Raw genomic sequence first — 124,580 nt, forward strand, 5'->3', positions numbered from 1 at the left:
AACAAACTGCAGTACATTCCTGCCATGACATACCACTCAGCAATAAGAAGAATGAATGATCAATACACAGTGCAACATGGACGAATCTCAAAGGCATTATGCTGAGTGAAAGAAGCCAGACTGAAACAGGGTACATGCTGTATTATCCCATTTATGTAAAGTTCTAGAAAATGCAAACTAATATATAGTGACAGCAAATCAGTTCCTGGTGACGGTGGAGGTGGTGTGGACAGAGACAGGAGTCAGGGATACACGGAAGCTGGAAGGTGATATATATGTTTATGAACTTAATTGTGGTGAAATGGGGTCTTTCTGTGTTACCCAGGCTGGCCTCAAACTCCTGGGCTCAAGCAATTCTCCTGCCTTAGCCTCTCAAGTAGCTGGGACCATAGGTGCAACCCACCATACCCAGCCCTAGTATCATCATACCCCTCAACCTCATCCATTTATTTGACTTGCCTAGCTTTCTCTGGAAGGCCTTAGAATTCTAGACTCTTGCTTTAGAAATCTCATTTCACTTGATAATGCAAATGTGAAACTCTCTGTAACATGGAAACATTAAATTTTTTCCCCCCTGTATTCCTGTTTGTGACTTTTAAAATCTCATTACTGGGTCATTTTTTTCCTACAGTTTTTTTTCTCATATATATATATACATCAAGATATATACAAAGTCAGTATTAAATTGTTTTAATTTTGCAAATTAAAATATTTACTTCACAAGGATATCAGTGAAATGAGAAAATGATAAAAAACGTTTAGGCCGGGCACAGTGGCTCATGCCTGTAATCCCAGAACCTTGAGAGGCCAAGGCCGGTGGATCACCTGAGGTCAGGAGTTTGAGACCAGCCTGGCCAACATGGTGAAACCCCATCTCTACTGAAAATGCAAAACTAGCCGGGCTTGGTGACACATGCCTGTAATCCCAGCTTCTCGGGAGTCTGAGGCAGGAGAATCACTTGAACACAGGAGGTGGAGTTGCAAAGAGCCAAGGTCATGCCGTTGCACTCCAGCCTGGGCAACAAGAGTGAAACTCCATCTTAAAAAAATAATAATAAGGCAAGGTGCAGTGGCTCACGCCTGTAATCCCAGCACTTTGGGAAGCCGAGGCAGGTGGATCACCTGAGGTCAGGAGTTTGAGACCAGCCTGACCAATATAGGAGGATAAGATAATTGCTTGAACCCAGGAGGCAGAGATTGCAGTGAGCCGAGATTGTGCTACTGTACTCCAGCTTCGGCGACAGAGAGAGACTTTGTCTCAAAAGTAAAAATGATGATAATAATAGGCCGGGCGCGGTGGCTCACGCCTGTAATCCCAGCACTTTGGGAGGCCGAGGCGGGTGGATCACGAGGTCAAGAGATCGAGACCATCCTGGTTGACATGGTGAAACCCCGTCTCTACTAAAAAATATCCAAAAAAAAATTAGCTGGGCATGGTGGCGTGTGCCTGTAATCCCAGTTACTCAGGAGGCTGAGGCAGGAGAATTGCCTGAACCCAGGAGGCGGAGGTTGCGGTGAGCCGAGATCGCGCCATTGCACTCCAGCCTGGGTAACAAGAGCGAAACTCCGTCTAAAAAAAAAAAAAAAAAAAAAAAAAAATGATGATAATAATAAACATTTAGTAAAAGCTTACTTTGTGCCAGGCACTGTATTAGAGTTTCACAACAGTCTTGAGGATAGCCGTAATTGTATGTATTTATTTCCTTGTTGATAGTTTCAAGAGGGGGATGTATTTGTATTATTTATGCATTCAGACACCCAGATAAAGATTTATTTTATTATTGTTATTATTTTCTTACACATTGCTACAAAGACTTGTCCAACCAGATAAAGATTTTTAACTGTCAGGAGAAGATCCATCCATAGTTACTAACAACTATTTAGAATTTAGCTCCAACTCAACTGAACAGAGTAAGCCCTTACTCTGTGGGAGGTCACTCTTCAACTGGACTTTGGAAAATCTGACTCATCTCCCTAACAACTTTCAGTTCCACTAGTAACTTCATTAGATTCATTTTATTATTTGGCTCATTCGAAGTTACAGCCATCTATAGACTTAATTTCTAGTACTTTTCCTTAATGTGCTGACTCTGCAGTTGGCTGTTGATTTGTTTTCTATTGCTGCCGTAACAAATTACCACCAATTGAGTGGCTTAAAACAACAGAGTTACAATGGTATCTCAGTTCTGTGGGTCACCAGTCCCAGTTGCCTCGATACTCCACTTGTGGTTTCTCTGCTCCAGGTTTCACAAGGTAGAAATGGAGGTATCCTGGGTTAGCAGGACCGTTCTTGGGAGATACTGGGAAGAATCCCCTTCCGGGCTCATTCAGGTTGTTGGCTGAATTCAGTTCCTTGCATTTGCACTTCCTTGCAGGCTATTAGCTGAGGGCCACCCGTGGCTTCTAGAGGCCTCCTTCCAGGTCTGGCTCCTGGGCACTCAGGGCCAGCAGCGGGGCATCAAGTCCTCCCGCTTGGAATCTCTTTGACTTCTCCTTCTGCCACAATTTGCTGCCTCTAACTGAAGAAAGTTCTCTCCATTTATGGGTTTGTGTGGTGAGATTGGGCCCACTTGGACAATCCACGATTATCTCTTTACCTTTAGGTCCTTCACCTTAATTGCATCTGCGAAGTCCCTTTTGTCATACTCACAGGTGTGATACCAGGGGGCAAAGGTCATAAGGGCTGTTATGGGCTGAATTGTGCCCTCCACAGCAGGGGATTTCAATATTCTATTGACATCCTAACCCCCAACACTGCAGAATGTAACTGTATTTAAAGACAGGGTCTTTAAAGAGATAATTAAGTTAAAATTAAGTCATCAGTGTCAGACCTAATCTGACATGATCTTATAAGAAGAGAAGATTAGCTGGGCCTGGTGACTCACACCTGTAATCTCAGCACTTTGGGAGGCTGAGGCAGGTGGATCACAAGTTTAGGAGATTGAGACCTTCTTGGCCAACTTGGTGAAACCCTGTCTCTTCTAAAAATAAAAAAATTAGCTGGGTGTCATGGCATGTGCCTGTAGTTCCAGCTACTCCTGAGGCAGGAGAAGCACTTGAACTCGGGAGGTGGAGGTTGCAGTGAGTCAAGATCGAGCCATTGCACTCCAGCCTGGTGACAGAGCGAGACTCCGTTTTAAAAAAAAAAAAGAGAAGGTTAGGACACAGACACAGACAGAGTGATGACCATGTGAAAACATAGGGAAGTGAGAGTGGCCATCTACAAAATAAGGAAAGAAGCTTCAAAAAAACAAAAAAACAAAAAAATCCCGACCCTACTGACACCTTGATCTCAGAATTCTAGAATTGTGAGAAAATTAATTTCTGCTGTTTAAGCCACTCCATGTTATGGCAGCCCCAGCAAACTAATACAGGGGCCAAAATTCTGCTTAGCATAGTTAAGCAGAACAGCCTTTGAAGTCTTTGGACCTGGGTAAATTGTCTCTCTACGACTGAGCAGTTATCTTACAAAAATTGAGTTAATTTTTTTGAAAAGGATTTTAACAATGATTTTTCTTTTCAATGAAAACTAAATAACAACAAAAAAGGCTTTTTTTTAATTTCGTTTATTTTAATTTTTATTTATTTTCTTTTTTGAGATGGAGTCTCACTCTGTCACCCAGGCTGGAGTACAGTGGCATGATCTCTGTTCACTGCAACCTCTACCTCCCGGCCTCAAGCGATTCTCCTGCCTCAGCCTTGAAAGTAGCTGGGATTACAGGTGCAAGCCATCATGCCTGGCTAATTTTTTTTTTTTTTTTTTTGTATAGTAGAGACGGGGTTTCACCATGTTGGCCAGGCTGGTCTTGAACTCCTGACCTCAAGTGATCCACCTGCCTCAGCCTCCCAAAGTGCTGGGATTACAAGCGTGAGTGATTGCGCCTGGCCTCCGTTTAATTTTTAAGAAATCAACAGAAAGCTCATGATGCCTGGGTGTTTTATTATTTATTTATTTCTTTGGAGTCTCACTCTGTTGCCCAGACTGGAGTGCAGTGGTGCAATCTCGGCTCACTGAAACCTCTGCCTCCTGGGTTCAAGCGATTCTCCTGCCTCAGCCTCCTGAGTAACTGGGATTACAGGAGTGTACCACCACGTCCAGCTAATTTTTGTATTTTTAGTAGAGATGGGATTTCTCCATGTTGATCAGGCTGGTCTTGAACTCCTGACCTAGTGATTCACCCACCTCAGCCTCCCAAAGTGCTGGGATTCCAGGTGCCCAGCTTATCTTTTATGTGTGTGCGTGTGCGCGCGCGCGCGTGTGTGTGTGTGTGTGTGTGTAGAGAGAGAGAAATGTACAGCTTTTTTTTTTTTTTTTTTTCAGGAAATGGGTTGCTCTGCTCTTGGATATTCTTCCCACTTTCGGACCATCATTCTTCCTCAGATCCCTGCATCCTAGATCTTCTTGACTGTATGGCAAAAAAAGAAAAAAGAAAAAAATTATAGAATCTGAGTCCCTAGCCCAGACTTACTGAAATCAGAATCTCTGGAGGTGGGACTCAGGCAAAAATCTCAAGTTACATGAACCAAATTACCTGCTTTCTTCCTACCTTAAACTGGGCAGCAGAAGGAAAAGTCACCTTATGAGGTATTTTCTTTTTTGCTTGTGTAAGTCTTTCGTGGAGGGGGAGAGAGGAGTGAAATGGAATTTATTCTTAACTCTGGGCTAATATATTTGATTAATGGTACAAAAGGACGCCTTGTTCAAAAAAAAAAAAATAGAATTTTCCCAAATTGAGGCAAATAGAATTAGAGATCACAAACAGAATACATGCTGAAATAGCGAAAGTCAGAACTTTCTACCACAAGGCTCCTGCCCATCATGGATTTTCTATATACTTTTCCCAAACCTCCAAGGATAATCTAGACTGAAGGGGTTTATACCCTATTAATGGCCAGTTTGACTGGCTCTAAACACTGCTGGGAAATCCTATTACCCTTCTCTGGTTAACTTCCTCTCCTGTTCTCTGCAACAGCTAGTCCAAACCTCTGGTCGCAGATCTACAAACCCCATTTCCACACACACATTCCCTTCCTCTGTCACAAAGAGGAAGTATCTTTCCTCCTCTACCGTGTTATCTCTGTTCCAGAGCCCGTGCTCCTGCCCTCCCTGGACCTTCCATTTATCATTTCAGTTGATCAGTCCTTATCTCTTCAAACATCTTCTCTTGACTTCTAAGGCCAAATTCACCGTATTTTTCTCTCACCTCTCTGGCAACTCTTTCTCAAACTCCTTTGTTAGCTTCCTTCTGCTTCTTTCTAAAAGCTAGTCTCCCTCAGTGCACAAACCAAGACACTTTATACTCTCTTCTTTGCTAACCTCCCTGTGGTTCCACTGCCATCAACACTGAGAACAAAGGCCATGCCCACCACGCTGATGACTCCCAATCCAATCTGGTTTTCAGTTTGGAGCTTCAGTCAACATATTCAACTAGAATGCCTCCATTTGGGAACTCTTTTGGGGCTGCTCAAACCAAAATGTGCCAGATGCCCACCCCCACCTGCTGTTTGTCCAGTCTTTATTATTTAAGTAAATATGAACACTCTTCTACCCATTTCCCCATGTACCTTCCTCTTGCTCATCCTCTTGCTCATCCAAAACTCACTAAGCTCCGTTAACTCTCCTTCCCACTGGTCTCTTGAATCAGTATTTTCCTGATCCATCTTAGTCCATTCATGCTACATGACATAACACCACAGACTGGGTAATTTATACACAACAGAAATTTATTTCTCACAGTTCTGGAGGCCAAGAAGTCCGAGATTAAGGCACCAGCAGGGCTGGCTTTCCCTGCTTTCAGGTGGCATCTTGCTGCTGCAGGCTCACATGGGAGAAGGTGGAAAGGTAAGAGGCAGCTCTCTGAATCCTCTTTTACAAGGGCATTAATCTCATTCACAAAGGTAGAGCCCTTACGCCTTAATCATTTCCCAAAGGCTCCACCTCTTACTACCATCACACTGGGGTTTAAGTGCCAACCTGTGAATTTTGGAGGGACATATACATTCAAATCATAGCACCATCTCCACTGCTATCATGGTCCAAAAGCCATCGCATCTCCTTCAGAAAATTAACAATACAGATGGTCCCTGACTTAAATGGTTTGACTTAAATTTTTTCTTCTTTAGAATGGAGCAAAAGTGATATGCATTCAGTAAAAACAATGCCTTGAGTACCCATACAGCCATTCTGTTTTTCACTTTCAGTATAGTCATTCAATAAACTACATGAGATATTCAACACATTATTATAAAATACACTTTGTATTAAATGATTTTGCCCAATTATAGATTAATGTAAGTGTTCATAGCATATTTAAGGTAAGCTAGGCTAAGTTATGTTTTGTACATTAGGTGTATTAAATGCTTTTTTTTCTTTTCTTTTCTTTTTTGTTTTGAGACAGAGTCTCACTCTGTCGCCCAGGCTAGAGTGCAGTGGTGCGATCTCAGCTCACTGCAACCTCCACCTCCCATATTCAAGTGATTCTCCTGCCTCAGCCTCCTGAGTAGCTGGGATTACAGGCATGCGCCACCACACCCAGCTAATATTTGTATTTTTAGTAGAGGCGGGGTTTCTCCATGTTGGCCAGGCTGGTCTCAAACTCCTGAGCTCACATGATCTGCTTGCCTTGGCCTCCCAAAGTGCTGGGATTACAGGCATGAGCCACCATGCCCGGCCACTTACACGCATTTTTGACTTAACAATAATTTCAATTTATGATGGATTTATTGGGACATAACCTCATCATAAGTTGAGGAGTACCTGTGCTTACGAAGTTGTAACCTTGATATAGCCACTAGTGATGATACAGTTAAGAGTTTGGGAGGAAAGGGAGTAAGCGTGTGTCTAGAGGACAGGAAGTCCACATCTGGCCAGATGTGGAGGCTTGTGCTTGTAGTCCCAGTTAGGCAGGAGAATTACTGGAACCTGGGAGGCAGAGGTTGCAGTGAGCAGAGATTGTGCACCTAGCCAACAGAGTGAGATTCCATCTCAAAAAAGAAAGAAAGAAAGAAAAGAAAAGAAATATAGAAATATTGGTATACACAAATAATTTTGAGATAAAGTGGTAAATAGGAGAGGAAATAGAATTGAAAGTGGTTACCTGTGAAAAGTATGAATAGGGATAAGGTTGGAGGAAAAGAGGTATGCTGGTTTTATTATAAGGCTTACATACTAATATTACACATACATGCACAATTTTAATATGAATAACTTTATGAAAACATAATTATTTTATGAATTCCTAATAAATCCAGATCATTAAATAAATCCCACTGACTTACCCTTATGGTGGTGTGGCTTTTCAAAAAATACAGTATCTTCCTAGCTGCAGAAATGGTTAAAGCTGGCAACGAGGAAGGACAGCTGGATAACTGTCGTGCTCTAAACCAAGAGCTAAAAGCATTATCATGAGAAGTAGCTGGGGATAGGACAAAGCTTTTTTTAATCTATGAAATTTTTTGGAGACGATATATTACTTCAAATACTACACAATTGGAAGTGATTCCAATTCCATCTCGGAATGTTGGCAACATTTTAAATTGTTTTAAATTAAAGATATCCGAATTACACCACTTACCCTGCTATAACAGAACACCACAGACTGGGTAATATATAAAGAACACAGATGTATTTCTTATGGTTCTGGAGGCTGGGAAATCCAAGATCAAGGCACTGGTGTTGATGTCTGGTGAGGGCTGCTCTCTGCTTGCAAGATGATGATGCCTTGTTGCTCACATAGAGGAAGACAGAAGGGCAAAGGACCTAAACTAGTTCCCTCTAGTCCTTTTATAAAGCACCAACCCCTGTTTGAAAGAACCCTCATGACTTAATCCCTTCCCCTAAGTCCCTATCTCTTAATACCACCACAGTGGAGATTAAGTTTCAACCCATGAATTTTGGAGGGTTAAACACATTCAAGCCATAGCAGTATCTTCATGAAGAGTTTAAAATATTCACGCCATAAAAATAAAGCTAGATAAATAAAAATTATTAACATAACAAAACATTGTAAAAGAAAGCGATTTTTATTCTTTCATCTCACTTTAATATCATGGTGTTTGAACTAAAAAAAAAGTATGTAATGTTTATTTTATTTATTTATTTTTTAATTCTTTTTTTTGAGACGGAGTCTCACTCTTATTGCCCAGGCTGGAGTGCAATGGTGCAATCTCAGCTCACCACAACCTCCGCCTCCTGGGTTCAAGTGATTCTCCTGCCTCAACCTCCCATGTGGCTGGGATTACAGGTGCCTGCTATCATAGCCAGCTAATTTTTTGTATTTTTAGTAGATACCACGTTTCACTATGTTGGTCAGGCTAGTCTTAAACTCCTGACCTCAGGAGATCCACCCGTTATTTTATTTTTGCCCAGTCTGGTCTTGAACTCCTGGGCTCAAGTGATTCTCCCACCTTAGCCTCCTAAAGTGCTAGGATTACGGGTGTTAGCCACTGTATCCAGCCATTTATTTTAAAATGCCCTTTGGTTTTTAGGCCCTGAACTAAGTATTTATTGTGGGCAGATCTCATTTGCCAGTCTGCAGCTCAGTTTAACCCTTTCTGAGTGGCTTATTTTTAGACTATGGCATGTGTATTTTTTTGGTGGTAGCATTGCCCTCCCAGGTTCAATCCTGGGGTGGAGGAGTAAGCTAATCAGTTGTGTTCTGAGTAACCAAGGGTGTCTTGAAAATGCAAAAGAAGAAATAGATTATAGGCAATTATAGGGAGAGTGTCAAGGTTGAGATCAGCAAGTTTTCAAGTCAAATGGCCAGACTTCAATCTTGGCTTTCCCATTTACTGTGAATTTATTCTCTCCAAGACTCAGCTTGCTCATCTTTAAATTGGGTGTGCCAGTTACTTTTTTTTTTTTTTTTTACTAATTTTATTAATTTGTATAACAAATTAACCCAAAACTTCGTAGCATAAGATAACCATTTGTTATGTGAATGGATTCTGTGGATGAGCACTTTGGACAGAGCACAGTTAGCTTAATTCTGCACATTGTGGGGAATTTAGTCAGGACATGTGCAGGATGACTTGTTACTGCTCTTCAAAGTATGTAGCCTCTCCTGGAAGACTCACTCACATGCCTGGCGATTGCTGCTGGCTGTCAGCTGGGGGCCTCAGTTTCCGTCCATGTGGGCTTTTCCATGGTCTGTCTGTGTGGGCTCCCTTGGGCTCCTTCACAGCCTGATGATTGACTTCCCCAGAATGAGTGTCCCAAAAAAGAGCAAGCCAGATGGAAGCTGTGTCACCTTTTCTTACTCTAGCCTCAGAAGTCCCATAGCAACACTTTGACTGAATGCTATTCTTTGCCATATTCAAGGGGAGAGGAATTAGATTCTACCTTTTGTGGGAGAAGTGTTAAAAAATTTGCCAAGATGTAGGGGCTTCTGGTTGTCTGAGTGTTCATAATCAAAATTCCCACATTTGCCAGGTTGCCCAGGGAAACAAAAGTCATCATGACAAGGAAATAGTCACAAGCGAATTGACATTCCCTGCCTCCCTCAGCCTACCCACCAACATTCCTCCTTGCTGAAACTAAGGGCTGTCTGTGTGCACCAAGCCCCATCAAGTCAAAATCTTTATTGGTCAGCCTCTCCCTAGTAGCCCATTGTGAACGTCTGACAACACATAACAAGTCATTTGCAAGAAATTATTGCAAATCTTGCAGAAGATTCGGGATCTCATGCAACCATTACAAAGGATGTTGGAAAACTGCTAGAATCATATGCAAAGCTTGAATGTAACAGAATTAGACCAATTAATAACCAGAAAAGAGAAAATCAATAAGAATGTTGTAGGCACTTCAATAAAGAATGGTTCAGGATGAATAAACTGCTGTATATTTGCACAATGGGAATGTTAAATAGGTGTTGAAAGGAACAACTGTAGCAACACACAACCATGTAGAATCTTAACTATGTAATATTAAGTGAAAAAAGTACATGGCGGGGTGTGGTGGCTCATGCCTGTAATCCAAGCACTTTGGACATTGAGGCGGGCGGATCACCTGAGGTTGGGAGTTCAAGACCAGCCTGACCAACAAGGTGAAACCCCGTCTTCAAAAAAAAAAAAAGAAAAAAGTACTAAAGACATACAGTTAAAAACAACTCTCTCTCTCTCCCTCCCTCTCTGTTTCTCTCTCTCTCTCTCTCTCTCTCTATATATATATATATATATATGCACACACACACATACGTACAGACACACACACACACATTTTTAGGACTGTATATAGACACAAGAAAACTATAAAACTGTATGAAAAGCAAAGTGAAAGATAAAGAGCTCAGCAATCTGGATGATGATCACATGGGGCCAGGGGAGGGAGTGAAATGTGTTGGGCATACCATACAGCCAGATGCAAATTGCTGACCAGACCCTAGTTTTATTTTGAAAAGAGGATCTGAAGGTACTTATATATTATTAAAATAACTAATATTTAAAAAGTAAACAAAAGAGAGCCACGCATGGACCAATGAAGATATGTCATGAACCATGGATTATGAACAGTCTAATTGTATGTATATGCAGTAGAATTAAAACTACTAAAACAGCAACAACAACGAATAGTAACATTTACCTCATAAAAGTGCTGTAAAGATTAAATGAGTTTACATATTTAAAACATTCAGAACAGTTCCTGGCACATAATAAGCACCTATACTATATAATTATGTAATATTTTCATCATTCTTTTTACTGTATTCCAAGGAGTAACTACTATTTATTATGCACATAAAACTACTACGTATTAAGCTGTGTTGCTGCAGACACCATTAGCTTCCTTCCCAATACCTATTTCCGCCTTCTTTGCCACCAGAAGTCTGCTTTTTCTCAGGATGGCAATGAGCCCAGACCCAGGCAAAATATGTGCTTTCCCAGGTTTTTGCTTGTGTCCAGGGTATTCATGGCACACGGTTCTAGCAAATGATATATAAGCAGAAACCTGCTGGGAGATCCAGGAAGACTGTTGCTTTTCCTGGTAAGAGAAGATGATGTGGCTGGCACCATTCTCACTTCTTCCTTTTGTTGCCTTGAACATGGTATGATGCCTGGAGACTCAGCAGCTATTTTGTTACTGAAGGAACAGGCATGAAGACAAAAACAAGTAGGCTAAGGATGGCAACATGAAAGGGAGAGATTTACTTTTTACATTTTGTTGATTACTCTTGTGGTTGAGAATTCTTCTAAGTATTGATACATGATTTAAAAAAATCAATGTCTAGGCTGGACATGGTGGCTTGCACCCATAATCCCAGCAGTTTAGGAGGCCAAGTCAGGCAGATCACCTGAGGTTAGGGGTTCAAGACCAGCCGGCCAACCGGGTAAAACCCTGTCTCTACTAAAAATACAAAAATTAGCCAGGCATGTTGGCACGTGCCTGTAATCCCAACTACTAGGGAGGCTGAGGCATGAGAATCACTTGAACCCAAAAGGTGGAGGTTGCAGTGAGCTGAAATCATGCCACTGCACTCCAGCCTGGATGACAGAGTGAGACTCTGTCTCTAAAACAAAAACAAAAACCCTATGTCTAAATAAGTATTAAAAATTATTTTGGTAAACATACGATAAAAATTTTAAGTCATAGGCTGGGCTCAGTGGCTCATGCCTATAATTCCAGCTCTTTGGGAGGCCAAGGTGGGCATATCACTTGAGCCCAGGAATTTGAGACTAGCCTGGACAATGTGGCAAAACCCCATCTTTATAAAATATACAAAAATTATCTGGGCATGGTGGCCATACCTGTAGTTCCAGCTACTTGGGAGGATTGCTTGAGCCCAGGAGACCGAGGCTGCAGTGAGCTACGATAGTGCCACTAAACTCCAGTCTGGGTGACAGAGCAAGACCCTGCCTCAAAATAAATAAATAAATAAAATTCTAAGTCATGAGAAAGCATTGAAGCATGATGTAACTAATAATATTTGTACTTCCGTGGCACCTAAGATAATGATGCATTTTGCAGTTGATGGCATCTCACATGTACGCAATCATGGTAAGAACTTTATATTTCCAGTTGCTCTCACAAGTTGACTTGTGATCATCCCAGTAGAATATGTTGCTGCCAGCTCATTTCAACTGGATCTTTTGCAACACTGGGTTGGGGAGGAAAATAACAATGACAATGAACACATTATAAAGCTTTAGAGCCTAATTCGCCAATGTCAGTTAAGAATGCATTTGGGGCTGGGCACTGTGGGATCACATCTGTAAACTCAGCCCTATGAGAAGCCAAGGTGGGCGGATCACTTGAGCCCAGGGGTTTGAGACCAGCCTGGGCAACATGGTGAGACCCTAACTCATTAAAAAAAAAAAAAAAAAAAGAATGCATTTGGCTGCAAGGAACAGAGACTCAAACAATAGTAGTTTAAACAACTAGAGATTTATTTTCTTCTCTTAAAAGGAAATCTGGCAGTGGTAGCCTAGTACTTGGGCAGTGGCCTCTGGGGAGTGTGTCTGGGTGGCTAAGAAGGGGTGAGACAGAAAACTACTGGGACTTTTTAAAGCCTTTAAGTATTTGTGACTATTTTACCCTCTGAACTCATGTATTAGTCACTATCGCTCTGTAACAAATTACCTCAAACCTTAGGCACTTACGATATAAAACATTTATTATCTCATAGTTTCTATGAGTCAGGAATCCAAGAGTGGTGTAGGTGGGTGGTTCTGGCTCAAGGTCTCTCATAGTGCTGCTGTCAAGCTATTGACTGGGGCTGGGGCCATCTGAAGGGAGGGAAACTTCATCCAGGCTCCCTCTCTGACTGTTAGCAAGAAGACTCAGTTCTTTCTTGGCTGTTGGCCAGAGAACTCAGTTCCTCACCTCCTGGGCCTTTCTATAGGTCACTTGAATTTCCTCGTGACATGGCCACTGGCTTCCCCCAGAGTAAATGATGTGAGAGAGAGAGAGAGAGAGAGAGAGAGAGAGAGAGAGAGAGAGAGAGAGAGACGAAAATGGAAGCTGCGCTAACTTAATAATCTCAGAAGGGATATCCATCACTTCAGCTGTGTTTAATTGGTCACACTCACTGACCCTGCAGGGGACTATGGGGAGAGGACAATATAAGGGTAAAAATACCAGGAAGCAGGAATTAGTCATTTTTTTTCCCCTGCGAGACGGAGTCTTGCTCTGTCACCCAGGCCGGAGCGCAGTGGCCTGAACTCGGCTCAGTGCAAGCTCTGCCTCCCGGGTTCAAGCAATTCTCCTGCCTCAGCCTCCCGAGTAGCCAGGATTACAGGAGTCTGCCACTGCACCTGGCTAATTTTTGTATTTTTAGTAGAGACAGTGTTTCACCATGTCGACCAGACTGATCTCCAATTCCGATTCCTGACCTCGTGATCCGTCCACCTCGGCCTCCCAAAGTGCTGGGATTACAGGCATGAGCTACCATGCCCGGCCGAAGCAGGGATTATTGAGGCAAACTGGAGGCTGACTATCACACCTCTATGTATGTATACATATATGTGTGTGTATATGAGAAAAATGATTAATTTAAAACAGAAAAATAAATTTAAAAAAAGGACATAAAAACAAAACACCAAATGGTTGTTACTAATTCACTCTTCCACCAAAAATATATGTACCTATCTGTTTTAGCACATATTTGCCATCATTTGGTATTATTATTTTTAAGATTCTTTTCTATTTTGATTTATTCTCTTCATTTAACCTAGTAGTAGGTGAAAAGTAATATTTTAATTTTTGTATCTTATTGATTATTCCTAAGGTTGAACATTTATAAATTATTTGTTTGCCAGTTTTACTGATGTTTTTGCAAGTTATGTCTTTACTTAATATATTAATGCATTAGGATATTAGCATTTTTTTCAGCGTGCATGAGTTCTGTATATAATAAAGGTATTACTTTTCTTTCTTTTTGAGATAGGGTCTTGCTCTGTCTCCCAGGCTAGTGTGTAGTGGCACAATCTTGCCTAACTGCACCTTTGACCTTCTGGGCCCATATGATCCTCTGGCTCAGTCTCCCAAGTAGTTGGAACTACAGCTGTGTGCCACCATGCCTGGTTAATATTTTTTTTCCAGAAATGGGGTCTCACTATGTTGCCCAGGCTAAAGATATTACTCTTTGTCAAAGAAAAAAAAGGCATCTGTCCATTTGGTGGGGATTATGGGGATCCTGCACTCTTCAGTGGCAGAGCTCCAAGGAAGGAGCAGGACTTCAAAAGAGACATCTCAGCATTGTACCTGGAGAGGGAACTGGACCCTGAGTACGAGGGATTCCATCTTCCCCCTCTGACCTCAGTAAAGATTCCTACAACTCATGTGGGGCTAGAAACAGGCACCGGCGGGCTTCATGGCCCCCATTCTTGGGCTGGCATGAGCCAGCTGTCAGCACCCCAGTGACGCCACAGGTTTTTTGTTCCAGGTTCTACATCTGGATTCTGGGGCATCCCTGGGAGCCAGAGATTGAATTTCTTTCTAGTCTGGCAATATCCAGGCCAATTTAGTTAGATTTTTTAAAATATAAATGGATACTTTGTATATATAGAAGCCTCTACATTCTACATTTTCTTATTTAAAACTTCATCTACATTCTACATTTTCTTATTTAAAACTCCATTAACTTTTAAAAAGAGATATTGGGATAATTTATTATTTTTTCTCACTCCTTCCCTTTGGCTTTGTATATAACAGCGCAAATTTGAACTGTAACTGAACACTAATACAAGAGATGGCTTGATCACGATGTCTTTATTTTCAAAAAATAACATGAAGTCTGTTTTGGCCTGCTTCCCCAAAGAGTTAGGGGAAAATTCCTAGTATCACATGACACTGGTTAGAAAAGAAAAGAAATAAGAGAGAAAAATTCCATCTCAAATATATATATATATCTATTTTTTTGCCTGTTCTTTCCCTGCCCTTTGATGGAGTCACATAGAACCCCCTGAGTTCACCCAATCTTGGAATCTGAGGGAAGAGTTCTAGACAGTGTGGTCACCGTGAAGGGCTCGATGTCCAAACTTCAGTGGTCCCACTGCTCATAGCCCTGGAGACCATGGCTTAGAGCTCAGTCCCCAGCCAAGTGTTAGCTAACCCATCAGACATTCTGCCACTCTGGGGTCTGGAAGGGAGTCAAACACAGGCCTCCACGGAGGGCAGAACCTGTACCTCTCTATTCCCCCCATGGGAAGGAAACTCCGCTTGCTGTAGAAAGCTGGGAACCATTCTGTTCTCCCTCAATTTTTCAAATCGGCACTCTCTACTCACTTATATAATCTAGATGTTTGCCTTCAAGAGCCTAGATTTTCCAAAACAAAAATTCTTTAACTCTCTGAGTGGGGACTAGATGGGCAGTTCTCTTAAACCTACAAAGAGAAAAAGCCTGTCATGCTTTGGTGGTGAATCACCTGACCAGAAGGGAAAGCAGCCCCAGCTTGGAATGAGGTAATTCTGACACCAAATCACACTACTGCATAAAAAGCCCTCATGAACTGACTGAGACTCAACTTTCCATGGCTATCTCTAACCATTCCTTCTCATGTATCTAATACTCCTACTTCCTCAAATATTTTTTCTCCCCTTCTCCACCTGGCTCATCTCTCAAGGTATTCAAATCCTCAAAAAGGTGTCAGGGCTCTAGGTTGGCATCTGTAATTCTTTTGGCTTTCTTTTGTGGTCATAAGCTGACTGCCACAGTGACTTACACCAGTATCCCAGGCCAGAGGGTGCCAGCAAGCTCTCCTCCATGTTTGTCTCTTTCATAGGAAGTAAAACATTTCCCAGAAACCCCTAGCGGTCTTCTTCTCATGGCTCATTGGTCAGAACTGGGTCACATGGCACACGTAGCTGCAGGAGAGGCTGGGAAAGCAAATTCCTGGCAAAGTTGAATGGGATCGCCATAACTGGTTTAGGCAAATTATGATTTATGCCCAGACTGTGAACATAGTTGCCCTAGCCCTACAAAAAAAAAAAAAAAGAGTACCCTTAACAAAGAACATAGAAGGAAATAACTAATATATAGTCTACCATAGAGACGTTGTCCCATTAATTATTCCATCTTCTTTAATTTGGCAGGGGCTACTACTCTTTGTTTGCCTCTTCTTCCACTCTGAAACACTTCCAAAAGTGTTTAGTTGTAAACTCAGTTGGCCAGAATAAGGTTTATATTTTCCAGCCTTCTGTGCAGCCGAGGGTGGTCATGTGACCAATTTCTGAGAATGGGTTGAAAGGGGAAGAAAATGGAGGAAACTACCAGGTATTGAAGAGAAAGGTCATGTTCTCCCTGCCCTTCCTCTCAGTGCAATGGTCCAGTGCATTCTTCCTGCCTGCTACACAGACTAAACCAATTCAGAGACCATGGCATTGAAGTAAAGAAAGAGTTTAATTGACACGAGGCTGGCCATACCACATGGGATATGGAGCTATTACTCAAATCAGTCTCTCCAAAGGCTCAGAGGTTAGGGTTTTTCAAGGATAGTTTGGCGGGCAGAGGACTAGGAAATGGGTGGTGCTGACTGGTTGAGGAGGCCATCATAGAGATGCGGAAATCTGTCCTTGTGTGTTTAGTCTGCCTCTGGGAAGGGGGTGCACAGGACCGGTTCAGTCAGGAGTCAGGATCTCAGGTGCCCAAATGGAGTTAGCCAGTCCTCAAAAATGCCCATCTGAAAAGACATCTCAAAAGGCCAATCTTAGATTCTAGTGATATTATCTACAGGAGGAACTGGGGAAGTTACAGATCTTGTGGCCTCTGGAACAATGGCTCGTTATCATTTAACTACAGGTACATTTTAGCAGAACTCAGGTCCCTCTCTTAATCCTAACCTTGTGGCCTTTTATTAGTTTTACAAAGGTGATTAAGTTTTGGGAAGGGCTATTGTCATCTTTGCTTTAAGGTTAAACTGTAAATTATTTCCAAAGTTAGCTTGGCTTGGAATGACCAAGGAGAGCTTGGAGGTTAGAAGCAGGAAGGAGTCGACCGTGTCAGACTTCTCTTACTGCCATCATTTTGCAAAGGCAGTTTTCTCAGAGGCTGAAACTCCTATGGGAGAATAACTGTAAACTTCTATAGTGTCTAATTACTGTTACTTGGCAGCTACACTTATATCCTAACAAATACAACTGCCTCCAATCCTTGGCCTATAAACACGCTAAAGTGTCTCCTACCTTAACTTCTCCCTTGACCCTACATTTCTCTCTAATTTACTTTCAGTCTTTCTCTATGTAAGTCAGAGCAAGCAACAAGTGCCAACTCTTGGTTGATTTAAGCAGAAAAACCATAGCTCACAGACTTTCTCCAGGAGAAAGCTGGAGAATGATATGTGTATTAGCTGTATATTGTCACAATAACATCACATAAACAACCATAAAACCGCAGTGGCATAAAACAATGGACACATATTTAGTACACAAATTTGTGAGGTTCACTTTGTCTGGGGCTGGGCTGGGCTGAGCTGAGCTGATCTCAGCTGGACTCACTCAAGTGTCTGGGGTCAACTGTTGGTTGGCCAGGCAATTCTGTTGATTTTGGCTGAGCTAATTCATATGTCCGAGGCTCAACTGGCTGTTGGCTCATCTAGGATGGCCTCAGCTGGGATAACTTAGGGAGACTTGGCCTAGTTCCACATGTTTTTCATCATCTAGCAGGCTAGCCTAGACATGTTCTCATGGCAATGGCAGAGAGCAACAGTGAGAGTAAGCCAATCGCACAAGTGCTCTGCAAGCCTTGGCTTGTATAATGTTTACTAACATCCCATTGACCAAAGTGAGTCAAAAGGGTGATCCCAGTCAAAATAAGAAAGTCCAACACGATGAGGTCCTCAAGTGAAGAATTAAGGCCATTAATGCAATCAGTCCAACACACTATGTTCAGAGGTTTTTCCTTACAGGGTGGTGGGTAGCCCCAATATCACACCACAGCACTGGTACACTGAAGGCACTGCCACTGCTGCTAATGAGCATTGACTCCATAGTTACACGGAGACCACCAGGACCAGATATGATTGTTGCTTCTGCCACAGCTCTTCTCCCAAACTGGGAGTTGCTGCCATGCTGGCATTGCCCACTAGTGGAATGGCTTCTGTTCTGCTTCTGCTTCTTTGCATCACAAGCTCCTCGCGATTGGGAGTCTGGAGTAGGCACATCTTACTAGCAGAGCCTACAACATGTGCCATGACTTAGTTCTCAGGAAGATTGGGAAAATAAGTAGCCGGTGTTTTCATATGTAATACTAGGAGGTGGGCTCTGCTTCCCACAGAGTTTCATAGAGTGGGAAATTCTCCATATGTGGGAAAGCGATTTATATTATGAGCAGCTAAAACACCAGAACAGAACAACAATGAGGAAGAGGAGGATATCTACTAGCCTCTCATTTTCTTGACAGCCAAGCTTCTTGAAAGCGTATTCTTAGCTGGCTTTTCTCTTCTACTTATCCTTGAATTCACTCCTGTAGTAATCAGCTTTTGCCACAATAATGATGCAAAATTCAGTGGCTTAAAACTACAAGCATCTATTTTTCTTACTCAAGCTTCAGGCTGAAGGTTGCCTGGGGTGGGTTCCAGCCTTCAGTGTGGATTTTTGTCTGCTCCACAAGTCTGTTATCTTCCTTGGGCCAGTAGCTCCCCAGGGCATGTTCCTCTCATAGTGCAGGCAGGGGAGTGGAAACACGTGATACCTCTTAAGGCAAACTGTTACTTTTGCTCACATTCCATTGGCCAGAAGTCTCGCAGGGAGATATACTCCATCTACTCTCATGCACTGCAAGAGGGAGTGAAAAACTGACAACAATAATCTAGTCTACTTCTACTCTTCTGACTTCTGACCCTGCTGTGCCATTAGGGTCGACAATAACCCCACAATTGCCCAATCGAATAGACATTTCCCAGGCTGGGCATGGTGCTTCACATCTGTAATCCCAGCACTTTGGGAGGCCAAGGCAGAAGGATCACTTCAGCTCAGTAGTTTGAGACTAGCCTGGGCAACATAGTGAGACCCTATTTCTACAAAATAATTTTTAAAATTAGCCGATATGGTGGCATGTGCTGTGGTCCCAGCTTCTCAGGAGGTTCAGGTGGAAGGATTGCTTGAGCACGGGAGGTTGAAGCTACAGTGAGCCATGATTGTGTCACTGCACTCTAGCCTGTCCCCCCAAAAAAAATTCTCAGAAGATGGAGAGACAGCCAGGCACCAGGTCATGCAGTACCTATCAGGCATGATTAGGAGTTTGGATTTAATTCTAAGTGTAGCAGAGGCCATTTAATTGTTAGATACATGACTAACATGGTCTGTTTATAATGCAGATCTGGTCATGTCATGTCCCTGCTTAAATTGGCAATGAATGTCCCATTGCCAAGAGGAAAAGGTAACATAAGACTTATATAGCCTTAGAATCTCTGATAGACCCCTGCTGCAATATCTCCTGTCCTTCACACCATTCCTTGTGCTCTTGGTCTTACCATGTAGAGCTATTTATGGTTAATTTATAATTAATTTATGGTTAATTCTCCAAGAAGCTGACCCTGAGACAAGGATTTGAGTGCAAGTAGTTTATTTGGAGGTGACAGAAACACGAGTGAGGAAAGAGGTAGAAGTGATATAGGGGAAGGAAGGCAGTCAACGAAGGGTGAACTATTAAGCCAACTACCACAATGGACAACAGGTGCTTAATCCTTTAAAGAAACTCTGAGAAACACACACCTCAGAAGTATCCCCTCTAAGTGCTGAAGGAGCTTGGGTGTTTATCTACTAATTCCTGAGAATCAGTCACTAGTTGAGGGCTGCTCCCAAGAGGAGTTAACTCTCAGACATTTCCAGTATGTCAAGAGTCTGAACAGCATGGTTTTCTATAGTTCTTGGGAGCTGGGCGAAGAGCCGGCAAAGAGAGGCACTTAGCACAAGCAGAGGCTGAGGGATGTAGGTGAGGCACTGATAGCATCTCCTATAGTGCCTCATACACAATTTCTCCTTGTAGACATCCATAGTTTCATCCTCCTGCCTACGATGCTTTTTCCCACCCTCTCTTCCTAGTAAACTCACATTCATACTTCAAGGCCTTCCTCAGATCCCCAAGCAGAGGCTCAAGCTCCACTCTGTGTTTTTTTTAGGACATATTAAAGCACACACCTCCATTTTTATCCCTTGCCATGCTGCTTTACTTACTAGCTGGACTCCTCTACTAGATTATACAGTAGAATAATCTAGTAGAAGCTAGATTATCCTCTAGAACAGAGGCTGTATGTTTATAGTTCTTTATATAGTTTAGTGACAGGAATATAGTAGATATACAAAAGCTAGTGAGATAGAAATGTGGCAATGTTCTGGTGCAGTGTCGCATTGAACTGAGGTCAACTTGAGGCAAAATCATAATTTTTTTTGCCCCTTTCTCACCTTCATGGCATTCCCCTCCCTTCACTCACCCAATATCTTGCTCTTCTTTCTCCCTAACCTAATATCAAAATCTGCTTCTGGATACTTCTCTTACATTAAATGAGCACAAAAAATAGGAAACCTGTATTGCTATTCATCTGCTGCTGGCTAGCTTGAGGGTCCTTGGGCAACCCTCTTCCTCTCTTTGGGTTTTAGTCTTCTCATCTGTAAAATGATTTTCAATGTTCCTGCCAATAATTAGGGGTTTCTTTAAGAATATCTCTAAAAGGATGGCGTGCAAGGAACTGGCCACAGTGGTTGCCTCTAGGAAGCAGAAATAGGTGGCAATGGGCAAAAAGTTGTGAGGGAAATCAACTTTTTCTTTATATCCTGCACTAGCTTCCTAGGACTTCTGCGACAAATACCACAAACAAAGTGGCATAAAACGACGGAATTTTTTTTTTAAGGTCCTGGAGGCTGGAAGTTCCAAATCAAGTAAACTCATGCTTCAAAGGCTCTGGCAGAGAATCCTTTCCTCCCCTTCTGGGCTCTGGTGGCTCCAGGTATTCCTTGGTTTATGGCTGCCTCACTCCAATCTGCCTCTGGTCACATTGCCTCATTCTCTTCTGTCTGTTTCTTCTCTCATAAAAGAACGCTTGTCATTGGATTTAAGATACAACCAAGCAATACAAGATGATCTCATCTTAAAATCTTTAACTTAATATTTATAAGGACCCTTTTTCTGAACAAGATAACACCCACAGGTTCCAGGAATTTTAATGTATACATATCTTTTTGGGGGGCACAATTCAGCATATCCATTTGTACATTTTTATAATATTGCTTTTCTTTTCTTTCTTTCTCTTTCTTTCTTTCTTTCCTTCTTTCTTTCTTTCTTTCTTCTTTCTTTTTCTTTCTTTTTTTTTTTGAGGCAGAGTCTCACTCTGTTGCCCAGGATGGAGTGCAGTGGCACTATCTCAGCTTGCTGCAAACTCCACCTCCCGGGTTCAAGCGATTCTCCCACCTCAGCCTCCTGAGTGGCTAGGCTAACTTTTTTGTATTTTAGTGGAGACAGGGTTTCACCATGTTGGCCAGGCTGCTCTCGAACTCCTGACCTCAAGTGATCTACCTGCCTCAGCCTCCCAAAGTGCTGGGATTACAGGTGTGATTCCTGTGCCCAATGGAAGGAAGATTTCTACATGACTGAACAGAGACTAAGATTTCTACTTTTCTGCTTCCTGTTCAACCAAATTTTGTCCTTCCCTTAGGATCTGACTTTGAACCACCTTTTCCCTCCAACTTTTATTTACTGTCAAAACCATGTTATAGGAAATAAAAATGGAACTCTCATCCCATGTGGTTGGAAGTGTAAAGTAGTATGACCACTTTGAAAAACAGTTGGGCCGTATTTTGCAAAGTTGAACCTATGCACACACTCCAGACCAACAATTCCACTTCCATGTCAACATCCTAGAGAAACATTTCTAGTTGTTCACTTATCCGCAACACACAGGTAAGAAAGTTTGTAGCAGCAGCATTCATAGTGGCACAGAATGTGAAACTACCAAATGTCCATCAGTAGTAGCATAGATAAAATGCAGTATTTATAAAATGGACCATTACAACAGTGAAAATGAGTGAGCTACAGCTATACTCAACAACATGGGTAAATATCAAAATCACACTATTCTCTAAATGAAGCAAGCAACAGCAGAATAGATATATACGATATTAATAGTATGTTACTTAAGGTTGCAAACATAGGTAGAAAATATAAAAACAAGGGAAAGATTAACACAAGATTCTGCATAGTGGTTACATCTGAAAGAGAGAGAAAAGGGGAACGCCCACAGGAAGGGACCTCCAAGTGGCTTCTAAGGTATCGGTAATATCCTGTTGTATAGCATGGGGAGTGGGTACACGAGTGCAAATGTTATTCATCAAACTGTGCATGTTAGTATTATACATTCTTTTTTTTTTTTTTTTGAGACGGAGTTTCGCTCTTGTTACCCAGACTGGAGGGCAATGGTGCGATCTCAGCTCACCGCAACCTCCGCCTCCTGGGTTCAGGCAATTCTCCTGCCTCAGCCTTCTGAGTAGCTGGGACTACAGGCACGCACCACCATGCCCAGCTAATTTTTTGTATTTTTAGTAGAGACAGGGTTTCACCATGTTGACCAGGATGGTCTCGATCTCTTGACCTCATGATCCACCTGCCTCGGCCTCCCAAAGTGCTGGGATTACAGGCTTGAGCCGCTGCACCCAGCCCAGTATTATACATTCTTTTGTGTGTCTGATATATTTAATATCCCATGAGAAAATTCTATTATAGGTGAGGACATGGAACAATGGAAACTCACACTCATTGCTGTGAGGATAAGTTGGAAAAGCCATTTTGGAGAACATTTTGCAGTATCTAGTAAAGTGGAAGTTGTACATGTTCTGTGATCTAGCAATGCCTTTCCTAGATATTCCTAGGTACTGTACCTTAAAAGCGGTGCTTTTCAAACAGGCTGATCATAGCCTCTTATTGAGAAATACATTTTATATCACAACCAAGCATTTCTCTTTTTCTCAGGCGCGTGCATGCGCGCACAGACACACACAAACACAAGTGTAAAAAGGCTGGGAAAAATGTTTGCAAAACAATGCCTACCCCTATTACATGCAGCATATTCTGATATGTTCTATTTCTGTCTATTCTGTTTCATTAAAGGTCCCGACCTTTAAGTTTACTTTAACTCATTAGTAGTTAATGCTATGGAATGTTTGTGTCCCCTCAAAATTGGATTTAGATGCATATATTGAAACTAATCACCAATGTGATGGTATTAGGTGGTGGGGTATTTGGGAGGTGATGACGATAGATTATTGACCTTTTAAAAGAGGCTCCAAAGAGTTGCCTGGCCCTTTTCACCATGTGGGGACACAGCCAGCAGGCCATCTATGAACCAGGAAATGGGGTGTCACCAGACACCAAACCTGCTGCCATCTTGGTCTTGTACTTCCTACCCTCTAGAACTATGAAAAATAAATTCCTGCTGTTTATAAGCTACCCAATCTGTGATATTGTTCTTTTTATTTTATTTATTTATTTTTTACATCCTCTGAAATCTAGGCAGAGGTTCCCAACCCTTAATTATTGACTTCTGTGCACCTACAGGCTCAACACTATGTGGAAGCCACCAAAGCTTGGAGCTTGCACCCTTGGAGGCAACGGCCTGAGCTGTACCTTGGTCCTTTTTGGCCATGGCTGAAATACAGAGCACCAAATCCCAAGAGTGCACAAAGCAGCAAGGCCCAGGACCCAACCCATGAAATCATTTTTTCTTCCTAGGCCTCTGGGCATTTTAAGGGAGGGGCTGCCATAAAAACTTCTAATATGCCATGAAAACATGTTCTTTTTATTTTTTATGCCAGACAGGTAATATGCCTACATCTTAACAAGGTTTGAGGGAGGTGCATCTCACACATGGGCATAAACATAACATTCACTCATCTCACTTACAAACTGCAAAAGGACTGATCTATGATTTTTTTTTTTTTTTTTTAGTTTCTTCAAAATTTTATTAACAAAACCCAGGGAGGGGAAGGAAGGATGAGTGGACTCTGCAGCCCCACCAGGCACTGAACATGGAGACAGGGAAAAACCCTTTGACAAAGGCAGACGGCCGGTCAACCGGTGGATGGGCACAGGTTGAACCAGAGAAACTGATGAATGGAGGAACGGACACACCGGCACTGGGCGGCTCCCCCATCTGCAGGATGTGAGGGGTCCGGGCCAGGAGGCTCAGCGGTCGGCACTGGAGCGCAAGTCGGTAGTGAGGGGGTCGTGCTGGATCGTCTGGTGCAACATCAGGGCCAGCAATCCCGCGCGGTTTGTCATGGCTGTGCGCACATTGCGCTCCTGCTCAAACAGCTCATCCAGCTTGTACCACACACGCACGCGCTCCAAGTCCACTTCCGCACGTCGCAGCTTCTCCCAGCAGTAATGACGATTGCATTGGCGTTTGGGCAGGCGGCAGAAGTCACCTGTGAGCTCAAAGACATCACGTACAAGGGGGCACCCGCATACCTCGTCAGCTGGCACTTTGGGGTCCCGTGAGTGCTCAGGGCACAGCACCTGGAGCCGCTTACAGTATGTTTTACTCTGAGGATTATAGACATCACAGAAGAGTCGTGTGGCCCCTTCAATTCGTGTGGGGTACATGGACCCAAAGGACGTCTGGCTCTCATACTTGGCGTAGCAGCGCTCCATGTGGCGCAAGGCAACACGTGGGTTGATGGGGTGCCCACAGGAAACACAGAAGATCTGCGGGTCTGTGTCATCACTGTCACCCTCATTGCTCTCCTCGTCCTCGCGCACAGCCTGCTGCTTGGCACGCAGAATGATGGCCTCAAGCTCATGGAATCGGCGTTCCATTTCCTGAAGGCGAGTGCGGGCACTCTGTTGCTCTCGGCGAATGCGTTCGAGCAGCTTCTTACCATGCTCTTCAGCAATGCAAGGACTCTGCTGCCACTGCTGGATGCGCTGGGGGAGGATCTCGTAGATGCGGTTGGCTGCCAGCTTCATGCCACAGTCATCTGAGCAATACTTGGAGCTGGGCGGGGCGGGGCGCACACAGCCGGGCCCCAGGCACTGAGGCAGCGACGCAGGGTCCTTGGCATCGTTCCTCTCTGGGTGTTTCCATTTATCCTTGTGCTTCTGCTTCTGCCGATGCCGCTTGTACCGCTCCTCCTTCCTCTCCGTCACCTTCTTCTCAGATTTCTTCTCCCGACGCTTCACATGCTTCACTTTCACTGCCCTCTTCCGAAGTGCGGGGTCCAGGAATGGGGACTCTTCTGTGTCGCTCATCCAGGGCAGGCCATGGTCATCAAAGGCCCCTGCACAGAAGTCCTGATACAGGTCAGGATCCAGAGGTAGGTCCTCATCTGAGAGTGGCTCAGGCGTGGCTGTAGCCTCAGTAGGCTCCTTGACTGCTGATGACGCCACTGCCCCTTCATCTTCACGGATGCGCCCTAACTTCTGTGACGGCTGTGGCTGCTGTTGGGTGGGCAGTGGCCGGCGGGGCCTTGGCAGGGACTCTGAGGGCGTCACTGGCGAGAGCGAGGAAGGGAAGTACTTGTACGATTCCCGGGCCCGCAGCTGGCACTGGCGCAGCCGGCATTTCTGCCGGATCTTGTTGGGGCCTCCAAACCTTTTCATGTCCCGACAGAAATCACAGTGACCACAGTCCTCAGTGCGCCGACATGCCTCGCACTCACCACACATGCGGGCTGACCGTTTGATCTGCTGCTGCTTCTGCTGCTGCTGATGCTGGCTGGGTGTGGCTACCAAGGGCTGTGGAGAGGATTTGTGGGGTGAAGCAGAACCCCGAGTAAGCATGACCCCAACCCCTGTCCCTGACCCTGCCCGACGCTGCAGGTCTGGATCCGGGACAGGCCTCTTGCGCCCTCCACCCTCATCCCGGGGCTCGCTGCCATCCCGCTCATTGCCATCCCGCTCCCCTGACTTCTTGTGCCGATAGCGAATCTCTAGCTTGGGGTCCTTCTCTCGGCACTCCCGACAGTACCACTCCCGGATGGCCTTGGCCATCTTCTCAGTGATCCGGATGCAGTCCCCATGGAACCACTCATTGCAATTGTCACACCCGATCATGAAGCAGTTGATGTCCGGTTTGCGACAGATGCAGTAAATGGGCGCATTCTCCCCATTCTCCGACTTGCTGTCCTCCCCAGCATCTGGAGGCTCTGGGTCTGAACCATCACCCTCCATATCTCCGCTCCCGGCGCACTCCTTCAGGACCCCGGCCAAGACCCGCGAACCTACCTGATCTATGATATTTTGTTATAGCCTGAATGGACTAATAAAGTTGAGAAACCATAATTTGAAAAAACTGCGCTAGAGAAAATTTTCCGCAAGATAATGTATAAAAGAATGTTGACTGAGCAGTGCTCAGAATAAAACTAACTGGAAATGAGAATTGAGGAATAGTCACATAATGGAACGATATATTGCAGTTAAGATGAGTAAACTAGAGCTCAATGTATTAACAGAATGTTGAGTGAAAAAGCCAGTTGCTGAAGCATATGTACAGTGTGATGTTATTTACAAAGTTTCATGAAAAACATGTTGTTTATGGATACACACATATGTAATAAAAGTCTAAAACACACATGGGAACGCTGAACATGTAACTCAGGACCGTGGTTTCCACTGGAGAGAGGGAGTGGAACTGGATCAGAGAGGAACAAAATAGAACTTTAATTATATTTTAAGGTTTTTTGTTTCTTAATCTTTTTATTATTTGTTCCTTATTATTTATTGCAGGAGATGGCAAACTACCAATTATGGCCAAATCTGGTATGCTATTTTTATATGATCTATGAGATAAAAATGGTTTTTACATTTTTTAATTGTTGAAAAACTTGAAAGAATAATATTTCATGATATGTAACATAAAGTTCAAATTTCAATGTGGATAAATAAAGTTTTAACAGAACACAGCTCCGAGAGCTTATTTATTGTCTGTGGTTGCTTTCACACTGCAATGACAGAGATAAATAGCTGCCACACAGACCGTATGGTTGGTAAAGCCTAAAAATATCTACAATCCTGCCTTTGTTAGAAGTTTGTTAACTCCTGGTTGACATATATACATATATGTATACATACATATACGTATTGACATATATGTGTGTGTATACATACACACATATGTGAGGGTCTGTGTGTTTGTATTTTTTTTTTTTTTTTGAGACAGGGTCTCACTCTGTCACCCAGGCTGGAGTACAGTGGCACAGTCTCAGCTCACTGCAACCCCCACCTCCCAGTCTCAAGCGATCCTCCCACCTCAGCCTTCCGAGTATCTGGGACCACAGGTGTGTACTACCACACTCTGCTAATTTTTTGTATTTTTGGTAGAGACGAAGTTTTGTGATGTTGCCCAGGCTGTTCTCAAATTTCTGAGCTCAAGTGATCCAGCTGCCTCAGCCTCCCAAAGTGCTGGGATTACAGGCATGAGCCACTGTGCCCAGCTATATTTTACATTAAAAATTATGGTAACATTAAAGAAAAGTTCCAGAAGTATCAAAATGTATAATTCTACCCTCTACCAAAATTCGCTTAATTTTTCCATGTTTTCTTCCCATCTTTGACAAAACCTATATATTCTTATTGAAGTCATGCAAAGATATTTTCTATTCTACTTTGTCCCTGCTGTACATCATTTCATACATCTTTTTGATGTGCTATGTAACATTCAAATTTGCCCTCTTTAATGGTATAACATGGTTCAAGTTTATAAGCTGCACACCATAATGTATGTAACTGCCTTCTCATGTTTAAATCTTCACATTCTTTTCATTTTCCCCTTTTTGTTATTGGTTGCAAGATAAAGAATATCTCTGTACACAGAGATTTTCCCCTTTCTTCTTGCCAGCCATGGTGACTTCTTTTCTTAGAATAAGTTCTTAGGAATGAAATACCTATTTTCCCTCCCCCACCCCCAAATTCTATAAACTCTTTCTTCCTCTCTTTATTCCTATAACCTCTTGCTTTTTCAGTCTTTTTACTTATCCCTTTGCCTTCTCTAATATAACTGATCTCTGCCATTAGCTCTTAGAATGGTTGTTTAGATACTGTAAAGTTCTCTTGCTCTTAAATCCCAGCTTGACCTCACTGTCTCTTAGGTGGTCCAGCACTGCACAGTTCATTGTGAAGGCTGCTCCTTGCTCTAATTTCCTAACCCTTCCCCTTGCTAAGTGTCTACTTCCTTCCTTCCATTCCACTTCTTTGCTAAGGTTAAAGTCTGCCAGTGATCTCTCTGTAAGTCCAAAGGCTTTTTTCTCTATTTTTATCTTTCCGTTGGAGCTCCTGTCCTGAAGTGACTTTCCTCCTATAGTTCCTCAGGCCTTTCTCTTTCCGTTCCTGTCCCTACACAAGGCTTATCTCTTTCATAACACTTTCTCTAAGGGTTGGGATACACCTACCTCTTTTAAGTCCACAGTCAACCCAGGCATATCTCATCCCTTAATGATACTTTGCCCCATTCTAAGTAGTTTAACCCCCTCTTGAATGAAGATGAAGTTGAGTGGGGAAAAGTAAAAACTTGCAGGCAAACAACATTGAGAAGCCTCCACTTAAAGTTTCAAAAGAAACTCTTGAGATAATTTCAACAATCACAGGCCATACTATACTAGTAACAGAAGATCTACAAAGTGAGATCCATGGCTCAGCAACATCAGTGTCACCTGGGAGCTTGTTAGAAATGCTCAATTGTAGGCTCCACCTCAGATCTACTGAATCAGAATCTAGGTTTTTAATATAATACGCAGTGATTCACATGTGCAACATCGTATAGGAAGCAATGGTCTAGTGGACCAGTGAATACCTGCCAAGAAAGACCTCCATCAAAAGGCCTCCAAGGACCCCTTGGGAACCTGAAACCAATGATTTACACCTCTTGCTGGACAAGGATGGCTGCCATCGCTATCAGCCTTCTGATGACAGCTACCAACCGATCTCCTCAATAGGTGGGGGGCCTCCCTCCCTCATCATTCTAGGTACAGGCACATTCCTTTGAAGCTGCAAAAGAGTTTGAAGAATACAATCTTTCTCAAAGAAGACTGTTCTTCAACTGAGAGTGTAGGCAAGCATATAGAATCATTGGTAAAATGGACACATCCTACTAGGGGTTAGGAAACACATTTCCATCATCTTTCCTAACAAAAAATATGTGAACAACACAGAACTGAAAGACAATAAATATTTATATTCTTCATTCTTTCACTCAGTAAATATTTACAGGCAGGTGCAGTGGCTCATGCCTGTAATCCCAGCACTTTGGGAGGCCCAGGTGGACGGATCACCTGAGGTAGGGAGTTCGAGACCAGCCTGACCAACATGGAGAAACCCCATCTCTACTAAAAATACAAAACTAGCTGGGTATGGTGGCGTATGCCTGTAATCCCAGCTACTCAGAAGGCCAAGGCAGGAGAATCACTTGAACCCAGGAGGTGGAGGTTGAGGTGAGCAAATCTTGTGCCATTGCACTCCAACTTGGGCAACAAGAGTGAAACTCCATCTAAAAAAAAAAAATTATTAAGCACTCATTACATGCCAAACACTATTCTGGGTGCTGGGGATACAGCAAGGAACAAGCAAAGTCCGAGCTTTGGTGGGGTTCACATTCTAGGGCACCCAGGCATATTTCCCCAATATGCCAGTCCCCAACCTTTTTGGCATCTGGGACCAGTTTCATGGAAGACAACTTTTCCATGAAAATTTTGGGGGAAGGGGGTTTCAGAATGAAACTGTTCCACTTCAAATCATCAGGCATTAGATTCTCATCAGAGTGCACAACCTAGATCCCGTGTATGAGCAGTTCACAATACGGTTTGCACTCCTATGAGAATCTAATGCTGCTGCTGATCTCACAGGGGATGGAGCTCTGGCGGTAATGATCGCAAGCCCAGCAGCTGCTCACCTCCTGCTGTGCAGCCTGGTTCCTAACAGGCCAGAGACAGGGGGCTTCTATTTTAGGGGATAGAGATGGACAGCAAACAATATATACAATATGGCCTGTAGTGATAGCCCTTTAAGTAAAAATAGAGCCAGGCGCAATGGCTCATGCCTGTAATCCCAGCATTTTGGGAGGCTGAAGAGGAAGGATCATTTGAGCCCAGGAGTTTGGGACTAGCCTGGGCAACATAGGGAGACTCTGTCTCTACAAATAATCAAAAGATTAGTTGGGCGTGGTGTGTGCTGTGGTCCCAGCTACTTGGGAGGCTGAAGTAGGAGGACTGCTTGAAATCTGGAGGTCAAGGCTTCAGTGAGCCATAATCATGCCACTTTATTCCAGGCTGGGCAATGGAGTGAGACTTTGTTGCAATAAACTAAAGAAAGAAAGAAAAAGAAAAATAGAGAAGTGTAGCCACTATTTAAGATGAATGGTTAGGGAAGGTTTCTCCAGTAAAGACAGTTGGGTATATGCATGAAATGGGGAAGCAAGGCAATTAGGGGAAGAGAAATCCAAGCAGAGGAAATGGCTAATGCAAAGGCTTGAAGTAGAAACATGTGTAGCGTGTTCAAGGAACAGCAGAAAGACCAATGGGCATAGTTGGAGCAGATTAAGCAAGGAAGACAGTGTAATGAGATGGGACTGGAGAGGCGAGTGGAACCAAGTCATGTAGCGTCCTTAAGGAGCTTGGATTTTATGCCAAGTACAATGGAAGCCATTGCAAGGATTTGAGCAGAGGAGTGACATGATATGGTCTGTTTCTGGGCTGGGTGCAATGACTTATACCTGCAATACTAGCACTCTGGGAGGCCAAGGCTGGCAGATTGCTTGAGTTCAGGAGTACAAGACCAGCCTGGGCAACATGGCGAAACCTCATCTCTACAAAAACACAAAGAACTAGTTGGGCATCATGCTGTGCGCCTGTAGTCCCAGCTAATTAGGAGGCTAATGTGGGAGGATTGCTTGAGCCCAGGAGGTGAAAGTTGTAGTGAGCTGAGATTGTTCCACTGCTCTGCAGCTTGGGTGACAGAGAAAGACCCAGTCTCAAAAAAAAAAAAGGCAGGGAGCCAAATAGCAGGCTGCTGTAAGCAGGTGTGTGGTTGGATAAGATTAGGGTGGTCGAGTGGTAGTGGTAGTGAAAAAGGTTCCAACAATCTCAGTTTCCCTAGCAAATACTATTTAAAAAGCCATCACCAGGTAACTGACGTGAATTTTTAAAAAATCTTAGAGGGGAAACTGATACTGAAAACTAAGTGTAGAAATAATGGGCTTCTTCTCTGGGTTGAGCACTGCTAACAACATCCCCTGGGAATCAGTGTTATTTAACATTTCATAAAAGATTAAGAAAAAGGAATACTTTGAGATAGTTCTAGGTACACAAATTATACTTTCCTTTCCACATAGTCAAATGTCAAATCAATAGGGAACATCTCTAAAGCCATGTGCATAAGCTGGGAAGTGGCAGGTATCTTGTCACATGGATGAGTGTATGGCAGCTCACATAGGGGAAGACAATTCAGAGGATACCTTTAAGACAATAAACTCTGAACTGCTGGTTGCCAGGATAAGGAATCTAGAAGTTGTTTTAGATTATTACTTCAAGACATCAACTCTTCCAAAGCTCAAACAGCCAGCAAAAGTTCTGGCTGTCCAGAATACAGACAAAACATCCACCTTAACAAAGCCTTAGTACATTCCTCTTTGGGTTTTGTGTGCAGTGGGTCACTGCATCTTAAGAAAAAGAAGCGCCAGAGAAAGGCAGGTAAAATGATTAAAAGAATAGAGGGGTGACTGGGAGCTGGAGGACATATAAAGAAGGTCCTTCTTTGGCTGGGGCCAGGGTTCAGGTCCTTAAGCATTCTCCAATGTGTGGAAGGACCCATGGGATCAGGTCTTCAAGTATTCTCCAATATTTGGACTTACATGTGGTAGCTGTGAATGGGGGGTGGGTGAGGGGGTGGGGGACACGCAGCCCACCTCAACAGTCCTTGAATGGGACAAAAACCACTCTAGACTGGTGCCTGCTTTCTCTCCCCAAATCACCACGGAATACAACCATAGAAACTCAAAAACAGTAAAAAACACCGACAAGATATTTTAAATGCTAATATTAAATCTCATTGTGAAAATTAGATTGAAAATAAATCCAAGGATGCAAGATTTATAATAGATTAACAAGGGAAATTAAGGATGTTGGTGGGTGAGGAGGAGATGTATCCTTAACTTTGTGATTCACACGATGGAGCTATACTGTGTCCTTCAGAGAAATGGTACTTGGTAATCTGAGTTGGACGGCTATCATAAACCATTTCCTATACACTGTTAGCATAGTCAGAAAGTGAGAGTTATGAATTGACATCGGGATTAGATAATTTGAATTTTTCACCCACAGCACAATTCCTTCCATCGTTTTCAATAAACAGAGCGAGAGGGAGACTCTGATGAACTGTTGCTCACGTGCTGAACCGTTAGCAACCCCGGGCTATCGGATCCCTGATGACCTTCCTTCAGAAAAACGAACGGACATCTAAACGGAACGAGGAAGGGGAGGGTAAATAACCAGAGTGTCCCTGAGTTGAGAGATGTTAAAAATGGAACACAATCAACACATGGGCCCTTACTTTTAGGTTAAAGATTCCTATACATAAATACATCTCGCCCTTGCCAAAAAATATTAGATTCAGGAAATTCATTCCTCACGAAGAAAATAATCCCCTCTCTTCCATTCCTTAGGTCCCTTACTTTACCTGCTTCTTTCCTCTCGAGGGCAGGAACTTTGAGCCCCGCCTCTCTGCTCCTTCAAGCTCCGCCTTCCCCGTCCACCTGTATGCCCTGCCCCTGACGTTACCCGTTGGCTTCAGTGGCTTGCAGGATTCCGGCTTCTGATTGGCCGGCCCGGCCACGGCTTGCGCAGCCCACCAATGGCAGCGGCGCTGGGTGGAGGGGTGCCCAAATCCAAGATGGCGTCCCCAGGAGCTGGGAGTGGGTGACCGGCAGCGGGGAAGCGGCCTGGGTTGGCCCTCAGATTGCGGGGTCTGGGGGCATCTCTCCAGGCAACCCCCCTGGCCCGCCTACAAGGCCTTCCCCCGGCCAGAGCAATGGCCGCTGAGAACAGCAAGCAGTTTTGGAAGAGGAGCGCTAAGCTGCCGGGGAGGTGAGCCCAGGACGCTGAGAGGGAAAGGGGATTGGACCAAACCCTTCCAGATCCTAATCCCTAATCCCGCGGGCCTGGGGCGCCACCGAGGCCGGAAGACTGGTTTGGGGAAGCCAGGCGGGGAAAACTGGGGCTGCCTGGTGGCTGCAGAGCAGCTGTCAGGCAGAGGAGAGAACAGCGAGCTTTGGGGACGGCTGGATGTGGGTGTAGACCGGGGTCTGGGGGCGGAGGTTTCAGGAGGGGTGACCTCAGCTGGAAGGTGGCCGAAGATTGGGCGTAACCCGCAGTGGAGTTGGGAGATAAGTCAGTGTCGGCCCTGGTCTCGGAGGTTCATCCCCAGAGCTGCTTCCCACTCTAATCAGAACTCCCTCTCAGTGGTCTCCACCACGCACAGGTGGTTGCTTGCTTGAGGATGGCCCCTTCCCTTGTTCCCCTAGCTGGACAATTACCCGAAGGATTCTGGTGTGAGTTTGTGGCTTCTTGCCGAGAGGGTTAGGTAAGAAAAGTGAGGACAATTCTCAAGCCTGACCTTACTTTATCTTGAGTTGGCCCTTTCCCACTAGGAATTAATACAAGGCGACCACAGAATCAGGGTTATTCCTTTGGCATTTTCTAAGGATTTGTCCAACCCCAAGTGACTTCTTCCTTCCTTGCATTGTAATGCTCTTCTTGTGCAAATGTACTAAATTCTTTCATTCTTCAGTTGTTTCGCTGGAGAGCAGACCTCCTCAGACTACCCCCCACCCCTTTTTTGGTGTATGTTGAGACTTTTAGCAAATTACCCATCCATCAATCTATTGGTTTACTGTTTCAGTTTATTTTGGGGAGAGTCCTGAGAAGTATAAAGTAGAGTGTGTATTTCAGTCGTGAATTTAAGATTTCTGCCAGCCACAGTCTACTTGGTGATGAAATTCATGTTTGGTTGTGCCCCACGTGCTACCTTTTCTAGTGGATTCAGGTTTTTTCCTTGTGAGATCATCTTTTGAACTCGTGATTTTTTTTTGAGACGGAGTGTCTCTGTTGTCCAGGCTGGAGTGCAGTGGTGTGATCTCAGCTCACTGCAGCCTCAAGCGATTCTCCTGCCTTAGCCTTCTGGATAGCTGGGACTACAGATGCGCGCCACCATGCCTGGCACATTTTTGTATTTTCAGTAGAGACGAGGTTTCACCATATTGGCCAGGCTGGTCTCGAACTCCTGACCTTGTGATCCGCCCACCTCAGCCTCCCAAAGTGCTGGGATTACAGGTGTGGGCCACTGTGTCCAGCAGACTTTATTTATTTATTTATTTATTTTTAAGCAAGAGAGAAATGTGGGTCAATAGTGGCTAGATAAGAGCCTTAATTTTTTCTTTTTTTAATGAAATAGAGACAAAGTCTCACTCACAATGTTGCCAGGGCTAGTCTGTAACTCCTGGCCTCAAGTGATCCTCTTACCTTGGCCTCTCAAAGTGTTGGGATTTCAGGTGTTAGCCACCATGCCCCAGCAAGTCTTATTTTATTAAGGATCCTATTAGACATATGGAGAATAGGGTGGAAATCAGCTTTTAGTAATATTTATTAAAATAATAGGAATGCAAAGATAACTTCAGATTAAAGTGCTGTGGATTTACAGTGTTAATATTACTGTTAAAGATGTTCTATGTCTTTAGGTAAGCACCACTTCCTGCCAGCTGATTCGTTTTCCTTCCTGGTCTAGTGAGCTCTCTGGTTGTGCTGACTGCTATTCTCTGGGATTTTCCATAGTGAGATCATTAAATTTTGACATCCTAAGATTATAATCAGAATCAATAGGAAAACTTGTATCAGGAAGCAGTGTAAGAGATGTGCGACATGGCATGGCCTTCTCTGCCTTCTGACTGGTGGTTGCTATTAACAGTCTTTTTTCCCCATATCTCCTGTGTTTGACTATAGAAGAGTCAACATTTTAAAAGCACTACTTTTCTGAGATAGGAAGAGAAGTCTTTTCAGTTTCCTCAAGTTTCTGGATTCCCTTTTCATTTTGAAGAATATGGAGAAATTGAGAGAGGGCCGGGAACAATGCCTCACACCTGTAATCCCAGCACTTTAGGAGGCTGAGGCGGGCAAATCACGAGGTCAGGAGTTTGAGACCATCCTAGCCAACATAGTGAAACGCCGTCTCTACTAAAAATACAAAAATTAGCTGGGTGTGGTGGCGCTGTAGTCCCAGCTACTCGGGAGGCTGAGGCAGGAGAACAGCTTGAACCTGGGAGGTGGACATTGCAGTGAGCCGAGATCATGCCACTTCACTCCAGCCCGGTGACAAAGGGAGACTCCATCTCTAAATAAATAAATAGACAAAGCAAGACTCCATCTCTAAATAAATAAATAAATAAGTACATAGAAATAGAGAACTTTTGCCGGGCACGGTAGCTCACGCCTGTAATCCCTGCACTTTGGGAGGCTGAGGCGGGCAGATCACGAGGTTAAGAGATCAAGACCATCCTGGCCAACCTGGCCAAACCCCGGCTCTACTAAAAATACAAAAATTAGCTGGGTGTGCTGGCGTGCACCTGTAGTCCCAGCTACTTGGGAAGCTGAGGCAGGAGAATTGCTTGAACCCGGGAATTGGAGGTTGCAGTGAGCCGAGATCCCGCCACTGCACTCCAGCCTGGCACCTGGCAACAGAGCAAGACTCTGTCTCAAAAAAGAAAAGAAAAGAAAAGAAAGAGAGAACTTTTGAGTTCAGAAAGACTTGGGTTACTATTTGGACTCTCTTGTGTGTGTGACCAAGACAAATAATCTTTCTAGGCTTCAGTTTCCCTAGGAAAACAAAAATACTTTCCCCAGAGTTATTGTGGGGACTAACTGAAATACCCTGTTTGTAAAGAACCTGGGACAGATTTATTTAGCCCATTATAGTTGCTCAAAAAACAGTAGTTATTAATATTACTGTCATTAATAGAGCAAGTAAACATTTAAAATAATGTTTCTCAGATCCTTATCCCAGCTCATTGTCTTCGTTAAGGATTAAAATATTGTCACAATTCATAATAGTTTGGTAAAGTTAAATGTTGTTCAGCTGTGTGCTTCTAGCAGTGAAGCCCACAAGCCACTGGTCATAGGAAAAAACTAAGGCTTTTTTGTTTGTTTGTTTGTTTTTGTTTTGCGATGGAGTTTCGCTCTTGTTGCTCGGGCTGGAGTGCAATGGCGCTATCTCGGCTCACCGCAACCTCCACCTCCCGGGTTCAAGCGATTCTCCTGCCTCAGCCTCCTAAGCAGTTGGGATTACAGGCATGTGCCACTGCGCCCAGCTAATTTTGTATTTTTAGTAGAGGCAGGGTTTCTCCATGTTGGCCAGGATCCTGACCTCAGGTGATCTGCCCGCCTCTGCCTCCCAAAGGGCTGAGATTACAGGCATGAACCACTGCGCCCCGCCCAAAACTAAGGTTCTTTTAGATAGAAAGATACTTTGAGGAAAAGAAAATGTTAGGGCATTTTCTCAAGAATAGAACTTTGCATCTGTATTCTTTCAGTCTTAAGAGAAGAAAAACTTTCTCCTCGCCGGGGGGAAATGACACAAATGATTGTAGTAGATGCTTTGCAACTTGGAAATGAAACTAGTTTACTCTTCTTTGCCAATTGAAAGGTGAAAAATCAAAGTGATGACAGGTTTCTTTCAGTTTGTCTGATCACGATCCAGCAACCTTAGTGACACCAAATAGAACTTTTATTAAATAAAATAACAAGTTGAAAATGAATGAAACATTCTTTTTAAAAATAACAGCGTTATTGAGATATAATTCACGTACCATAAAATTTACCCTTTTAAAATGTACATTTCAGTGGTATTTAGCAGATTCATTTATAGTACAGATGGTTTTGTACAACCATCACCACTAATTATAAGAACATTTTCATCATCCCAAAAAGAAACTACATACCTGTTTGCAGTCATGCCTCATCCACCCCACTCCAGACCCTGGTAACTTTAATCTACTTTCTGTTTCTGTGGATTTACCTCTTTTGGACATCTTATATTGATGGAGTAATATGATATGAGATCTTTTGTGACTAGCTTCTTTTTTAAGCACAGTGATTTCAGGCTTGTCCACGTTGTGGCATGTATCAGTACTTCATTACGTTGTATGGCTGAATAATATTCCATAGGGTAGATACACCACATTTTGTTTATTCATCAGTTGATGAACATTTGAATTGTTTTCGCTTTTTCGTTATTGTGAATAATGCTTTTATGAACATTTATGCACAGGTTTTTGTATGGTTATATATTTTCTATTCTTCTGTGGATAAATAGAAGTGGAATTGCTGGGTCATGTGCTAACTTGGTGGAACTAAACATCTTTTTAAGTTCTCTCAGTTATTTGCATAAGCCCCATGGACTTAGCACATCAAAGGTCATTGTATTGATCCCTAGAAGATAAGAGGCAGTCTGTACCATTGTGGTTAAGAATGCAGCCTTTGCTGGGCATGGTTGCTCACACTTGTAATCCCAGAACTTTAGGAGGCTGAGGCTGGTGGATCATTTGAGGCCAGGAGTTCGAGACCAGCCTGGCCAACATAGTGAAACCCCCATCTCTAATAAAAATACAAATTAGCTGAGTGTGGTGGTGTGTGCCTGTAGTTCGAGCTACTCAGGAGGCTGACATATGAGAATCACTTGAACCTGGGAGGCAGGAGTTGTGTGAGCCAAGATTGAGTCACTATGCTCCAGTCTGGGCAACAGACTCCCATATACAAAAAAAAAAAAAAAATTCAGGTTCTGAAATCTGACTCCCTAGGTTCAAATCCCAGCTCTGCTTTCTAGCTATGTGATCTTGTAGAATTTAATTGACCTCTTAATGCCTCAGTCTCCTCATCTGTAAAATAGGGACAGAGTATCTGCCCCAGGGGGCTGTTATGAGGATTAATACATAAAAATTGGCTAGGACGTACACAATAATATTACCTATTATAAGAATGATAATTCCAATGATAGTAGCTATCATTTTTGTTTTCTCTCCTTGCTTTAGTTTTTGTAGCTGGAATTGAAAAGCTTTGATCTGGCTGGATGTGGTGGCTCAGGCCTGTAATCCCAGCACTTTGGGAGGCCGAGGTGGGCAGATCATTTGAGGTCAGGAGTTCGAGACCAGCCTGGCCAACATGGTAAAACTCTGTCTCTACTAAAAATACAAAATACATTAGCTGGGCCATGGTGACGCATGCCTATAATCCCAGCTACTAGGGAGGCTGAGGCAGCAGAATTTCTTGAACCCGGGAGGTAGAGGTTGCAGTGAGCCGAGACCATGCCATTGCACTCCAGCCTGGGTGACAGAGTGAGACTCAGTCTTAAAAAAAAAAAAAGTTTGATCAATGTGTATGTGTCTAGAGCCTGGGCACAGGAGAAAAAAACAGGGTCTCACTCTGTTGCCCAGGCTGGAGTGCAGTGGCATGATCTTGGCTCACTGCAGCCTCTGCCTCCCAGGTTCAAGCAATTCTCCTGCCTCAGCCTCCCGAGTAGTTGGGATTACAGGCACACGCCACCATGCCCAGCTAATTTTTTGTGTTTTTAGTAGAGAAGGGATTTCATCATGTTGGCCAGGCTGGTCTTGAACTCCTGACCTCAAGTGAGCCACCCACCTCAGCCTCCCAAAGTTCTAAGATTATAGGCATGAGCCACTGTGCCTGGCCCTGGCTGAATTTTGTATTTTTTATAGAGACAGGTCTTGCCATGTTGTCCAGGCTGGTCATGAACTCCGGGCTCAAACAGTCTGCCCACTTCAGCCTCCCAAAGTGTTGGGATTACAGACGTGAGCCTCTGTGTCTGGCCAAAATCCAAATTATTTGAGTCTTTCAGGCTCTTCAGTGTTGGAAAGAGAGGCCAAGTTAAGGACTTGAACCCAATCCTAAAATCATAATGAATCTGATACTCCTAACACTTAGTGTCACAGCCTTTCTGGGCAGGTATGTTACAACCTGTTCTTGGCTTGGAGATGTTTTACTGGTAGAGTGAGTGATAGAAGATACTAAATTATCATCAAAACAGCATAGATCGCCTGTTCTGGAAGACTTCTGTGGAGTGAGTGTGTGAACCTAGATCAGTTGCCAACACATTTGGCATTTAAATTTGGTGGGTCTTTTCCCATATTTGCACTAGCTCTTTTATCAGTGGTAAATGAACAGCTGTTGGTTTTTCCTACCAAGATGTTTGCGCTGTTCCAACTAGGCAAAACAGCTATGCCAGTACATTCTATGGTGTTGGTTTTATTAAGGAGAGTGACGGAGGTTGACCAGAACTTTTGTTCCATCTTTTTGTCTGTGTGGCAGCATATCCCATGGCATTCTTTTCTCTGCGTATGTGATGTGATCTCTTTGAGATGCAGTGCGTTAACCTCTGGTTTTTAAGTCTAGCGTAAGCAGAGGCCTAGGTTTTGTAGAGTTCTAACCTTCACTTCCTAAATATTGTTAAGTGCCTGCTGGCAAGTGTTGTGCTCTGCCAGGTGGCAAGGGGGCTACAGAAAAAGATATGGCAGCACCATGGCTTTCTAGAAGCAAAAAAATCTGCTTGGCGTCATGGCTTCCCCTGGAGAAGATGCTGTGTATGATTGACTTTTGGTTTTTCCACTAAACATATGTTACATTTCTAATCAGACAAACTTAAAAGTGGAGTTGGGTGAAAACACATTGTTGAATGCAAAGAGCAAGATGTAGAATGATATGTACAATGTGCAGTCTTTTATGTGAAGTTTGAAAACATAAAAATTACTGTGTGCTGTTTATGGATATATGAATATACGTAGAAGTATAAAAACAGATGGGAGGAGTTCCCTCCCATTTCAGAATAATGGTTATCTCTTGGGAAGTGAAGGAACAGGATTAGGGACTACAATTGGAGCATCAGTAGTCTAATACTTTTTTCTTTTTTTTTTGAGATGGAGTCTTGTTCTGTTGCAAGGCTGTAGTGCAGTGGTGCAATCTTCAGCTCACTGCAACTTCTACCTTCTGGGTTCAAGTGATTCTCCTGTCTCAGCCTCTGAGCAGCTGGGACTACAGGGATGTGCCACCACGCTCACTATTTTTTTTGTATTTTTAGTAGAGATGGAGTTTCACCATGTTGGCCAGGACGGTCTTGATCTCCTGACCTCGTGATCCACCTGCCTCGGGCTTCCGAAGTGCTGGGATTACAGGTGTGAATCCCCATGCCTGGCCTAACACTTCTTTTCTTAAATGAAATGTGACAAATGTTAACATTTGTAAATCAGAGTGATGGGTTCATGAATGTTTGTTATATTATTTTCTGTACTTTTCTTTGTGTTTGAAAATGTCAATTAAATGCTTTTTCACTTGTGTTAGAGTTAGAGCAAATGTTTTTGTTTTTTTTTTTTAACTTGTGTTGGAGAGATCAGCCAGTTAGCCATGGAATTAAGTAAAAATTTAAAGTAACATGACTTAGAGTCAAAATAAGTCCTATCTACAGTATGATGTTATTTATCTAAAGTTTAAATGACATGCAAAATTATACATTGTTTAGGGATAATACATAGAAAATAAAAATGTAAAAATGAGTGTGAAAAATGACAGATTCAATAGAGCAACTTCCTAGGAAGGGAGGGAGGGGTATGCCAGGGGTTTTGACTCTGTAATTTCTTATTTCTTAGGCTGAGTATTGAGTGCCTACCTGATTACTTGATTGTGTCTTTTTTTTTTTTTTTTTTTTTTTTTGAGAATGTCTCGCTGTGTCGCCCCAGCTGGAGTGCAGTGGCTTGATCTTGGCTCATTGAAACGTCTGCCTCCCAGGCTCAAGCAATTCTTGTGCCTCAGGTTCCTGAGTAGCTGGGATTACAGGTGTGTGCCACCAAGCCCAGCTAATTTTTATATTTTTAGTAGAGACAGGGTTTTGCTATGTTTACCAGGCCAGTCTTAAACTGCTGGCCTCAAGTGATCTGCCTGCCTTGGCCTCTAAAAGTATAGGCATGAGCCATGGCTCCCAGCCCTGACTGTGTCGTATATTATGATCCAAATCTAGTTTATTTTTTATTTTTATTGTTTTGAGATGGAATCTGCCCGCCTCAGTCTCCCAAACTGCTGGGATTACAGGCATGAACCACCGTACCTGGCCAATCTAGTTTATTTAAAAAAAAATAATATAAGCCCTGATTTATGTAAGTCAGGGAAGTAGAAAAGGCATGAGTTAGTAGATGCTGAGGGTAGGGATATGGAAAGTTTCATGGTGGATGTAGAATTTGAAGAGAATATTGCAAGGTGGATACAATTTTGAAAACAGATATTGAAAATAAAAAAGCATTCCAAGTAGGGGAAAGAGCCTTATTTAATAATGGATTTAATAAGTTTGGAAGTGGGAGTGGAGATCAGCCTTTCCCAAAGCTGAGTTTAGATTTGGAAGGAGTAGGGATGGTACAGACAGTGATAGGTGAATTAGAAATGTCGGGAAATTGAGCACCTTAATTGTTGGGCTCTTCTGGTCTACCTCCATTTAGTCTCTGTGATCATCTTGGTTTCTCTTTTCCAACTTCTTGCCTGTCTTTTTAAAAGTGCAATAAACTGATTTATTAAGCAAAGTGTTCCAGGTTTAGATACATCATGGTTTAGTTCAAGAATATGTTAACAAATTCATTTTGGACTCTGATACCTTTGCTGATGAAGTCCATCATTTGTCTTAGCCTTTCTGGCTATGCCAGCACCTTGGGCTGACAGCTCTAAAAAATAGTATACTGTGGTTTTCAGATTCCTTTCCTAGATGGTAACTGATGGCCTCTGATCCTTCAGCCTGCACAAATTACATTTGCTTTTTTTCTCCGTGGGTTACTGGCAGATGGCAATAACTCCTTTAAGGAGAGGATCTAAGGACCCTCTCTTATTTTTGTACCCAGTCAACCTTACCTAACTGGCCTGTTGAGATCTTCCTGCAGTTTTTCCTGTGATTTTACATTGTACTGTGAGGAGGACTTGTGGACTTGAAGAATTCAGGTGTACTCATCTTAGATTATTTGCAGCTGCTAATGTGCACATCAGTAGCCCTTTGGGTGTTTTTGTTTTTGTTTTTGTTTTCCAGGAAGGGGCAGCTTATCTGTGTCTAACACTCCCTTCCTCTCTCAGCAGAACTTTCCCTTTACTCTTTGATTCCTCTTTTCTTCTTTCTGCCTAGGAAACCCTTTAAACACATCCATTAGTATTGTTTTCAGAGTTTGTATTTCTGTAGTAATAGATGTAATAGTTTGCTTACAAATTACTTCATAACCTTCCAGAAAGATTTTGGGAGTAATGAGTCTTATAGCTAAAGAGGTAGGGACTATATTTATACATGGAAAAGTATATGCAAGAAGATTTCCTCCGAAATCTTAATAGAAATCAATGTGAAAGTGATCGAATTGGCTATATTTTTATTTCAAAGCACCTTTCAGATCACCTCTGTTATATGAAACAAGTATTTGGTAAGCTTGTTTCAATTTCTAAATGTTAGGTATGTATTAAATTACAAAACTGGGAGGGAGTAAGAATATCAACATTTCTTGGTCACTGAGTGTTTGCTGGGTAGTGTTCTAACATTTGCAAATCTACGTCAGTACCTGCTTAACATTAAATAGCATTACCACCCACCAGGAATTGTGCTAAAGGGCTCTTGACATATCCCACTTAAATCTTCCAACCTTCTCATGATTGCTTAATTTATTTCTTATAAAAGTGATACTTGTACATGATACTAAATCAGAAAGGATTTGCAGTGAAAACAGTCTCTTTGCTGTCCCATCATCTTCTAGTCATCTGGTTCCTATTCCAAACTGCTGTTACCAGTGTCTTTTGTATTCTTTCAGATACTTTGTGAATACATAGACCTAATCATACATAAAATGCATGTATATATTTTAAAGATTTGTACAAAAATGGTGTCATACAGATAGTTCTGCATCTTTTTAAAATTAATGTCTGCGTTTATTTCAGGTCAGTGAATATAGAACTGCCTCATTGTTTTTTTGTTGTTGTTGTTGAGATCTTGCTCTGTGGTCCAGGCTGGAGTGCAATGCAGTGGCGCAATCTCAGCTCACCACAACCTCTGCCTTCTAAGCTTAAGTGATTCTCCTGCCTCAACCTCCCAAACAGCTGGGATTACAGATACCAGCTAATTTTTTTTTTTTTTTTTGGAGATGGAGTTTTGCTCCTGTTACCCAGGCTGGAGTGCAATGGCGTGATCTCAGCTCACCGCAACCTCCGCCTCCTGGGTTCAGGCAATTCTCCTGCCTCAGCCTCCTGAGCAGCTGGGATTACAGGCACACGCCACCATGCCCAGCTAATTTTTTGTATTTTTAGTAGAGATGGGGTTTCACCATGTTGACCAGGATGGTCTTGATCTCTTGACCTCGTGATCCACCTGCCTTGGCCTCCGTAGAGACAGGGTTTGGTTTCCCATGTTGTCAAGGCTGGTCTTGAACTCCTGACCGCAGGTGATCCACCCACCTTGGCCTCCCAAAGTGCTAGGATTATAGACGTGAGCCACTGTGTCCAGTGAGAACTGCCTGATTCTTTTTAAAAGATGTATTGTAATTTATTTAACTACTTTCCTGTTGGTAATTATCCTTTCTTTTTTAATAGATAAGTTCGCTCCTTTATATTTATTGGAATAACTGATATATTTAGTTATTAGTCTTCGTTCAATTTTTAATATTTTCTTCGTCATCTTTCTTTTTCTTTTTTTTGAGATGAGGACTTACTCTGTTGCCCAGGCTATAGTGCAGTGACATGATCATAGTTCACTGTAGTCTCAAACTCCTGGGCTCCAGTAATCCTCCCACCTCAGCCTTCCAAGTAGCTAGAACTACAAGCATGCACCACCACAGTTGGCTAATTTTTAAATTTTTTGTAGGGACAAGGTCTTGCTATGTTGCTCAGGCTGGTCAAACTTCTGGCCTCAAGCAATCCTGCTGCCTTAGCCTTCCAAAGTGCTGGGATTACAGATGTGAGCTACTGTGCTCAGCCTGTTAAAAATATTTTCTTTTTAAAAAAATCTTTCACTATGTGAACTGTGCTTGCTCTTGAGGAGAGGATACACACACACACACACACACACACACGCACATTCTGATAATTTAGAAGATTTATCTTTTTATTCTAGTGATTATGTTTATAAGTGTAACTTTATACCATATTTCTTTAGACAGTACCCGTTGACTCCCTAACCATGAGCAATGATGAAATTAGTAAATATATTTCCTCACCCCTCCCTTCCCACCTGCTTCTAGTTATTTTTCTTAGTTTTATTTTCGATCTTAAACATATATATTCCTCTGTTAACGTTTACAGATCTCAGTAGGATTTAATGTTAAGCAGGTAGTGACAAAAATTTGCAAATTGAGCTGTTGGCTTTATCTTCTCAGCCCCTTCAGTAAAAGATGACGGAGTCAATGCACTTACTTGTCTACTTTTTCCTCCTTTTAACATTTGCCGATGATATTACTTTTACATTCTTTTTGCCTCAATGTAAGACCTAGTTGTAAGATTGGATCAGTTCAGGGCTCTCCACCAATCCTTTTGCCATGGTTTCTCCATCTCGTGATTAGTTGAAGTTTGTTCTGTCACAGCTTCTTCAGGCAGGAATTAAGAAACACATTTTCCCTGAGTTCTTATATGTTGAAAAGTAGTTTTTTTTTCTCTCACTTTTATACTTAAGCAATTTGGCTTGATATATAGGTATTCCTGAGTTATTCTTATTTATTCTCATTTTCTTTTTTTTTTTTTTTTTTCTTGAAACAGGGTCCAGGCTGGAGTGCAGTGGTGTGCTCACTCCAGCCTGGACCCTTCTGGGGTCAAGCGATCCCCCCATCTCAGCTTCCCAAGTAGCTGACACTATAGACGTGCATGCCCAGCTAATGTTTTATTTTGATTTTTGTAGAAACAGGGTCTCACTTTGTTCCCCAGGCTGGTTTTGAACTCCTTGGCTCAATCAATTCTTTTTCCCCAGCCTCCCAATGTGCTGGGATTACAGGTGTGAGCCCCATCCAAGCTCATTTTCTTTTAATTGTGATGTATTACGGAAAAGCACATGAAGCACAAATGTGTGGTATGATGGCTTAATGAATAATCACAAAGTAAACACCCCAGAAACTTCTGTGTCTGTTTGCTGTCTCTTCCTTTCTTTCCCCCAGAGAGAACTATATCCTCATGTCATTTATTCCTTTTTTCTTTATATAAAGTTACTCTGCATATATCCCTAAACAGTAGAAACTACTTTTGTCAGTTTTTGAAGTATATATAAGAAGAATCATACTGTATTTATTCTCTTCTACTTTGCTTCATTTGTTCAACACGGCCTTTGTGAGATCCGTCTACATTGTTACTTGAAGCCCTGCTTCACATGTACTCTCATTGGTCTATAGTGGTCTGCTATATAAACATATTGCAATTGATTTCTTTATTCAGTATTGATTTTGGTTATTTCTGGTTTGAGGCTAAGGGGAACCATGGTGCTTTGAATAGTCTTATATATGTCTCCTAATAGATATGTGTATATATTTCTCTTAAGATACATATTTGGGAGTGAAAATACTGGATCTTAGGGTATGCATATTTCATTCTTCCTAGATATGGCCAAACTGTTTTTTGAATTGGTTATGTTACTTTGTACCCCTCCTACAGTGTGTGAGTTCCTTAGGTCACCCTTCATTGTCCTTAGCCCACCCTTCATTGTCCTTAGCCCAAAGAGCTTTCAAGTAGGTAATATTCCCACTTTAGATGAGAAAACAGGTTCAAAGGAGTGAAAAAACTTGCTGGAAGTTCACAGTGGTACTGAGTGCCAGAACTGGCATTTGAACTCTGCTCTCTCCAACTCTAAAGCCTGTTACCTTTCCGTGCTGCACTGAAACTTCACCAGGGAGAATGAACATTATCAAATATATTTTTTAATTTTTTTAAAGGGTAGATTGCTCTCTTTGTAAGATAGCTTGGGTACAGTTATTAGAAATAACCTATTTTTCAAAGTCCCATCCAATTTGTGATGCAGATGGCACTCAGCCAAAATATTTAGTTTCCTAACTAAACTAATAATTTATTTATTTCTTTTTCTTTTTTTGCTTTTAGCATCCAGCCTGTGTATGGAGCACAACATCCTCCTCTTGACCCTCGGCTCACCAAAAAGTAAGTCAAGACATTTTTCCTTTTATCTGTCTACTCCCATCACCTTCATACCCTCCCTATTTTGTTGAAATGACAGTTTCTACTTTGACCTTTTATAGCCTCTCTTCTGCCCTATTTTGGACCAGGAGATGAGCAATGTTCTTACTTCCAGATAGTCCATTACTAAATGGGAAATTAACTCCCATTAGAGATTTTGTGTTTTCCTATACTGGGAACTTGTATATGTAGGGTTCGGTGGATTATTTGGTCAAAAGGGAATGGTCAGGCCAGGCGTGTCGGCTCACGTCTGTAATCTCAGCACTTTGGGAGGCCGAGGCGAGCGGATCACGAGGTCAAGAGATGGAGACCATCCTGGCTAATACAGTGAAATTCTGTTTCTATTAAAAATACAAAAAAATTAGCTGGGTTTGGTGGCACGTGCCTATAGTCTCAGCTACTTGGGAGACTGAGGCAGGAGAATCGCTTGAACTTGGCAGGCGGAGGTCACAGTGAGCTGAGATCATGCCATTGCACTCCAGCCTGGGCGACAGAGCAAGACTCCGTCTCAAAAAAAAAAAAGAGAGAGAATGGTCAAAAGGTCTTTATTGATTCAATGTTGTCCTGAAACCAGAAGATTGATGCCCTCCAGATCTTTTAGCAGGAGATCTGGTTTCTGAGGCTCACTGCGTCTGAATATAGGTAGGTCTGCCACCTTTTCCTCACTTATACTGTGAGAACTAGGGCAACAGAATATAACTGTAGGCTGGCATTCTTTAGTTCCTCTTACTCTTTGACACACTCAGAGAGACACAGGCACATGTACAGTAGAGTAAAAAGCTAGTTAGGGCCAGGCACAGTGGCTCATGCCTGTAATCCCAGCACTTTGGGAGACTGAGGCAGGTGGATCACTTGAGGTCAGGAGTTCGAGACTAGCCTAGCCGACATGGTGAAACCCCATCTCAACTAAAAATACAAAATTAGCTGAGTGTGCTGGCAGGCACCTGTAATCCCAGCTACTTGGGAGGCTGAGGCACAAGAATCACTTGAACTCGGGAGGCAGAGGTTGCAGTGAGCCAAGATCATGCCATTGAATGCCAGCCTGGGTGACAGAGCAAGACTCCATCTCAAAAACATAAACATAAAAATGAATAAATAAAAGCTATTTAGGAGGCTATTTCTCTAGTAGAACTCTAATAAAATATTTTCAAACACAACAGAGACTTTAGTTAAATTCAAGATGTGTGAGTATGTATCCATACCCCTAATTATCCCTTTATCCCATCTTTCTCTCCTGGACCATCACTGAGCCACAGTGAACTTAAATGAGGAGGTAGGTTGCCTTCTGAGATTTTCTAAGAACATTGGCGTCTATCTGGGGAAGGCTTAATTTTAGAGACTAGCTTCTGGGAAAGTTGTTTGTAATGAAAGCTGAATGGTTTGGGAGATACAGACCTAGGTTCTCACCTTCCTGGGGCCTCTGTGTTGATAGCTGTCCTTTCTTCCTTCACAGTCAGTAGGGAAGTAAAGATAATATACAATTATACTTCCAACTATATGACATGCTGGAAAAAGCAAAACATGGAGACAGTAAGATTAGTTGCCAAGGGGTGAGGTTGAGGGGAGATACGAATAAGTGGAGCACTGAGGATTTTTAGGGTAGTGCAGCTACTCTGTATGATACTATAAAAATGGTGGAACTGCCAAGCATGGTGGCTCATGCCTGTAATCCCAGCACTTTGGGAGGTGGAGGTGGACGGATCACCTGAGGTCAGGAATTTGAGATGAGCCTGGCCAACATGGTGAAACCCTGTCTCTACTAAAAATACAAAAATTAGCCAGGCGTGGTGGTGGGCACCTGTAATCCTAGCTACTCCGGGAGGCTAAGGCAGGAGAATTGCTTGACCCTGGGAGGCGGGGGTTGCAGTGAGCCGAGATTGTGCAACTGCACTCCAGCCTGGGCAACAGAATGAGACTCTGTCTTAAAAAACAAAACAAAACATAAAAATGGTGGATACATGTCATTATGCATTTGTCCAAACCCACAGAATGTACAAAGCCAAGAGTGAACCCTAGTTCAAACCACTGACTTCGAGTGATTATGATGTATCCGTGTAGGTTTATCAGTTCTAACAAGTGCACCACTGTGGTGGCGGATGTTCATAATGGAGAGGCTGTGCCTGTGTGGGAGAAGGGAGTATATAGGAAATCTCTGTACCTTCCTCTGGATTTTGCTGTGAACCTAAAACTGTTCTAAATATATAAATAAAGTGAGTTTTTTAAAAAGAAAAGAGAAAAAGCGATAATGTACATTAAAGCACTTTGAATACCTAGAAGAATGCTATATCAAATATGCATTCTCAGTATTTAAAAATGTTAAAAATAACTGAACTGAATATGTGGTGCACTTTCTATAATTCTACCAACTTGTTCTTTTTGCAATTGGGTATATGTAGAAGGCACAGTGTTCTGAATTACTACAGAAGCGTGACTGCTGTTCTTTCCTGCAAGGTGCGAGCTTTTTTCTTTTTAATCAGAACCACTATTGTATAGACTCCTTGAGAGTAGGGACTTTGTTTTGTTCATCATTATACCCATAGCCTCTAGAACAGCATGTGGCACATAGTAGGCACTGAATAAATATTTACTGAATGAAGGAATGAAACTATCTCATTTACTTAAACAGCAGGCTGTTCTTTAATGTTCCTTAGTTTGCACCTTTTTTTAAGTTTTTTTTTTTTTTTGAGATATGGTCGCTCTGTTGGCTGGAGTGCAAGGGTGTGTGATCTTAGCTCATTGTAGCCTCCACCTCCTGGGCTCAAGCAATCCTCCCATCTCAACCTCCAGGGTAGCTGGGACTAGAGGTGTGCACCACCACACCTGGCTAATTTTTGTATTTTTTTTTTGTAGAGACAGGGTTTTGCCATGTTGCCCAGGCTGGTCTCAAACTCCTGAGCTGAAGTGATCTGCCTGCCTGAGCCTCCCAAAGTGCTGGGATTACAGGTGTGAGCCAGTGCACCGGCCTTTTTTTTTTTTTTTAAAGACAGAGTCTTGCTCTGTTGCCCAGGCTAGAGTACACTGGCATGATCAGGGCTCACTGCAGCCTTGACCTCCTGGGCTCAAGCTATCCTCCTGCCTCAATCCCTGCCTGCCTCACCCCCAACCCCACCCACAGTAGCTGAGACTACAGGTGTGGGCTACCACGCCTGGCTTATTTCTGTATTTTTAGTGTAGATGGGGTTTCACCATGTTGCCCATGCTGGTCTCAAACTCCTGGACTCAAGCGATCAGCCTGGCTTGACCTTCCAACGTGCTGGGATTACAGGGGTGAGCCACTGCACCTGGCTGTTAGCTCTTAAGGGGAGCATGTTTTCTGTGATATCTGTGATTTTCACATTAAATAGAAAGGATTTTACTATTCTTTTGGTTTTATCAAGAATGGACTTTCTGGTCTGTTGGCCAGTGAGCCAGGCACTACTGGTTACCTACCTGATAGGCTTCCCTGTCCCTTCTTCTTTCATGCTCAAGAACCATAATTTTGTTCAGACATTGAGGAAGCAATAATGCACTTACGGGAGGTATTAAGATTGGTTAAGCCTTTCATGTTAATTCTTTAGTCATCCCAGTGACTGGCATAGAGTGGTCTCATCTCATTGGTTCTGGCCAATCAAAGAAAGTCTCCTTTAAACCAGTCTTAATACCTCCCCTAAGCGCATTATTGCTTTGTCAATATATGAACAAAATTTTGATTCTTGAGCATGAAAGAAGCAGGCATAGGGAAGACTATCAGGTAGGTAACCAGTAGTGCCTGCCCCACTGGCCAAAAGACCAGAAAGTTGATTCTAGACAAAACCAAAAGAATAGAATTCATTCTATTTAATTGGAAGATCACACAGATGTCACAGAAAGCATACTCCCCTTAAGAGCTAACAGCCAGTCAGAGTGGGAGATGGTTCTGTGAAGAGCCTCTTTTTGCTGCCACTCACATTTCCTGCTTTTTTTTTTTTTAACTGCATTTTAGGTTTTGGGGTACATGTGAAGAACATGCAAGATAGTTGCATGGGTACCCATGTGGCAGTGTGATTTGCTGCCTTCCTCCCCATCACCTATATCTGGCATTTCTCCCCATACTATCTCTCCCCAACTCCCCACCCCCTGCTGTCCTTCCCCTCTTTCCCCCCAACAGACCCCAGTGGGTAGTGCTCCTCTCCCTGTGTCCATGTGTTCTCATTGTTCAACACCTGCCTATGAGTGAGAACATGTGGTGTTTGATTTTCTGCTCTTGTATCAGTTTGCTGAGAATGATGGTTTCCAGGTTCATCCATGTCCCTACAAAGGACATGAACTCATCATTTTTGATGGCTGCATAATATTCCATGGTGTATATGTGCCACATTTTCCCTGTCCAGTCTATCATCAATGGGCATTTGGGTTGGTTCCAGGTCTTTGCTATTGTAAACTGTGCTGCAGTGAACATTCGTGTGCATGTGTCCTTATAGCAGAATGATTTATAATTCTTTGGATATATACCCAGTAATGGGATTGCTGGGTCAAATGGAATTTCTATTTCAAGGTCCTTGAGGAATCGCCACACTGTCTTCCACAATGGTTGAACTAATTTACACTCCCACCAACAGTGTAAAAGTGTTCCTGTTTCTCCACATCCTCTCCAGCATCTGTTGTCTCCAGATTTTTTAATGATCGCCATTGTAACTGGCGTGAGATGGTATCTCAATGTAGTTTTGATTTTACAAGAAAAAAACAAGCCCATTCAAAAGTGGGCAAAGGATATGAACAGACACTTTACAAAAGAAGACATACATGACGCCAACAAACATATGAAAAAATGTTCATCATCACTGGTCATTAGAGAAATCCTGCTTTTGAATGTGGTAGTGTGAGTGCGATTCTGAAAGCTATAGCAGCCAACTGGTAACCCTGAGGCAAAAAACAAAAGAATGGTCTAGACCTATATCATGGTCTTACTATTTAAGGATCATAGTTGAGTATTATGTTACTTGTAGCCACAAGCATTCCGGTCACAGCCAGGAGTTATTTATTGGTAATAGATCTGTTCCAGCACAACCTTTGACAGACACATGGCTAACCTATAAATCTGTCCATCCACTCATGCATAAGGCACTGGATGTACTGTCCATTTTATGTTTTGATCAAGATCACCATACCTTGTCTGCACCTGTCATCAACTGAGCTTTCCCTAATTTTCTATTTAGGACAGATCTTCAGGAATATTTCCATATCCCAAACTGCCAAGGCAAACTTTATATTGTTTTCTCACCTGTTAATGATATGAAATCCTCAATATTTTCACTGATCCTTCAGCAGGGTTTCAGTCATGCTTTCAATAGGAGTAATTGCTTAGTTTGGAAGGAATTTAATTGTCACTGAATTAATTGCTTCCCTTTTTCATGTATGTGGTGGTTTGGTATTGATATTTTACAACACGAGACCACATCTACATCTGCACCAGACCATTTTACAGTTTCAGATTGTTGCCATAAAACATTTATCGCCTCTATTTTAGTACCTTTATTAGGACATTTTTATGACTTTCTCTGCTACATGATTATCGTTCCACTTCAGCCCATCATTAATTACTGTGTGGTTAATACACATCGCAGCAGAAGCCTTTACATTGGGTCTTCAATCATCTAAACTGCACTAGCACAGTAAGTTGTTCCCTGTCCATGTATATTAACTTTAATTTGCCAAATTATTACTATTAGCGATACTATTGCATGCAATAATTTTTACAGCTCAAATAAAACTAGTCTCATTGTTGAGCAGCTCCATTGGTCACTTGATGGTATGACAAGCTTCTAAGTTTATTGTTTCCTGAATTGATGCTAAAGTATGCTAGGTCCTAATTCTGAGTCATAAAACCAGTTCACATGAAGCCACATTAGTTACTAAGATATCTGGATTTATTTGATTGTTACTAAATTTCTCCACTTGCTTCATATCACTTGCCAGTGTCAAACATTTTTCTAGAAAATTCTGTTAAGTAGAACGTCCACATCAGTAAGACAGTGTAGTATGATCAAATTACAGAATGACTGATCTGTACTCCTAACTGGTGTAACCTGTGGCCACTCTTTTTCAACCTACCCTTAGGTATTTGTGTTACTATTTAACAAGGTACTCATGACCAAACCCTTCACCAAGTCAAATGTGCCATTTATTAGGTTCGTGAAATTTTTAGTATTCTCTGTACTTCTTGAATCCCTTTTTCTTTGCCAGTTACTATCTCTATGACCTTGGGCAAATTGCTGAAATTTTCTGAGCCTTAGTTTAATCATTCATAAAATAGAGATAGTAAGACTCACCTCACAGATTTGTGAGGATTGCATGAGGTCGAGGTATCTGCAAAGGTGCTTTCTAAACTATGATTTGTCGTACAGTTGGAAGAAGGTATGGTGTAGGTATTCATCAGAGGCCAGTTTGGTTTTGACTTTGATAGAGTTGTGTTTAAATAATCTTGGTTAGGGTGGGGCATGGTGGCTTACACCTGTAATCCCAGCACTTTGGGAGGCTGAGATAGGCAGATTACCTGAGGTCAGGAGTTTGAGACCAGCCTGGCCAACATGGTGAAACCCCATCTCTACTAAAAATACAAAAATTACCCAGTCATGGTGGCACGTGCCTGTAGTCCCAGCTACTTGGGATGCTGAAGCAGGAGAATCACTTGAACCTGGGAGGAGGAGGTTGCAATGAGCCGAGATTGCACCACTGCACTTCAGCCTAGGTGACAGAGCGAGAATCTATCTCAATAATAATAATGACAATAATAATAATAAATAATCTTGGTTAGACTTCTAGCCACACTGTGGCATTCTTTTACCTTGAGTTAAGTATAAACTACTTGGGACCATGTTTAAATAGAATAGTCTGTAAATTGAAGGCATCCCCAGCTGGAGTTATGTGGATTAACTTTTTGTTGCAACTACTGGGATCAACAGGAAGGGGCGATATTTCTCTTACAAGGAGCCCATGGCTACATGTGGCTTCTTTCCTCTCTTCTCAGAATAGGCTATGTGTGTCAGACCTAAGTCTTTTCCTACAAGGTGAGATTTTTCTTCCTTCAAGGTGAGAGAGTTTCAGGCTGTTGGCTGTGTATACTTGGGGAGAATTATAGCTGTGGTGTGTGGCTCAGTTTACTTGGTGACTTCTCTTCCTAGGTTGCAGATCCTTCTAGGCCCTGGTCTTCTTTTTTTGTTTTGTTTTGTTTTGTTTTTGAGATGGAGTTTCGCTCTTTTTACCCAGGCTGGAGTGCAATGGCGCGATCTCTGCTCCGCATCCTGGGTTCAAGCAATTCTCCAGCCTCAGCTTCCTGAGTAGCTGGGACTACAGGCGCGTGCCACCACGCCCAGCTAATTTTTTTGTATTTTTAGTAGAGACAGGGTTTCACCATGTTGACCATGATGGTCTCAATCTCTTGACCTCCTGATCCACCCGCCTCAGCCTCCCAAAGTGCTGGGATTATAGGTGTGAGCCACTGTGCCTGGCCTCCTGGCCTTCTTTTCAGCTATCTTTTCTAGGTAAAGTAAGTAGTTAGTAGCACATGCTGGCTCAGGAGTCAGGTAGACCTGGATTTGAGCCCAGACTTCACTGCCTGCTCATGATCTCAGTAAGTTTCAGTTCCCTTATCTATAAATGAGAATAACAATAGTACCCACTGCATAGGATTATTAATGGGCATTAGATTAGAAAATGGGTATATATAAAAATTAGCATAGGGTCTGGTAGCTAGTAAGCAGCCAATATTTATGTGTATATATGTGTGAATTTATGTATCTCCTCTGGGGAGAGCATAACTAGTAAACATGGAAAAGCTTCAAAGCCTTAAATTTTCCCATCATCGTTTATTGTCCCTGGTCTGTGAATTCTCTGCCTTCTCTCAGTGATAACCAAAAGTACCTTTCACTTCTTGCTTTGCTGTTTCTTTCTTTCTTTCTTTTTTTTTTTTTGGGAGATGGAGTCTTGCTCTGTTGCCCAGGCTGAAGTGCAGTCATGCAATTATGGCTCCTGCAATGTCAGCCTCCCAGATTCAAGTGATTCTCCTGCCTCAGCCTCCTGAGTAGCTGGGATTACAGGTGTGCACCACCACACCTGACTAATCATTGTATTTTTAGTAGAGATGAGGTTTCACCATGTTGGTCAGGCTGGTCTCAAACTCCTGACCTAGGTGATCCACCTGCCTTGGCTTTCCAAAGTGCTGGGATTACAGGTGTGAGCCATCACTCCTGGCCTTCTCTTTCATTCTTGTGGGTGGTTCTCACCAACCTTGTTTTGTCCTCAGATTCTTCCCCTTTTCTATGTGATACCAACTCCTTCCTCCATGAAGACCTCTTTTCTCAGGACAGAGCTGACTTTTAAATTGGTTGGTTGAATGTTAGGTTTTGTGGGCTAGATGTCCTTAAAATCATTTCTGGCAGCCTCAAAATGGTCTGCCTTGAATCTCATGTCTTTATGTTATGGGGAATGACAGCCTTTTCTCCTTTCTTTCCTCTTCATTGTCTTGGAAAGTGTCCTTCCAGTTTCTATTTGCAAGTCTTCATTTGAGTGAATTCTGATTCTTAATCTACTTCAAATATATTGAATCATTATCTGTTTCAAAAATGTAATGAAAACTGGCCAGACGTGGTGGCTTACGCTTGTAATCCCAGCACTTTGTGAGGCCGAGCCAAGCAGATCACCTGAGTCAGGAGTTCGAGACCAGCCTGACCAACAAGGTGAAACACCGTCTCTACTAAAAATACAAAATTAGCTGGGTGTGGTGGTATACGCACCTATAGTCCCAGCTACTCAGGGGGCTGAGGCAAGAAAGTCACTTGAACCAGGGAGGTGGAGGTTGCAGTGAGCCTAGATTGCACCACTGCACTCCAACCTGGGCAACAGGGCAAGGATCCTAAATATATATATACATATATATGTATATATGTATTTATAGATATAAATGAAAACCTTTAAATGCATAAAAAGAGTATGAAGAAAAATACAGCACACACCCCGGTACCCACCCCTCGATTAACCGCCTTCATTTTTCTCAGAAGTCAGCACCTATTAGAACCTGACAGCCAGCCTGGCCCGTCTCACTGGAGTGTGTTCATCCAGTCCTGGTGTGCGTGTGTGTCACCCCCGTTAGGCCATCAGCTTCAAGTCAGCTCTTTGACATGAGTTAAAATTAAACTTCCTGATTTGATGATTGTTTAAAGAATTCTCAAAACATCCAGTATTTATGCAATCTTGATGTACACATGGTCTCTAAGGAGGAAAACAGTAATAACCACAAACTCCCGTGCAGTCTATTAGATGACAGATCTTTCTTACACAGCTGCCTGTTTGTTCTTGATAGCGAATCTCCTGAGGTGGTACTGCAGGTGGTAGATCAGGTTCCCTTTTACAAAGGGAGCTTATTTATAACATTTGTCATAAATTTGCCATAAATAAGAAGTAACTTCTGGGCATGGTGGCTCATGCCTATAATCCCAGCAGTTTGGGAGGCTCAGGTGAGAGGATCACTTGAGGCCAGGAGTTTGAGACTAGTGAGACCTTTGTCTCTCCAAAAAAAAAAACATAGCTGAGTATGGTGGTATGTGCCTGTGGTCCCAGCTACTCAGAAGGCTGAGGTGGAAGGATTGCTTGAGCCCTTGAGTTCAAGACTACAGAGAGCCAAGATTTATCTACTGCACTCCATCACTCCACCCTGGGTGACAGAGCAAGGCCCTGACTCTTAAAAGAACCATATAAATACACAGTAAAAAACAAAACAACCTTATTAAATTTGGAGCCAGATCTTGTTGCTAGCAAATATATTGATTCTGAGGCTGCTCTCATAGTCTTAAGACAGAGTAGCACCTAATTTAGACTTTCTCCTCAAGGCTAGCAGATCTTATAACAATAAAAAAGGGAACAACTTTTTTGTTTTCGGACCTAATGTTTACTGCTACATATGTGGATGACCTCAAATTATCTCCTTTCCTGCCAGGAGTTTATGTCCTGGGATAGCAAATCAACTCTCAAATCTCAGTGGATTAACACAGTAAAGGTTTATTTCCTGCTCATGCTACATGTCTAAAATAGGGGTGGGGTAAGGGCAGAGGGCAGGCTCCTAGACATAGTTACTGCTGCTCCACATAGTCACTCCCTAGGCTGAGGGAGGCTCCACCATCTTGTCAGTCATTATGATAGAAGAGGCTATAGGTCAGGTATGGTGGCTCACACCTGTAATCCCAACAATTTGGGAGGCCAAGTGGGAAGATTGCATGAGCCCAGGAGTTCAAGACCAGCCTGAGGAACATAGTGAAACCTTGTGTCTACAAAAGTAATAAAATTAGCCAGGCATGGTGGTGTACACCTATAGTCTCAGCTACTTGAGAGGCTGTGGTGGGAGGATCACTTGAGCCCAGGAGGTCAAGGCTGCAGTGAGCCATGATCATACCATTGCACTCCAGCCTGTGTGACAGAAACTCTGTCTCAAAAAAGAAAAGAAAAAAGAGGACAGTTATGGAGAACTGACACCTATTCTCTACTTTGCTTGGAAGTAATCGCCTCATTTCTCTTCTCAACCCATTTGCCAGAACTAGTCATATGGCCTCACCTTATTGCATGGGGGCCAGGAAGTGTACAAGAGCACATGGGATATTTGGTGACCGTTGCTGTCTCTGCTACATCTGTCTCTATGCTATCAGGCTGGTCTGGATGCATCTAGATGAAGAATGGATGTGGGCGGCTTTTGTTTGAAGAAGCTAATGATTATGTATGGGGTAGTTTGTAATATTATTAATATTATAATAAGCAAATGCAGGTGGTCAGATATGTCACACCATTCCTTGGTAATTGTGTCTTCTTTCTTGAAGTTTCATTAAAGAACGATCAAAAGTCAACGCAGTTCCTCTGAAGAATAAGAAGGCCTCCAGTTTTCATGAGTTTGCACGGAATACCAGTGATGCTTGGGACATTGGAGATGATGAGGAAGAGGACTTTTCCTCACCTTCTTTCCAAACTCTGAACTCAAAAGTTGCTTTGGCAACTGCAGCCCAAGTTCTAGAAAACCACAGCAAGTTGAGGGTAAAACCAGAACGGTCCCAGTCAACGACATCGGACGTTCCTGCCAGCTACAAGGTCATAAAGTCCAGCAGTGATGCCCAGCTGTCCAGAAACTCTAGTAAGTCCTTTCTGCTCCCTTCACAGCCTCAGCCTTCTCAGCATCATCATTTTAAATAAAAGTGATTTTTCTTTAGGGCCTCACTCAGGTATTCCATTAGGTGATAAATAAACTCAGCCTGAGATAGGACATCATTAAGTCTGTGTGGTCACAAGCTATACTTGCCCCTCCCACAATGGTGGCTGCCTAGTCTGGTGACCTGGGCCTTCACTTTCTGACACCCAAGTGTTGTTTGCCATTCTCCCCTTTTCTTCTTCTTTTCCCTGTCCTGGAGTCCAAAACTTCTCTGGTTTGATTGCTTCATGTCGCTTTAGGCCTGGTCAGGTTTAGAAATATTAACTAATGTATTTAAAGCTGTTAGTGGCTGTGTTTCACAAATGTTTGGCACTGTGGTTTGACTTTCTCAGTCCTGGGGAACAGCCGCTAGCACAAGGTTGTCTTTTCCTGTTCCTGAGGGAGGGAGCAGCATGTGCTTGAAGGCCCCAGGTCCCAGCTTCCTGACCATCAGGCAGGTCCCATCTGGTTGGTAGGGTGGAAGCAGAGGCCTCTCTGTTTTGTTTTCTTTTCAGGAAACTGGCCGCAGTAACGGTTGATATGATCGTGGTTTTATTAGACCATTGGGGACTCTCAGTGTGTTGCTTTAAATATCCATGGTTGTGTTAAATATTGCCCTAATGGGTTTTATGAAAGTACATTGGGAGCTGTAGAGGGAAGCTTTGTCACTGTAGCGAACGTTAAAGTGGTGAGCCGGTAAAGGATGAAAAGGAAGTAGAAGAACATCAGAGCCCCGGAGTGTATCCTGGCTCATGTTCTAAGGGAACTTTTTTTCTTGACTCTAAGGTCTTTGCAATCATTCTACAGTTATTTTCCATCACTGACTTGGGCTCTAGCCTGAACCTTCAGTGCCTTGCCCAGATAGGCATTCAGTGTTACTGGTAAAGGTGGCCACAGCTGCAGGCTGTGGAAGGTAAGTCCTTCCTGCTCTACACACTGTGATGGAGGGTCTCCAGACGTTCCTAGTGTGAGGAAAGCCCCCACCGTGATCCATGATGAGCTGCCTAGTGTGAGGAAGGCCCCCACCGTGATCCATGAGGTCCTGTATAGCCAGGACCTCTCCCTGCCCAGAGCATTCTCCCTGAGGAGGTTTTCTCCTGCAGGCTTCTGTCTATAAATAGCTAATAGCAGAGATGTACATCTTTCTCAGCTGTATAGTGTATGCCTGCATTTTCTAGTCCCCTTGTTACACTCTGTGTCCCAGCCAACTGCCTTGTGGAAGTTGTTTTTGTAAACCTTCTAGTAATGCTGGTTGGTTGATATTCACTGTTTAGTTTTTGTTGTGACTACTACTTTTTAAGTCCCAGCTGTGTAAAGAATATGAAACAATCATGTAACAACAGCTAGAATTAAAAACTGAGTTTTGCTTGTGGTAATAAAAGTTTTAGAGTCAGGCATACCTAAGGTGGCATCTCACCTCTCACTTGCAAATTACTTAACCTCCCTGAGCTACAGTTTCTTGTCTGTAAAATAGTTATACATTCCTACCACATGTTCTAAGGATCCAATGAGAGATCACATGTAAAAGTGACCTACATGCCTTGTACATAGGGAGCACTCAATGTATGTTAGTCCTGTACTGCGTATTCCTCATTCCCACCATCTAGTCTAGAAATGTCAAGAACCAGACAGAGTTCAGCTTGAATCTTTGTTATTTCAGTCGTATTCTGGCAGAATTAAGAACTGGTTCATTTTGGTGGAAATGTAGGAGCCCAAAGGCACCGCAGCCACCAAAGGCAGGATTGCCTTAGGCCAGAGCTTCTCACCATTGTGCAGGGCACACTGGTGGGCCAAGAACCGGTTACAAGTTGTGCAGGAATATTGATCTTCGTAGTCCTTGGAGCAGCCTGGAGTTCTGGGGCTTATGGAGAGCAACCACCTCCTTTTATTGCAGTCTTATGCTTTGCGGTGTCATCTGCAGTGTCATCATTCCTTATGTGCTCTGTGATGTGGAACGGGAAGGAAAACACTGCACTAGACTAAACTAAACTCACTATTTGGCACCAAGAAAAGTTCCAAGTTGGGGTAGAAAGAAAACATTTGATTTTCCTTTAGAGTCACCAAAAAAGTTCTCAAAAGTTGCTGCAGCATCTTGAGTCTCCATTAGCACCTAAGGTGCCTTGGTGTGTTGGATATAAATGCAGCCCTTCCTCTGGGTAGTAAGTGGAGCGTGGCTGGGTTCTGGCCCCTCGGTGCCCCTTACCTGGGCGACTCAGGCAGTACACACAGCCAGCCATGGCTTTGGGAGGAGACATGATACGGAACCGTTAGGTTTAAGGCTTCTCAGAATCCATGCTCCTTACACAGCCTGTTCTCTTCTTTGTCAAATGATCTCAGGTGATACATGCCTGAGGAACCCACTCCACAAACAGCAATCACTCCCTCTGCGGCCCATCATCCCCCTCGTTGCCCGGATCTCGGATCAGAACGCTTCTGGGGCCCCCCCAATGACTGTCCGGGAGAAAACCCGCCTAGAAAAATTCCGTCAGCTTCTCTCCAGCCACAACACTGACTTAGGTGAGTCCTTGTGAGCCCAGGCAAGGTAGGAGCTTTTAGTGACTGATAATCTTATAGCCTTGGAAGCTACTGCTCTTTATTCTTCCTTCTTTTACTTTTCTAGCTTCTCCTGACCTGGTGCCCATTGCAGTAACATGCAGGTATTAAGTCAGACATGTTACTAGAGATTCTGGACCAAATATAGGTGGGACTGGTTTCTGTGGCCTGTAGACCATAGTGTAACTATTCTGACTTTGGTTTCTCATACCTCAAGGTGACTCTTACTGAAGTCTACACCCACTGGCCTTTCCTTTCCCCTCCAACTCTCATCTCTGAGCTGACAGGACCACAACTGCAAGGCTGTGTCCTTGGCACTTGGCTGCTCAGGGTTGTTTTGGGCTTTTCCCTGTGCTTAAGGGTAGCAGGTGGTGGTGGCGCTGTTCTTACATGAATGGAAGGAGACATCAGGCAGTGCTGTTTGCGGTTTGCTTTAGGGCATTTGTGGAGCGTTAACCTAACAAGGCAGTTTTCTGTTTACAGATGAACTGAGGAAGTGTAGCTGGCCAGGGGTTCCCAGGGAGGTTCGACCTGTAACCTGGAGACTCCTATCGGTGAGTTCTGCCCGCTGTGTAGGGAAATGTGAGCCTCATACGGCCCTTCTTGCCTGACGAAGTTAGTCTGGACACATTGGTCTTACTCCATAGACTGCTCTGGTCCTTGGATATGACAGCACTATGGGACTATAGTCCTATTTCTGTGCATAAAGAAACACATTCTTGAGAGTTTATTCACACACATGTAGAGGCACACAGACTTGAACCAATAGTCATGGTCCCACGTTCTTAACAGTGAGGAACAAAAATAGAGTGAGATAGGGTGATCACAGCACTTGCTTTGAGCAAGCTCCAACATTTCCTGTGCTTCGCTCCTGTTTCAGTCAGATTAACCAAAGTGTTGAAACCCACTTTGAACTGTGAAGAGCTGATAAATGGGCCTCTCTTGGAAGCCTTACTAGTCCTGTTTTCACCAAGTACAGAGAGAGCACTGTGCCAGCCGCTATGATAGGAACACTTGGGTTTCCTGAGCCTGTAAAATTCATTCATTCATCTAGGGAAGATTTACTGAGGGCCTGCTGTTTGCCAGGCATAATGCCAGGTGCTTTGAGCAGATACAAAACCACGGTCCCTGCTCTCCAGGCACTCACTGCAGAATGCATTACAAGTTTTCAAGAAGAAGGGTCTGTCTCCTGACTGCTCGCCCCACCCCTACTCTTGCAACCATGTAATCATTGCCTCCGCCACTTCTAATAAGTTTGAATGCTATTCAGAGTAGATTTGGTGAGAACGGAAGGGAAACAGAAAACATAAGAATGAGAGTGGGATCTAGACCAGGGATAAGAATGAAAGTTGGCCTGGAATTTTGGCTAGGCGGGGGGGATGCTGCCAGAAGTTCTGTCTGGGCGTTGTAGCTGTTATGTCACAGATTCCATTCAGCTGCTTCCTAAGCTGGTAATTCTGAAAGTTACACTGGAAAAGAATGTAACTGGCACCAGCTTAACTTGGCACACTGCTGAGATGTGCTGTAGAGGTTGCTATATCCCTGCAGTTCTCAGAAGTACAGCCCTGCACACACGCAGCCCTCTGAGGCCATGACTTGAGGCCAGCTCCCTCCCACTGACCTACATTCACTCCTGTATTGTGCCAGCTCTGGGAGCTGAGGAGTGCTCATCAGTGGCACAAGCTCCAGCACAGTGCAGGGCCAAGGGAGTCAGTAATCCCGGGAAAGCTGGCCTTGCTTCATCTGCTCACATGTGGATCTCATTGAATGAAGAGAGGGCAAACACTGGGTGGCCAGAACCAAAAAGGGATTTACCCTTGGCAGTTTTCCTTCTTGATAGTTTCCAAACCATACCACTGCATAGACTAAAATAAGGATTTATCCAACCATTGTCTCTCCCCATCTGACCAGCAGTCTTGTCTATAGGGCTATCTCCCCGCAAACACTGAGAGGAGGAAGTTGACCCTGCAGCGGAAGCGGGAGGAATATTTTGGCTTCATTGAACAGTATTATGACTCTCGAAATGAGGAACATCACCAGGATACCTACAGACAGGTACAGTCATCCCCAGCTGCCTTTTCGCTTACCAGTCTTACTCTTTAGGTATGTCTCGTGGTAGCGCTCTCAGGGCACAGGATTTCCAAGTCTTCAGGCTGTGGTATACTGGTTAGGAGTTAAATTTATCCTCAAAACCTTTTCTCCTCTTTTCATTCAGCAGCTCTGATTTTAGCCATTTTAAATAGACTTTTTTGGCACTAGTCAGTGGCAGTGCTTCTCAAACTTTAATGAACATACAAATCACCCAGGATCTTAATAAGATCTCATCTAGAGATTATGAGAAAATGCAGATTCTGAGTCAGTGGGTCTTGGGTAAAGCCTGCAGTTCTAACATGCTCCCTGGTGATGCTGCTGCTGCTGGTCCACCAACCACACTGTGAGTAGTAAGATTTATTGAGCATGGAGAGAAAAGAAAAGCTCACTTAGTAGCGGTCCAGTTCCTCTGGACTATGACATCAGTATTCTTTCGGCAGCTTCAGTACTGGTTCGGCACCTATGACTGTCTGTAGGAGCTGTAGCTGTCAGTAGTCTTGTCAGGGAGTCTTCCGTCATTGCCCATAGCAGTCCTCATGGTCTGTGGAAAGGTTTGCTCCCAGCATCACATGTGGAGGGAGGAGAAGAGTAGGCCAGGCGTTGCAGAAAGTGGAAGGTGGGCAGCTATCTACAACAAGCCTCAAGAGCTGAAGTAGCCTCTGCTGCTGCTGCTGCTGCCGCCGCCGCCGCCGCCACAGTCTTTTGCATAGTTAGACTGAGCATTGGGAAATCTCCGAGTTGAAATGGACCAGATCAATGTCTTAGGTGACAGAAGTAAGAACTTCCAGCTTCGGTTACTAAAGGGCAACTCCTTTTGGTCCATCCCCACTTCTTTTTTTTTTTTTTAATTTGAGATGGAGTCTCGCTCAGTTGCCCAGGCTAGAGTGCAGTGGTACGATCTTGGCTCACTGCAGTCTCCACCTCCTGGGTTCAAGTGATTCTCCTGCCTCAGCTTCCCGAGTAGCCAGGATTACAGGCATGTGCCACCATGCTCAGCTAATTCTTATATTTTTAGTGGAGACAGGGTTTCACCATGTTAGCCAGGCTGGTCTCAAACTCCTGACGTCAAGTGATCCGCCCACCTCAGCCTTCCAAAGTGCTGGGATTACAAGCATGAGCCACTACCCCTGGCCCTTCCCCACTTCTTATATGTCATGACTTCATAAAGAAGTCCTTCTCTGGTTCCCTGTTTTAGGACATTTTTGCAGCTTTCTGAGCTCTTTTAGTTCTTAGAAACTGTTGATAAGTAAGATTCTAAAAGAAAGGTATCTACTTGGATCGCACCTGCTGCATACATGCCCAGCCCAGATTGAAACAGACTTCAGAGCAGTAAGAAAAACCCCTTAGGCTGTGAAGCCTATTGCCATTTGACTTAAGTGGTTTCTACTGAGAGGTCTCACTGTTCAATATGCTACTGCTATCATGGAAATATGTTCCACATGGGCAGGTAGGTATAACTAGATTTTTTTCTGTGTTAGTCACGCCTTTCTGAAGATAAATTGAGCTCTTTTACAACTTTGATTCCCGTTTCTTTAAAAATAAAATTAACAACTGGCTGGGCGTGGCGGCTCATGCCTGTAATCCCAGCACTTTGGGAGGCTGAGGCGGGCAGATCACCTGAGGTCAGGAGTTCAAGACCAACCTGGACAACATGATGAAACCCCATCTCTACTAAAATACAAAAAATAGTCGGGCATGATGGTGGGTGCCTGTAATCCCAGCTACTCGGTAGGCTGAGACAGGAGAATCGCCTGAACCCGGGAGACCGTGGTTGCAGTGAGCCGAGATCGCGCCACTGCATTCCAGCCTGGGCGGCTGAGTGAGACTCCATCTCAAAAAAAAAAAAAATTTGTCAAAAGAACAAACTGGCATTTGTGTTTTTGGACTTGCCTTCTATTTTTCAGATTCACATTGACATTCCAAGGACGAATCCTCTCATTCCGCTGTTCCAGCAACCACTTGTACAAGAGGTGAGGGAATTACTTACTGTTCTTTGGTGCTTCTCCCCACATAGTTCTCTGGTACCTGTTTACAGGTTTGCAGCTAATCCTAATAGTACCCTATGTTCATCTGTGCAGCTTTGGTTCATTCAGAGCACGGTTTCATGCATTCTCATTTGATCTTCATAACAACCTGTGAGCGGAGTAACGTTCTGAAAGGCTGAGAAACTTGCTCAGCATCTTGAGGCTACCTGGTGGCAGAATGAAGAACCCACATCTTAGAATTCCTATTCCTGTATTTGCTCTACTGTATCAAGCTTTAAGTAGTGATTTTGTAGATTGTGGTAAAATATACATAATATAAAATTGCTGTCTTAACCATTTTTTAGTGTACAGCTCAGTGGCATTAAGTACAGTCACATTGTTGTATGACCGTCATCACCATCCACTTCCAGAACATTTTTCATCTTCCCAAACTGAAACTCTGTACCCATTAAATATTAACTCCCTTCTCCAGCAGCCTCCATTCGATTTGTCTCTAAGAGTTTGGCTACTCCAGGTACCTCAAATAAGTGGAATCATACAATATTTGTCCTTTTGTGACTTTGTGACTGGACTGTTTCGCTTAGCATAATGTCTTTAAGGTTCATCCCTATTGTTGCAAGTGTCCATTTCCTTCCTTTTAAAAGGCTGAATAATATTCCATTGTACATATGTAACACATACTGTTGAGCCATTCATCTGTCAGTGGACGCATGGGTTGCTTTTACCTTTTGGCCATTGTGAGTAATGCTGCTGCTAGTATGGGTATGTGACTGTCTGTTTGCGTCCCTGTTTTAAATTCTTTTGTGTATATAATCAGAAGTGGAATTAATAGTTATATTTTGAGACCCAGTAAGTTAATGAAGTACATGGAAAGTGTCAGCGGGACGATTATGTTTTGACTCAAGCAGTAACTATAACCTTAAGATTAGGGACTTCCTTTGCAGCTTTACAGTAGCCAGCACACTGTTAGTGCTCTTTGAACGGAACTTTCAGTTCTCAGAGAGGGATGGCGGTTAAAATGCTGAAAATAATTTCCATTTGACTTTGGGTTATATTTATAATTTTGTTTAAATATAGATGTCTCCACTAGTGGGATCCCTCATGACTTACCCATTGCATAAGGAAGATTTTGAGGGTAACATTGTTATTTTACCTAGGAGATTCAGCTCAAAGGAAGCTAAAAAGCCATTCTCGATCCCTTTATTCTCCCATACCATTTTCCATGGCTCAGCCCTGCTTATTTCTCATTTTAACTTGGAGATTTTCAGATACTTTTCTTTTACCTGTGCATGCTTACTCTAAATTTGGAGATGGGGAAAGTAGTCAGTTTAAAAGGCTTCTCAGGCCAGGTGCAGTGGCTCACGCCTGTAATCCCAGCACTTGGGGAGGCTGAGGTGGGCAGATCACCTGAGTTCGGGAGTTCAAGACCAGCCTAACCAACATGGAGGAACCCCTGTCTCTACTAAAAATACAAAATTAGCTGGGCATTATTGTGGGATCCTGTAATCCCAGCTACTCAGGAGGCTGAGGCAGGAGAATTGCTTGAACCTGGGAGGCGGAGCTTGCAGTGAGTTGAGATCGCACCATTGCACTCCAGCCTGGGCAACAAGAGCGAAACTCCATTTCAAAAAAAAAACCAAAAGGCTTCTCAGCCAGGCATGGTGACTAACTCCTATAATCCCAGCACTTTGGGAAGCCAAGGCCAGAGGGATTGCTTGAGCCCAGGAGTTTGAGACCAGTCTGGGTAACATAGTGAGACCCTGTCTCAAAAAAATTTACAAAATTAGCCAGGCATGATGGTGTGTGCTTGCAGTCCCAGCTACTCAGGAGGCTGAGGTGGGAGGATCTCATGAGCCCAGGTGGTCAAAGCTGCAACAAGCCATGATTGTGCCACTGCACTCCAGCCTGGGTTTTTGAGACACTGGTCTCAAAAAAAAAAAAAAAAAAAGATGGGGCGGGGTGGCTTCTCTTAGTAGTGCATCCTGAATATAAACATGGGAACTCAAACTTTATTTTTCCCATTTTCCCTGAATTACCTTTTCATCTAGCAGGCTACAGTCATCTTTAAAATCTTTTTTAATTTTAATTTTTTTTAAGAGACAGGGTCTCACTCTGTCGCTCGACCTAGAGTGCAATGGCATGATCATAGCTCACTGCGGCCTTTACCTCCTGGGCTCAAGCTCCTGCCTCAGCTTCCCAAGTAGCTGGGGCTACAATCATGCACCACCTCACCTGGGTAATTTTTTTTGAATAATTTTTTGTAGAGGTGAGGTCTTGCTTGTTGCCCAGGTCTGGTTTTGAACCCCTGGCCTCAAGCAATCTTCCCGTTTCTGCCTCTCAAAATGCTGGAATTACAAGGTGTGAGCCACCATCCAGTCTTCAGTTGCCTTAAACAGAGTAAAAATGCCAACTGAGGAGCAAAGAACGAAGTAACACTGAATACAGAAAGGCTTGCTTTGAAAACCTGAAAGATACTTGAGAATTGACTATAGTATATAGGAATTACCCACACCAGTAGAAGAAACATAGGAAAACCTCCAGGGGTTCTCCTGTCTGCTCCTCTCTATAAAGCAGGATTATCCCAGACTTTTTTCTGTAGTGAACATCCCGTGGTCTCCCCTGATTACCAGGCTTGGTCCTCTTCAGTTTCCATCTCTTTGGCCATTTCACTTGTATGGTGTGAGTGTGTCTGTGTTATCCCACCTTTACTAGAGAGAGATTATCACAGGTCTCCTGATTCTGAACAGCTAGCTTCCATATACTTGGCCATTGTTACAGCCAGGTACCAAGGATTTGAGTATTTACAAGGGGCTGATCATATAGAGTGGAAACCCTTCTAAGTTCTTTGGAAAGACCAACCTGGAGGAGCTTTTTAACAGGCATCTAGACAGCCCAGGTCACAAGAAGTGCAAAGAGAGAGTGAGGCAGGGAATTCTTGAGGTTTTTCTGAACATGATGGTTCTAGCTTTGGCTGCATTTTCAAGGTAGAAATGCAGAGGGGTCATTTAGCAACAGAGAGGAAACAGAGTGTAAGAGCGCTCCATTAGAGTGTTGGGCCTAATACAAATGAGGGTACTATTCCCTTTCCTTAACCACACAAAGCAAATGGGTAGGTCTAGTGAAGGCAGAGAGCCAGCTCCCTTCAAGGGAGGGCTTTGTTCTCACTGCCTATAAAGGCAGCAGTGTTGACAGTGAAAGAAACCGTTTTTCAGCTCTGTTTGCCAGCTGTAGACACAACTATCTCTGACACAGGGGCTGGGAAGCATCTTTTATGTGTCTCTAGATCCTCTACGTTCATCTACCAGATAACCATCTCCAAAAACCATATAACCATTTCCTGTTTATTGGTCTCCTTGGGAGGTTTTTCTCCCTTGCACCTGCTTGAGAGGGCCTCTTGAATCTGATGCAGAGGTGACTGGCTGAGATTCTTCTGAGTCCATGTGCTTTCTAATCTCCTACCTATCATCTACGTGTGCTCACCATCACCTCTGCCATCCCTCTCGTGTGGTCCACAGAGACACGAGGCAGCCCAGACAAAACCAGTCTCAAGAATGTGTCAGACTCAGGAGTTGTGGTCACCAGGATGAAACCAGGCAATGGTTATCATCAGGTTGAGAGAAGATGGGGAGAAGCTCAGAGGGCCTAATGAAAGTGAGGGCAGTATAGTTGAATGGGACAGAGGCATGATTCTCTAAAGGGACCATGAAGACCTTTCCTTTGTCCTCAGCCTGGGCCTCTGGCTTCTTACAGCTAATATGCTAAACCTCATGGCTTTGCCCATGGGGGCACTGGCTGGTTCCTCTGTTCCCAGCTGTAGGAATCCATAGGATTTTGTTTATTTGACTTCCTATCCCTAGCAAACGTCTGAGTTGCATCCTGATATGTGAAGTGACTTCCTGCAATGTATAGACTGTCACTTGGTCCTAGTCAGGCTGGGTCAGAATTAAATCTAGACCTCCTTCCTTCTCAGCAGGGAGAGGGGAGGGTGTTAGAAAAGGTATTTCCTCTATAAATCCTATAATGACCCCCCAAAAATTAGAAAAAAGTATCAGAACTAGGATGTTCTGATATCTTGCTCTTGGAAATAGGAAACAGTATCTACAGATGAGAATGTGGTGGCTTGAATTAACAGCATTCATCCCAAATGTTTTCTAAGTCATTTGGGATGCTGTTCTTTCCTTTTTCCAATTTTATATTGTGGTGACCAGATAATGAAGAAATGAATAAAGGGCTAGAAGTAATCCACCCCTACTTGAAAACAATTAGTGTATTAGAAACTTTTTGTATTTATATACTTCATCTCACAGTATTTTAAAATTTTCCTGAAAATTCTACACCAATCCAGAGGTAAATTGTGAAGTAGGTAAATGGAGGGAGTGTGTCCCCATGATTTAACACTCGTGTCTTTCTTTCTCATTTTCCTAGATCTTTGAAAGAATTCTATTTATTTGGGCCATCCGACACCCTGCCAGTGGGTATGTCCAGGGAATTAATGACCTGGTCACTCCATTCTTTGTCGTCTTCCTCTCAGAATATGTGGGTAAGAAGCATTAGTACCAAGTTGAACAAGCTATTGCTCTTTCTTATCTGCCATCTGTCTGTCTGTTTTTCCCCAGAGTGCAGTGGGTATGCCTTGCTGGAAAATAGATAGTGCCTTTCAATACACAGCCAAAACTACTTTTAACAGCAGTTGCTGCCTGGAGTTTATCTCTTACGATGGTCACAGATCTCACCTAAAAAGACCTGCTTTGTCACAAGAATGACCACATTGATATATTTATGTTCTGTGGTTTGATGCTTTATTTGAGATTATTTTAGGATTATTTTGAACTTGTTTCCAATGCAGGCCCTCATCCATGTAAACTGGAATTTTAGATTGGACATCAGGCCTGCATATTCCAGTTTACTTGCTATATCTTAGGAACAGGATGTGGATGTGCAGAGGACAAAAGGTTGTGGCACCAGAACCCAGCACGTGTGGGAAATGATGGAACAGGCCAATGAGAACTCCAGGACCTTGATTTCTCCCCACTCCCTCTTCACCTCTCACCCCACTGCATTTTTGTCACTTTGGAGAGAGATTAGATTTCATGGTTTTCTTGTAGTCCCAGGCACTGCCAGCTAGCCAGCCTAAAGTAAGCAAAGTCTTAAAGAAGCTGAGGATCCTGTGTTTCTCCTTTTTGGTTTCCTTAAACATGTTCTGAGAGAGTCACAGGAAAACCCATCCGCCATGGCCTGATGCTTTGTTTCCTTAGGTAAGGAGAAGCTCATATAGGAATAAGAACATCGAAAGGGATCTTAGAAGAAAGCCATTCATCTAATCCTTCATTTCACTGATAAATTGTGAGATTCTCTGTCTCCTTATTAGTGGTAGAGCTAGAACTAAAACCATTTTCTTTAGACTCTGAGGGTGGTAGATGATTGTGGTTTTTGGAGGAAGCCATTTGGAGAGGTTGTGGGGTTGGGTAATGAGAATTGGGTGACAGTGGGGCTCTTATGAGGGGAGAGCATGAGAAATGTCTCACTTGGTCTATCTTATCCAGGTTTTCTGATGGGGCTCAAATGGATGATGAGATCTTTCATGAGACAATCTCAAAAAGTTAAGGCAACTGACTAAGAAAGCTTTTTCTAGAGGACTTTTTACCCCCTCCCAGCCTCCCTTAATAGATCAACTTTTTGAAGCAGCGTAATTCTACTATGTTGTTTAATTTTTATCAAGAGAGTAGTTCAGCTGATCTGTGGGGATTTTTTACTTGCTTCTTTCAGTAGTAATTTTCTAAGATAGTATTGAAGGATGAGCCTAGGATGGTATTAATCCATTCATTAATATGCATTTGAAGTCTAAATGCTATCATGAAATCTTGCTAACAGTGTTATGCCAGTTAAGATTAATCCTCAGCAGCTGTAGTTCTGATGAAATATTTAATTATCTTGTTAGCTACCATTTATATTTTGTTCCAAGCATGTCTTCACTTTCTTCAGGTGCCCATCCCATTACTGCTTCAACCCCATCAAGCAGTGTGCCTTTCTGTGATAGATATGATTGCTTTCTGATCTTGGTACAGGCATATCTTGTTTTACTGAACTTTGCAGGAATTGCATTTTTATAAATTGAAGATTTATGGCAACCCTGCATCGAACAAATCTGTCAGTGCCATTTTTCCAAAAGCATGTGTTCACTTCGTGTCTCTGTGTCATATTCTGGTAATTCTCACAGTATTTTAAACTTTTCATTATTATTATATCCGTCATGGTCATCTGTGATCAGTGAACTTTGACGTTACTATTGTAATTCTTTCAGGGTGCCCTGAACTGCCTCTATATAAGACAGTGAACTTAATTTATAAATGTTGTATGTGTTTTCACTGCTCCACCGGCTGGTCCTTCCCCATCTCCCTCTCCTTGGGCCTCCCTAGTCCCTGAGACACAACAATATTCAAATTAGGTCAATTAGTAACTCTGCAATGGCTTGTAAGTGTTCAAGGGAAAGGAAGAGTTACATGTCTCTCACTTTAAATTAAAAGCTCTAAATGGTTAAGCTTAGTGAAGAAGGCATGTCAAAAGCGGAGGAGGCAGGCTGAAAGCTATGCCTCGTGTGCCAGTGTGCTGTATTGTGAGCAAAGTCAAAGTTATTGAAGGAAATTAAAAATGCTACTCCAGTGAACACACAAATAATTAGAGAGCGAAATAGCCTTATCGCTGATATGGAGAAAGTTTAGTGTTCTGGATAGATCAAACCAGCCACAGCATTCTCTCAATCCAAAGCTTAACCCAGAGCAAGGCCTTAACTCTGTTCACTTCCATAAAGGCCAAGAGGTGAGGAAGCTGCAGAAGAAAAGTTTGAAGCTCACAGAAGTTGGCTTTCATGAAGTTTAAGGAAAGAAGCCATCTCCATAACATGAAAGTGAAGCAACAAGTGCTAATGTAGGAACCGCAGAAGTGATCCGGAAGATCTAGCTAAGACCATTGACAAAGGTGGTACACTAAACCGCAGATTTTCAGTACAGACAAAACAGCCTTCTCTTGGAAAAAGATGCCATCCAGGACTTTCTTTTTTAAATTTAATTATTTTTTTAAGAGACAGTGGCATGACCTTAGCACACTATAACCTTATTCTCTGGCTAAAGCAATCCTCCTGCCTTCTGAGTAGCTAGAACTGCAGAGGCACACCCACTGCACCTGGCTAAATTAAAAAAAAAATTTTTTTTGTAGAGTGGGAGTCTTGGTATGTTGTCCAGGCTGATCTTGAACTCATGGCTCAAGTGTCCCTCCCATCTTGGCCTCCTGAGTAGTTGGGATTACAAGTATATAGTAGCCACTATGGCCAGCCTGCTATCTAGGACTTGGATAGCTAGAGAGGAATATTAAATGCCTGGCTTCAAAGGACAGGCTATTTCTTTCTAGGGGCTAAGGCACCTGATGACTTTAAGTTGAAGTTCATGCTCATTTACCATTCCAAAAACCCTGGGGCCACTAAGAATTATGCAAAATATACTCTGCCTATGCTTTATAAGTGGAAAAACAAAGCTCGGATGACAGGACATCTATTTATAGCATGGTTTACTGAATATTTTAAGGCCACTGTTGAGATCTCTTGCTCACAAAAAAAGATTTCTCTCAAAATATCAGTGTCCATTGACAATAAATGTAGACACCTGAGAGCTCTGATGGAGCGCCACAAGGAGATTAATGTTTTCATACCTAACACAACATCTGTTCCGCAGCCTGTGGATCAAGGAGTCATTTCAACTGCCGAGTCTTATTATTTAAGAAATATATTTAGTAATTTAGTAAAGCTATAGCTGACATACTTTCTTGAGATGGAATCTCCTCCTGGTGAAGATGCTGTGGACATTTGAAATGACAACAAAGGATTTAGAATATTACATAAACTCAATTGTAAAGCAGTGGCAGGGTTTGAGAAGGTCAACTTTAATTTTTTTTTTTACATGTATTTATTTATTTATTTGGAGACAGGGTCTCACTCTGTTGCCCAGGCTGGAATGCAGTGGTATAATCAATCATAGCTCAAACAGTAACCTCAAACTCTTGGGCTTAAGTGATTCTCCTGCCTTAGCCTCCTGAGTAGCTAGGACTACAGGTATGCACCACCATACCCAGCTAATTTTTCTATTTTTTTGTAGAGATGGGGGTCTCATTGTGTTGCCCACACTCATCTTTAATTCCTGGCCTCACACAGTCCTTCTGCCTCAGCCTCCCAAAGGAGTGAGCCACCACACCTGGCCGAATTGACTTCATTAATTTTTTTTTTAGATACATAGAAAGTCTGGTTTTATTTTCAGCTTTACATTTTTGTCAAGTGCAAGGTGAGCCAGCTAAGATAGAAATATTCCAATAATGACTGAAGTAATAACTTCTGCTGGCATGTTTTCTGAGTCTCCATTTCCTCCCTTGATATTCATCCAAATAATAAAAGAAACACATTGTAGTTGAGTTTACTATTATCAATGGCACTCTCATCAAGGTTCTTACAGATCAAATAAGGTTTATTAGCTGAGATTTACTTTGTGGCTCCTCTCCGATGCCACTGATTCCCTGGTCTGTTCCCCAGCCAAAGTTCCACATGGCTGGGGAGGCCTCACAATTATGGCAGAAGACGAATAAGGAGCAAAGTCACATCTTATATGGTGGCAGACAAGAGACTGACCTCAGTTTTGAAAGAAGTTCTACTGTGGGTGCAATGCTATCAGATAGAATCACACACTACGGAGAAATCTTTTGTGGAAGAAAAAGTTAATCAGTGTGGCCAAGTTCACTACTGTCTTGTTTAAGAAATTGTCACAGCCAGCCCAGCCCTTAGCAATCACCATCCTGATCAGTCAGCAGCCGTCAACATTGAGGCAAGATCCTCTACCAGCAAAAAGATTATGACTCACTGAAGACTCAGATGATCGTTAGCATTTTTTAACAATAAAATATTATTTACTAATTAGCAGGGTATGGTGGCATGCATCTGTAATCTCAACTACTGGAGAGGTTGAAGCAGGAGAATTGCTTGAACCCAGGAGGCAGAGGTTGCAGTGAGCTGAGATCATGCCACTGCACTCCTGCCTGGGCAACTGAGGGAGACTCTATCTCAAAAAATAATAATAAATAAAAGATAAAGTATTATGTGTTTGTTGATTGGTTGATTGAGACAGGGTCTCATTCTGTCACCCAGGCTGGAGTGCAGTGGCATGATCATGGGCTCAAGCTATCCTCTCCTGGGCTCAAGCTATCCTCTCACCTCAGCGTCCCAGGTAGTTGGAACTACAGGGGCATGCCATCACATTTGGCTATTTTGTTGTATTTTTTGTAGAGATGAGTTTTTGCCATGTTGCCCAGGCTTGTCTTGAACTCCTGAACTCAAGTAATTCTCCCTCCTCAGCCTCCCAAAGTGTCGAGATTACAGGCGTGAGCCACCATGCCTGGTCTCAATTTTGTTTTATCTAAACCTCTATCCATTCTCTACCCTCTCACCATTGTGAATTATTTTGAAGCAAATCTCAGTGTCAAACATCATATAATTTTATGCATAAATATATGTTCATGTATGTCTCTGAAAGGTACATATATGTATACACACATACATATGCGCACACACATATATTATACATACATACATGATATATACAAAATACTTTTTTTGTTTGTTTTTTTAGATGGAGTCTCACTCTGTCACCCAGACTGGAGTGCAGTGGCATGATCTCAGTTCACTGCAACCTCCATCTCCCAGGCTCAAGCAATCCTCCCACCTCAGCCTCCAGAGTAGTTGGGACTACAGGCTCTCACCACCATGCCTGGCTAATTTTTGTATTTTTTTGTAGAGACAGAGTTTAGCCTTGTTGCCCAGGCTGGTGCTGAACTCCTGGGCTCAAGTCATTTGGCCTCCCAAAGTTCTGAGATTATAGGCGTGAGCCACTGCACCTGGCCAAAGACATATTTTTTAAAACATACAGCCATCATGCAAGTTACAAGTACATAGTAGCCACTATGGCCAGCCTGCTATCTAGGACTTTCATAGTAATGCAAATTACAGGTACGTAGTAGCCGCAAGCAGTAGCATTATGCTGGTTTTTAAAGTACTTTACTATTTGCAAAGATCTTTGACATACCTGATTTCCTCTAGTAGGGCCCAGTATATCCTTAAGATAGATGTATCACGCCTTTTTATTTATTTATTTATTTTTGAGACAGAGTCTTGCTCTGTTGCCCATGCTGGAGTGCAATGGTATGATCATGGCTCAGTACAACCTCTGCCTACCGGGTTCAAGCGATTCTCCTGCCTTAGCCTCCTGAGTAGCTAGGATTACAGGCATGGACCACCAGGCCCTGGTAATTTTTGTATTTTTAGTAGAGATGGGGTTTCACCATGTTGGTCAGGCTGGTCTCGAACTCCTGACCTCATGATCCGCCTACCTCAGCCTCCCAAAGTGCTGGGATTACAGGCGTGAGCCACCATGTCTGGCCTTATCAAGCCATTTTATAAGGTGAAAAATCCAAGATTCAGGGGTTCAACGAGTTTCTCAAACTCAAACCTAGGTATTTTGTCTTCAATACCTGTGCTTTTCATATGACTTTGTGGTATCTCAACTTCAGTCCTTGTCCTTGGACTTCCAGTGGCTTCACCTATTATATTTAATGCTGTAAAGCAGGCAGTACCTTTCTTACTGCTCCTCGTCTTTTAAAAAAAATTGTGGTAGAAGTATGCTCATTAAAAAAATCAAAACAACATAGAAGTCACACACACACACACACACACACACACACACACCCAAGATAACTACTGTTATTAACTTCTTGTTGTGTGCTCTTCCAGACCTTTTCCTATGTATGGGTGGAGCTGCATTTATTGTTTTCCTTTACTGTGTTCCGAAAGATGAAATCAGGCTATTCATACTGTCCTATATTTTGCTTGTGTTCATTTAAACATATCATATAGTGAGCTTTCCAAGCCCAAACGTATAGATCCACTTCATTATTTTTAGTAATTCTGTTATTTCTATAATAAGGCTTAATCATAGTTTATCTAATTTTTTTCTCTAGAAGGACATTTAAGTTGCCTACAGTTTTTAGCTGTAATAAATAACATTGCAGTGAATATCCTTGTACATATTTTCTTGTGTACTTGTTAAAATATGTATTTATCTGAAAGAGTCCTAGAAGTGAAATTACTAATCCTAAATGCATGCCAAATAGGTACTACTAAATTATAATCCAAAAATGTTTATACCAGTTTGTATTCTAGCCACAAATGTGTGGATGCACTTTTCCTCACGTCCTTAGCAAAACATGTATGGATGATGTCTAGAATATTTCCCCTGTCTAGCAGTAAACCATGGTTCATGTTTCAGTTTTTGTTTCCACTTACTGGTCAATGATACTATGTATCTTTTCTCATCTGTATTATCACCTGTTTCTTTTGTGGTCTGCTTGTTTAATCATTTACCTATTTTATCTAATGGATTATTGATCTGTCTTGTTTTGTAAGAGCTTTTTGTATATTAGATAAATTCATGCTTCATCTGCTATGTGTTAAAAATATTAGGTTGAATCACATGAGTTGTTAATATTCAACCATTTTTTACCCCCCAACATGGGAATTTTATATAGTTCAGCCTAATATTTTCCCCAGACCATTATTTATCTCTTAACTTTGCTAATTGTGTCTCTTTATGTAGAACTTACTAATTTGTATACGGTCAGATTTATCCAGTCAACCAGTATTTATTGAGCTATGTGCCAGGAGATAGATGTGGGCCTGCCCTTGTGGCACTTTCTGTCTGGTAGGAAGGCTCACCAGCATCATCACATAATTGCAAACCGTGATGAAGCCTCTGAAGGAAGCAGCTTCTCCTTTAGGGTTTTTGGATTTGGTATCTTGTTTAGGAGCTCTTTCCTTCCCCACCTCAAGATTATGAAAATACTGGCCAGGCATGGTGGCTCACACCTGTAATCCCAGCACTTTGGGAGGCTGAGGCAGGTGGATCACCTGAGGTCAGGAGTTCAAGACCAGCTTGGCCAACATGGCAAAACCCCATCTCTACTAAAAATACAAAAATTTCACAAGTGTGATGGCAGGTGCCTATAATCCCAGCTACTCAGGAGACTGAGGTGGGAGAATCACTTGAACCTGGGAGGCAGATGTTGCAGTGAGGCAAGATCACACCACTGCACTCCAGCCTAGGTGGTGACAGAGCAAGACTCTGTCTCAAAAAAAAAAATTACAAAAACTCTCACATGTTTTCTTCTAATACTCTTGTGGTTTTAACATTTAACTTTTAAAATTCCATTCGTTATTTATTTTCCGTTATGGTGAGAACTGAGGTTTATAGTTACTATTCCAGTTGCATAGCTAATTATTTTAACACCATTTATAAATAATATACCATCTTTTCACTGATGTGAAATCTCTCTTCATAATATTATATGAATTTCTTTAATTACATGGTTCTGCTGCTTTGTTCAGTTTAATTTCATTTGTCTCCATTTCTATCCAGTACCACAGAGCTTAGATTTTTTTGAGTTTATAAATTTGTTAAATTATTTATTACTAATATTTATCTTTATTTTATTTATGTATTTATTTATTTTTTTGAGATGGAGTCTCATGCTCTTCTACAGGCTGGAGTGCAGTGGTACAATCTCGGCTCACCGGGTTCAAGCAATTCTCCCACCACAGCCTCCTTAACTAAGCTGGGATTACAGGCATGTGCCACCATGCCTGGCTAATTTTTGTATTTTTGAGTAGAGATGGGGTTTTACCATGTTGGCCAGGCTGGTCTGGAACTCCTGGCCTCAACTGATGTACCCATCTTGGCATCCCAAAGTGCTGGGATTATAGGCATGAGCCACCATGTCCGGCCAATTATTTTTTATTAGTGGCTTTTTTAATTCCCCCTAGGGCTAGTCGCTTTCATCTTCCTTTAAAAAAAATATTGTCTTGGTTGTTTTTCCAGTTGAGCTTATTTATTTATTTTTTTTTTTGAGACGGAGTTTCGCTCTTGTTACCCAGGCTGGAGTACAATGGCGCGATCTCGGCTCACCGCAACCTCCGCCTCCTGGGTTCAGGCAATTCTCCTGCCTCAGGCTCCTGAGTAGCTGGGATTACAGGCACGCGCCACCGTGCCCAGCTAATTTTTTTGTGTTTTTAGTAGAGACGGGGGTTTCACCATGTTGACCAGGATGGTCTCGATCTGTTGAGCTCGTGATCCACCCGCCTCGGCCTCCCAAAGTGCTGGGATTACATGAGCTTATTTTTAAATTTTATTTATTTTTAATCTTTTTCTTATAGGGATAAAAGCACTTAATATGAGATCTGCCTTCTTAACAAATTTTGAAGTGCACAATACAGTATTGTTAGCTGTGGGCACAATGTTGTATAGCAGATCTCTGGAACATACTCATCTTGCGTAAAGTTATCAAATTTGTACCCTCTGAACATTAACCATGTGGTTCCCCTCCCTCTGGCCCCTGGCAGCCACCATTTCCGTCTGTTTCTATGAGTTTTGACCTTTTTAGATACCTTATATAAGTGGATTCATACAGTATGTGTCCGAAGAAGTAAGCCAACTTTTATTTCCAGGTTCATCCAGTTGAGCTTGAGAATCAACTTGTCAAATTTAGGAGTGGGGAAGCTTTGCCTAATACAATTTTTATTGGAGTTGCAATAAATTTATAAATTATATTTTCATGAGTTTTTTGGTAACAGCTTTATTTGGATGTACTTCATATACCAAACAATTCACTCATTTAAAGGGCACAGTGAATAATTTTTAGTATATTTACAGTTACATATCACCGCAGTCAATTTTAAAATATTTTTATCACCCCAAAAGGAACCCTCATAGCCTTTAGCGGTCACCCCTGAGCCTGCCATCCCTTGTATCCCTGGGCAACCACTAATCTTCTGTATCTAGGAATTTCCCTATTCTGAACATTTCATATAAATGAATCACACAGTATGGAGTCTTTTGTGTCTGGCTTATTTTACTTAGCATAATGTCTTCAAGATTCATTCATGTCGTAGCACGTGTCAGTACTTCATTCTTTTCTATGGCCAAATATTCTATTTTATGGATATACTACATCTTATTTACCTATCAGTTGCTAGATATAAATTACATTTCAAAGAAATACAGACTTCTCCCCCGCCTCACGCCTTTCTTGAACAGAGATAGATATAATATTGTGGCCATCAAGCATAATTTTCTTGTCTGGGCAATAATGCTTCTCTGCTTCTCTCATGGTGGCATATCTGGATGAGGCAGTTGCCATCAAAGTTTTTTTGCTTTGGCCCTCCTGGTGTGACTCTCCCTATTGCAGAGGCCTGAAGTATCTTTCTTATAGAACAAGCCAGCAGTTGCCCTCGTTATCCTGGACAGGTCTCTCGAGGCAGCCTTACCCCACTTCCCGATCTCACTGATTCATAGCATAGGGGATCTGCCCTAGTAAAGCTGTGGAGTCCACATGTCGTTGGGACATTATTTAGCTTCTCTCATATCTCTTCCCCTACCTATTCTCTGCCACCTCTATCATTTTTAAAAATTAGTACCTGAGGGCTGGGTGCGGTGGCTCACACCTGTAATCCCAGCACTTTGGGACACCAAGGCGGGCAGATCACCTGAGGTTGGGAGTTTGAGACCAGCCTGAACAACATAGAGAAACCCCATCTCTACTAAAAATACAAAATTAGCCGGGAGAGGTGGTGCATGCCTGTAAACCCAGCTACTCGGGAGGCTGAGGCAGGAGAGTTGCTTGAACCCGGGAGGTGAAGGTTGCGGTGAGCTGAGACCTCACCACTATACTCTGGCCTGGGCAACAAGACCAAAACTCTGTCTCAAAAAAAATTAATAATAATATCTAAGCCTGCTTCATACTTTATGTCATGTTTGTTGTAAAGTAGTTGGAAATAGCGAGACCAGTGATTCCTCTGTGAGTTGATAAAGAAGTCGTCTATAGTTCTAGCCTTGCCCCCAAGCAGCTTCTTTATCTGCTGAAGTCTGGGTCTAGTGGTGACAGTGCTTGGTTGGGGGGGGGGGTTGTCACCCCTGGGGAGATAAAGTCTCTGGAATCTTATCTCTGAGACTGTGGTATAATTTTTTTTTTTTTTTTTTGGAGACAGAATCTTATTCTGTCGCCCAGGCTGGAGGACAGTGGCACAATCTCAACTACTGCAACCTCTGCCTCCATCTCCCAAGTAGCTGGGATTGTAGGCGCCCACCACCACACCCGGCTAATTGTATTTTTAGTAGAGACCTGGTTTTACCATCTTGGCCAGGTTGGTCCTTTTTTTTTTTGAGACAGAGTTTCACTCTTGTTGCCCAGGCTGCAGTGCAATGGCACAATCTCAGCTCACCACAACCTCCGCCTCCCAGGTTCAAGCAATTCTCCTGCCTCAGCCTCCTGAGTAGCTAGGATTACAGGCATGTGCCACCATGCCTATCTAATTTTGATGGGATTTCGCCATGTTGTTCAGGCTGGTCTCAAACTCCTGACCTCGGGTGATCTGCTCACCTTGGCCTCCCAAAGTGCTGGGATTAGAGGCATGAGCCACCGTGCCTCACCCAGGCTGGTTTTGAACTCCTGACTTTATAATCCACTGGCCTTGGCCTCCCAAAGTGCTGGGATTACAGGCGTGAACCACCACACCTGGCCAACTGGGATAATTCTAAACTCTTTCCTCCAAGAGCTTTTAGGCTTAGGCAATATTAATCTAGCTCTGAAAATACTAAGGTCCAATATAATTAGCCGTGTGGCAGTCGTCAAAATAAACGGCTTAACAGGAACTTCAGAAGTGATGCATATAAGGAAATCATGTAGAAGAGCAGAGCTCATGATGTTTCCTATTTTCAAAAGAAGAGTGGTATCTGATGATATTTTTAGGTATAAAATGCAGCATCAATTATCAAATAACCTTTTCTCTTTTCCTCTACATGAAACAGCACAGTAGGATTTTTCACTGTAGATTTTACCTGGAAACATGACGGCAACGGAAGTCTCAGAAAGGAAGTCCTTCCCAGACCTCTGACTGTGTCCAGTTCCCTGCATGACATTTCCACCTGATTATGTCACAGATGATCACTTAGGATTAGCTAGGCTGCACATAACAGGGAACCCAAATAACAGTTCCTTAAGTAAGATAGAAAAGCTTATTTCTCTCACATTAAAAGTCCAGAGGTAAGTGATCCGGGACTTATCTGCTGCTCCAGAAATATCCGAGATCTAGGTTCCTCTCTGTTGTTCTGCAGTCTTCAGCATGCCGTTTCTTTCTCATGATCTAAGAGCTGTTTGTGCTCCAGCCATCACATCCATTTCCCAGCCAATATGGAGAAGGAAAGGAAGCAAGGCATACTTCTTGTGTTTGAGAACATTTCTGAGGGCTGTGCATGACTTGCACAAGGGGCTTGATTCTCTTTTGTCTGAACTTAATCTTGTGGACACACCTAGCAAACAAGTGAGGCTGGAAAACAGTCTGTCCCAGGTGGCCAGTATCCTTAGGGGTCCTGTCACCAAGGACGAAGGAGGGAACAGTAGTTTGCAGGGAATCTTTGCTATTCCTAGGCTCCTCAGACTCAGTGTTCAGCTCTTCTTCTTCCCTTACCCAGGCACCCTTTTCTCTTAGTTGGCAGCATGTCCTGTCACTTAAGTCGGAAATGCTAAGAAGCGTTCATGATTCGGTTTTCTCACTCTTCCATATCCAATCATTTACCAAGCTCTGATGATTTTACATCCTAAATGTTTCTTGATCTGCTTCTTCCTCTTCATTCTCACGTTGCATGCCCTAGGTCAGGCCTGGATTGCTGAACCAGCCAAACATGTTTTCTCACCCCTGGCTTTATCCCCTCACACCCATCTTCCACACCATTCAAACACAGACCTGCCCACACAACTCCTCTGACAAAAATCCTTACTTAGTGTTCCATCACCTACAGGTTAAATACCCGGGTTTTCTAACTTGGCATGTAAAGCCCTCTGATCCTCTTCCTGCTTCACCCCTTAAACTCCACTATCTGAAATGGACACTGTGAATGTAAAGCCCTTGTTCTGCACCATCTCTTTATCTCCTGGGCTAATATTTGTGTACCCTTTAAGACTCCCCTTCCTCTGAGAAGCCTTCTCTGGGGTCCTCCCCGTCCCCGGCATCCAATAGTGCTATTTCTGTCACTGTAGATTTCTCCTGTGGCACTTTACCTCGCCAGTTGTTGTTTGTGTTGCCCGCCTACTCTCTGCCATCAGCCTTTCTGGTTCTTTGAGGCCGTAGACTATTTTAAACATCTTCATATTCCCAGTACCTTCATTCTGGTGTCCAAAATAGGCATTCCACACATGTCTAGATGAATGAGAGAATGAAAATTCCATGATAACTGCAGAATACTCAGGAATTGGTATAGCTTCACTAGGCTTGGCCACTGGAGGGCAGTGAGTTACACTTTTCTGATACTATGGTGAGTTAGCTGAAAGCACCCTCTCCACTGAGGGATGGAGGTGGAGCACCATCACTTAGTCAGCAAGTCTTGATGAGCACAGCACATGCAGGGTACTGCTCTAGGCACCAGGGTTATGACAATAAACAAAGTAGACAAAAACCCTGCCTGCTACTTCTAGGTATTTATTCAAGGAAAATGAAGGCTTAGAGACCCAAAAGACATATACAAAAATACTCACAGCAACTTTATACCGACAAAAAACTGGAAACAACTCTAATATCAATAATATGAGAACAGATACCTATACTACGGAACAGTACTTAGCAATAAATGAGAACATACTTGCCAAGTGCAGCAACATGGCAGAGTCTCAGAAACCATGAAACTGAGCAAAAGAAACCAGATGCCAAAAAAAGTATATACTGTATGATTTGCATTATATGGAGTTAAAAATATGTACACCTTATCATGGCAGTAGAAATGAGAACAAAGTTTGCCTGTGGTAGGAGATGAACTGAGAGTGGGTATGAGGAAACATTTCTGGGATGATGGAAACGTTCTCTATTTGGACAGGGGAATTTATTTTTCAAGCCATAGACATAAACGTGTCAAGACTCAGGACTCTGCACATAGGTACAGTTTACTATGCATAATTCTACTTTTTTTAAAAATCACTTTTTTTTTGAGACAGAGTCTCCCTCTGACACCAGGCTGGAGTGTGGTGATACAATCTCGGGTTGCTACCACCTCTGCCTCCCAGATTCAAGCAATTCTCCTGCCTCAGCCTTCCAAGTAGCTGGGCCTACAGGTGCACGCCACCATGCTCGGCTAAAAAAAAAATTACTTTCTTAGTTTAATTTCTGGTGGGCAGAAACAGACAATCAATTGAAAAAAATAGATATTTGTTAGATTGAGATTAAGTGTTATGGATAAAAACAAAGCAAGAAAGAGGGACAGGGATGTGCCACGCTGGCAAGTCTGGGAGCACTTTAAACCCAGTGGTGAGCTACCTTCACACTGAGGAGGTGACATCTGGGCAGAGTCCTGAAGGAGGTAAGGGAGTGAGCTGTGCAGTTAATTTTTAATAGTTAACACTCACATTTTCAAAGAAAAGGTACTATGGATCCCGTTGCCTTGTCTTGCTTCTGGGCTATTGTGGATTGTGCTCACCCTCCACGCTCAGTCCTGGGAGACAGCACCCTCCAACTTAGATCTGACTCTTTGCACATGACATCAGCTCTCCACGGTCTGCTCTTCCCTGTCAGGCTAGACCAAATATGAAACTGGACAAACTTCATTATTGTCTCAAGAGGACATTCCTTCACTGCTTTTTAAATTTTAACCTTTATATTTAATTATACATTTAGAAAAGTGCATCTATCATACATGCACAGTTTGATGAATTTCCCCAAAATAACCAACACCCATATCAAGACATGGAACATTTCTAGGACTTCAGAAGTCCCCTTGTGTTCCTCCTAGTCCCTAACCCATCCTCTCCTCCCCTGCCCCTGCAAGGGTAACTACTTCACTGATTTCTAACACCCAGATTGGTTTTGCCTATTTCTAAGCATTACCTAAATTGAATCATATAGTAAGAAGTTTCTACTTTAATGTTGTTGCTTTGGAGGGAATTAGGGAGTGGACTTGATGCTGAATTTTTAGCACCCACCCTATTTGGGACTCAAGCTGGCTCCTGGGCCCATCTTCATAGATGAAGCAGCCTCCTATGTGATAGGCAGCTGAGAAATATTGAGGTTCTTCCTAGCAATGTGTGTAGATAGCCCAGCCAGGGTGCTCAGATGCTTTCAGTTACACTTGAAGGCAGTGTGTGCATTTGGTGGGATGTCCAGTGCTGGATTTCTTGTCATTGCAGGAGACGAGTTCTCCAGGGACAAGTTGTGGCTTGTTACTTCTGAGATTATAAGACCTTGCCTGGTCCTCTACCCTGGCAGTGAGCTGAGCAATGTGTGGTGTGCAAGTGTTCTCTGTCCTTCATCTGACCCCAGGGATAAGTGAGAAATTGTAACAGAGGAGAAGAAGTTGAGGTAGCCAACATATTCAAGATATTTTAGCCTACATGAGTAGCCTTTGTGAACAGCTGACATTGGCACTGGGGGCCCTGAGCCTCCCAGGGCCTCTTCACATCCACAGCATCTTAGTAACTTGCTGCCTGTCTCTGTGAGTGGTCTTTGGGCAGGTCCTAGAAGGTTAAGTATGCACTGGACCTTGCCTCTCCTTTGCCTCCTCTTCCTTTGCCCCGTAACTGGAATACTCAGTTTGGATCCTTATAATCTGGGATCCTATAGCCAATTTTAGGAGGCTGACATAACCAGCAGCAACTAATGTTTGCTAAATAAAAGTAAAAGTAATATAGCAACCTAAGGAAAATAGCAAAAACTTGGTAGTATGTTGGTTTTTAAAATTAATTTTAAACAGGACATCATGATACTTGTATACTGGGCTATGCCACACTTGAGCAGCCAGAGTTCATGTATCATTCTGAATTAATAGTCACCACCTGATTGACAGGCAAAATGTCAGAATGCCGGATGGTCAGCTAAGCAGCATCTTCAAAACAGCATGTCTCCTCTGACAGCCAGAAACATGAACTGCCTCCCAGTGGGTCTCTTCTCTGTGGAAATTTCAGAATAAGCCTTTCCTCCACCCATCTCATTGGAGTGGCCATCTCTCTCAGAGACCAGCTCCCCTGTCTTTGCCAGGTGGTTTGGCTCTCCCAGGTTTGCAAGTGGCCTCTGCCCTCTCTAAACTTACAGGTTTGCAGTGGTGTTATTGTCTCAGCTACTGCCATCCTGTACTTGCCTGAAAATGTCAGATGCATAACACCCAATAATACGTTTATATATAGCATTTGAACCAGTTCAAAATTATTACACAGAAGTGATAAGATGAATTCTTGACACTTTTCTTAAAACCGTTTTTTTTTCGGGATGAAGTATTTGTTCCTGTTTTATGAGGTTCTTTAGCTGTATGGTTGAAAAGATTTTTTGCTTTTTCTCAGTTTACTTTTGTTATCAGAAAATATGCAAGGTGTTCTTAGGAGTCCATTTAAAAAACAACAACAAGGACCTGAATCAGGTAACCAGAAGCTTTGGAAAATAGAAAGGCCATCTGCAGCCGAGGCGTTGGAGCCTCTTGGTCTGGCTGGTCAGGGTGAATCATGCTGGCCCACCAGATCACAGCTAGAAATTGTCCTGAGACCTCAGATGATTCCTGGGAAATGCCCAGAGCAGTGAATAGACAAGTTAATCTTGTCAGTGCAGGCAAAACCAGTTCTTCCTAAAGCTGTCAGGGAATTTTTGAGGCATGTATTAAGCTGATATTTTAGGACTGGGGCTTAGAGTTCCCGGAAAAATAAACAGTTGACTGGACCATCACTCAAGTACATTTCATCAGCTAATAAATGGGCATGTTCTTTGTCAGACCCAGAGTGGGCAATTTGATTTTTATAAAGAGCTTTTGGGTTTCCTCCTTTTGGATGCCTTGCCTCTTAAAATAGCCATAAAATATCCCTTAAAATCTCAATTCCTCCCATCTGAGTCCTGGCTACTGTATGCTCTGCCATGACAACCAAAGACTCTGCCCTCACTCGATTACACTGCTGGCATGGTTTCCCATTTCAGCTTCAATTATATGTTGAATTTCCTCAAGTGGACGCTTAATGATCCTTCTGAACAGATTGTTTATGCTGAATGAAGCCCTTCAGAGAGCATTTCCTCCTCCCTTTCTGCGCTGCTTTTTGCTGGTGTACTCAGCTCAGTTTTTGACTAAATGTTTGAATTTTATCCTCCCAGCAGGCAGAAAAATAGAACTAAACCCTCCCTCCCACTCTCCGCAATGCTAGGGAACTATCTCACTGGCTGTGAAAACAAAGGGCTAGTGGGCAGACAACAGCCCCCAATTCAGGGCTCCAAAATAGGGTTTAGCACCTTGTCTGTTGTTCCTTTGCTCCCTAGATGGCTACAGGTTTGGAGTTGGTACAGTTACTGAGCATGGCACCTTACCAACTTATGACCTCATGTTATTAATCAGGTTTTCCTCCTTAAGATGAAAGGCAAAAGTAGAGAACTTTGAAAATTGACTTATTTTTAAGGTGTGTTTTGGGATGGTAAGTGTATCAGTTAGGATTAAGTTTGGCTGTGAATAACAGAGATCCAGAGTACCAGTGCTGGCTGGGTATGGTGGCTCACACCTGTAATTTTAGCACTTCAGGAGGCTTAGGTGGGAGGATAACTTAAGCCGAGGAGTTCAAGACCAGCCTGGGCAATATAGTAAGAGCTTGTCTCTTAAGAAAAAAAAAAAGACAGGGCCAGTGGCTTACATAAGATAGAAGTGTATTTGTCCCTTTGGTAACAATAATAATTATGCCAGCTAACTTTTATGTAATGCTTATTTTATGCCAGGCACTGTTGTTAGCACTTTTCATATATTAGCTAACATTTAATCCATAAAATATCCTATGACACTGGGACTGATGTTACCACTTTAACGGATAAGGAATTGAGACACAGAAGGTAAAGTCATTTGTGCAAAGTCACATAGCTAATGAGTGACAGAGCCAGGACTTGAGCTCTGTAGTCTGGCTCCAGAGTCTGCTATTAGCAGACAATGTGCTTGCTGTTCTGTCTGACAAAAAGCCACAGGTCCCCAGGGCTGATATGACAGCAGTGCTCCTGTTGCCCCCAGGAACCAGGGCTCTTTCTGTCTTTATACCCTGCCATATGTGGTTTCCAGTTCTGCCTGCATTTGCATTGTAATGCAATGTTCTGGAATCCTAAAATCCCCAAGTTGGAAAAGACCCTTCAATTTATTATGGAGCTCTGGATCTTCCTTTGGGAAATATGTATGAGGAATGGGGGTAGTTTTTGTCTCGATCCTTCCTTGTGGGTTTCACTTTTTTCTTATAACCCTATTATTAAAGAAGGAGCTGCTGCTGCCTAGCATGGATTAGAAGTCATGCTCATGAATAGGGTAGGGGCTCTCCTTCCTTGTGTACTGTTGTGAGGCTGGCCCTGGAGAAGAGTCTGCATGAACCTGTGACCCAGAGCAGCTCTCAAAGAAAACAGTTTCTTGGGGCATCGTTTATGGTCATGAGAGTTAGAGCCAAACTGGGTATCCATCCCCAGGGGAATGGATAAAGTATGATGGAGGCACACCATGCAGCAATGAACTAGAGGTACGTACAGGAACTCAGGCCTTGGAACATGAAGCAAAAAGTCAAAGGAAGATCCTGAGCTGGGTTTTACAGCCCAATATAATTTAACTAAATTAATTAATATATAATATTTAAAATATAATATAAAACATGTAAAATATTAGGTAAAATGATGAAAACTTTTTTTTGTTGTTTTTCTTTCTTTCTTTCTTCTTTTATTTGAGACAGAGTTTTGCTCTTGCTGCCCAGGCTGGAGTGCAGTGGTGAGAGCTCAGCTCACTGCACCCTCCACCACCCAGGTTCAAGCAATTTTCCTGCCTCAGCCTCCTGGGTAGCTGGGATTACAGGCATGCGCCACCACACCTGGCTAATTTTGTATTTTTAGTAGAGATGGGGTTTCTCCAGGTTGGCCAGGCTGGTCTTGAACTCCCAACCTTAGGTAATCCACCCACCTCAGCCTCCCACTTGGCCTCCCAAAGTGCTGGGATTACAGACGTGAACCACCATGCCCAGCCTAAAATATTGTTAAAATAATATATAAATATAATTGTATATATTTTATAATATATATTTATATGATTTTTATTTTTATATAATTATAATTATGTTTAAATATAGGTTAAATATAATTTTAGATATAATTATATTTTAATATAGCTTTGTGTATCTATTTACATAGATATACAAACATATTTTAAAATATGTATATATACTTACATATATAAAAAACACTACATAGTAAATGTTTTAAGTTAGGAATTAAAGAAAAATGATATCTCCTGGAAGAGTTTTTTCTAATGTGATTTCTCGGCTGGGCACAGTGGCTCACACCTGTAATCCTAGCACTTTGGGGCAGGTGGATCACCTGAGGTCAGGAGGTTGAGACTAGCCTGGCCAATAAGGTGAAACCTTGTCTCTACTGAAGATACAAAATTAGCTGGGCCTACTGGCTCATACCTATAATCCTAGCTACTTGAGAGGCTGAGGCAGGAGAATCACTTGAACCTGGGAGGCAGAGGCTGCAGTGAGCTGAGATTGCACCATTGCACTCCAGCCTAGGTGACAAGAGTAAAACTCTGTCTCAAAAAGAAAAGTAAAATGTGATTTCTCTGGCCTGGCATGGTGGCTCACGCCTGTAATCCCAGCACTTTGGGAGGCTGAGGTGGGCAGATCACCTGAGGTCAGGAGTTCAAGACCAGCCTGGCCAACATGGTGAAACCCCATCTCTACTAAAAATACAAAAATTAGCTGGGCATGGTTGCAGGTATCTGTAATCCCAGCTACTCCAGAGGGTGAGGTAGGAGAATCACTTGAGCCCAGGAGGGAGAAGTTGCAGTGAGCTGAGATCGTGCCTTAGCACTCCAGCCTAGCAGACAAGAGGGAGACTGAGTCTTTAAAAACAAAAAAAAAGTGATTTCTCAAATTGACCTTTATACGCTATCTGGATTTTTAGTTTCTGCCAGCTTAGTGTTTTATAAAATATTCTTTTTTTTTTTTTTTGATGATAAAAGGCAGATGTAGTCAATTGTGGCACTTTTTTTTTCTAAAATACTGTGCATTTTTTTCCTGACTATAAAAATTATGCTTATTATAAAAATTTTGAGAAGTCCAATAAAGCTTTAGGAAAATAAAATCCTTTATTCATACTACCTGGGGAATACTGTGAAACTTGCGATATTTTGTCTTTCCTCTGTGCTTATATAAGCACATAAATATTGTATGTACATTAGTTGAAAGTAGGCCATAAATAATTTTTCCCCTCTTTTCTCCTTAGTACTGTGACATGCTTTTTCATGTCATTACAAGTTTGTAATAAACGTCATCTAAGATAGCCATATTGTGCCTACCGTGTGCCGGGCACTGTAGTTAGCACTTTATAAACTGCAGCTGGCCTTCGAGTTGGATTTTTTAGGTTATTCCTTGAGTCATGGCTTTTCTGATGAAGCACCCCACCCTTCTCAATAAAGTTTTTCTTTTTTTTTTCAGCCTTTGATCTTCATTTTTAAAATAGCTCTTTAGGCCAGCTGTAGTGGCTCACACCTATAATTGCAGCACTTTGGGAAGTTGAGGCGGGTGGATCACCTGAGGTCAGGAATTTGAGACCAGCCTGGCCAACATGATGAAATCCTGTCTCTACTAAAAATATAAAAATTAGCCAGGCGTGATGTCAGGCACCTGTTATATCAACTACTTGGGAGGCTGAGGCAGGAGAATTCCTGGAACCCTGGAGGCGGAGGTTGCAATGAGCCACCATCACACCATTGCACTCCAGCCCGGGCAACAACAACAGTGAGATTCCATCTCAAAAAACAAAAACAAAAACAGCTCTTTAAACAGGATAAAAATCTGAGAGTTTTTAAAGGAGGTTCAGATGTAATCCCAGCTCTTTGTGAAGCTGAGGTGTGAGGATCACTTGAGTGTAGCAGTTTGAGACCAGCCTGGAAAACATGGCAGAAAATTAGCTGGGCGTGGTTGTGCACCTGTAGTCCCAGCTACTTGGGAGGCTGAGGTGGGAGGGTCATCTGAGCCTAGGGGGTTAAGGCTGCAGTGAGTCAAGATCATACCACTACACTCCAGCCTGGGCGTCAGAGTGAGACCCTGTCTCAAAAAGAAAGAAAGAAAAAAAAAAGGCTACATACATTTTTTCTAATGCCTGTATCTCTGTAGCACAAGAGATTGCAGTGAACATTCTGTTTCCAGAATAGGGGTTATGCGTCTGAGGAGAAAAGTGTCTGGTGGAGAACTCAAGGGTCTGATTGTTCTGTGTGTGGCCTCTGACAGGCATACAGGGACTTTCTTGTTGAGCAAGAACAGCGCTTCTTACTACTTCACCTCTATGTGACAGGAAGGGGGAGCTAAACACGGGCTAGGAAGGACACATCACACGACCTTTTTCTTCTTCCGGTTTCTGGAAGGCTGCTTATGTTTTCCTCATTTGCATCTCAGATGAGACAAATTCTGACTCCTGTTACTCAGTGGGAGATTTCCATGAGAAAGCTAGCAGATAGTCCTCACCAAAGAGGTCTCATGGGTAGATAAGCTTGGGAAATGCTGGATAAACAAAGTTTAGCAGATTTACTTACTGCAAAATTTCTGATAACTTCTCAGACCCTTTTGTGTGCTGTGATCTTTGCCAGTCTCCAAGATGGGAATATCTGATGCAACATTTCTCAACCATATGTGTCTGTGGAACCCCCTTTTCTTTTTGAGTGTCCTGTAGGATTGATATTTTGTAGAACCCATCTTGAGAAATACCATCTTGTTGGAATTAAGTCCTGGAAGCATTCACAGGCTTCACTCATCTTCCTTCACACCCATAACTTTTCTTCTGAGTGGCAAAACTGTGGATCTGCCTTATCAGAACTTGGGAATTCCATCTTTCAAATGAACTGTTGGGGCTTTCTGATCCCAGCTGTTCTCTCTGTGTATGAGTATAAGTGTGCTAGACAGCTCACTAAGCTGAAATCAAAGAAATTTTCCAGGCCATCTCCAGGGAGCTGAGTATAATTCATTGAACATGAGAACTCAAGTATCATTTTCTAAAACTGAGTGAACAAATGCCAAGGAAGAGAAAGATATGTTGGACATGATGGGACTAGCATGAGAAATGGCCGGTCCAGTGTTGTAACGAGAGCTTCAAGAACTTCCCTGGGACACATTTGTCTGCCTGACACAGGGAGTAGAGGGGCAGACCCTCATTCCTTGACATCAGGTTAGCCTGGTCCTCCCTTCGCTTTAAAGACCCCATTGAAGACACTAGAATCTATCTCTCTCTCTCCATTTTTAGATAAGACCTCTGGACTCTCTTCACCTTTTGTTTTACAGAAGAGGATGTGGAGAACTTTGATGTGACCAACTTGTCTCAAGACATGCTGCGAAGCATTGAGGCTGACAGCTTTTGGTGCATGAGCAAGCTGCTAGATGGAATCCAGGTGAGCTGCTTCTGCCCTTGTGGGGACGTCTAGGTCCAGGGGCTCCCAGCAGACTTTTGGTTTCCTTATTGCTCTTCTGTATCAAGCAGGCCCACCCACCATGTCTCTTCCTTCTTTTGGTCCATCTCAGCCCTTCTTCATTAGCTTTACAGCTTTCAAAACAGCAGTGGGGCTCAGGCATGGTGGCTCATGCCTATAATCTCAACACTTTGGGAGGCCAAGACTGGAGGATCACTTGAGCTCAGGAGTTCAAGAGCAGCCTGGGCAACATAGAGAGACCCCATCTCTACAAAATTTTAAAAATTAGCCAGGCATGGTAGTGTGGGCCTACAGTACCAGGTTCTCAGTGGGCTAAGGTGGTAGGATTGCTTGAGCCTACGAGGTCAAAGCTGTAGTGGGCAGTAGATTAAGAACCTATCTCAAAAAAAAAAAAAAAACCAACAGCGACGGGGTGTAGTGTCCTTTGGAGTCTGAAGAAATCTCCATGTTGCCTTGGCTTTGTCATTGGAGGAGGCTGCTCCTTTCTGCTGCACACCTCAAGGATGTGGGTTTGCTTTCACAATGCGGGGCTCCCTTGGGCTTTCCCCACTGTCTGTTGTTCTATACATTCCCTTGTTTCCCGGAACACTGTCACTGGCCGTTGGTACTAGCTTTGGAAAACAGACTAAACTTTTAAACATGTTTCAGTGAACATCATTTGATAGCACAACTGTTTAGAGTCCATGTTCACCCCTCGCTGTGTGTCATTCGCAGGATAACTACACCTTTGCACAACCAGGGATCCAGAAGAAGGTGAAGGCGCTGGAAGAGCTTGTCAGCCGGATTGATGGTAGGTTCAAAGGGAGAAGAGTTCTCCAGCAATAGCACAGTTGATTCCGATATGAGCCGGTTGTACTTGTGGGTCCTCTCCTCAGCTGTCTTCCTAGCGATGATCCTTTCCAGTGCACTCAGTGCTGCTGGCAGCACCAGCATCCTTCACACATCTCAGCAGGAAGGCGAGGTGAGAACTCTGCTGTTATCTCCAGTTCTTCTTTCCCCTTGGTTTCCTATCACCAAGCTCTATCAGTTCTCCTTCAGCAGCTCTCCTCAATTCACCCCTTCCCCATTTCTCCAGCCACAGCTCTAGTCCAACTTCCTTCTCGAAAGACTTGCCTCCTCCATACTCTTCTCTCCTAAACTATCTATCACACAACTGCATCTTTCTGCAGCTCTGTTCTTGCCACGTCCCTCTTCTGTTCTGAAGCCTCCTGTGGCTTCCTGTTGCCTTCAGCTTCCAGCCTTTGGTCTGGCCTTGTCCTTCATGTCGTGATGTAACTCAGAGTTCTGGGCTTGACATGGTCCTCAGGCCTGGCCAGCAGGACTTTCCACAGCTTCCTGGGTCTTGCCTAGGGTGAGGAAATTGAGATACGGCTCTTGCTAAGGCAGATGTCTTTGAGGAACAACAGCCTTACAGGAATTCCTCACCTTTCGCCTAGACTCATAGAATGTTAGAACTAAAGGACAACTCAGGAAGCTCTGCTGATGACTGATGAAGAAACTGAGGCCCAGGGAGAGAAGCCACTGGGATCTCTAACGCTAGTTAAGTTGTAGTAGTCCCATAGGACTCTACCTGTCCTGACACTAGCTAACAAATGTTATTCCCAGGCTTTCCTTTGGATTTACTGCTTCACCCAAGCAAAGCCTTTCTCCCCTACCTGCTGCCCACCCCCACCCCCCAACATTGTATATCTTTCGTTTTTCCCAGCTTCTCTTTTCATGAAAACCTTCCTTGAGTTGTTCCACTCACTCTATTTTATGACTTAGCATTCAATCTTCTGAGCCCATTTGTTTTTTCAGTTATTTCCCGTATGTCACATGTGGAATGTTTTTTTCCGCTGTGCCTTATCACTCTGGCCCAGCTGTTAGTCCTCATGGTGGGGCCCTCGTGCAGGTCTCTGGCATCCCTCACCCGGAGCCTAGCACAGGGTATATGCTGCCCTCTCCTGGGGGATAAGCTGGCTGCCAGAGGCTGGTCATCAATCAGGTTCCAAAGGGCAGATGCTGTGGTTTCTGCCACTGTCTGCCCTATCCTTATTTTTTCCGCCCTTACAAAAACATGATACATAAAGGCATAGTACTTTGGAATAGTGTATTTTTAAATATATATATATCAGGTGTTTCTTTGCATTGTAGAAGTAATACTTACTCATCACAAAAATTTAAACAGGCTGGGTACAGTGTTGATTCATACTTATAATCCCAGCACTTTGGGAGGCTGAGGCAGGAGGATTGCTTGAACCCAGGAGTTCAAGACCAGCCTGGGCAACATGGTGAGAGCCCATCTGTACAAAACATTTAAAAAGCGCTGGGCATGGTGGCACACTCCTATAGTCCCAGCTACTCAGGAGGCTGAGTAGCTGAGATGGAAGGATCACTTGAGCCCAGGAAGTTGAGGCTACAGTAAGCCAAGATCACACCACTGTACTCCAGCCAGGGTGATAAGGTAGGAATTCTCCCTCTCCTTAAATTCTTCTCCCCAGAAATAACTGTTATTTTTTGAGATGGAGTCTTGCTCTGTCACCCAGGCTGGAGTGCAGTGGTGCCATCTTGGCTCCCTACAGCCTTGACCTCCTGGCTCAAAGGATCTTCCCACCTCAGCCTCCTGAGTTGCTGGAACCATAGATGTAGCTGGGATTACAGATGTGCGCCACCATGCCTGGCTAATTTTTGTATTTTTAGTAGAGATGGGGTTTTGCCATGTTGTCCAGACTGGTCTTGAGCTCCTGGGTTCAACAATCTGCCCACCTCAGCCTCCCAAAGTGCTGGGATTACAGGTGTGAGCCATGGCACCTGGCCACAATCATTGTTAATAGTTCTTCTTTAAGAATTGTTTGAAATATTTACCACATGCCAGGTGCCACTGTAAGTACTTTACTTGTGTTTTCTCGTTGATCTTCTCTAAAACCCTCTGAGGTGTGAATGATTGTCCCCGTTTTATAGGTTAGGAAACTGAGGCCAGTGATTTTAGAAAACAATCCCATTAAGCATTATTTGGAGAGCTGTCATGTGGAACAGCAATAAGGTTTGTTTGGGCTTGCCTGAGAATACCACACGAACACCAAGGGGTGGGAGTGAGGAGGCAGCTGGTTTTGCTGAATATGGTGAAGCGCTTTCTGGCGAAACACTTCATGCATCAGTGGAAGAGGCTGCCCTTGAGTGGAGTTTGTGAGCCCCTCTCCATGGCAGTGTTCACGTCCCTGCTGGCTGGCCATCTGTCGGGGATGCTGAAGAGGAGTACCTCGCCAGTAGGAGGGTGGCCAAGGTGGCTTCCAAGGCTCTTTTCCATTCTATCTCCTTCTCTGATGAGTACTAAGGTCGAGCAGTCAAGTAAACCTCATAACCTCTGCTTTGTGGCCAGAGCGGCCCCGCGAAAGAGGCGGGGCTCCTAGAACATCACTGTCGGATATTAAAATAGTTCTGTCTGCTGGACTGAGTTAACCATGCAGAGTTGCTGTGAGATGATGGAATGAAACATAAAGATGCCTATGTGCCCCCTCTGTGTCTGCTTACCCATGGGGAGGGGGCAGTAGAAGTGAGAGCTGCTATTTTGGCTCCTGTGGTCCTTTCAGGGTCCACTCCCCTAGGCTGATGATCCCCAATGATGCTTTGTGTTTCAGAACAGGTACATAATCACTTCAGGAGGTACGAGGTGGAATACCTGCAGTTCGCCTTCCGCTGGATGAACAACCTGCTTATGCGGGAGCTTCCTCTTCGCTGCACCATCCGCCTGTGGGACACATACCAGGTAGGAGGGATTCCCCGGCATCTCTGTGCCAGGCTGTCCCTGAGGTGCCCAGCTCCCTGCCCTGTTGTAGAGCGTAGCTGTTTAGAAGTTCCCCTTTCCCCTTTTCTATTTCCATGTCTGCCTTAGCCTCAGGGCAGGGCCTTTGCTGAGTCTCTTCAGACCTCTATCTGCCCAACCGTGAAAGAGTTACCCTCCTCCCGGAAGGAATGGAACTGGGAAGACCAGAGCTGAATCCTTGTCAGGGCTGGGAGACCTAACTCTATTTTTTTTGCTTCCCAGTCTGAACCTGAAGGGTTCTCTCACTTTCATCTCTACGTATGTGCAGCCTTCTTGATCAAGTGGAGGAAAGAGATCTTAGATGAGGAAGACTTCCAGGTGAGTGGTCAACTGCTCAGTGTGGGCAGGGAATGAACATTAGAATGGGTGTTTGCCCCTCAGTGGGCAGCACAGACAGAAAGTGCCACAGCAGATACCTGGCTGGGAGTAGGAAGGGAGAAGGGGTGCTGGTAAGGCGTCATCCTCTTAGTTGGTAGGAAGTCAGTGGAGCCCAGAGCTCTTCCGTGTGAGAAAGGTCTTTGTACCAAAATGGCTGCAGAGTGACTGGGCAGGCCTAAGAGATCTTTCAGTCACTTATTGGCAAGCATTTATTGAATGCTTGCCAAATGCCAGGCACTGTCAAAGACAAAGGCTGTATCAGGAAGTGAAACAGAGAGAGGTCTCTATTCTCACAAAGCTTACCTACTCTGATAGTTGTGGGGAGACATACAGTAAACAGCATCGTAGTAAATAGTAAACTTAAAAGAATGTGAAGGTGCTAAGAAATACTATTTTTTGAAAGTAGAGCAGGGTAAAGTTTTTATTAGGTGGTAGAGAAGGGACAGGTTGCAATTTTGAATAAAGTAGTCGGGATAGGTTCACTGACATCTGAGCAAAGACCTGGGGAAGGTGAAGGAGCGAGCCACATGGACATCTGCAGGAAGGGCATCTAGGCAGAAGGAACAGCCAGTGCGAGGGCCTCAGGCAGCAGCATACCTGAGCTGTTGAAGGAATCATGACGGTCACCAGTGTGGCCTGGAGCAGAGTGATCCAGGGGAAGAGTAGGAAGAGGTGAGGTCAGAGGAGTCACAGGGACCCAGATCACAGAGGACTTTGTAGCCACTGTTAAGAACTTTGGCTTGTACTCTGAAGAGGAGCTCTAAGAGAGTCATGAGCAGGGGGAAATGGCACAATCTGACTTATGTTTCAATAGGGGCACCTGGCTTCTATGTAGACTGTAGGTGTGGGCAAGAGTGGAAGCAGAGAGACTGCCCAGGATGCTACTGTAGTCCTCCAAATGAGACATGAAGGTGGTGGGACCTAAATGGTGACAGTGGAGGTGTGAGTGGCCAGATTTTGGATCTATTTAGTAAGTAGAGCCAACAAGATCTCCCATTGAATTGGGTGTAGAGTACAACAGAAAGGGTGAGTCTGGATGACTTTACAGTTTATGGCGAAGGCTACAGGGCCATAGCCAGAGCCCAGTTTCAGACATACTAGATGTAAAGTGCCATTAGATGTCTAAATGGAGATGCAGACTAGGCAAATACACCTTGAGTCTGCAGTTTGAAAAAGAGATCTGGACTGGACCTATAATAAATTTAGGAACTTTTGCCTAGACCCCACTTAAAGCCAGCACACAGGATGAAATCCCTAAGGAAGTAAGGGTGGACAGAGAAGGCAACCAGGGCCCGAGCCCTGACATACTTTTACATGATTACATGAAGAGGTCAAGGAGCAGAGGAGGCTGAGAGGGGATGACCAGTGAGAGTCCAGCCTCCGGGAACCCCTGGGTGGGGGTGCTTCAGAATCCCTATATAGGAAACTCAAGAAGGGCCTAGGTGGTGGATGGGCTAGGAGCTGTTCCAGGGTCAGGGAAATAAGGATTGAGGAGAGAGATTGTCAGGCTCTGCAGAGAGAATCATTAAGGTGAGGGGAGAGGTTGTATTGTTTTTATGCTTTGTACATTTCTGAACTAAGTTTTTTTGGTTTGTTTTTAGTAGGTATATACTTCTTTTAAAAATGGAGGGAAAAGCCAGACAAAGTTGAATGCTTTTCTCGTTCTAACTCATAACATAGATGGTCTAAAAAGTGGCAGCATCTCCATGTGATCCCTGAGCATTACCACTCTGTGATTGGTGTTAGGTGTCAAGAAAAAAAAAACAGAAGCATATTCAGCAGATAGATGGAAAGACAGGACCCAGCTCGCCCAAGTAAGGGCTTTGGAAGACAAAGGAGAGTGGATGTGTGGACCTCTGTGAGACCATGGTGCCAAGGCTGCAGGCCACTGATTAGGAACCGTGGCTTCTGCCAGTGAGCAGCATGTGTGGCATCCTGGGATAAATGAGGAATGGCTGTGTGCGGGGATGAGCTATCCATTTTGTTAATGTGGTTGAGGTGGAGCAGGATAGCAAGAGCATGAAGTTTAGTCTAGTTCTGAGCCATGCCCAGAGCTTTGCCCGATGTGATAAGAGTGCTTTCCAGATCAGCTCAGGGAGGCGGAGACAATTCCTAGAATGTCTTTTCGCAGTTCACAGTATCGACAGAACAGAGGACGATACTCTGTGACTTTACAGCCACGTTAATCCTAGAGACGTTCTTTCCTGGGTAGCATTTTCAGTTATCTGGGACGTCTGAGGTCTTTGGAAATACCCAACAGAACAGCATTGGGGCTGTCGTCTGCTGCCATATTAACACCTCAATTAATCCTGTTCATGGAGGAGTCTCATGTCTTTCTTTTAGACAAAATAAAATAGGCAATTAAACTGGATTAGGTGAAAAGTTCCTCCCACCCCCACAGTTCTGAAATTCTATGAATGATAAAAGAAGAAAATGCACCTGGCTGTTAGGCTAGACAGGCAGTGCCCTTTAGAAGACAGAATCCTAGCAGAAGTGTGAGGAACAAGAGTACAAAGCATTGTGTAAGGTTGTGAACTATTGGGTATGACTTTTGCAGAGAAAGTAGGCACGTGTATCCTAACTGCTGAAGGGGGGCTTATAGTGAATTCACTGTGAAGGAAGCTCTGTAGATGAATACAGGTATTATAAAAAACCAAACATGCCTAGCCTGGGAGAAAAGTATTAGGGCTAAAAGCCACACTAAGTGACTGAAAGAAAATCCAGGTATAGTGGTTACAGAAATAAAAGTGTAGCTGCAGCAGTTTTAGGAGACCAGCCAACTGGTTACACTTCGAGAACAGGGAGAAAGAGCCAGATATAAGGGGGAGCCAGTAAGGGGTTCAGAGAGGAAGCAGATCTCTTCCTGTCAAGGTTGGAGACTGTGCAAAATAGTACAGTGGTTAAACCATGGTCTTTGGAGCCAGACTGCCTGGGGTCAGATACCGGCTCTCCCACTTCCCTAAACATGCAGCTGTAAGTAACTTGTCTCTCTGTGCTTCCGTTTTCTTATCTATAAATGGGGCAATAGCAGCTACCTCCTTGGGCTGTGATGAGATTAAAAAAACAAATACATGTGAGGCAGTTAGAATGATGTACTTGATGTATAGTCCTCAAAACGGTGACTTTATTATCACTAATATTAATACTACCTTTAGTGTATTCATGAGTCCTGGAAGCAATGAAGCAAGTTTAGAAACCCACTTTTCTAATTAAGTGGCTTTAACATAATGAGTAAACCATACTAAGTTCATAGTGGGGGAAACTGCTGAGCTGGATGAGGAAACTGGGATGGAGAGGAGGCATCAGAGTACTCAGGCACAAAAGGCAGGGTCCCAGTGTGGTGAAAGCCCCCAGCAAGAAGGGTGCATGCATGCTTCTCCCTGGGCAAGCAGTTATCTAGGGCCACTGCCTGGCAGAGGGGACCAAAAACTGACAAAGGGGATCACACTGAGAGGTTTCCTTCCTGAGAGTGCTGGGCAAAGGAACCTGAGGCACATTTGCACATAGTACCCTGGGAGCAGAGTGGCTGGATCTTCCCGGGCCCATGGGCTGCTTGAATTGAGAGCTGCCGGCAGAGCCAGGCCAAAGCCTCTTTGTGTGGTAGGAGGGGGCTCTCGACAATTGCTGCCCTCAGCCTTGGCTAGTGTAATAGAATTGTAATAGTACTGTTAGGTTGGCCAGGTACAGTGGCTCACGCCTGCATTCCCAGCACTTTGGGAGGCCAAGGTGGGGGGATCACGAGGTCAGGAGATTGAGACCATCAATCTCCTGGCTAACACGGTGAAACCCTATCTCTATTATAAATACAAAATATTAGTTGGGCATGGTGGCACACACCTGTGGTCCCAGCTACTTGGGAGGCTGAGGCAGGAGAATCGCTTGAACCAAGGAGGCAGAGGTTGCAGTGAGCTGAGATCATGCCACTGTACTCCAGCCTGTGCAACAGAGTGAGACTCCATCTCAAAAAAAAAAAGTTGTTAAGTTGAATCACACGCAATTATTTTTGTAGATCAAACTGGTTGAATACTGGCAATTTCATAAGGCTCAATCTAATAGCAGCGAATTCTTAGCACTTTTAATATATAGGCACTATTCTAAATGTTTGCCTTTGTTAATTCATTTCATCCTTGCCACAATCCTACAGGGCAGGCTATAATACCACTGTTTTACAAATGGGGAAACTGAGTCACAGCAAGATTAAGTAACTAGGCCAAGCTCACCCGAGTGAGTGGTAGAGGCCTGAAATCCACTCTCTGAACCACTGTTTGCTGCCTGTCAGACCCAGGCCTGCCAGGTGCTTCCTGGAGCTCTTGAGATAAACTCACTTGGTGGCTGTTCCCAGGCAAGGATCTGCTTATGTTTCCACCTCCCCTCAAGATTTATTCTTCCCCATCTCTCCCGCTGCATTGGAGGTTGCTAGCAGGCTTTCTCCTCACAAAGAAATATTTAGCAACAACAACAAAAAATTGTTGTTTTAAAACTGAAAAAGAATTCCTCCCAGGGTCTGCCTTGTGACCTCCTCCTATTCTGACTCCTGGGTTTTTCTCCTTCCACTGCCAGAAAGATCTATGACCTCCTGCTGCCCTTTCATGCTCTCCCCACAAGTGGCCTGAAATCAGCTCCCACACATCCCTGGGGGAAGCAGAGGCTCTAATGCTCCAGGGCGGACTGCAGCAGGGAGTCCCCAGGGCTGGCGCAGGTTATGGGTGAAGAGCAGCTCTGGGCCTGTCCGTGGAGCCCTAGAACCCCGCCTGGGCCCTGGTGGAGCTCTCAAGCTTCAGTTAGATCAGTGGCTGGGGAGGCCATCTTGACTAGGAAGGAACATGAGTCTTCTGAGACACAGGACGTGTTCTCTGTTTTCATCTGGGTGGTGATTACTTGGGTGTGTACTTATGTAAAAAGTCATCATGGTGCATGCTTAAGATTTATGTCATGAGTCCACTGTCAAAGGGTTGGGAGGAAAGTAAATGGTGGAGACAATGTAACAGCGTGCAAATCTACCTACGAAATAGACAATCGGTTGTATAAAAATGATCTACATCAAAATGGGTAGAAGACATCCACCCATTTTGATGTGGGTTTTTTTTTTTTTTTTGAGACGGAGTCTCACTCAGGCTGGAGGCAGTGGCGTGATCTCAGCTCACTACAACTTCCGCCTCCCTAGTTCAAGCGATTCCCCTGCCTCCACCTCCTGAGTAGCTGGGATTACAGGTGTGCACCGCCACATCCAGCTAATTTCTGTATTTTTAGTAGAGACAGAGTTTTACCATGTTCGTCCAGCTGGTCTCGAACTCCTGACCTCGTGATCTACCCACCTTGGCCTCCCAAAGTGCTGGGATTACAGATGTGAGCCACTGCACCCAGCCTGCTGATATAGGTCATTTTTACATAGTCACAATTCGTTACCACCATGTACAGTTATGTACTACCAAGGAAGTAAATGGAGTTTCTGTTACCCAACTGTGGCCCTGAAGATGACAATATCTGCCCAGAGGACAGGGCCATCTGTCAGTTGCCACTGTGATCCTAGAAAACAGAAGTAAGAGGCACGGTGGCTCATGCCTGTAATCCCAGTACTTTGGGAGGCTGAGGCGGGCAGATCACCTGAGATCAGGATTTCAAGAACTGATCAACAGCCTGGCCAATATGGTGAAACCTCGGCTCTACTAAAAACACAAAATTAGTCAGGTGTGATGGCGTGTGCCTGTAATCCTAACTACTCAGGAAGCTGAGACAGGAGAATTGCTGGAACCTGGGAGGCGGAGACTGCAGTGAGCTGAGATTGCATGACTGCACTCCAGCTAGGGCAGCGAAGTGAGACTCTGTCGCAGAAAAAGAAAAAGGAAGTAAACAAAGGGAATTTTGGGGGGAACAAGGCTGGAGCCTGTGAGTGGAGAGGCCTGCCATCTCCACAGGTGTTTGTAATAAAAACATGTTTTTATTCCCAACACCCATTGGCAGAATATGCCATCAAAGCAGGGTGCAGACTTCAGACTTGGGGAAGACTTCCCAAATCAGGTTAATGTCAAACATGGGGATAGTTTGACTGGTCGGGTGAGTTCTGTGAGTGAGGAAAGCCATGACGAGCCCTCTGTGGTCAGTGCAACACACTCAATTACAACCCAAAACACCAAGGGGTTAACGACGGGGAGCAGGGGAGCACCTCCAAAAAGCAAAAATTCACTGTGCATGTAGATGAGCATGAGCTGTGCCCAATTATGGGCACTCAGATGAGCAGCAGGCAGAAAATCTGTACAGGGTAAAGCAACCTACAGGAGGCCTGGAAACTGACTCTAGGACAGTATTTCTATGAATAGTGTGTGCCTGAGTCAGAGGGGACAGGCGCCTGAGCAAACGCCTGGTCACTCTATTCTAAAAAGTCATCTTGGGAAAAGCAGCAGCAGTGAAGCCCAGAAGAACATGGGAGCCCAGGAAGATGTCAGCAGGTGCCAGTGAGGTCTCACAGGGCTCAGAACGGAATTTGAGAAGCACCATGCAGGGCACTCTAAGGACTAATAATCCATTTCTTTAAATACATAAAAAGAGGCAAGGCGCAGCAGCTCATGCTTGTAGTCCCAGCACTTTGGGAGACTGAGGCAGGAGGATCGCTTGAACCTAAGAGTTTGAGACCATCCTGGGCAACATAGGGAGACCCTGTCTTTAAAAAAATATTTAAAAATTAGCTAGGCATGGTGGTACACACCTGTAGTCCCAGCTACTTGGGAAGGTTGTGTGGGAAGATCACTTGAGCTAGGGAAGTCGAGGCTGCAGTGAGCCATGAGTAGACAGCAGAGTGAGTCTCGAGTGAGTGAGTGAGTGAGTGAGTGAGTGAGTGAGTGAGATGACAAAGCGATCAGCTGGAAGAAAACCTGGGAGAGATTCCCACTCTGAAGGTTCCTTTTATAGGAGACAGGTCAGGGTTATTAAATAGTGCTAAGCCCATGCGATGTTCCAGACCTAAATTATAAACTAAATGTAAATAAATCCCTTGAAGCAGATGGCATCCACCCACCACTTCTGCAGGAACTCAAGGGTGCGACTGTGCATCATTGCCCAAATGGGGGCCCTGTCTTTACAGACATTTGGTGGAGTGCCAGTTTGAGTCCTGCATACAAGGGTTCAAGGGAACCCTGAGAACTGAAGATCTCTCTGCCCAAAACAAGCTGTTGTGAGAAAGGGCACGATTCCTAGACATGTGAACAAAAACAAGTCATTGAGGGAAACTCTGCACAGCTTTCTTTGAGAGGGAAGTCTGCCAAATGCCTAGACTCAGGAAAAGCCAATGAATCAAAGTTTCACTCTCAACAAGCTTCTATTGCAGGGACAGGTTTTTGAAAAGTTGTATTGGGACCAGGGGAAATGTTTTGCTACCTCACTGATTCTCAAAATAGAATAGGTTTGTTTTAAAGTACTTATTTGATTAGGAAGGTATTTTTGCATGCTTGAATACACTTTACATTTGCAAGGAATGTTCCAGTACTGCACAGTTTCTTATTTACTAGCACATAGTTAATGTTCTTTTGTTGCTCATCATTATACATCCTGTCTTTGGTTGTGCCAGCCCTTATTGCAGAGTAAAATTAATCAACTCTCAGTCACCAGCTGGGTCGCACTAGTGCCTGGGAAAGACCAGGAGGAGGCAGAGGAAGAGGTGGCAGTGATGATAAAAGTCTGTTAAAAAATTTAGATGTGACATCTGCAGCAGGTTCACATCTCTCAGCTGTAAGACAAACTGGATACTTTGTAAGGACTGTGGCCTATTATGCACCAAAATCCCTTACTGAGATTGTCTGGGTGAGCTACCTGCTGGGTCCGGTGATACATTAGTAAACCAGGAAGCTTAAATAGACGGCTGACAAATCCTTTGGATCGCTTGGCAGTGTGACACCAGTATGGCATCAAGCCTTACTACGAGTCCAAGGACTTAGTGATGAAATAAAAATAAAAATGAACGACAACAACAGAAATGAATGCTTCTAGATATCCTTCAAACAGCTTCTTTTATGACTGCTCTTCTTCTTGTTCTTTCTACCTATGCCTACTTTCTTCTCACGCCAGGGTAGGCAGTATGTAGCCTAGTGGTTATGAGCGCATGCTCTCGAGCCTGATTGTTTGGGCTCAAATCCCTGCCCAGCACTACCCTGGGACCTTAGGCAAATTCCTTAACCCCTCAATTTCCTCATCTGTAAAATGGAGGTAATAATATGTATCTCATAGAGTAGATGTAGGATTAAATGAACTAATACAAAGTACATGTGAAACATTTAGAGCCCTATCTGGTATGTAATAAGTGCTCGATAGATAATAACTGCCATCATACTGGTTTTCTTTGGTGTTCTTTCTCTTCCTCCTCAATCCTTCTCCCACCTTTATTGGACAGTCGTTAGTGGGATTTTTCTGTACCTTCCCCTTTTCAAAGTCTCTGCTTATTACCTACTATCCCTTCACCTTTGGCCTCTTATCTAATTTTTTTTTTTCCGTCGCCGGTCACATGTGGCTCAAAGTCTTTCTCTGCTATATTGCCTTTTCCTTTGTGGATTTTCAGCAGATAACTATGCCTGGCCCTTTTCTGCTATTTCAGCCATTTCCAGCAGTCTTCTACAAAAGGCATTTGCTCCCTTTCTGTTAATTGGGAATCTCTTTCTAATGCTTGCCCTACAAGCTTTCTCCTCCTGACTGTAGTATCTCATCTGACTGCATGTCATACTTAAATGCTCCTATGAACTGGCTTTGTAGCAAACCTTCAGTTGTTCCCTGCCCCAGTAGTGTCTGTTCTTTGCCCCTAAATAAAAGCTCCTGATTTGTGATTAACACCTTCATCCCCCAGCCATGGTTATTTTCTCTATTTTCTTTTTCTTTTCCTTTCTTTCTTTTTTTTTTTTTTTTTTTTTTTTTTTTTTTTTTTTTTGTGAGACGGAATCTTGCTCTGTCTCCCAGGCTGGAGTGCAGTGGCACGATCTTGGCTCACTGAAACCTCTGCCACCCAAGTTCAAGCAATTCTCTTGCCTCAGCCTCCCGAGTAGCTGGGACTACAGGCTCACGCCGCCACACCCGGCTAATTTTTTGTATTTTAGTAGGGACGTGTTTCACCGTGTTGCCCAGGCTGGTCGGGAACTCCTGAGCTCAGGCAATCCACCCTCCTCTGTCTCTCAAAGTGAGTTTCTACTTTTTAATCCATTGGGCAGGATTTCCCATTGTTGCCGCACGAGGACACCGGGTGGTAGAACAGTGTCGGGGCTAGAGGCGGGGATGTTGCAGTTCTAGGCCTAGCCACCAGGTGGCAGAGTGGCTCCTTACTGCTAAGTGTCACTTCCCTTGGGGCAAGTGGTGACGTTCACTTATCCAGGGGTGGAATTATTTGGAAGCTTCTGAGAGGTTTCTATTAAGGCTGGAAGAAATGGAAATTATAGGTTGATCTCTTCTCAACAAAGAGTATTCTCTTCTAGAGAGCTCAGTCCTTTGTTGGCTGTTCTTGTCTATTGTCAATTATGCAAGTCTATGTAACCATCATAGAAAAATTAGAAAATTCCAGTAAGAAATCTTAGGTTGGGCATGGTGGCTCACGCCTGTAATCCCAGCACTTTGGGACGCCAAGGCGGGTGAATCACCTGAGGTCAGGATTTCGAGACCAGCCTGGCCAACATGGCAAAACCCCATTTCTACTAAAAATACAAAAATTATCCAGGCATGGTGGTGGGTGCCTATAATCCCAGCTACTCGGGAGGCTGAAGCAGGAGAATCGCTTGAACCTGGGAGGCAAAGGTTGCTGTGAGCAGAGACCGTGCCACTGTACTACAGCCTGGGCAACAGAGTGAGTCTACGTCTCACAAAAAAGAATCTTACCACACAGAGGTGAATATCATAAATTTAAAAAAATATTTTGATTAATATGCATTTTATGTATTAACATTTAAAAACCATTATTCTGAGGAGATCGAGGGGCTTCACCAGACAGCCCAAGAGTCTAAGGTACAGAAAAGGCTGAGACCATTATAAAGAGAGCCTGCCTAACTTAGGATAAAAGTTGCCTACCTGAGGAGAATGTTAGCAGAAAGAGGCAGTACCTTTTCTGGTTGTTGTGGGACAAGGGCATGTTGGGGAAAGGAGGTAGGAAGCAGGAGAGATAAGTCAAAGGGGCCAGAGGCCAGGGAGTTCATGCTGGGGCGGGAGTGGGGGTGTGTATTATAGTGCAAGGTCAACATTTTTAAAAATAATTTGATATAGAAATGATGGTTCTCTTTCAAAACAAAAAAAGCTTTGAGGCCAGGCGCGGTGGCTCACACCTATAATCCCAGCACTTTGGGAGGCCGAGGTGGGTGGATCATGAGGTCAAGAGATCAAGACCATCCTGGTCAACAAGTTGAAACCCCGTCTCTAAAAATACAAAAATTAGCTGGGCATGGTGGCGCGCGCCTGTAGTCCCAGCTACTCGGGAAGCTGAGGTAGGAAAATTGCTTGAACCCAGGAGGCGGAGGTTGCAGTGAGCCGAGATTGTGCCATTGCACTCCAGCCTGGGTGACAACAGTGAAACTCCATCTCAAAAAAAAAAAAAAAAAAGCTTTGAGGCAGACACAGGACTGAGGCCAAGACAGAACCAAGAAAGAATTACTCCCATTAGAGGGGAGTATTCCAAAGATGTTCAGATTAGCTAAAGGCAGAGTTTTAAAAGCAGAGCATCTGCTGGGTTGAGTGAATATCAATAACTGGTTGAATAACTGGTCTGGTTGAGTGAATTTCTGTAACTATGTGATTGGAGGGGTTTACCTGGAGGGTTGGGGAAAGCAGATGCCAGCAACCATGGAGGGGAGAGTGGGGAGACTTTGGGATGTGCGCTCTCCTGGAGGTTCATCACCATCGTTACTTAAAGCTTTGAGTTCTGTTCTAAGGCTTAGGGATCAAAGGGAAGACATTAGCATTAACAAAGTTTGTTTTTTTAATAAGAGTATTTCGTGCTGGTAGAGATCTAGGGAAATGGGCATTTTTCTGGAATGTATTTTCTGGTTGAATGTTAAAGACCTTTAAAATGTTTCTGCCGGGCTAGGTGCAGTGGCTCATGCCTGTAATCCCAGCACTTTGGGAGACCAAGGCACGCGGGTCACCTGAGGTCAGGAGTTCTAGACCAACATGGTGAAACCACGCCTCTACTAAAAATACAAAAATTAGCCAGGCATGGTGGCACATGCCTGTAATCCCAGCTACTCGGGAGGGGGGCTGAGGCAGGAGAATCGCTTGAACCTGGGAGGCGGAGGTTGCAGCAAACCAAGATTGTGCCACTACACTCCAACCTGGGCAACACAGCAAAATGCTGTCCCAAAATGAGTAAATAAATAAAATGTTTATGAATGAATGAATAAATAAAATGTGCCCTTTGAAATAGTAATTTCATTTCTAGGAATTTGGCCCAGGGAACTAATCCAAGATAGGACTTTGTGCATAAAGATGTTCATTGTAATTTTTTTATAGTGAAAAACCAGAAATAATTAAATGCTCAAAACAGGAAGATGTAAGTTATGGTACATCTTACATCATGGAAAATTCTTTGGTTATTGAAAATATCTACAAGGAATTTTTAATATTAGAGGAAATGCTTATGGTGAATGCTTAATAGATTCAAAATTATGTAGAGAAAATAAGTATGTAAAATATGCAGGAAAAGGACTGGAAGGAAATATGCCAAAATATATTAAAATGGCTTCCTCTTGATCATGAAGTTATGAGTAATTTATTTTCTGTTTGTTTTGTTTTGTTTTTTCGGTTTTTGGTTTTTGAGACAGGGTCTTACTTCACTCAGGCTGGAGTGCAGTGGCACGATCTCTGCTCACTGCAACCTCTGTCTCCCGGGTTCAAGCAGTTCTCTGCTTCAGCCTCCTGAGTAGCTGTGCCCGCCAGCACAACCGGGTTAATTTTTGTATTTTTAGTGGATATGGGGTTTCACCATCTTGGCAAGGCTGGTCTTGAACTCCTGATCTTGTAATTCACCTACCTCGGCCTCCCAAAGTGCTGGGATTATAGGCGCAAGCCACCGCATCCAGCCATTTTCTGTTTGTTTTTTTTTTACTTTTTACTAAACAAAATTTCCACAGAGTAGCTTTTTTTAAAAAAAAAAAAAAAACACAGAGTCTTGGTTTTTAAGACAGGGTCTCACTTCGCCCAGGCTGGAGTGCAGTAGTGCAATCTCTGCTCACTACAACCCCTGCCTCCCAGGTTCAAGTGATTCTCCTGCCTCAGCCTCCTGAGTAGCTGGGATTACAGGCACCCATCACAACGCCTGGCTAATTTTTTTGTTTTTAGTAGAGATGGGGTTTCACCATGTTGGTCAAGCTGGTCTCAAACTCCTGACCTCAAGTGATCTGCCTGCCTTGGCTTCCCAAAGTGGTGGGATCACAGGCATGAGTAACTGCGCTCAGCCCAGAGTAGCTATTACTCAAAAAAATTTTTATTTCATAACATAATAATACAGAAAGATTTTATTTTATGAGATACATAAGTATAATGAGAGAAAAGCAAAAGGCATCCCTCCCAAGAGGTAACCAGTGTGGACAGTTTCCCACTTCTCTGTCTAAAACGTTTATATGTGCATGTACATATACAAATATATTATTGTGATTTTTCTTTTTTTGATGTTGCTTTTTTAAATTTATTTTTTATTTATTATTATAATTTTTTTAATCTTTGTGTGTTTTTTTTTACCTAAGCAGGATCATGCTGTAAATATTATTCTGCAACCGCCTTATTTATCCCTCCAAAATGTCTTCTGTATCCTCCCCTGTTGGTACAGGTAGACCTGCTTTACTGTTTCAAGTGCTGCTTTGCATCTCACAATGTGAATAATCCATGGTTTATCTCACCATTCCCATACTCCCGCATGCTTTTCAAGTGTTTTTTCCCCCCACTGCTTGAAGCAATAGTGCAGTGAATACCTTTTTAAACACAAGAGTGTGACTATTCCCTAGGATAGAGACTTAGAAGCAAAGCTGCTGGATGAAAGACCGTGTGTATTTCTTATTTTGATAGATATGGTATTTGTTAAGATGATATAAACTTGTCCACTGTAACCAAGACCCCAAAATAACTGTGGTTTAAAACAAGATAGTTGTTATTTCCCTTCAACTAGCAGTCTAAGTGTAAGCAGTCCAGGGCTAACATGACGGTTTCGGAATGTTAGGGACTCTGATTTCTTTAGTCTCATTCTGCCATCTTCAACACGTGCTTTAATTTTATGGCCTGAGCTGATCATGTCTACTCCTCCATTCACACGCATTTTCTAGGAGAGAGAGGAGTGTAGAGCAAAACCTAGAAGTTACACCTGTCATTTTTGTTCACATCCAGAATTGGCCAGGGCTTCGTCGTATTGGCCACACATAGCAGTGATGCGCCTTGGGCAGCTTTGTGCCCAGATACACTTCTAGTACTAAAGGAAGAAATCTCATAAAGGACACTGAGAACTGCAGGATGCTGCGGGAGTATTCGGATCAGCTAAGAGCAGGGTTTGTAAGTCATCATAGTGTGAGTGGCCCCTGGCATTAGTGCATTAGATATTCACATGGCTTGTCTGTTTTCCCATTTGGCTGTTTATTTTCTTTCTTACTGATTTGTAGGCAGTCCTTATGGATTACGTATATTAACCTTCTGTCTTTTATAGATGTTATAAATATTTTGTCTGTTTCTTATATTTTTAACTTTGTCAAAGGATCACTTGAGCCCAGGAGTTAGAGACTGCAGTGAGCTATGATTGCGCCACTGCACTCCAGCTTGGGTAACAGAGCAAGACCCTGTCTCAAAAAAATGTCATAGTTATTGCTACAGCTACTTAAAGACATATGCAGGTGAAAAAAGGCTAAGAATGAATACCTTAAGAGAGGTATATTTGGATAAGTGATTATTTTTCTCTCTTAAAAATCTTTATTGTTAAAAGAAAAAATAAATAAATAAAATAAAAAGGAAAAAAAAACTTTATTGTTGTCATTCCCTATTTACATTTTTAAAGAGACAGGTATTAGTAGATCAGTGAATCACCAGAGGCTTTCAAGGCTTCCTGAGGTGAACTAGGACTGAAAGCTGTGTGCTGTTTGGGAGGAAGGAGGCTGGACTCGTTGGGGTATGTGAGCCAGGAGGAAGGGGCCCCATTCTAGGCCTTGGTCTCTAAGAATGCAGTAGCTGGTCAGGTGGTCTACAGTCTGGAATGATATAAAAGTCCTTTCTGGCATTCCAGGGTCTCCTCATGCTGCTACAGAACCTACCTACGATACACTGGGGCAACGAAGAGATTGGGCTGCTTCTCGCCGAGGCGTACAGACTCAAGTACATGTTCGCCGATGCCCCGAATCACTACCGCCGATAGGTGCTGTCTCCGCCGGGGACCCAGACTGCCCCCATCTCTGATGGCAATCTGATCACTGTGGCCACTGTGGGAGCCGTGGACCCCGGCCAGGAACCACTCCTGTTGTACAAAGCTCACACCCGCCACCCAGGTCTTAACTTTCTGGCGTCCACCACTCCATGTCTCTGGACGTGTCACTTGGACCACTGTCAGTATTCCATGCCACGCGGATGGGCCCAGTTCTGGGAGAGGACAGAAATGGTGGTACAGGGTTGTCTGCCCCTTTAAAAGAAACTGGACAAAAGAAGGGGAAGGCTCAGGGTCTCAACTCACATTGTCCCTACAAGGACAGGCCCCAACTGATATGGTTGCTTTTTTTGTGAACATAGTTTGATTTGATCACAGGTCAAAAACGCCTTGTTTTCAAAAGACTCCTGGCCCCTCTTCCCTCTCCCTGGTTTCCTAGCCCTTCCCCTTCTGCCCCAGTCTGAGCCACTGAGGGGTAGCTTTTTAAAACCATTATTCTAGATGGAGGAGGCATTGATACTTGTAACTCTGGGAAGAGGCCTATACCCAAGGGCTAGGAATTTTATTTTTCCTTCTCTCACCAGGTGTCTGCATGTGTGTGGGGGTGTGAATGTGTATATACACACCCATCAGCATTTAGTCACATGTCTGAATTTCTGTGTCCAGACAAGCCCCATCAGACGAGTTGGGAAGGGCCCCAGTGACCAAGTATATAAGCATCCCTTAAAGAGGGATCAGGGCAGGGGAGGCAGAAGGGGTTGTTTACCCCTCCAAACCCCTTTTCCATGATGACCCACTCCAAGATATTATGTGTAAATTCTGTTATTATGTATATGGGTAAAGATGTACAAATATATGTCCTCTTTGTAGCAGATATGATTTTATATTTATAAGGTGCATCAACATGTGAAAGCAATCTAGGTCACTAGCACAGAGGAAGTTGCCAGGAAGGCAGCTTCAGCGCCTCCAGATTGGTTCTGGGTGCCTTGCTGTGAGGGGTAGAACGGGAGGTTGCTGGAGTGAGTGGCTGAGCAGGTTGAGCCATCACAAGCATCCCTGTGTCAAAGTCCTCCTTGCCCCTTTCTCGCCCACCCCCAGCCCCAGGCCTTCCTGGAGCATCTGCCCTTTGCTCCTAGCAGCCTCCCCGAGAAGAGACTACAGAGTCAGGCAAGCCCTATCTATGTGTTTTTATCCCCACACTCCCCAGAATCCGGGGAGGGCTTTTGTTTTTACATTTTCAAGTTCAGTGTTGTATTCAGGACAGAAGCTGTGACAGGCGACTCAGTGCCAAGGAAAGGGGCTTCCTGTGTGTCCCTTGGGTTTGGGCTCTTCTCAGAGAGCAGCACTCCTTATCCCCTACTGTCACCATCACTCCCCGTACAGCTCATGAGATGTGTGACCCCTGTTCAAGTTTCAGTATTTGGTAGTAGACAGTGGGGGTGCGGTGGGGGCCAGCAGCTGTCCTCCTCCTGGGAAGCCAAGCAGTGTCCCAAGCCGGTGACATCCTTGAGTCTCTTTGCCAGTGAGGCCCCACCACACCGATGTGAGTTAGGTTTCTCATCTGGAGCTGATTCTCAGGCATTCTTCCCAACCCTCTTCCTTTTCCCCTTCAGTGTGCCTCAGTGGTCCCCTTCATAGAGGGAGAGGGCTTACAACCCTCCCTCAACTGGACTAATTAAAGAAAGACACTTGTGTTCCCAAGTGGTGGTTTTATTTTTTTAGTTTTTATGTTTGTATGGGAAATTGTGGATAAAGTGAAAAGAATTGTAAATAAATGGTGTATTTCCTCCTCCATCTTCTGGTTTTTCTCCTGTGTGTTCAAGGAGCCTAAAGAGTCTCCTCTTCCTGAGGTTTGCTTGCTGATACTAGTAGGTGTGTGGTCAGGCTTTCTGTGAGGCGAGCAGGGGATCAGCAAAGGACCAAAAGGCATTCTTAGAGGACAGCCAGCAAACACTTACCCGACAGCCATCTGCGGAAGGTATTGTTGAAACTACAAAAATGAGTCACTTGGTAAATGAAATACTAAAAAGAGTAACTTGCCATGCACTTTGATAAGCACTTTCCATGGATTATTTCATTCATTCGAAAGGAGTATGTCATCTGATGGAGGGTAGAAAACAGACTGGAATTTCAGTGCTGGGTGAAAGCCTGGAGATATTTAGTTTAACCCCCTCATTCACAGAGGAAAATCCAAGCCAAGGCCACAGAAGACAGCATCTGAGTCAGACCAGAGGGCCAGCCTCCTGGCTTGCCTGTTCAGTGTGTTTTCCCCAAACCATGAAGAACTAAGACTGGCTGCCATTTATGGTCATCTCCAAGTCTTTATTGGGTGTCAGCTATTGGGTTTTTTCTTGTGAAATATCTCAAGAAAGGTAGTTGACTACATTTTCCATCTACAAAGGACAGATTAGAATGGTTTCTCCACCCAGAACTTCTTCCTAGGATTTATTTGAGAGTGTTCCTTAGTTTCAGTCATTAGGAACTATATAGAAAATAAATCAGCTATGTGTAACAAAAAACAAAAATTACAGTGACTTACACAGGATGAGACTTTACTTCTCCCTCACATAAATGCCCAAAAGTAAGGCAACCCAAGGCTAGTAAGATGACTCTGTTTCATAAAGTGCTTAGGAATCTGGACTCCCTCCCTAGGTCTCAATGGTCAGGTAGTAGCCAGCTCTCCAGCTATTTTTACACCAACTTTCCAAGCCGCAGGATGGATTAAAGAGGTGACAAAGAAGAAAAAGGAAATGTGCCAGCAGTGTTGTAACGAAGCTTCCAGGAAGGTACCCCATCACATCTCCTACAACTCACAGCAGAACGTAGTACATGGTAGGTTCTGTACATGGTAGGGGGAGTGTAGACACTCCCCCTAGTTCCAGGGGAGGTTCGGGGGATGAGTCTATTCCAGACAGCCATATGCCTGGCTAAAAGGATTCTGGTACTATGAAGGAAGGGGAACCCAGACATTAGGATTCAGGTAACAGTCTCTACAATAAGAACTTATAAAAATAAGTTGACAACAGAGACAGACTTTCCCATAAGCATGCAGAGAGGGAATGTGTGTTCAAAATCCAAGTCACTCTCCACAATTAACTTTGGAATTTAACCTTGGTCATAAAACACAAATACTTTCTACTTGATATTATTTGGACTGAAGCCATTAATTGCTTCTGAGGCTAAAAATAACGAACCTGAACTAGTCTTCATTTAAAAATTCTATTTTTCATTTATGCAGGAAGTCAAGCATTTTCTGAGATAGGTATGTTTGATCATGACTAGAAAATTGATGAAATCTTCCAAACTAATCCTGACACTCTAACCTACAGTTTATCCAATGTTTCTACAATTTAAATCTCTACAAGTTTCTACATAAAATAAGCCCTGCCTCTGTTTGTATTGTTCTGCAAAGGGATAGTGGCGCAGATTCGTCAGTGACCTTATTTGCTTCTAGAGGCAAGAGCCTCTTGTTGATAGCATTTGGCTTGCCTTGGACTGGACTTTGCCTTTCAAAACAGCTACGTAAAGCTTTGAGGATTGGAGGCAAAATCGAAGCCCCAGTAACCAAGCCCTTCATACCTCTCTCAGGACGTCCAACACTCACTTCCTCGTTGGAGGCAGTTTTGGAAGCTGTCATAGACACCAAGGTGATGATTTTAGATTCCTGATGAAAAAGATGAGATTCCCACAGAATCAGCCTGAAAATGAAATGCCTTACCACAAGACCAGGGTCTTCTGAGCCTGGGCCAGCTTGCCAGGATAGGTGCCACATGCCCACAACCGTGGCCATCCAAGGTATCTCCCAAGGAAAGGCATCCCCTTGCTTTGGCAAAGGCTGAATGAGAATTCTTGGAAGCAAGGAGAATCCCTGTTCAGTTTGGTTCTGCAGGTGGTGTGGCTTCTGTGAGGTGGGTGTGACAGTCCTGCCTGAAGTGCGAGCCATTGTGAGGAATCTGGGAGCCAGACCCTGGACTACTTTTGCTTGTAGGGACACTAAACTTGTCCCAATAGTGACCCCACTACACCTGTCCCACCCAACCCAGCTATGTGAAAGCAAAGCCCAAACCTCTTCAAACCACTTGTCTGCAAACTTATTTTCTTTCCTTAACTTTTAACCCATCTATGTCTTTATGTCAATATGGATGTCTTATTTTTTATTTTTTGGAGACCGAGTCTTGCTCTGTCACCCAGGCTGGAGTGCAGTGGTACGATGTCAGCTCACTGCAACCTCTGCCTCCTGAGTTCAAGTGATTCTCCTACCTCAGCCTCCTGAGTAGCCTGGATTACAGGTGCGCACCACCATGCCCAGCTAATTTTTGTATTGTTAGTAGAGGCAGGATTTCACCGTGTTAACCAGGCTGGTCTCAAACTCCTGACCTCAGGTGATCCACCTGCCTCGGCCTCCCAAAGTGCTAGGATTACAGGCGTGAGCCACCGTGTCCAGCCTCAGTGTGGATTTCTTAAAGACAGTGTAGTTGGGTCTTGTTCTCCAATCCAGTCTGACAATCTCCTGTTTTTAATTGGTGCATTTAAACCATTTGCAGTTAATATTATTAATACGGTTGGATTTAGTCTACCATTTTATTTCTTTTGCTTTTTGTTCCCTTTTATGTTTATTTCTTCACCCCTCCCTTTCCTGTCACCTTTTAAATTATCTGAATACTTTAACTTATGTATTGGCTTTTGGCTCTTTCTCCATGTTTAAGAGATTGCTCTAAAGATTACAATATACATACCTGTTCACAGTCTATTTATAATTTATATTTTATCTCTTCTAGTAAAATTCCGAAGTCTTACAACCATTTAGGTCCTTAACCCATCTTCCTTTATAATCTTAACATGCATTACATCTGCATCCGTTGAAACCCTTACCAGATACTGTTACAGTTTTGTTCTCAATAGAACTGAAGAGGAGACTTTACCTTTTATGTTCTTCCTTCAGTTCTTAAGTTCCAGGTTTCTTTCTGGTATAGTTGTTTCCCTTCAGCCTAAACAACTTTCTTTAGCACTTTTCTTAGAACAGATCTGCCAACAATTCTCTTAATTTTCTTTCATCTGAGAATGCCTTTATTTTGCCTGAATCTACTTTCTCTCGATATGGATTTTTTTTTTTTTTTACTTTCCAGCACTTTACCCGTTTTGTTCCATCATCTTTTTTTCCATGGCTTCTGATTAGAAATTCACAGTCATCGAATACTTTTCTGTGTTTAACTCATTATTTTTCTCAGGCTTAAAAAAAAACTGGTAAAATGTACATATTAGAAAACTTGCCATCTTAATCTTTCTTTCTTTCTCTTTCTCTCTCTCTCTCTCTCTCTTTCTTTCTTTCTTTTTCTTTCCTTTCTCTTTCTTTCTGTCTCACTCTGTTGCCAGGCTGGAGTGCAGTGACATGATCTCGGCTCACTGCAACCTCCACCTCCATGGTGTTCAAGTGATTCTCCTGCCTCAGCCTCCTGGGTAGCTGGGACTACAGGTGCACGCCACCACACCCACCTAATTTTTGGTTTTTTAGTAGAGACAGGGTTTCACCATATTGGCTAGGATGGTCTCGATCTCTTGACCTCATGATCTGCCCACCTTGGCCTCCCAAAGTTCTGTGATTACAGGCATGAGCCACCACGCCTGGCCCATCTTAATCATTTTTAAGTGTACAGCAGTGTTAGGCACATTCACATTGTTGTGCAGTCAATCTCCGAAACTCTCATCTTGCAGAACTGACACTCTATACCCATTAAACAACAGCTCCCATTCTCTTTTGCCCCCAAGCCCCTTGCAATCACCATTCTACTTTCTGTCTCTGTGAATCTGAATTTTCTAGGTACCTCATATAAGTGGAAGCATACAGTATTTGTCTTTTTGTGACTGGCTTATTTCACTAAGCATAATGTCCTCAAGGTTCATCTGCATTTTAGCATGGGTCAGAATTTCTCTCCTTTTTTAAGGTTAAATTTTGATTGTGTATATGCCACATTTTGTTTATCCATTCATCTGTTGATGGGCACTTGTGTTGCTTCTGCCTTTTGACTATCGTGAATAATGCTGCTATGAACATGAGTGTACAAACTCGTCAAGACCCAGCTTCCAATTCTTTGAGTATATACTCAGAAGTGGAATTGCTGGCAATTCTATTTTTTAATTTTCTCAGGAACTTCCACATTGTTTCTGACTGCTTTTGAGGTTTTTTTTTTTAAGTTTCTGAAGTTTGATTATGTGTCTACTCATAATGTTACTTTCATTAACATTACACAAAGTGTTTGCTTTCTGGAGTTTGTTCATTTTTTGCATTCATCCTGTTTGGGGTCTACTAACTTTCTTGAATCTGTAATTGTGTATCTTTCATCAAATCTTGGAAGATTTCCTCAAGTATTTTTTTTTCTGCACCAATCTCTTATTCCTCCCCTTCAAGTCCAATGATACAAACATTAGACCCTGAGATTCTGTTTATTATTTTTCCAATCTTTTTTTCTTTTTGTTCTTCAGATCAGATAATTCCTCTTCATCTATCTTCAAGTTCATCCTCTTCTATTGTCTCCATTTTGCTATTGAGCCCATCCAATTAATTTTTATTTCAGATACTGTGTTTTTTGGTTCTGAAATTCCCATTCGGTTCTTTTCATAGTTTCTATTTTTCTGCTGAGAACTTCTATCTTTCCCTATATTTCGAGTGCATTTACCATTATTTCATCCAGCATACTTATAATAGGTGTTTAAAGTGTTTTGAGCATTTATCTGATAATTCTTTTTTTTTTTTGAGACGGAGTTTTGCTGCTGTTACCCAGACTGGAGTGCAATGGCGCGATCTCAGCTCACCGCAACCTCCGCCTCCTGGGTTCAAGCAATTCTGCCTCACCCTCCTGAGTAGCTGGGATTATAGGCACGCGCCACCATGCCCAGCTAATTTGTGTATTTTTAGTAGAGACGGGGTTTCACCTTGTTGACCAGGATGGTCTCGATCTCTTGACCTCATGATCCACCCGCCTCGGCCTCCCAAAGTGCTGGGATTATAGGTGTGAGCCACTGCGCCCGGCCGGGTTATCTGATAATTCTAACTTCCATCATATTGGTGCTGGCATTTTCTTTTCCCGTAAAAATTGATAATATTTCCTAGGTCTTCATTGAGTAATTTTGGATTCTATCTTGGATATTTTGAATAGTTTTAATATGTCGTGAGACTCTGGATCTTGTTTAAATTCTTCTACAGCAGGAGTCAGCAAACTATGACCTGCAGGCCAAATCCAGCCTTCCGGCTGTTTTGTTTTTCCCTTTCTTCTCCTTCCTTCTGTGCCCAAGACTCCAACCTAGACCCTTCCTGCCCCTTACCTACTTTGCTGCCCTACTGACTAACACCCTAGCCCTATACCTGACCCTAGGCCTATCCTGGGATTCAAACCTCTGCCCTAGTGGCTCCTAGAACTAGGCCTAAACCGCTGCACTAACAGGCTGCCTCCCCTTGTTCTTATATCTAAAGTTTTACTGGAACACAGCCCAGCTGATTCATTTACATACTGCGCTGCTTTGGCACTACAGTGGCAGGGCTGAGTAGTGATAGAAGACTGTATGGCTTAGCCTAAAATATTTATTATTTGACCCTTTGTGGAAAAAACTTGCTCACCTTGGCTTTGGAAAGTGTTGACTTTGTTTTTGTTTTATTTGTTTTAGCAGGCAATCCATCCAATGAGGTTCAAACTGCAAATTCTGTCTCAACATCTTGGGGACAGATCTGGGAGAGAGAAAATGAAATCGTTTTTATGGGGATTTTGCTCTATACTCTCTGGCTTACAGGGACCCTTTTTCTAAGTCTTCTGGTCAGAGAGATGGGGTTTCTCTCAGAGTTTCTGCCGTCTCTGCTACTGTGCAGCTCCCCAACTGGACCTATTCTCAGGTCAAAGCTGTGATAGAAAAGAAGAAAAATTTGAGGAATCTCACCATATACAGATAGCTTCTTCAAGCTTTGATTCCCTTCCCTAATTTGGCTGCTTGTTTACTTTTCAGAGTCCTTAGCTGCATTTTTATCCAGAATTTTTAGTTGTGATCAGTGGCAGTGGCTGCTGTGGCCTTACTCCATTTGTCTGACACTGGAAACCTCCCAACTTCCTTCTGACCACAACCTGTAGTAAAAAAAATCACATTTTACACTGAGACTCAGTACACACACACACACACACACACACACAAAATCAATGTTTCAGAAACAATGCTTACCATTACTGTGTGTGGTGGCCTCTTACTTATTCTATTGTATTCCTTTTCTGTTTTGTTTTGTTTTGTTTTGTTTAATGGTGCTAAGAGACCAGTGTGATGGCTCATGTCTGCAATCCCAACACTTTGGGAGGCTGAGGTGGGAGGATCACTTGAGGGCTGGGAGTTTGAGACCAGTCTAGGCAACATAGTGAGACCTTGTCTATACAAAAACCAAAATTAGCCCAGCAGGGTAGCATGCATCTGTAGTCCTAGCTACTTGGGATGCTGAGATGGGAGGATCATCGCTTAAGCCCAGAGGTTCGAGGTTACCGTGAGCTATGATCATGCCATGGCACTCCAGCCTCAGTGAGAGAGTGAGGCCTATTACAAGCACTTCTGAACTATAATAAAATGGATCAAAGGTATCAGAAACATCTTACTACTCAATACATGAAACCCCATATTTACATAAAATAGCACTGAACACACAAGCCGGCCAAAGCAGTGGTAGTGGTTACTTTTCCCCTTCTCTTCTTCTGGTTTTCTAAAACATCTCCTTTTCCAAGATGAAAGACATCTTTTCCTATTCCTTCAGCATGGAGTGTTACATTTTGGGGATGGGTGGAGAAGAGAAGGTGGTAGAATAAAGGAGTAAGAGAAAAAGTAGAATGAATGAGAGCGTGGTTTCCTAAGTTCCACCTCCCTACTTCTCCCCAGCACACACTCAGGCTGCATCATCCCACCCGGGATTGCATCTCCCACAGTCACCCTGAATTCCTGCAGGGTGAGTGATGGGTAAGAGACGGGTGAGTGCACCCATCTGTGCACTTACTGCCCACCCCACCCCAAGACGGCTAAATGCAGCAATCTATTGAAAAGTTGGCCTGTGGTCTCAAGATAGAAAGCTCTCAGAGAAACACAGGACTTTCCTTGAGATGCTGCATCAAGACCCTTTCTTCTTTGCTCAATCTTTTGAAAACATGATGAAAAATTCCATCTTGCCTTTATTGAAACCCACACGGGGAAACCACACTTCAGTTGGCAGAGCTATGCCCACAAAGTGGATCAATCCTTGCTCACAGAGGAAACTGTTTGTTTTAGACATCTTAAAAACTCTTCTTGCTTGGACATGGGTTATTTTAAAAATTGATTGGAGAGAATTCTACTTTATAACATCACCAATTTAAAGAGGAGGAAGCTTTTATTTTTATGTCTCTTTGATGAGAGTGTAGAAAAGGCATGGGGAGATAGTGTTTATACCTGCAGAAGCCGATGCTCCCTTCTTCCACAAGTGGCTGACAATTATTGGGTACTTACTATGTATCTTAAAAGAATTGACCCACAAAACAATCCTATAAGTCAGGTGCTATACTTAGCATCACCTTCATCTTACAAATGGGGTAAATGAGGCTTGGAGTGGTCAAGCTTGCTCAAGGTCTCGTATGTAGCAAATAGCAGAGCTAGGATTTGAACAGCAGGGCTCCGGGGTCCATGTACCTAACTACCATACTCCAACAGCCTCTGGTTTACCACTGAATTAAAGGCTGGCCTCACAAAAGCCATGGAGTGAGCAAAAATTCCGTCCTTTTACCCCTCCCTATTCCAGGGATAAACAAACAAAGGAAATGGGAGAGAGAGAATTTTGTCACTATCATCATTTTAATTTGTTACCTTGAGTTCTAAAGTCTAGCAGAATTCATGCTCGTCTTCCCACAATTTAGAGTTGTTTCTGAGAAGGACGAATCAACCAGGGCCTGAATTTCCCAGCCTCCGTCAGATCTAGGTGGGGTCATGTGACCAGTTCTTTCCAGTAAAATGTGAGCCGAAGGAGCGTATGTCCCTTTGGGGACAAGACAAGGAAGAAGCAGGTGTACCTTCTCCATTCTCTCTTCCCCTGCTTCGCTTTCTCAATGCAGAGGACTCCGAGCCCAAGGGAACAGAGAAGCCACAGGAAGAAAGTAGTCTGAGTACTTCAATGACTTCATGGAAGGGTGTCCACTGACTGGGGACACTGAACAAATATGTGAGTAAGAAATAACCTTCTGTTGTGTTAAACCACTGAAACTTGTATGTTACTGAGGCTAGCATTACCCTAATATATAAAGCACACAACCAATGACCTTCCAAGAGCCCCCAGCAATGTCCCTGCACCCTTTCTGTTCTAGTTCCTTAGTGCTGCATAACAAACCACCTCAAAACTAAGTGTCTTTAACCCAACCATCATATTATGCTCACAGACTCTATGGGTCAGGAACTCTGGTGCGGTACAACAGAGAGAGCTTGGATCTACTCCACAATGTCTAGAGTCTCAGCTGGGAAGTCACAGAGGACTGGGAATGATTCAGTGTTGGGGCTGGTATCATCTAGGGGCACCTTCATTCCCACAACCGGCCAGTGATCCTGGATGTCAGTTGGGACTTCAGTTGGGGTTGTCAGCCAGGACACCTACATGTGGCCTCTTCATGAGATCTCTTCACTTCCTTATGTAGACTAGGTTCCAGCAGTGAGCATCCCAAAAAGAGCAGGTGGAAGCTGTATCACCTTTTATGACACAGCATTACTTCTGTTGGAGTCCCATGCCCATCTAGATTCAAGGGGAGGAAATATAGACTCTATCTTACAATGTGAGGCATGTCAGTGTTACATGGTAAGAGCAAGTGGGATGGGAGATCTTGTAATCATCTTTTAAAGGAGTGACCTGCCACAATTCCCTTTTTTTTTTTTTTTTTTTGAGACAGAGTTTTGCTCTGTTGCCCAGGCCGGAGGGCAATGGCACAATCTCAGCTCACTGCAACTTCTGCCTCCCGGGTTCAAGCAATTGTCCTGCCTCAGCCTCCTGAGTAACTGGAATTACAGGTATGTGTCACCATGCCTGGCTAATTTTTGTGTTTTTAGTAGAGACAGGGTTTGTCCATGTTGGTCAGGCTGGTCTCGAACTCCTGACCTCAGATGATCCGCCCACCTTGGCCTCCCAAAGTGCTGGGATTACAGGCATGAGCCACCACGCCTGGCCTCACACTTCATTTTCATAATTCTTTTATCTTTCTTTTCTTTCCTTCCTTCCTTCCCTTCCTCTTTTCCTCCCTCCCTCCTTCTTTCTATCTTTTCTTTCTTTTTTTGAGACAGAGTTTCACTGTGTTACCAAGAATGGAGTGCAGTGGCACACTGCAGCCTTGACCTTCCAAGCTCAGGCAATCCTCCCACCTCAGTCTCCCAAGTAGCTGGGACCAAAGGTACACACTATTATTTGGCGGGGGGAGGGGGTACACTCTCGACTAAATTTTTTTTTTAATTATTTTTGTAGAGGTGGGCTTTCCCTATGTTGCCCAGGCTGGTCCTTTTTTTTTTTTTTTTAATTTTACCTAGATACTAGGACCTTACAGGCTGGTCTTAAACTCCTGGACTCAAGCAATCTTCCCACCATGGCCTCCCAAAGTGCTGGGATTGTAGGCATGAGCCACCGCACCCTGCCTTTCCATACTTCTCTCATCCCTTTCACTGCCTTCTTGCCCTGTGCCTTCTCCCTTTCTCATCATGTTCCTTCCCCACCTCCCAAGCCTCTCCACAGTCAGCGCTAACATTTCTCAGTTCTGTGTAATTGACATTAATTGAGCATATATAATGTGACAGCTGTCAGTTCCACGTAGAGAGCCCCCTACTTACTTTTCCACATCCTGCTGTCTTTTCCCACTTCAGTTTCCCTCTTGGGATGGGTATGAGACAGGGTTTCTCAGCCTCAGCATTGTTGACATTTTGTACAGGATAGCTCTTGTGGTGGGGACTGTCTCGTGATTTGTAGGATGTTCAGCATCCCTGGCCTCTAGTCATTAGATGCCAGCGGCACCCTTCCCCACATCATGACAACCAAAAATGTTCCCAAACATTGCCTAGAAAGAGCAAAATCGCCTCTAGTTAAGAGCCACTATTATAAGGGAATATATGGGGGACGTAGAGTTGATAAAATCCCCAAGTCTTAGAAGTCCGTGGTCTTCAAACTGTTTTGGTCATGCACCATTAGCCACAGCAAAACAGTGTCTAAGAATAAGCCCAATATGTGCATGTTTGTTTATTCATATAAAGTCTATACATATGTTCTATGTTGTTCTTTTATGTAATTATAAAATAATCACAAAAGTGGGTATTTTATTTTATTTATTTATTTATTTTTTGAGACGGAGTCTCACTCTGTCACCAGCCTGGAGTGCAGTGGCACAATCTCAGCTCACTGCAGCCTCCGCCTCCGGGTTCAAGCGATTCTCCTGCCTCAGCCTCCTGAGTAGCTGGGACTACAGGTGTGTGCCACCACACCTGGCTAATTTCTGTATTTTTAGTAGAAACGGGGTTTCACCATGTTGGCCAGGATGGTCTCAATCTCCTGACCTCGTGATCTGCCTGCCTCAGCCTCCCAAAGTGCTGGGATTACAGGCAGGAGCCACCGTGCCCAGACCAAAAGTGTGCATTTTAAAAAGGATAAGATAAAAACCTAATTAGAGGCCCAGTGTGGTAGCTCGCCCCTGTATCCCAGCACTTTGGGAGGCCAAGGTGGGAGGTTTGCTTTAACCCAGGAGTTCAGTACCAGCTTGGGCAATACAATGAGACTCCATCATATTTAAAAAAAAAGAAAGAAAGAGAGAGAGAGAATGAGGAAGGAAGGAAGGAAGGAGAGAGAGAGAAGAAAGTCCCCTTTGCTGATGTTCCTGGTAAAATAAAAAAGAAGGAAAAAGAAAAGAAAAAAGGGAGGGAGGGAGGAAGGAAGGAAGGAAGGAAGGAAGGAAGGAAGGAAGGAAGGAAGGAAGGAAGGAAGGAAGGAAGGGGCAGGTAAAAAAAAACTCACCGGTCATGGTGGCTCATGCCTGTAATCCTAGCACTTTGCGAGGCTGAGGTGGGCAGATCACTTGAGATCAGGAGTTCCCAACCAGCCTGGTCAACATGATGAAACCCTGTTCTATTAAAAATACAAAAATTAGCCAGAAATTCCTTGAACCTGGGAGATGGAGGTTGCAGTGGGCCGAGATCATGCCACTGCACTCCAGCCTTGGCAACAGAGCAAGATTCCATCTCAAAAAATATATATATAAAGAAAAAAAAAAAAAAAAAAAAACCTAATTAGATATCCTGTTATATTCTATCCACAAACGAATGAATCATTTGTGCACTCTCTGTGGATGGTCATTTCTACTGCTGGACTATAATGAACGCAACCTCTGGGGCTAGACAGAGCTAGTCTTACAGCCCTGGCTTCAGTTCCCTGCCCTGCCATTTACTAGTTGAGTTACATTTATTCATTCAGTAAAATGTCAGGAATGCAATGGAAAATAAGACACAACCTTCAAGAAACTCATAGTGGCCAGGCGTAGTGGCTCAAGCCTGTAATCCAAGCACTTTGGAGGCCAAGGCAGGCAGATCACCTGACCAGCATGTTCAAGACCAGCCTGCCAACATGGTGAAACCCTGTCTTTAAAAAAAAAAGAAAGAAAGAAACTCATAGTAATGTGGCTCTGGGCAACCTAGCATCTTAGTTTTCTCATAGGTAAAATGAGGAAAACTTGCAGGATGGTAGTGAGGATTAACAAGATGATATACGGTAAGCACTCAAAAGTGGTGCCTGTGAATTCATGGCAGCGCTATTTGTGACAGTAAAAGACTGGGATATCTACTACTGCATATCAATAAGGGACTGGTTGAATAAACAGTGGTATATCTATGAAGCAGGATAGGTACTCAAGGAAGCAACTCAGGACACAACAATAGTGGTGACTGTAGAGTCAACACAATTAGCCCCAGCATTCACATTGTAGTCAAGCTCATTCAGGCAAAGCTGTCCCTAGCAGAGAATTTGCCCTGTAAACAGCATGCATATTTTGATTTTGCCTGTCCTCAGACTGACCCTTTGCTCATCATAATAGTAAAACCACACGCCTGGGTAGAGATTTAAGATGCTAATGAGACATGTGGGTATGAATGGGCATGTACAGCTACCGTGGATGTGCGCCCAGAGGACCACCCCATACATGCTTCCTAGTAGCACCTCTTCCCACTCCTTTATGAATAATCATGTAAGTCTCCCATAAAGGGAGTCTCCCTAGTGCCAGGCTTGGCTGTCCCACCCTGAATCCTCTCTCAGGTGTATTGTTTCTTATGCATTTCACTTTCAAAATATTATTTTTCCTTTGAAATAAATTGCTCTACGATGCATCTCCTTTGCTGTATGTCTCTTGTTTAAATTCTTTTAAAATAAGAATACAAAAACTGAGGTCTCACAACAGCCATCAACATCTACACAGTAGAGTAATACACAGCTGTCAAGAGGAAGGAGGGACTGGACGCAGTGGTTCACACCAACACTTTGGGAGGCTGAGGAATTTTTTTTTTTTTTTAAGATGGTTTCACCATGTCTTGAACTCCCAACCTCAGGTGATCTGCCAGCCTTGGCCTCCAAAGTGCTTGGATTACAGGCGTGGGCCACCACGCCCGGCCGGAATTTTTTTTTTAATTAAAAAAAGAGAGGAATATACGTATATACTGTTATGGAGTCATCTCCAGGGTACTTAAATAAAACAACGGAGGTACAGTGGGTGGGAGTGGGGGTGATAGGTGAAGCCTGGAGGAGTTTTTCAGGCAATAAAATTATTTTCTCTGATGCTGTAATGGTGGATACATGATACTATGCATCTATCAAAACCCATAGACCTTTGCAGTAAGAGTGAACCTTAACATATATATTAACCTTAATACGTACATTAGTCAATCATTATTCATGTAAAATGTACACAAATTCTAAGCAATCACTTAGCAGGTCAGGGCATCCCAGATAGAATAGACTATGACAAAACAATCAAACTATATTATAAATGTATGAAACAACCTCTCTGAAGGGGGTTGAGGGAAAGGGGTGCTGACCTCAGCAACTCTGAAAATGAGTGGAGTCTGTAAGACTGAAGGCAAAAGACCTGCATGTAAGTACTGTACTGTAGGTGATAAGGTTGTCTCCACAAGTATATGGTTAACAATTCTGAGACCATTATTCATGTATACTGGAAATGAAAGATTAAGTCAAGGGATGACAGATGGTGGGATTCTGGGTTCTCACTTTTGAAGTAGAAGTTCCAGATAAACAAGGGAAGGTAGCCAGAATGCCTCAGGTAGGAATGGATTAGTCTGGTAAGACATCAGAATGAACTCATGCCTAGCTTACAGATACACACACACATAACGCAAATGTGTGTATATATATGCATACATATTTATAAATATGTGTATATAGAGGGTTAATATTCACCCATATATTTATTTGCTCTGTCAGCTGAGAAGGCCGAGAAACAATGACATCCCACTAGCAATGACTGCACCTAGTAC

General features: G+C 43.3%; 1 protein-coding gene, 1 non-coding gene and 1 pseudogene across 3 annotated transcripts; 1 reads left to right on the forward strand and 2 right to left on the reverse strand.

Annotated features, from left to right (window-relative positions):
• Positions 1 to 23,728: 23,728 nt before the first annotated feature.
• LOC118153399 (small nucleolar RNA U13) lies at positions 23,729 to 23,837 on the reverse strand. Its single transcript, XR_004742637.1, has one exon. It is a non-coding gene; the product is annotated as a small nucleolar RNA U13 (small nucleolar RNA).
• A 15-nt stretch (positions 23,838 to 23,852) lies between these two features.
• LOC100387338 (CXXC finger protein 1 pseudogene) lies at positions 23,853 to 26,127 on the reverse strand (annotated as a pseudogene).
• A 6,659-nt stretch (positions 26,128 to 32,786) lies between these two features.
• On the forward strand, positions 32,787 to 110,837 carry TBC1D22B (TBC1 domain family member 22B). 2 transcript variants are annotated; one of them, XR_013534201.1, is made up of 14 exons: positions 32,787 to 32,989; positions 46,037 to 46,093; positions 56,950 to 57,257; positions 59,649 to 59,828; positions 60,348 to 60,418; positions 61,791 to 61,919; positions 63,860 to 63,925; positions 68,366 to 68,480; positions 90,371 to 90,477; positions 91,231 to 91,306; positions 94,134 to 94,261; positions 94,541 to 94,636; positions 108,026 to 108,187; positions 108,909 to 110,837. XR_013534201.1 is itself a non-coding variant. In XM_002746498.5 (13 exons), exons 1-13 carry the CDS (start codon positions 32,934 to 32,936, stop codon positions 109,035 to 109,037), a joined length of 1,518 nt encoding a protein of 505 aa, XP_002746544.1. In that variant the 5' UTR covers positions 32,787 to 32,933; the 3' UTR covers positions 109,038 to 110,837. The 2 variants fall into 2 exon arrangements, 1 of the variants encoding a protein (XP_002746544.1); XM_002746498.5 differs by lacking the exon at positions 108,026 to 108,187.
• The last annotated feature ends 13,743 nt before the right edge of the window (positions 110,838 to 124,580 follow it).

The sequence above is a fragment of the Callithrix jacchus genome, chromosome 4 (genome assembly GCF_049354715.1).
Source record: "Callithrix jacchus isolate 240 chromosome 4, calJac240_pri, whole genome shotgun sequence".
Taxonomy (NCBI): Eukaryota; Metazoa; Chordata; class Mammalia; order Primates; family Cebidae; genus Callithrix; species Callithrix jacchus.

Bases quoted from the DNA above. Each gene is read 5' to 3' on its own strand.
- TBC1D22B (XM_002746498.5), top strand. From the start codon at position 32,934: ATGGCCGCTGAGAACAGCAAGCAGTTTTGGAAGAGGAGCGCTAAGCTG. The intron at 90,478-91,230 runs GTGAGCTGCTTC...TGTCATTCGCAG, and splicing joins AGCTGCTAGATGGAATCCAG to GATAACTACACCTTTGCACA. The intron at 91,307-94,133 runs GTAGGTTCAAAG...TTTGTGTTTCAG, and splicing joins GCTTGTCAGCCGGATTGATG to AACAGGTACATAATCACTTC.